The sequence below is a fragment of the Leptosomus discolor genome, chromosome 7 (assembly GCF_034619465.1).
Source record: "Leptosomus discolor isolate bLepDis1 chromosome 7, bLepDis1.hap2, whole genome shotgun sequence".
NCBI lineage: Eukaryota > Metazoa > Chordata > Aves > Leptosomiformes > Leptosomidae > Leptosomus > Leptosomus discolor.
The window spans coordinates 11,832,440-11,976,618 of record NC_141397.1 but is presented as its reverse complement, the minus strand read 5'-3'; the positions used below and the strand labels follow the sequence as shown (position 1 = coordinate 11,976,618).

General features: G+C 41.8%; 2 protein-coding genes across 9 annotated transcripts; both read right to left on the bottom strand.

Moving 5' to 3' along the window:
- Positions 1-44,738: 44,738 nt before the first annotated feature.
- On the bottom strand, positions 44,739-45,101 carry PRR15 (proline rich 15). The gene has a single exon (XM_086468418.1). The coding sequence runs from the start codon at positions 45,099-45,101 to the stop codon at positions 44,739-44,741; it is 363 nt and encodes a 120-aa protein (XP_086324544.1).
- A 9,456-nt stretch (positions 45,102-54,557) lies between these two features.
- Positions 54,558-122,818, bottom strand: CHN2 (chimerin 2). Of its 8 annotated transcripts, XM_009954170.2 has the most exons (8): positions 122,635-122,818; positions 79,538-79,615; positions 72,882-72,966; positions 70,321-70,494; positions 68,448-68,525; positions 61,094-61,231; positions 59,125-59,230; positions 54,558-55,683 (listed from the first exon to the last, which is right to left on the bottom strand). In XM_009954170.2, exons 1-8 carry the CDS (start codon positions 122,770-122,772, stop codon positions 55,512-55,514), a joined length of 969 nt encoding a protein of 322 aa, XP_009952472.1. In that variant the 5' UTR covers positions 122,773-122,818; the 3' UTR covers positions 54,558-55,511. The 8 variants fall into 8 exon arrangements, with proteins under 8 accessions (XP_009952472.1, XP_009952470.2, XP_009952475.1 ...); XM_009954168.2 differs by lacking the exon at positions 122,635-122,818 and having other exon boundaries at positions 79,538-79,783; XM_009954173.2 differs by lacking the exons at positions 79,538-79,615; positions 122,635-122,818 and adding an exon at positions 79,673-79,783.
- Positions 122,819-144,179: the final 21,361 nt, after the last annotated feature.

Genomic DNA, 144,179 nt, shown 5'->3' with positions numbered 1-144,179 from the left:
AATGCAAGGTAGAATCAGGCTCCCTGTGCATGGTCTCATCTGAGAGAGAGATATTTCTGGCAGTCTAAAGGAGATCCATTTCAGCTGCTGTCTGAATTACCAAGGCATAAAAACACTTTTCACTTCTTATGAAAATCCTCCAATTGTTTCACATACTTTCAAAGCAATCCAAAGGCAGCTTTGCAGCCATCATGTATGTAATACTGAATGAGTCCACTCAACGATATTCAGAAGTCGAATTAGGTGGGTGTATTCAAAAGAATACAGTTTTGTCTAAAAATACACTTTTTCTCTCCAATTTGGAAGCCCCAAGGACATTTTTTTTTCCTTTTGCAAATATAACAGTTTACATCTCTGTTCATCCTGGCTACGAAGCCACTGGACAACCCTGATGCAGAATGATCACAGACAAAAAAACAACTGTGAAGTTCCACTGAGGTTTTGCTACTATAAGCCCATTTTCAGAAAGCTTCAGTCTTTCAAGGAGAGTAACTACTCTGTGCAAGAGCACAGACTAATGGAGGAAGATCTGCAAGAATAGTGGTAAAGGCATTCCAGAAAGCTGTATCTCAAAACTGCATAGCGCTCCGTAGTAACTCAGTGTGAGTACTTATATGAAAGAATTTACTGGATATTATAGTTGATTATTATGTTTATTTAGGCACTAATTTTACATATACTCTGAAGAAACTAGGGATCTTTATTCTAGCACAACAGAGCCTAGTATCATTTTCCCAAAGCAATCATCTGCTTCAACTTGAATCTGTGATCTCATTTATTAGACCTTAAAATGAATGGCATAAAATACCCACATAATAACACAGCAGATGCTAACACACCCCCGGGATCAGTAACTTACAGAAGTCAAGGGTAAGAAAGCTGAACTGACCTGGTCCAGTCTCACCTACTTTTGATAACTGAGCAGAACTTGTCCCAGCCACTGAGCACAGAGAAGAAAAGCTTCCACAGAAGCAGATGCTTCTGAAAAATCATGTAATACTTACAGGTGAGTTATGACTAACAAACATACAAAGAAATTTGATGCCAATCCTTTCACTGCTCTGCTTCTCTTTGGAGCTAGAATATTTTAAAATATTAAACATCAGTCAATGTTTATTTTAGATAGAATTTAAAACAGTAAATTACATTATTCAACTTTGAAGCTTTTAACATCTATCTCTTGAAATGTGCAAATATTACTCTGTTTGTTATGACTAAGATATTGTTTAACTCCGTTCAAGGTCTTCTTTTCAGACGACAATGAATTTCCCAAAATACTGACCTCATCAACCAACAAAATTATTCTCTTTTAAGTATAAAGAGCATCTATTAAGATCTATGCTATGTTCTGTTCATTCAACAAACACTGCTGACTTTTATGGTGTGACTACTGAGATGTGACACTGCTATGTTTTGATTGACTGTTTAAAAAAAAATATTATCTAAATATTTTCTGCAGATTCAGATTCAGTAGTCACTATGTACAGAGTTCTAACATGGCCCTTCCTGATGTACTGCAGTAACAGAAATTCACATGTTACAGGATCTTTATTTATATTTCCTTTTGGAGGTGCTGATGGAAAGAGGAAAAAAAAAAGGAGGGCCTTGCTTCGTATTATACTATATGATTTGATAAATATGGTCATACGTTGCTCTTACCAGTACAGTAAAATCACAGAATCAGAATCTCAAGTGCATCTCAATCATTTTCAGGAACAGATCCAAACCATCAATGACTTAAGCACCACAGCTAACAAATTAAGCTTTGTATCTGCCCCTAAGCAACCAAGCCTGTATGGAAAGCTGATTGAAGTATTTATACACCCATGTCTTCACAGAACGTATATCCTTGATTTGTTTGTTTGTAAAAAACAAGTTCCGTACTTACATTGCAAGCTGGTACCGGCACCTGCACTTTTGTGCAATTCTGTACACCACTTAGCCTACTGGAGCCTCAATCTTAATAAGGTGTTGCAGGTAACACTCAAAAATGTTTAATAATAACGTCACCATAACATCAAGAGGGGTTGCATGTTGGTTGCTAAGCCCCATTCCTTGACCAGGATCTTCTACAGGAAAAGAACTGTCTCTCACACAATTTTTTTCCGGCTATGAGTTTAACCCACATTTTGTCATCCTCTACAGCAAAACATCCAAAACATTCTATCAGTGAAACAAAACGCACTTACACAATCCCACAGGATCCCACACTGAGCTGCTTCTATGTCACCTTGTACATGGAAGCTGGTAACTGACAGCAAAGCAGACTCAGTCTTTCCACCTCACGTTGGGCAATGTCCCTTAGGAGCCGAGGGTGGCAGCAGTGTCTGCACCGCCTACGCATTCCAGCCGGGACACAGTTTTGGGTCACAGGTCCCCGCGGTGAGCAGGAACCACCCTCACACACACCTACCTAGCAAGCGTCCCAGCTTGGACTGCTGTCCCAGAATAAAGTTGTATTCATTTCCTTGACCATCTTCCCTGTAGCTTGTCTTTCAGTACAATGGATGCAAACTGAAGACTTTAACAACGATTATACGACACAAGTTGTTAAATAAACAGGAGTTTGTGCTGGATATACAGATGGAGAAACTGAAAATACTGATTGTATCAGGAAGCAGTTCAATTGGATTCATGCAGCATGCACAACAACAGGTATCGCTGCTATCACAATTTCAGCAATATTTCACTGTCCGAATCAGTAGAAGCACTTGCAACTTTTAGGTCAGAAATCCAGACTGTCCCAAGACCATCCTGTGTTGAAATCATCAAGCTTTATCTTATATCTCAGGGTCTTCTTTCCTAAATCAGATTTACTTTATTACCTTTCAGAAATCTCGCTTAGTAATATTCCATTTTCACAAAGAAAAAAAAGACACGCTGTCCTAATGTGTCCTTCCTATTCCAAGAACTCCTGAACTTCTTGAGCAACACAAACACACCCTTCCTCCACAACTCCCTGCACCAGCAGAGATGCGGGCTGTGACATAACCCACTGCTGCTATGCCTTTGCAAACTCCAAGCATACCCTAAGAATAATAACAAAAACCCCTCTTGCTACCCTTTTCCGACACATTCCCGCCAACAGTCTGATGCAAAAGTGACAAGACTTTGGTCTCATTTTTACCCATGTTAATTATTATTAAACCTTTAAAAGCTTCTTTCCAACACTTCTCCAGCATCTCCCCTGCAATAAGTACATAAGCATTTAGTACACGGTAGCGTTGACTGTTACTCAACCCCCCTTTTCTCAGCTGACCTATTCCAGCACATCTATTTCAAGGGCAAAAACTAGGAAAAAAAGTTCTTGCTATCCACCGCCGCCTGAAAACAGCCCGTTCTCCTTTCCTTGGAAGAACAGCACTAAGCAAAACCTGTACCTAACACGCAGCCACGCTTCCTCCACCTCTGTGGGCAACTACACCCCAAAGCCTTGCGTACCCCGGTCACCCCCGTGCCCTCCCGGGCCCGCCGGCCGGACGCTGCCCGGAGGGGCGCGGGGGAGCGAGGCGGGGGCGCGGCGCTGCCCGAACGCTGCCGCGGAGCCGGTAACGAGCCGCGGCACCAAGTTTGTCCGCCGAGTTGCCTCGGCCCCCGCGGCGCGGCGGTGCGGGGAGCGTCAGCCTTCGGGCCGCTTCGCCCACCGCGGCCCCCGGCCGCAGCGGCGAGGGAAGGTGGCCGCCTAGCACCCCCCACCCCCCACCCGCGACCGCGGCGCCTCCGTCTGAGCGGGGCAGCGAGGCGGGATGGAGGCACCGGGCACCCCCCGACCCCAGCAGCCGCAGCGCTGTGCCCCCTTCGCGCCCACCTGCTCGGCAGCCGGTGCCGGTGTCGGTGCCGCTGGGGCCAGGGCGGAGCGGCGCGCTCCTCCCCAGGCAGAGGGCGCCAGGTAGGGCGGCCGCCCGCCTCGCCTCAGGGGACGTGGGAGTTGGCTGGGGGGCGGGGGGAAGGAGCGGGAACGGGGGGCGCTGTGAGATGTCGAGGGGAAGAAAGCCAGTTCCGCTCCGAAGGGGGGGAATAAAAATAAATACAAAAAAAAAAAAAAAAAAGAGTAGTTTAACACACAGGCAGACCGCCCCGAGGAAGAGGGCAGCGCGGCGGCAGGTGACCGCCGGCCGCATCCGGCCGGTTCTGGCGCCAAGCGCCCCACAGCGTTGGGCGCTACCGCCACAGGCCGGCCCCGGGCGGCAGCGCGGCCCTCGGCCCCGGGCCTGGCACCCCTGCGGGGGCTGTTCCTCAGGGAGGGGGCACCCGCGGGCCCCGCTCTCCATCCCCACCTCGAAGCGAAGTAGCTTTCCCGTGAGGGTGAAGTCCCGTGAGCTGCAGCCTGGCGCACCCTCCCACGAGCAGCAGATGCCTTGGTGGAGCGGGTTATATTGCTAAACCCCATGTGGAAGCCAAAATGCTGCCCCATGGCATGGAGGAAAGATGCCACTACCCTGTCCCCCTGCCAGAAGCCGTCCATTCATTGAACCACTTCTGCCCAGCAGCCTCATGAGGGCCTGTGCTTGGAGCTGGCTGGATGCCCTTGGTTTTTGTGCCCCAGATTGTGCACTACAAGAATCTGAAAAAAAAAAATTAAAAAAAAAATTCTTGTTTTCTTCTGGATTTTTTTCAAGGCAGTTTGCAGATGGAGATGTTACAGCCTTGCCCTATCAAGCCTGCCTTCTTTCTGTCAGGGCAAAGGAGCTGCTGCTGAGCAGTCTCCCAGCCAGCTGGGGGGACAAGGCACCCCGGTTTTGTCATGTAGCGAACGCCTCAGCAGTGAGGGTGCTGCTGAAGAACTTAAAAATTGTAGCTTGGGCTCTTATCTGCCTGCTGCCCTTCGGACGGTGCTTTCAGGTGGCTGAGAGGCAGGCCCATCTTCTCCGTATTTCTCTGGAAAACCTGGTTCATTGTAGAAGTGTAAAATTGGGTTTTTTGTTGCCCTGCTTGATTATAAAGCAGTCTGGAGAAATCAATGTCACTTGGGACATATCAGCCTTTGAGACTGGTGGGGAGTCACCGATGGGCTGTGGCACCCCTGCTCATCAGGGCAGGGCACAAAAATCCGTGCTTTAGATCTCTCTGTCCTCTCTGTCCAGAGGCGTGAGTTTGATTTATTATTCTGAAAATGCCCTCCTGATTGCTTGTCAGACTAAATAATTCTCAGTCCTAAGCATCTGCCCCAGTTGCTTCCACAGCGGTCAGGGAGCTCTAAACCCATTTCCAGCTAGTCACTAGTTTGAACTTCAAAACACAAAACAAAGCCAAGCGTGCCATAGGTAGTGCCCCAGAGAAATAAAAATGTAAGCATTTACTTTAAAAAATATATAGAATGTCACACTTCAAATAGCTTTCATTATCCATGCAAATTAATCTCAGCTGAATTTTGATTTTGGATTGCTAATGCCAAAATGGACTTTTTTGATCAAAAAGGAACTTCAGAGGAACAAGCTGCAAGACTGCAGGAAAAAAATGGTTTCGTCCTGTTCCTATGACTTTTCTTTCGCTTTCTTTCACTTCTCAATGACGTCCACACAATAACAGCAGAATTTGTACAGTGCAACAGTGGCAGTTTCCACCTATGCAGCTGGACTGACCTGGTACAAAGTTTATGCACTGGTCTAGTCTGAAACAATCAACTCTACCCGCTGTGCATAGTTCGCATACATTTAAGACGCTGAAGGATGCAATACTTGCCTCTTGGCTAGTGACAGCTGGTTACAGAAACCTGTTGCGGATTAGATTTTATTGAGTCCTACGGGGCTGCATGCCTCGGAATTACAAAAGTCTCCTCTTTCTCTTTTGTCTTTGAGAGGCACAGGTGAAAAGGAAAGAAGTGCTCCCGTTCTGACGCTGAATCGGAACGAAGGCACTTCTGGAGCACATGGTGGTAGTAGAAGAGGCCAAAGACTTCTGTACAAATTGCAAGGAGCTTTGTGAAGGCTACTGCCCTGAAACTTCCATTTCTTCTGGTCCCCCCCATGAAATCTTCCTCCTCACAGCTGCATCCAAGATCACAGAAAGGGCAAAAGGACAATGCAGCAGGGACAAAACTGACCCCAAATTATTATATGGGATGTGCCTTTCCTGGGTTTTATTATCTACCAATTTAAGGTTATTTGAAGGGTTTCAAATACAGAAAACTTGCCTCAGATATATTTGTAGCTAACGCTGATACGTTTTACAAAACATAGCCATAAATAAAGTTTATTTTCCATACAGTATATCTGCATAATCATTAAAAATTATATATAATTAATATATAATTATATATCATTATATATATTAGATAAACTACATAATTTTAATATAATTATATAACACATCACAATAGTATTTTTACTCTTGACAAATACATTTTATCATGGATCAAACAATATTCTCCAGAATTTCTCCAGAAAAGGAGAACCTCTGCATCTGTCCTAGACTCAAGCCACTGTTGTGACATTCTCTGTTGTTCCTTGGTACCATGTCGCAAGCAACTGCAAATTCTTGTTTGGGGTTTCGCCACAGGTTGGGAACGTGTCTCACAGGTCGAGCTGGGCACTACTTTCGCAGCGGCTGTGCTGAGCAACATAACAGCCCCAGTCTGTCGTCCTTTTATTCCAGCCCAGACAGCTGCTATACCCAGTATTTTTCTCCTACATTTCCTTCCCTTGCACAGCTGAACCCCAGCCCATACCTTCAGCCTTGACAGCCTAAATGAGAAATTTTGCACCCTTCCATTTCTGGCCCTAGCCCTCCTGTGGAAAGCCAAATTCATCATGAGCCTACAGTTTCTAAGGGATTACAAATGTGTGGTCTAACAAGAGTACGAATGAGTGGCAGGATAAACGTAACCTAAACCAGGCAGAAGCAGAACCTCTGTCCTCTATCCTGACAAGCCATGACCATTAAAGACAGGAGAGATGTGAATGGCCTGTGGTGACCTGACATAGTATTTGATGGGTGAGTTGATGCTTTGTAGTGGGAGAAATTTCATTTTGATTCACTTGCTTTTACTACAAACAAATGAAAAGAAAATTAAAACAAATTTTAAAAAAGCATATTACTGAATAGGAGATTCCTCCCATTCACAACTTGTTCAATACTATATGATAATTATTCTCAGCAAATATGTCACTGACTATTTCTTCTTTGAAAATACCTTTCTAAACTAAGAGCATGTCATCTTCAAGACTCCTCAAAATCCTGCACAAGAAAATGAAAAATATATGAAATTAATGAAACAATTTAAGAGGAGATAAAGAGTGTCCCAAACAGAGGAAGAAGAAACAGATCTATTTGGTGTATTTTTACCAATTTTGAGTAGAATAATCTGGTATGCTTCACTAGCATGTGACAACATAAATACTTGCCAAAGAAAGTACTTATACTTATCGTAAGTATTTGTACATTTTTCCCCTTCAGACAATATAAGAAAAAGTTGAAAATCTTCAGTCCCTTACAGTATTTGTACCTTTGCATGTTGAATAAGGAGCACATGTAAGGCTTTCTATTCACCACTGAACATAAGCAAAAAATATTTAACTTTAAAGTAAAAAAAAAACAAACCACTTTAAACTTCCGTCAAGGCTAAATGCATCTGTCAGAAAATATGAATTGGTTTGTATTTGTTATTATTGATGCATTTTTAAGACATAACAGAAATACCTACAAGTCAAGGCATTTCTGCATAATGTAAAAAATAGTTTTTACATAAAAATGCATGAAACTTAAGAGCAGAAAGGAAAAAAGTTTCTTGCTTTCAGCATGCCATTTGATTACACTTCTGAAAAGCTTTCCACACTTGATAATTCTGTTGCAATAATAGTCTCAGCCATTGTGTTTGATGACTTTGTTAGCTCTAATTCCACAATGAGCAGAGACATTCCCATGTATGAACAGAGATATTCCCATAGGTCTCCAAATATTGATCTTTTCCATGTTATCTGTACAAATTCTGTCCTTTCTGTAGAGAGTTAATAATAACACAAAGCTTTAATTTTGCTCTAATACATTTTAATAAGAAATTACTAAAAGTAACTGAGTTGCTTGTTACAGAACAATGGAGTGATGTTTACAAACGCAGTTTAGACTGCAATACTGAGGAAAGCTGTAGACAAATAATTAGTAGAGAAGATTTCCCTAGAGGGGAATATTAGCATTTACTTTTTTTTTTCTGTGTTTTTAATCCAAATCTTAAACCTTTACTCCTGATCTTGTTGAGCAAGCTGTTGCTGAGTTCATTGGAAAAGATCTCTAAGTATGTTCAGGCTCATAGTAAATAATTAGTACCTAATGTCAATTCCTTCCACTAATTGTATTTCTTCTGCTTATTTCTATTTGTGCTCTGAGATGTCTTAAAAAGTATCTCTTAGTAAAAAAGCTGTGGTTTTTCTTCAGTGCCATTCATGGTTCTGCCATTCATTTTCTGCATGACCTCTGTGAAAGTACTTAATCGCTCTTAATAGCGTGAGTGGAACAAGAATGCATTCATTAATATTTGTGAGGGTGCCAGATAGTATGCTGTTGCAAGCATTTACAGTACCTTAAAAAATTATAATTGCACTATCCAGCTGGTTAATGTTTATCCAGTTACTGAACAGCTAAACAAAAAGCAGAGAGGCAGACCTACGGTTTGCTCTCCATTGGTATTGAATTTGAAAGGAATTTTTCCATGTTAAAGCTGTAGAATTAGGCAGTAGATGAAATACCATTAGCAGGCCTCTGTAGAGAATAATGAGCTGAAAGCATGCCCGGTGCTAGTCTGCAATTAGGGTGAAAAGTGAAATATGGCAAGAATCAGAATACCATTTTCGGATCCCACTTTTCAGAGTATAACCTTTTCATCCCCACCAGGGGGAGTGTACTTGAAGATAATAATTAGTAGGCACAAACAGTGTGTTTGAAAAGGATGGTTTCCTTTGCCACTTTCTTGAAATAGAAAGTGACTTTGTGATCTTTGCGAGCAGTTTTTTTCCGACCTGAAATTCCTTTTGCTTCCACTATCGCATTATGGCAAAGAAGCAGCGTGAGTATTTTTCTGCATCCTGGGCTTTGAACATATTTTGAACACTTCTTTTTTTAAGCATTGATGTCAGGTACAAGATTTAGCTCAGAGTTCACTAAAAAGCAAACGAACGTCTCCTACACCATGGCATGCACAGCTATTAACATTGCCTGTGCAGCTTAGGTATTAGCGTAGCCAAAGAGAGGTGCGAGTCTCTATTTGTTCATCGTGGGTACAAGTGCCCAGGTAGTCCCTGCTGCTCCCGAAGGTAACTCATGCATAACTGACTATTCTCAGCAAATTATTGTACTTCCCTTATACTCTGCCTCCGGACTGCATCTCTTCTCTGTCTAGTTCACCACCAAACCTGAAACAGTGTTCAACTCAGCAGTCCTTAAAGTCAAGCTCGCATAGAGGGATTGGTCTACATTGTTCGATGGAAGGAGATGGGCAGGCAGCAGGTCTCATGATTTGTTTGCATAAGCAAATTTCCAACTTTAGTATGTTGATACATTATTGTAAATCCTTCAGATATTCTTTGAAATAATAAATAATAATTTTGTATATAAAGAAGGATATAGTCTCATTTGAAACCAAGGTTTAAACGTGCTCTTGGTAAGTGCCTGTTCAGCTTTTCAGCACTTAACAACAAAATCTGAAATATTTTACGGCGTGCTGCATAAGAAAAATATTCACATAAGTCCTGTTGGAACAAATGGACTCACACATATTCTTTACAAGTGGTGGCATTTTTCTCTTTTAAATGCAGTTGATATTTCTCCCAGTCTGTGAGAGCCCATGAGAGCACTGAAAGTACTTTAGACTCGCTGTAGGAATCTGAAGAAGGGACTGCCCTCTGCTGCGCTGTATGCAGATAGGAGTTTCAATCAAATTGTTAAAGGGGAAAGATTACATTATCCTCAAATTCACTGTCAATATTCTCAGCAGCAGTTACTGATACTATCACTGTCTGGTTTTGTCCAAAGTGACACTGTTATTTTCAGTCATTCAACAAGATAAAATTCAATAATAATTTACTATCATGGACTACTTCTAAGTAGAAAATTTCTTCTCAGTACATATGAAGCAAATGATACAGGTTATGGTGTGACATTCAGGTACTATTACCAGCCACAATAGGGCAGGGCTGAAAAAAATTATAATGGATAATTTCAGGAGGAATGGCTGGCAGTGGGGAAAATAAATGAGAATCATTTAGAGTAGAACACACACCTTGTTAGTGGAAAAATAGTAGTTACAAACCACAATCAAGAGGGAATTTTACAGCTGGGAATACAGTGCTGGGAAGCTATTGCCACTGGCCTGGGCAGCTCATAGGAAAGGCATGGCCTCCGCAAAAGGGACTGTGTCGCAGTGGTGAGGAGAGCCGGAGAAACAAGCCTGCCGAGTGCAAGAGTGCAGAAATGCGGCTGGACTGGAGTCTCAAAGGGATAGGGCATCTCTAGATATTCCTGGGAGGAACACAAGTGGTTTCCTTTGGGTTTGTGTGGTTGCTGAAGGCACCAGGCTAGAGGCAGCTGTTGGGAAGAAGGTTGTTGGGAAAGGGAGGCAATATGATAAAGAGATGGAGGGAATTTTTTTTGGTGATATTCATTTGTTTGTGCTATTCTTTGCTTACTTTTCTTGCTTTGTAGTTATATGACTTTCAGGCTGGACTTTCAAAAGTACAGAGCTAACAGAAAAAATGGAAGTGAGGAAATAGCAAATATCTATGACTGAAAGTGTTTCTCTCCCACACCAATCATGAGCTCACTTGTGCTGTAGAAATCAGGGACATCAGTATAGAATAGTGCACTGCATGTTGGTTTTTTTTTTCCGTAAAACCCTTTAGAAAGACTTCAGGAAAGGTGTTCAAGGCCTCAAATGTGTGGCAGGAGCAGTGTAAATTTTACTGAAATTTTTACCTTGCTACATTTTTTTTCAAAATAAAACTTGTCAACATATTGGCAATAAGCATCAGAAGGAGAGGACTGGATTATCCTCTTCATTCTCTTTCTCTTTTTTCTGTCTTTTTTTTCTCTTTCCTTTCTATTTTTTCTTTTAAATTTTTTTTTTTTTTCTATTTATGGCAAACTGACACGATAATTTCTGGGAGTTGGTGGTGTTCCCATAGAAACAGCCTTGATTTGATGATATCACTGCAGGTTGCTGCTGTTATTCTGCTATGTTCTAATTAAAATAAAATCTTCCTAGATACATTGCATTTAAATCTTCAGACATTTTTCTAGGTAATTGGGCTGGTATAATCTCTGTTTTTCTTTTGACCATGTCTATGTGGGGGCCAAAAGACTTATGATGACCAAGACACCATTCTTTTCGAAGCAGTCTTTTTGTCTCGGTTCGCAGCGCTCATAAAACCCAAGTGGGCTTTTATAGCTAATAATAGTAGTTATAAGTGGCTTTAAGTGATTTGTGGAATATGAGCTGTAACTATTACATGCCACTGAGGGGCTGCTTCTTTTACTCAATGTTTAATACTTTGCAATAACAACTGTTTTTGTTTCAGGATCTCAATGTAGTTTCCATTATTATGTCTTAAAATGCTAATGAATTCTGCATTAAAAGCCAGATGTTTTAGGTATCTGGGATAAAACTCTCCAGAGAAGGAGTTCAATTGCCTTGCAGTAACTGTCCTGAAAGTGTTGTAAAAGGCATGGTATGTCAAACCCACTCTTTTTCATCTGCTTGTTTTGCATCCACTTCCCGTGTAGGGCATAGAAAAGGCTTAATTGCCAACTCATCTTTTCTACATACTGAGATGAAAACAAAATTGTGGGTTTTGTCTAGTCGTGAAGTGAATGATGTTGGAGGATGGAAGGGCAAGCAGAATGTGGTTACTGAAGCAGCAGGATTGCTTTGAGTTTGTGTGAGTTCGAGAGAGACCCACTACAGTTCATATTGATGCAGACAAAGATGCCTCGCCTTCTTTGGCAAGCAAAAACTGCTGTGGTGAGATTTGCTACCATCCTGTTCGAGGAGACAAAACACAAAGAATATAACCCAGCTCTCATTCTCTGATTTCTCCACCTGTGGCAACCTAACCCACACAGCCACAAGCATTAGTACTTCTCAGTGGAAGGCAATGCGATTCACACTGCAACTTTCATCTCTTCCTAGGAAAAATAACATTAATAATCTTTTGCAGAGGAGATGGTAACCTAAAAAATGTAGAAGTCCCACACATGGAAAATCTGTGAACAGAATTTGGGGCAAGATCTTTTTTTCTACTTTCTCTATTATAAACTTGCCATCAAATTCCCTTTAATTTAATGCTATTATTGTGCTTCATCGTTTGTTTTTGATCATGTATTTATCAAATCACTATGTTCGTCCTCAGATAAACTCTCATAAATAAATGAAATTTACCTGAACATGAGATAAAATGGGCCAAAACCGAACACATTCTTAGAAAATACTGGGAGATGAAATGTCTTGAGGCAGAGATCACTTTTTTTATTCTGAGGATGGACTGTGCTGTTTATGGTAGGATTAGAGAAGGCTGTCTGAGGATCCTAGATATTTTAACAGTAAAAAAATATCAGAATATTTGATCCCTTAGCAAGTCTTGGGCTATCCAGAACTGCCCAATCAGCCCATCTCATAAGCATGGCGTGCATTTCAGCTCAAAAGCTAAACAAATACATAAACAGAACAAGCCCAAATGAAATAATTTCTAATTGAGTTTCCAAGGTTAGCAAAGACACACTGTGCCAGAGGAGCAGCTCAGCACTAATCAGGCTGATTTTTCCAGTGTTCAGCACAAGAGGGCTTTGGAACAGCCCTGGAGCCGCCCAGGTAGCCCACAGTTCCCTCTAGAAAACACTGCAGCAGGGTGGGTGCCAAACTCCGCGGGTGCTCTGCAGCCGCAAACCTTGTGCAGCACATTTCACCAGCTCAAATGAGTCTCAATACAAAGGGCAGAATGACCCTGCAGAAAATGAGCCACTGGTGTGTTGCTAGCAATCAGCCAACACCTCTGGGTTGTACTGGGCTGCCAAGCCTACCCCAGCCAACTGGAAAGTCACTAACAAAACACACTTTAAATGTTTCCAGGCAACAAGGTCACCATGCCTTCACCGGTTATGCCGTTTGCTTCTTACCCAGCAGGCAGCTACTTTGTCTTAACAGCTAATTTCTGCCTTTTCTTTGCCTTCTAGTACTCTCCAGTGTATTGAATACCACCCTCTTCTCCAGTTGGGGGCCAGTTTTGAAGTCCCCACTAAAAAAGGAGGGATTTTGATGTAGAATTTGCTGAAATCAGAGGTTTCGCACCAAGTGGCTTCTGCTACAGCTACTGCTTTTAATGTAGTTAGTGATCTGTCTTCCACAGATTTTTCCTTACTCATCTTTGAGGTCATCTGTGTCTCACTCATCCTGATTTATAACAGATTGCCCCTTATTTTACTTCTTGCTAATATTTCCAAGTTTTTAGTTTGTTATTTCAAGCAAAGACAGAAAAAAAATCCTTTCAGTTTGACTAGAAAACTTACTTTTTGAATTTACAGTTCATAAATATCCTATGAATTAAACAAAACTCTTTTCCTTTTTGGAAGATGGTACATTTCGTGGTGAGTTTTGATAAAAGTATATACAGTTTGGAATAAAATGAGATTTATTAGGCAAAAGTGTTGTGCTTGCACCAGATTCAGCTTAAGGCATCTTAGCAGCATCAGCAAAAATGAATTTTACTGCCTGGAGAAGAGGTTGGGGTTCTTCCTACCACCAGAGGGGAGGAAGGGAGGGAGGGGAAGGACAGAGCTATGATGAAGAGCAGAGAGGACAGTTCAGGAGAGCCAGACTTGCTGCTGCTAGAGGAATGGGTGAGGGTGGCAACTGCTTGTTCTGAAATGGCTCATTCCCTGTCCTAAGCAACAGCCGTATCTGGGTTTTCAGGCTCCGGCTTTGGCAAAGCAGGAAGCAGGGCCATGGATGTCTGCTGCCCATCGTAGCTCTCCTCTCTGCTGCTCATAGTTGACCTATGTACCTACGCATCTTTCACTTAAGGTACAGGAAGATGATGTCAGATACCATCCTTGCCTGGTTTGGAGCAAGGAATTATATTTAGGTCTGACATTATAGGAAAGAAGCTTTAGCATTGATTCAGGGAGTGTTTGAACATCTTGTCTTGAAAACATCCACTTTGTTTAACTCCAGTCATTGGACCTGGTCCTGGAAGTCACACGTGAGTACCTTGAACGGCACCATTGTTTGCCCTCTGAGCCAAAGAACAGTTGAAGTGTATGAACAACTTCTGTGGGAAAGACTGTGAGAAAAGTCTTGTTTCCATGCCTCTGGCACTAAACCGGGATGTTGTTCCTGGTTCCCAAACCATGGAATTATTCTTGATTCTTACCAAAAAACCTATTTCCCCATTCTGCTTTTCACTCAGTTTAGCACACAATTGAAATTTATGTTTAGTTTTACATTATTTTAACTACAATGTGCTTTCACATCATTGGCTCCCACCCTTCTTGCAGTGGTTCCTTTCTTGTATGTCACACTACTGCAAAGTTAAGGTGTTGCGGATATTCAAACCGAATCTACAAAAGACAGAAGAAAGTGGTCTTCTGTCTGCTTCTGAATCAAATTCTGTTTTCCTAGTTTTTAAAGTTCTGCATGTTTTTATGGAACTCTGCCAATCTGATCTAGTGTGTATTTCTGCGATCTTAGGGCTCACACATGTGATTGAGGGACGAGAGTTTAAGAAGTTACTGCACATCAGCTAAGCCATGGCCACTGTCCTGTGCTCAGGCTTAGCCCACAGCAAATGTGAGGTAATGTGAGTTATCTTAAGCCTCTTTCACAATGGACTTACCTCTCCTCTGTACTTTCCTGGGAAGCTCTGGGTGTCATTATTCCACTTGCACTGATTTGTCTGTTTGGGCTCTCTATCCCCCTGTCTTGTAAGTAATTAAATCACCTCCTGCTATACATTTAACCTTTAAAATCTTTCCTTTTTTCCTTCTCTTTAATTGGCTGTTGCTGCAGATACCTTATCATACTTTGCTCTTACATGCAAGCCTATACTAAACATTACGGTCTGGTCAGAGGAAGGTTTTCAGTACAGAGGAAAGGAAGAACAAGAGCGGACACAAACAAGCCTGTACACAAAGGCAGCAAATCCCTTTCTAAATGAACGCCAGCTGTATAACAGACCTCTCATCTTACCTGATTGCTGATGCACAAGACTCCAGAGGTCTGATCAAAAAAATGATGGATGAAGAGGGAAGTATAATGGGTGCACCCAAGAGCACGAGGCCGCCTGACAGATGCGAGGCTGGGGTGTGCAGCTACTGCTTGGGGCCAGCTTTGGTGCAGTCCTTCGTTGGTTATGGGCAGCTCTCAGAGCCACTGCCGGGGCTGCAGGCCACGCGTCACGTTGCATTTGTATTGCAAATGCTAGAGATGTGGGCTTTGCAGTGAGGCGTAGGTTAATGCAATGCAAAAAGGGCCTGGAAAACAGCAAGTCTAATTATTACAGTTGTGCAACTGAAGTAAAGAGGAGAGTGTGACAGCTAAGGGCTCAGGTACCAGACAAATGGGCAGAATGTCTGTAGTCCATCCAGGGACTGAGAATGGTCTACAAAAGATGCCTGTGGTATTGCATCTGCAGACCGGGACAAGTCCAGCTATGGCGTTAAAAGAAACATAGCCTGACCTGAGTACCCTTCATTGCTGAGGCCTGGGGCTTGTGTGCCTCAGGGTTTGCAGTAAATGTGCAATCATTTAGAAAGGGCATGATAAAAGATAACACCCAACAATATACGACAAAATATAAGGAACTAAGTAAATGTATAAAAAGAGACTTGCAGCTTGAGGGTTACGGGATTCAGGTAGCTGGACAACTGACCACTGCTTGATCGACAGTAAACCGTTGCTGTTTGTTACCCTGTCTTAATAAAGTAAAGCAAGTGATAAATCTGGTGTCAAGTTGAGCTCTGTGGCTGAGCAAGGCTGTGAGTGAATTTGGTTCCTGGAAAAAACAGGATTTGAAATCAATTTAGGAGCAGACAATTGTGGCTTAGCAGCTGTACCCTGGAGAGCCAGGAGCAGGAGTGCAGTGTACCTTGGGGGAGCAGGCAGTGCAGGGGTGGCGGGGGGGGGGGGCTGTGGAAAGAGTTCAGTTGAGAGCACTGTGTTCTCATGGCATGAAACACAACAGGTCTGAAACAAATGAACTGAACTGTTTTTGAACAAGTATCTTCTTATCCATGTTTTTCAGCTTTTGGGGTCTTGGCTTACCCTGCTAACACACAGACGTGGAACTAAAGCAACCCCGACATCCAAGCCTTACTGAAGTCCAAACTCAACCTTCTTTCCAAAACTGAGCTAAATATGGACCAAATGTGGATTGGATTTTTGCATCTCAGGGTCTTCCCTGCAGTGAATAACTGTAGGAATATTCTTCCCTCATCATTTGTGTAATGAAATGCAGCAGTTATTTAGTAGCCCACTGTGAAATGAAGAACGAGACCACCTGTCGACAGCTGGTGGAGCTGGGTGCGGCAAAATCATCCTGCCAAATCACCAGGAGGCTGCCACATGTTCGGAAGAGATTAGTGCAATCATGGGACACCTACAAAATCTGCCCTGACTATCTGCAGTCAGGTGATTACTTTCTGTAAGAGTTTTTATCTCTTTGACAGATTGTTCATTGCAGCGTTGGGTCTGTGAAGAGAAGACAGTTGGCCTGCTTCACTATTTCATTACTTTAACTTTAATGAAATTGTATAAACACATTATAATCAAGGGAGTTGCACAGATTAAGTGGAAACAACAAAACGTTGCCTTAGACCCATGAGCAGATCTTTAGATTCTGAGACAGTTGCCAAAATTGTGACTATTTTCATCGTACTTTCCTACACAGAGAAATAAAATCTGTGCTAAACATATTAGATTTCCATTAATTTATATGAATATGTAAAAAGAAAAAGGGTTTGGTTTGACATAAATGTGATTGTCATTACTGTAGCAAAGCATACACACATATAAACACAGCAGGGTGCTGGTAAAGAAAGCTGATCCTCATTTTTTCTTCAATCTCTCAACATGGCTTAAGCTGACAAAAGGATTAATAACCTTGTCACATCACAGAGGTTAGAAGTCGCAAACTGACACTGCTCCTGGGGCAATACCTGTAGAAATGAGAATAAAGGCAAAGAGACTAAGAGATCGTTTTGATAGTGTTGTTCATAGCTATTTATTCATCAAACCAGTAGAATTTTAAACACACCAGTTCATTGTTCATACCCCTGGCCAAATTTCGTCTGCTTGAGGTAGCCAGACTCAGCTGAACTGAAGTGCAAACCCCTTGTGGTACATGATACAGATCCCATCTGTGCTGATTCACAGAGGCGTTTTACAGCTCACAGCCACGATGCCTTTAACTCTTCAGCTCAAACTGCAGCAGCACATAGATCCTTGAGGTTTGTTGCTCCCCAGGTCTGTGGTTCATTCCTCAATGTATCAGTCAAGGCAGCAGCCTGCACACAAGCTTCCATTGCAAAAAAGAAATTGCATGCAAGACCTTGATATGATTGAGAATGTAGTCTAGTAACTATGATTAGACAACATCACGTCCTAGGCAACCAGCATCAGTGGGTTTTGATGCATAAATTGTCCATGTAGTGGACTGGGGCATTAACTCTGAATAGTACCTTCAACAAGTAAAGCTTTGCACTAATCAAGAAATTGCAGTTGTATGATCAATTTGGAGGCATAATCATTACAAGGTGCATAAATCAGGCAGTTTAGTCCAGCAACAGCTACATGAGTAGAGGACTGATAATACACTGATATTGAGGTGCTTTGCATCTTTATTCCCTACTGCTGCCCAGTTTACCTCTAGTTTTTGTACTGTTTAAGCTATATCAGCTTAAAAACAAATACAATTAACATGCCGACCATCATCCTGCTAAAACAAGGCTGACCTAGTCCCTTGAATTTAGAATTTATTCCCAACCAGCACTCATTTGCACCAAGGCCACTGTCATAATCCAATATAATCCTCAGGGGTTTGTATGCACCAGTGAGCAGTGGAGCCTGACATCTCCCACACTCTTTAAGACTGCATCCTGCCCACTACACAACAAATTTCAACTGCACGCTATTCCTTAAAGCAACAGGAAGCAGGAAAATATAGGTCTGGCATTCCTCCTAGGTCTTAAACAAACACATACCTAGCTACATGGTTTTATGAACATATTCCAACTATGAGTAATGTTTGTATAACTACATGGATGATAAAGCATTGGGTATTTCAGTTTTATCACAGCATCTTCAGGACATGAACTGTATATGCTGTAACAGTGTGACTGTGACACTGGTAGGGGCCACATCCTGAGTGCAGACTGCTTGGATACCCATGGAGTGACTGGAGCTGGAGCTTGCTTTCAGGTTTGGCTTCCAATGCAATTTCAGAAGTTGGACTTAAGCATGCAAACTCTCTTGAAAGATAATCTTACGAAGCAGCAACCTTTATGTAAAATTTCCTTTGAGTCTGATCCTGAGAGGCTCTTGTTCCTTGCTGCTCAACAGGAAGCCTGTTGGTGTCAGCACTTTGGAGAACAGTCTTAGATGAAACACAAGCCAAGGTTCCCAAGCTACTGTTGTCTGTGTTGGATCACTGGCTCAAAACAGGGTACAAAATAGTTGCAGAAGGCTTTTTATTCTGGAGAATGAGGGGAAAGTCATCATGTGTATGTGTGTGTTTTCCATCTTTGGAGATGATTGCATCAGGTGATGTATGTGGTTGGTCACATCACAATGAATTACCAACACGAACATTTCATGATGATAAGGTTCATGGATCACTGGAGACATAAAAGACGTTCTTTGTTTAAGTGCCCAGAAAGAAGTTGCTCTTTGGCATTTTTATTTTTCATTGAATAAATCATGTGAAACTAGAGACTTGTCCTCCACCTTGTGACATTTTAAAAACTGGGATAAACAGGAGAGGATTAATGATTATGCAAGCACTGCATTTCACAAAGGGCAGGATCCCAAATGCCCTTGCGTTTGTTAGGTGGCAGATCACAGCCTGCAGAAGTTTTGGATTAAATTATTTCTCACAAAGTCCAGGAACATGGGAGGGACACACCACAGACCAGGAGCTGGCCACCTCTGATGGTGGATTCTGTAGCTGAACCTAAACATAAATTTCCTGAAGACTGTATTTTCCTTCTGCATAGTTGGCTTTTATGAGCAGTAAATAACATGGGACCAGAGAAGGACTTATGATTGCAGAGCCCTCCAATGGTACTGTGGAACACAGAATCAAGTTGGTCTGAAAATACTATTTAAAGATAACTTTGCTTTAAAGGAATTGCTAGTTGTGATCCCAGGCATTAAGATAATCTAAAAGTGACATAAATGTATGTTAGTTTTGTAGAAGAATCAATGATGCTAAATTTGTGTGGGTTTCTGACTTGTGTCATAGAATACAGAAAAAGTTTTTGAAATGGCAAGCAAATAAGAATGTATAAAGTAATTGCAAAGTCATATTCAGTGGAATAAACACATCGACCATTATGTAGATGTAGCATATGAATCATAGACTCATAGAATGTATGAAGTTCCTATTCACCCTTCTTTTAGCACTTTCAAGTTGACAGTTTCTTTTTGTGAATCAAGAACTTCACTTTTAAGCAATAGCTGTTGGTAAGCTTGGTGTGGTAAATGGAAACAAACAAGATGACTGCCCTACCACAGAATCACAGACTCTCAGAATGGCTGAGGTTGGAAGGCATCTCTGGATGTCATCTGGTCCAACACCTCTGCTCAAGCAGGGTCACCTAGAGCCGGTTACCCAGGACCATGCCTAGACAGCTTTTGAATGTCTCCAAGGAGGGAGACTCCACAACCTCCCTGGGCAACCTGAGCCATCACAGTGATGGCTGGACTAGATGATCTTTAAAGCTCCCTTCCAACCTAAACCATTCTATGATACTATGAAAAGTGTTTCCTGATGTTCAGACAGAGCATCCTATGTTTCAGTTTATGCCCCTTGTCCTGTCGCTGGACACCACTGAAAAGAGCTCCACCTTCTGTATACCCTCCATTCAGATATTTGTACACATTGATGAGGAACCCTGCTGAGCCTTCTCTTCTCCAGGCTGAACAGTCCCAGCTCGCTCAGCCTTTCCTCAGATGTGAGATGCTCCAGCCCAGGATACTGTTGGACTTCTTTGCTGCAAGGGCACACTGCGGGCTCAGCTTGTTGTCCAGGACCCCCTATGAGTAATCCTGTTTCCACTGCAATCATACAGCTTACAAGTAACATTTATTAGTCCAGAAAAATTGTGACTAAATAATAGCATGCTAATTTTTAGGAGACTTAGCTGCTTGAAACCTCAGCCAGCTAAAGAAGTAATGTGTTAATGCAATCATTTCTATTGAGGTTTCTGAATGGTGATAAGTCAGGGTTGTGCAGTCCAGGTGGTTCTTGTCTTCATAATAACCAATGTCGGTAGTTCAAATAATAAGTTACCTATTTAGGGTTGTTTCTTTTACAGCAGAACATGGTAGTGAAAGCTATGTCATCTACATTTCAAATGGTTTACCTCCTTGATTAATCGGCCCTAAAATAAAAAATCCGTTTGATTGCATGATCCTTAATACTTGCTTTGCATGTGTTATTATGGCGATATTTTGATCTGCACCGTCATTTCTAAGCATTGCTATGCACACTGCTGCTGCCTACAGGAGCTGAAAAATAGCATTAATTCTCTCTTACCACTGGGTGGCGATCTCTTAAAAATTATGAAAGCCAAAAGTACCTTTCCCGATCTTTCAATGCCGGTATAACTAAAGGAAAACTCAGAGATAAGACTTTAATACTTATGAATAGCAGTGGTAAAGTCAGTCTAAAGGAAAACAATATCCAAAAGTCTGTTTTCTAAGCATAAGACAACCCAGCAGAACTGGCTACATTGAAAACAATACTGTCATTTTATAATGTCACCTGTGCCAAAGTAATCAAATGCTGCAAAGTTTATTATGGCTTCTCAGAAGAAGCAAAGGACTTTCCACACAGACAAATGTAACTCACAACTTTTGAGAAATGTTTTAGGTGTAAATCCTCTCTGACTGACATGCATTTTGAAGTGAAGTGTAGCTGACTTTCAATCACTGGCTGGGATTCTGTTGATCTGGACATATTTACACATAAACAAAACTTTTCTGCTTGCACCCTGAAAGGACTTTGTCATGTCAGCAAGTCCTAAATGTATACCTATTTAGTATAAGAATTAATAAAGATTTAGACACACCTAAATGAAATCAAGCTCTCTAGGAGTGCAATGTCACATTAGCTAATCTATCTTTGAATTTGTCTTTCCTTTTATAGAGTTTTGCAAATTTGGTAATATCGAGAGTGAACTGTGACTATTCTCTCACAAAACAGTGATGCGTCCTAAAGTCAAAACCCTTCTGATTTTTACCATGCTTTCAGTACATGTAATGCTGCTGTGCTTGTTATTTACCACCCTTCTCTACATTCAACAGTCAGAGTAGAGTAGCTGCTTAATAAATATTTTGTTTCATTCTTTGATTATTGTCCAGACTAGGAAGCCACCAGGAAGGCTTTACCTTCAACGATGGTGTACTAAGTCCAGTTCGACAGATACACTCATTCCTTTATCGTGCCCTCAGATATGAAAGTGGAGGAGTCAGTGTGAGCAACAAGGCAGACAAAAATAGAGACACTCTTTCAAGAAACCTAGCAATTAGGGTTTTCAATATACTGAGGGCATGTGTTGTCCACAGACAGAATTTCTAAATGGGTTTATCACATAGCCTTAAAATGCCACTGTCTGTATAGAAGCATTGCTGAATGCTCCAAGTTCTCTTAACTAGTTGAATTAGCAAGTTTTTCAAATGAGAGTTAGTGTATGTTAGACACAAAACTAGCAGCCAGTCTTGCAGCCCTAGATAAGAAATCCCCCAGGTATGAGGTTTACTAAAGTGATACCTCATAGATGCGTGTGTTATTGTGCTGCATCTATTTGGAAAGGCAGTTGTAATTTAAGGACAATTCTGATCAATGTTGAAATATGACTGAAGAAGTCTTTTTTATATAGATATACTTCTGTTAAAGTTTTTACTGACTGCTTAAAAACTCCAGCGATAATGAGCTCCACATTTGGCCTGGACAGCACTGCAGTCCTGCAGCAAAAAAAATAGATTTAGTATAAGGTGACCACTAGCTTTTCCCAAGCCAATCAGGAGCCAAAAGACATGCCCATTTCCTTTTGACAACAATTAAATATAGAGACACGGTTTTCAGTGAATAAGATAAGTAAGTTGATCTTGGACTCTGCCAACTGCAAACAAAAGCACATGAGCAAAGGTTGGCACCACACCCAGCTACCCTTAGCTCTTTTATTTTCATTTAGTCAGCTTAGTTACAGCTGAACAGCTTGTGATATGCCTTCTTGCAGTCACAGAACAGGCCGGAGAGTTCAACAGGACAAAATGGACAAGGGTCTTTGGATCTCCACAGTCTTTCATCTGTTGCTTATCCTAATGGGATAAGAAAATAAGTGCCATAATTTTGGGAGTTCATAAGACAGTGTTCAAAGTATGAAACAATAAAAAAGCAATATCACAGAAGGGAAGAAAAAGCCCTTAGCTTAGCTACTGGAGTGGAGGAGTGCGGTCCTTTACCGGAGGACAGTTTCCAAAACATGTGTCCATATGTAACATATTATTATGATAGCAATCACTCCTGCCATGCATCTCACAGACTTACTTCTTCCTTGGCAGCTTTTGGATTTCATCAGGAAACTTAACCCTCTGGATGCCATGGAAATGCATAATCACCCTTCTGAGCAATCACTTGGCTTGCAGCCAAGCCATTCTTGCCTTCGCTGAGCAAAATGGAAAGGAATTATGACCACAATAAAGCATTCAGCTTACTAATTGCTACTTAATTGTTGTTCAGCATTTCCAATGCATTAACTAGCTATGATGGTATTACATAAACACTTAAAAGCACCAGCCGACTCTTTAGGATGCAAGGAAAAATGTAGTGTGTCTGAGTGTGCATGTGTGCGTGTGTTCACGTGCATGTTTGGAGGCACTAGGACAACACATAGGCATGAAGCACGTGGACATCTCCACCAAAGAAATAGCCATGGAGTCTGGGTGAGTCTTTCTTACAGACTTAATGACCCAGAGGATGTATATGCATTCCAATACCAGCTGTACAAGAGCCCTCTGACAACAGGCCTCCCACTTTCCCAGTGAAACTCCTGGTTTTTTGCTTTCTCTCCCACCCAGAAACACCCCTCTCAAAACGTTGTGCTTCATTGTAGATGAAAGTCTGAAAGTCCAGGATGAAAAAAGACAATTAAAACAAAGGCAGGAAAGAATAATTTCCTCTTCTTCTGTAAATGGGGAGAAGAAGGAAGACAGGAAATAAATTCAAATATAAAGAGAATCAATGTTTTAGTCAACAAAAACCAGTTCCCTTCAGCTCTTGAAGAATGCTCAATTTTCTGTGAAAAATCTTTCCTGTCAGTTTTATCGCTGCCTGCCTTGTTCAGGGCTGCTACGTGCCAGGCCGTCCACATGCCCAGGATGGACCTGGAGCAGTTACAACCTCAGGATGGGTTAAAGACACTTGCAAAGGCCGTGCTCTGGGAATGCATTGGATGTGCTGGGCTGGGGGCAAGCTGGCGCGAGCGCTTGCTCTGTACCAAGCCCTTCTGCCCCCAATCCCTTGCATCGCTGACAGTGCACAGGGAACAGCACACATGGAGGGAGCTGGGGGAGGCAATGGGACTGAGGACCATCGGGCGCCCTGCAGTATACATCCAAAGCCTAGGTACGGTCTGATGCAACGGCTTCCCATGAGCAAAGTGCGGTTGCGGTTATAGTGAGCTGAGACCTACCTGCTGGGCTGCATTTCAAAATGCTTTTTCCTGAAAGTGTTCTCAGCTTTGTGCACATCAGGAGCATGGGCCTGCGTTTCCCAAGCACCCCACTTTATGTCTCTATATCTGGCACTGGCAGGTTAATAGCAAATCACATTATGTGAATCTTACTTTATTGCCCTCTGCAGGCTCTAATGAAAAGAAGGAACGCTGATCCAGAAATCCCATCAGTATTGTCCCATCAGCAATGGTTGAGTTGCCTTCCCTATGCACTGTGGGCACATGCCAGTATTCCTCATCGCTTTCCTTCTGCACTCCTCCATCACCATTTTGCAGCACAAGGGGTGAGGCAACAGCATGTGGGCACTGAAAAGATCTTAAGGGCACTCACTCTGTAGGCACGTAACGTTGGCAGAAGTCTCAGTGAGGTGTGGATGACATTTTGGTTAAAAGAGTGCTAAGGACTATGTAGATTCAAATCCTTTTTCTGCCACAAGCTTCCTGTCTGATCTTGGTCAAATTACTTAATCTGCAAAATAGGGCATAAAATAATTTCTTTTAGAACCACCTTGGGGCGGAGACTTTCTCTCTGAGACAACTGTGTAGTATTGACTACAAAGAAATGGGGATTTTATTGAGAGTCTCTTGTCATGCTTGTAACATGTAATGAAATAAAAATGTAGTAGTCGTGGGAAATTTTCTTAGTAACCCATAGATTATCTGTCTTGAGGGATTATTTTGGTTATTGAATCTGACTTCAAATATACCGTGAATTAGCAGGTTTTCATGAACAATTTCTTGCTTGAACTAGAGCCTCTTTTCTATAAATATTTCTATTACTATCTTAAAATTGCAATGATTTTATGAAAAATTACATCTAATTTATAATCTGGGTTTGCTGCCACCCTGTCCCAGATCTTGTTATATCTTCATCTGCTAGATCAAGGAGCCTGAGATCAAAGTTTTGTCATGCTGTGGCTCCTTTGTTAAGCTAAATAGATTGAACTCCTCTTGTCTTACACTATGAGGTATATTTTCCAGTGCTTTAATCATTCTTGTATGATCTTGTATGATTAGTCTTCTCTCTAATCATTCCCAGATAAATCAACTATATGTTCTTTTAGAAGTGGCTACACCAGTGAAATGATGGAGGCAATATGCCTTCCCCACTCATTCTCATCATTCTCCTGTGGACACATCAGGGTTTATAGTAGATATTTTGGCCACTGGAAGCTTGCAAAGAAGGCTTGCCCTTCATGGCCTGGTTGCCCTGTGACCTCTGCAAGAATTAAATTTTGTTTGTACATATTGTTTGACGTGACCAGAAGACCCATATTACTCTCTATCCATGACACATCTTTGGTTTTTACCCACTACCTCCAGTCTTTGCCGCAGCTCAAGCTTTCAGTAATCGTTAAGACTGGAAATTATTTTCTCTTCCATGTCACCGATGAAAAATTTTAAATTATGTGAAAATAAGAGCCAATTCATGTGAGTTTTACTGGCAACACAACCAAAGCTGATTTCCCATTGACAGTGAGATTTTGGGCCCATCAAGTTATAACTATTAAAAATAGGTATAATATTAACTTGTATTCTTGACTCAATTAAAAAATACTGTCTTTCCATTAATATTTCTGTGCATAAGGGTTTGTTTACCTTATAGGCCATACTTTATAGTCAAGGTATTTAAGTATAATTTTTTTTCCTGCAGTTTCTCCATCCAGTGTTTAAAACCTAAATGCCTTTGGAAGGGAGAGGCTACTCCCAGTCTCCCATCTCCATTGTCCTGTATAGAGACAGAGGGGAGTGAGGCAGGGGTATAGCTCAGCAAGCACCAGGACAGTGCCCAAATACTTCTGTCTAGAAGGAAAGCTAGGCCAACTCCACATCAGCAACAGCAAGGGTGGCTGGGAGCAGGCTCTTCTTGAAGAGGTTGTGCTCCCAAAGGAGTACCCATCTGCATGGAGATCTCCCTGCTTCATGGACGTGCTCTTCTGCAGACTCCCTCCCACTTGGCAGTTTTGTCTTGCTCTTGGACTGTCACTAGTACTGCAACCAACTCCTCTCCCTCATTTTTTGAAGTCTTACTTGAAGACTGTGGTATTTTGGTATCCAGACAGGACATAGGTTTACCCAGACAATTTTTAACCTGCTCTCCTTTTCCCACAAAAAAGTGACAAGTCTGTGAAACCTGTTTTCAAGTAAGTAGTGAGATCCCTTCCTCATCTTGCTGTCAGGAGATCCAGCCACATTAGGTGAACAGATGAATCTCCTGCTCAACTGAACGGGTTGCCAGCTAATGCCAGTTCTTGGTCCATGCTCTGAAGCTTCTCAGCCAAAGCCTTTTGCTGCTATTTAATCATTGAATTTTCATTGCTATTTGCTAATCTTAGTTGGCAGACCTACTGCTCCGAGGCTGTGCTTGCTGCTGACACATGATAATGTGAATATTTGCTGTCTCCTCAGATTTGTGCAGCTCCAGGGTGGGCACTGTGTTGCCTGCTGTGTAAAGGAAACGTCCAGGCACTGCTGCAAGAAGCTGAGTTGAGGCATTCCCTCATGTTGATTCATGCCTGTTTTAGGGTTCTCTAGCTGCAGACCAAACTATCTGAACAGCATTTTTGCTTACTTAGTTAGGGAACGATTGGCTTCAACTCAGGCTGGAAAAGGTAAATGTTTGTGGGCATACTGTGAGAAGTGATGGGAGAGTAAAGCATATGTGCTGGCATGAAATTTGGAATCCTCCCACGCTGGTTTGCTCTGGACCCTGGGAACACCTGCACTTGCCGGTTCTTGTGGAGCTTTTATCTGCTGCTTCTTTATCAGTGCTAGTTGTTCCTTTTAACATGCACTTTGCAGAAGTCATTTATGGCTTCAGCTTCACGAAGGCCAGATGGCAGCACTCCTCAGAGTGATTCTGGAAAGGGCTGAGTTTTGGCATCAACAGCCCCAGACAAATCCTACTGCTGAGAAAGATATTACATCCCCAGTAAGAGGCTTTTCCTTATATTACTCTACCTTCCCGTAGTACATGTCAGATATTGTGAAGGTGGTTACGGTCTTTGCTGATGTCAAAGTTATCCTTGGTCCATACAGGCATTGCAATAATTCAGAATGTTTCCCAGGAGCAAACAAAAATTTTCAGCAAGATCAGCTTAGTATAAATTTCTTTCCTTGGTGAGACTGCTCCTCCTCTGTCCATAAAACAGCCAACACAGCCAGACAGCCATTATTTCTCCCTTTACAACCAACTGCTTGAAGGCTGGAAGGAATCCGAAGAGATCTCTGGCTCCAGCCTCCTGCCCCAAGGCAGCGTCAGCTATATTTCAGAGAGGCCCTTATCTTAAAGCCGTGTATGGCGAAGACTAAGCCTTCCAAGCTTTGCTTTTTCAACTGTCAAATATAAGCTCCCTTTTTGTAGTTGAGACCTATTACCCCTTGCATTAGCTACCAAGGACAAAAGAAGCAGATTATTCTTTCTTGCAGGAATTTATAGGTGTTTCAAGACCATTATGTTTCCTGCTCTTTCTTTTCCTTTCTAGATTAAAAAACTCTAATTTCTTTTATCTGACCTCATATATCATGCTTTCTAGGCTTCTGCTCATGCATATTAAGTACCTCCCATAGACTCTCTTCACTTACCCGCCCTCTTTCTTAATGCCTGAAGGATTCAAACCTGGATGCATGCTCCAATTTCAATCTCATCAATGCAGAACAGACTTGAAGTATCGCTTCCCAGGCCATGCTACTCTTGATTCAATGCCTTTTCTGCAACAGTTTAATAGCATTGTTGGTGGATAAAAAATGAGACACAGCGGTTAAGAGACTCCAAGAATCAACATGGCGTTCCTGGTCACGGGGTCAGAAAGCAACTTCGGGAAGAAAAGGACTTGGAGGCCTGGGCACACGAGACACAATCATTAATTTTCTACAAGTTTGTTGTTGTTGTTTTGCTTTCAAAGAGACTTCCTGCTGTTTCTGCAATAAACCAAAGAATAGTACATCAGATGCATTGTCAGTGAAATTATAGGGATCTTACACTCATTAAGGGTATAGACTCTTTGGTAAATTACTGTCATTCTTCACTTTCATTGAGTTACTTCTGTGATGCAGTTCATCCAGACTGCAGCAATTCTTGCTGCCCTAGTTGTTCTGCTACCGCAGCCTGTCATTTGTATGCAGTCCTTGCACTACTTTCCTGGTAAGTTCCATACTAAAGCCAAGTTCTTCCTAACAGCCATGTTCCCGTGGTTCTGAATGGTGATTTACCTCTAAAACAACAACTATCCTCCACCCTGTCTTCCTTCAGTTCCTTAAAATCAGCAGGCTGCTTCGTCTGAAGCCAGTCAGAGCGGTTAGGAGCCTAGAAAGGAAATTTCCAGAATGGCTTGGGGAATTTCACGGGTTTTTTTTCCTACTGGAAGGCAGCAGAAGTTGCATGTCTAAAAACTACTAAAAATTTAAAAAAATTATATAAGAATTCTGTAAAGCTCAGTTGTGAAGCACACCTTGGCCTCTGGATTATGTGAGAGGTTTTAAGCTAAGTGGTCAATTGTTTTTTATAAAAGATTTTTAATCCTAAGACATGCTGTTTGTATCTCCCTGGAAATACTGTGATTCATTTCTGAATGTTTGCCTACTCACGTAAGTAACTCCATGTTTCATTTTAAGGAGGGTGTAAAGCAGTCACACCATGAAAGGAAAAGGATTTTAAAGAGGGATAGGTTCACACTTTGTTCCATCTTGCTCTGAGAGTGCCTATTTTCTGTTGCTTTTCTTCATTGACATGTTCTTCATCTAAAATAGAAGACATTGAAACATATCTTGGTACTTCGTGGAAAATATTAAACAGATGTACAAACATGAGTTTATCACTAGCTCATGCAAGCAGCAGTGATTCATGATTTGGGTACTCAACTTGAAAAGTAATTTAAAGGGACTGAATTTTCAAGGAGGAGCTCAGCATTTCCTGACAACCAGAACTGCCAAAAGAGAGGCAGGATTTAGCATTTTAGCCAGCTCTGCCAGCTCTGAGCCCGGCAATGTCAAGTTCCAGTATTTTTTCACCTGCCTTTCAATTTCCCTTGGAAATACCCCATCTATTTATTAGGAAGCCATGTTTTCCACCCCGTTCGCAAAACTTGGCAGATTGCAAGTGAAGTTATATGGCTGACCAGGACTAGCCTCACCTCTGTGCTCTCCTCCAGCTTTCCCTCCTTGCCCTTCCTTTGCATTCACTGTTTACATTCACAAGCCATTTCACGGGGGCACAGACCGTTTCCACTGAAAGTTTGGCCATGGGGTTACTTTGTTTGGTTTTGTGGGGTTTTTGTTTAAAGTGGAGTGATTCATTGTCTCCAACCCCAAAGCCTGTTTGCTAAAACATCTCCAGTTACTGATCCTCTAGGTGAAACGAAGCATCCATTTTCAGTAGCTCATAGCAAAGGGCAGCAGCAGACGCCAGCTTTGCTCCACCCGAATTGCCAGCTTCCAGCTTCCCCAAAACGCCGTACCCTCTTTCCCCTTTCAAAAGGGAATGTAAATTGATCAGTGAATAATGGCTTTGCTATTGCAAGTATGTGAACTTAACCTACAGGGAATACTAGAGAGAAAGGAGTGATTCCTAAACTAGCGCTTACAATTTCAGAAGGCAGCACTGCCGTGAGTCACAAGCTCATTGGCAATTCAATTACAGAAGTGGAGGCTGCCAAAAGGAACAGGATTGTAAAGAGTGAAGTTTGGTTGAACTCAACCACAGCTACAAAAAGGTGTCTTTTCCAACAAAATACAGTATTCTACTTGACTGTCAGATATCCCCTTAGTGCATATCTGGTCTTTTCTTAATTCAAAGTGCATCATATTAAAATAATGTGAAAATATAACACAGCGGAGACATGGATACAAGAGAAAGCTTTTGTGAAAGTCTTCACAAAATTAACTTTTTTGGTGCCTTTTGCCAGGACAAATTTCTTAAACCATGTGAGTTTTCTGCAGCGAAGTCTTCTCATTCTAAAAAAGAGGTTACTCAGTGTCTGCCTACTTCATAGCCTTTAGCTAATTCATGTTTGTAAAGCACTTTGAGTTCCTCAGATAATGAATGGTACTACATGAATAGGAAAATGTGGTTGATCCGTATTAAAGATAAACCACTGTTTAGTCTAGATCTCTATAATCATGGGAAAACAACCCCTTTTCTCAGCCCTCTCTAACACATGGGTTCAGAATATTAATTAATTCAGGTTTGCAATATTCTGTAAACTCTCAGTTCTTTGAAGTAATGCTTTCTTTCCAGAGATTCATCTAAAACTGTGAACTCTAACGCATCTCAGACCGACAGTTTAAGCATATCCTAATTTTTAAGATGGTGTGTATTTATTGTTAAACCAGACTGATTGGTAGCAAGACCTTGATCTCAAAGCAACCATTTGACTTTAACAGAGAAATAACCTTTTAAACTGTCATAAGTTCTGGCGCCAAGATTCTGACATGACCTGTGTTATGAAAATAATATAATCTGTGGCAATATAACAGTACTGAGTTAGTATCAACAGTCTGATAGAGCGTAGATAACGAGCACATCATGCCGTTTTATAATAGCTCCCTGCAACGTATTTGCAAGAGAATGATAGATTGCTTGCGTAGTTTTTATGGGACTCTCATAAGATAGCGCATATCTCCCAGCACTATCTGATGCATAGACTTAATTTCAGTGTATTTGCCTGTCAAATAATCAGATTTACGGCGCCGAAGAGCAGTCACACTGGATCGAGCAAAGGTCCGTCCAGGCCAGTGGCTGGCCTCTGCAGTACTCAGTAGCAGAAGTTTAGGAAGACACTGTAAGAATAAAGGGAGTGGACAATTATACTTCCTCCAGTATATCCTTACAGACCCTAACAGTCTAGCTGGGGACTATTAGAGACAGAGATTTAATCCATATCTTTGTATTTAATAGGTTTTGATGGATTTTTTTTCATCTGCAAATTTATTCATAACACTTTTTTCAACCTACTTATACTTTTTGTCTCCACAACGCCCCATGGCGAGGAGTTGCACAGCTTAATTCATTGGCTGTGAAGAATACTTCTTGATTGCTTTAAACAAACTTTCTCAAGCTTTTGCATAGAGGGAGGAAATAATGGTGTCCTGCTTGGCTTTCTTTGCTGTTTGCGATTTTGTATAGCTGTGTTATGTCTTTTCTCTACTGCATTTTTTTCCCAAGCAAATCTGTCTAACCTCATGTTGAACAAAGACCTTTCTAAGCCTATGATCATCTTTTCACCTTTCTCTATACCTTTTCTAGCCTTACCATATTTTCCTTGAAATAAGGACCAGAACTGCCTTCAACAGTCAAACTGTGGTCATATCATGAGCTTGCAGTTTTCAGTTCTGCGATCTGTTCCTTTACTGATAAACCTTAACACGATATTTACCTTTCTGGACTAGCACGGAGTAGTGAGCTGGCATTCTTGCTGAAATAGCCAACAGTTTCAAGCTCTCTTTACTGAATAGTAATAACTTCTGGAGAGTTTACCATTGTAAGGAATGTTTTCCATGGATCCATTACTATACTGACTTTGACTTTCACCTGCCATTTCATTTGCCAAGTCTTGAGCTCGTAGTTTAAAATCTGGTTCTTCTGAATAATCTATAGTCTTGTCACCTCACACTCCGCTGCCTTTTCACCAAGAGCCACTTCCTGCACTCAGAAAATTGACTGTTTATTACCCTTTGGATGCCTTTTTGTTTTCTTTTAAGCTAATACTCATTCACGAGAGGAAAATTTCTCCTATCCAATGTAATAATTTATTTCCTGAGAAACAAGGGAATCGTTCCGTTCAGATCTGGTTGCTGTGGAAGACACAACTTTTTAATCCCATTTACAGCCTCAGTCTTCACAGTCAGATTTAAAAGGAAACGTCTTTCTTTAAACATAACAGCTCTGGATCCTGCAGTCAAATATGTATCATTTAAAAATACATACGGTGGTTGCTGCACACTCAAAGCATTGGTTTGGCCATATAGTCCTATGGTCTAGTGATGCCATAGTCTGAAAAACACAATAAAGCTCTCAGCATATATACCAGTAATTATTTGTTGTCCAGAAGTAGCAGGAAATCTAGATTTTTCTGCATATACAACTTGGAGAACAAAAGCAGAAAAACCTCAGAGTTGTTCTATTGTGGCTCAGACCAGCAGGAACTGTTGGTATACTCCACTGAATATCAGATATCAACAGTACAATAAGAAAGCTTTTCTGTCCTTAGCAGCTTTTCTCAGTTGGGAAATTAAATGTTCTTTCATCTACCAGCCACGGATTAGGATAAACTTTAGTACATTACTACTTCAAATGCCAATATAGGATTTGTTAATAGGCATTGAGTCATGCTCATAATGCAAATAACAATAAAACACACAATGAGTGTCAACCCTGCCCCCGGTTCATTACTGGGCTGTTTTCTCTGACTGTACCAGATCAGACTGCTTGCCCATCAAAGTGCATACAACATGTATAAATATTTACATCCAAACCTGCTTTATAATAGATGTCACTTCTAAAGACATACTGTCATGCCTTGTTCCTTTCTGGCAGGTTGCCCTGCTGCATCTGTAACCAACGCAGAGCACATTATGTCCCACTCTTCAGCTGCTGGTCTTCCTACTCCTTCAGCCTTTCAGTCCTGGCACAATTTACAGTTCAAACCCAAGAGTATCTGCAGCACTCACAGCAAACGCACGAAGAATGAACTATATTCCTCATGCTCTGGGTGTGGGAGACAAGGACTTTTCCCTGCAGATTTCTATCTCCCCCTTCCAGGTACCTTCTCGGACATTTTCAGAAGCAGACCGCCGGTCGGGTATTGGTTTTGTGCAGCACGCCATCACTTTCACCGTCGCTTGTGTAGCTCCACCGCGGAGCTGGCAGTGTGTGTGAATACAGTGTGGGAAACATCCATTGATCAGCTTTTCTAAGCCAGCAAAAAGCAGAGCTACTTAGCACATGCAAGAGTCAACTCCTCTCACATATGAAAATGGGAAATTAAAAAGCCTTAGCAGAAAATTCAGAATTTGGACAGCGAGAAAGTGAAGGACCTTTCACCTACACCTTAACAGCTACATACAGCTGAGCAGGGGACAGCAGCAACCACACAATGTGAATGAAATTACCAGGGAAGGCGACAGACCAGAGATTAAAAACTGAGATTGCTCCGGGCCCAAGACAAAACAAGGCTGATACATTGAACTGGAGGCCTACATGCTGCTTCTGAAGGCTCTCCCATCGCCACTTTTGGCAGAGCAAACCATCCATCCCTTGTAACGCCTTCAGCACCCAGACATACTTTTGCATGAGTGTTAAGAACATCAGACTAACTCTCCCTCCCCAAGGAATCTAATAAAATTATAGGCCCAGCTTACTCCCAATTTAGTCATACACAGTACTCTTAAATTTAAGCTAAATGAAGCTATTCCTATTATTAGTTGTGGATAGGAAACAGCTTTAGAAAACCTGTGAAAGCTGTGTCCTTAGCCAGGTCATCAAGAGGAAGGCCTGCAAACACAAAAATTAACAGTTATACCTGTTCCTAATGAATAAAGCTTTAGGATATTTATGTTTAACATAATTAAAATCCTGATTAAAACCTCTTGTATTTTCCCTTGAAGTACCAATCTACAATTTCAGCATGCCTCTCAGGACCTCAGAGGGCAAAGTGAGTGTTAAGACTGATGCATCAAAGAGCAAAAGCTTTAAGGGTTACAGAAAGCTTAAATCCTCCAAACAGCATCACTCCTGACAGAGAATCAGGATCAATAACAGCAGCTATTGTCAGCGTGCAATAAATAAACCTTGTAAATGGCATGTTTTAAAACTGATAAGAGGGTGAGAAAAAACTTGTGTGAGCAGTAGATTGAGCCTGAGATTCACAATTCATACAGGTTAATATCTCGCTAGTTACTAAAAAGAGAAGACTTGTATAAAGCAGTCGGTTGCCTGACCTCCTTGCCTGAGGTTGGTCATGCAAACTGCAGTAGCCCCTGCTCTGGAGGAATTTGTAGTTCCCTTAAAAACACCACAAAACCTTGGAAATCTTTTCTCTTTTTAAACAGATCCTGAAGTACCTATGACAAAAGAAGCATTTTAAATTATTTTTTCCTGGGGCTTATTACAGTGGTGTAAAAAGAGAGCCTGTCTCTATGAGACCGATGCTGTTGCTGAAGAACATCAATTATAAGAAGCTACTATGTGCCAGCTCAGGAAATGATCAATGTTGAGCAATTTTATGTATACAAAAAGGACTACTCAATGGTCAGCCTTACACAGCTGGAGTCGTACAGGTAAAATTCTCACTCTTCTTGCAGATTAAACTTCTACCAGGGCACTCTAGATAATCTTAAAGTTACATCATAACTGATATAAAAAATACTTCCCTTGGTAGGTAAGTTTAAAACCTGGAGAGGCACTAGAAAGGCTATAGGAGTGTAAAAACTTTCTTCTACTACTACTACTACAGGACAGCCCCTGGAACTGACAGACTTGGGTGTCTCCATTGGGAAGGAGGCTGAGGATGCGAGTTCCTCCTGAAGGATGTGGGTGAAAAGCTTTTCACATCCACCCCTCCCTACAGCATGAAGGACATTGTCTGTTGCTATGTAATTGTGACTATTTTACTGTTTGAACATTGGACTGTTTAACTGCTATAAAAACGAGCATACCATGTCACACTGCATGCACCTGGAGCTGTCTTTCTTTTGTGTTTGTTTGGGGGTTGTTTGTTTTGTTTTGTTTTTTTAAATGTTGAATACAACAAGGCATTTTAAAGATACTTCATGTTCTAGTGCAGGCACGGGAACTCCTGCCAAGTACTTGTTCACCCCTAGGAGCAAAAAGCCATCCGTTCTGCTCATGCAGCTCCCATGCAAAGGAATTCAAAGGCATTTAGCAAATATTATCTGCCTATAAATTAGTACACGATATGCAAATGTATAGCCACATTTAGATAAAATATAGCAAAGATAAAGCTTGTCATAGCAGTTGCAAAAGTTGCCCAATAGGCCTGAACTACAGAGAAATGAGCACTGACAAATGCAGACCTTACTGTACTTTTGTGTAAAGGGTCTTTGGTCTGGCACAAATAAAATGCGTGACACTTGGCCTGCTAGCAAAGCCTGGGTTCACTAAGGACCTTTGTGTTTTTCACTCCATTCCAGGCTGGGAGTCCTCAAAGCTCAGGTGAAAGTCCTGGGGACAGGCATGAGTTTTTTGTGTCCTCTCTTTCTGCACGCCCCAGAGCCCAGGATCCCCTCTTGAGCTCAAGAGCCAGCACCATTTCTTCCACAGAACTGCATAGGGCTTGCTTTTATTTTTTTGTAACGAGACAGACAGATTTTTACCAGGTCAGACCAAATATCCAACTAGTCCAGTACCCTCTGACAGTAACTGACAGTAAATATTCCCTTTCCTTATGTCCTGAACAGGATGAACACAGGATAACTCCTCTGCTGTGCTCTCCTACTTCTGACAAGGGATCAAGGCTTTCTGTTCGAGAAATTCCCATCGGGAGGTTATAACCCCATCGGGAGGTTACAACCCCATCTTACAATGTTAATAACTCTGCATGGACTTTTCTCACTGGAATCTACCTAGTAGTCTTTGAGCCCCATCAAGAGCACTGAGGTACCTAGCCTGACGTTTAAAGCACTTACCAAGGAAGGTGGCTACCTCAGCTGTGTTTCCCTCATGCCTGCAGGGACTCAAAACTACTTCTGTTAGGAGAGTCACCTGAGGCTGCAAATCTCCCCAGTCTGTTGGATGGGCAGGTTTCTTTAACTACCTGATAGAGCAAGGCATCTTCATCCTCAGGCATACTTTTAATAGCCTCTGGGCAGATTCAGAGTGAAGATTAACAGCACAGAGTTAACAAAGCAGCTGTCCAAAGCAGAGAGCAATTAGGTGGCCTAATGAGCAAACACCACAAGCAAGACTGATCAAAAGGGCACAGCAATGATACATTGCCATCAGCACAAAACAGGACTGTCAATGTGCCATTCTTAAACCAATTCTGTGAGAGAAAAGTCTGCACATTTCCTACAGATTGGGATCTGATCCATTAGCAAGAATAACGGGTCGCAGGTTTAAGGTCTCCCAGAGCATGCACTGCTTCCTACTGTCATGAAAGCGCACCTACATAATCCCCTGTAGTCAGCTGCACCTTCAGATAAGATCCTGCAACTCATTCACAGGAATTTCATGGGTGTGTTCATGAACAGGTATGGACCTTAGACAGGGGGATCCCTCCCCATAAATTCAGCTTTATTTCATCATGTAAAAATGGCTTCTCTCCAAGGTCTTTCTTTAGTCAAGCCTTTGGTGAGCCACACCCCTTCTCAAATCTGTCTAACATGTCCAAATGATATTACCACACTGCTTAAAGGCAGATGAATGCAGGTGGGGGAAGCTGTCACAGCAATAGGCAGGGGCAACATGGCTCCCACAAGGCAAAGTGCAAGTAGGTTTGATTTGGCAAAGATGACGAACTAAGACATGCTCCTCCAGGATCCCTGTGGCATTAACTCCTCCAGTAGTAACTTCTACTTTCCATTATGCTGGTTGAGCAAGTCCTCTTGCCTCTCGAGGGACTACCAAGATGCTCTAGGAGAGGTGTGGTAGACTCAGAGCCTTCGCAGGTACACTGCCACTGAGGAGTTGCACGGGGTGTGCGGGGACGCTCCAGCTGATGCTACAATCCCCAAGCAAGACGGGAAGGACAACATTTTCAAAATGCTTCCTGCATGTAACAGCCTATGTTGATTTGCACAGGTCCACGCCTAAATGCAAATCCTTTACACATACTGGTAGGTGGCATCTTACCCAGCTAAAGGCTGGGTGTCACATGCATCCTGAAAATACCCCATTTTTTAGCGCACACTGGGCATTTGCATGCCTAAGTTACCAGTCTCAAGAAGCCAAATTTTTACTGCCATTTTTGCCTCTCCCCAAATAGCAGACACTTCTTGGTATCACTTCTAGAAACCATTACAGAGCATGCAAATGCCATAAAGGACCAGCAAAGCCTTGGTAGTGACCTTTCCCCAGCTTTGGGAACAAGCTGCAGATCTTTGCAGTCATAGTTCAGGCCCAAAAACGAGTTAAAATTGTATTGCTCGTTACTGCTCCAGATTGCAGGGTTTGGAAAGGTGTCGTATGACTGCTGCTTGACAGGGCATCTGCTGAAGCAAACATTAAAAAAAAAAAAAAAAGAGCTTGAACAGTGCTTAATTAAATGGGTTTGTATTGTGTTGGGTGAGGGTGTGCCCCATCCTGGCTGGCAAAGCGAAACGGGTGAAGGCCAAAGCAGTAACTAACACCAAAATGCAGGGAGGGAGAAGGGGCTCCACACACCTCAGGATTTAAAACCATCTTCAACCTTTGGTCTTTTTCTCAACACGGACAAAAAGCGTGAGAGAAGATTTCATTGAGGTTTATAAAGAAGCTGTTTAGCAGTAAAAGCTGATTTAGATGTGGAGGACAAAAGAACAATGGCTCTGCCGAAACACTACACGAGGCTAAGCTGAAACCATCTGACTGAGAGATTCTGTAAGGAATAATTTTGAGTAAGACTGGGAAAGATCAAATAGCAGCTGGAAAGCAAGAATATACCAGGGAGGAGGGGAGAAAGGAGCTACACTGCTTCAGCACAAACAGCTGAATATACAGAATAAAATACATGTTATTAGGCAGCTCTTTTGCATTGTTAACTCTATTTGCCTTGGTAAATAAACCAGAAACTTACCTTTTTAACTTCCTCATCTTAGTAGAATTTTGATAGTTTCTAAGAGGTTTTACCGAAGCCTAGATCCACAAAGGTATTGAGGCAGCATTGAAGCAAGTGGAATCAGACACCTCAATGCTTTTGTCACTGTGACCCTTTGACCACGCTGGAAATCTGCAGCTGCACGAGGGGAGATACGTACTCACACCACCATGCTAGTTTAAATACACACCTTGGGTTATGACTAAATCGTTTTTCCTGTCTGTGTAAGTGGGATGCCAATGCCACAAATAGAACCACAATTCCACTTCTGCCTGTCTGTGGTTCTCGTTGAAGTCCCAGCTGCAGTTTACAATGCAGAGCATCCTGGAGGTAGCTGTACAATGACATCAAAGCGTAAGTGATGTTAAAACTCCCAGATATCCAAAGGTTCCTCTCACTGATCTAAAACTTTAGAAAGCCCGTTTGAACCTCTTGCTACCACTTATTACAGCTTGGTTTTCTTAGGCAGTTTCGACATAGCCTGATTTCTGGTCTCAGACTAGATGCGCCATTCCGCTCAGGTACTTACGAGCTTTACTTTAGCTCTGTATCTTGAATTCTTTTCTTTAAAGTAAAGATGATACGTGCTTTTTTTCAGGAAGATGAAAGGATCAGTTTTCAGTGGTGATCCCACTTCTCCAGAGCTCTCCACAACTGCAAGGTATTGTTATTGAGTTTAGGTTTAGGCATAGGTCATAGGAATATCTTGAAATTTTGTGGAAAAGTTTTGCAGGTGATAAGCCCAGTCAAATTTCTGTTGCAGCACAAAAGAAGAGAAAACCAACAAATAAAACTAGAAAGGCAATATATAGTGAATAAGATCACTCATTAAAAAGGTAACAAGAATTAAGGAAGAATAGCTGTCTAGAACAAAATCAGATTATATTTTAAGTGCTTCAGCTGATCATTTAAAATGATCCAAAGCTTCATGATTTCAATCATGGTCAGCAATGTTTGCTGTTCTAAGGTGATTCCTCACTTTCTCACTGTTTTCCATTTCAGATGCAACTGAGCAGATGTTAATTAACACCTGTGATCACTAATATATTACCTCGAGGCATTTTCGTATCTACAGTTAGCCAGTTGAGAACTGAGCTAGGAACAAACCATAGCTTTCCAGCCTTGCAGGAAGAATAAAACTACCTTTAAATGTCCGGTGTAATGTCTAGTTGTTCGTTTGCCTCTTCCTCAAGAGAATGCCAGTGCAAAATACTGTCCTTGTATGTTCTCTATGTCTGCTTATTTCATAAATTCTACTTCTCTAGCTGCTTTAGGGTCCAGCAAGGAGACTGCTACAGCACTGGTATGCCAAGAAAAGAACCCAAAAAATAGAGAAGCCAGAAAATACATTTTTCTCTCCTCCTCCTCACAGAGGTCTGAGCTACAGCATTTCAAGGAAGCGCTGTTCGCAGGATTTCTCTGAAGATTACACCATGTTCCTAGCCCTGAACCCAATGATGTTAAACAGGACAGGTAAAACAGCTCTGATTTTTGGAAACTTCTGTCACAAAGTACATGCCAAGATAAACACAACCAAGGATGTGCAGACTATGAGGCTCCTTCTCCTTCCCAGGTAGCTGTATTTCCAGAATCAAGACTAAGGCTCAGTTCTGCTCCTGTTTGTAAAACTGAGCAGGAATGTGCCCAGAAGCACATACAGAGATGGATCTATTGGAACTTCTCATTTTTGCTTGGCCACTGAAGTGCTGCCCACTCCCTGTGAGATCAGTGGACAGTTGATCTGCTCAAACATTTACAGGATGAGGATAAAACAAAGACCTGGAAAGTAAAATGAACTTAAGTCAGCAGTGGGGAAAAAAAAAAAAAAAAGAAAAAAAAAGTGAGCCACCAAAGTTCAAGTGCACAGTACCTCTAGCCTCCGTTTCCACAGACGTACATAGGTAAGGTTCTTATTTTCAGCAACGCAGAGGATCATGCTTTTTACTGCCTTAGTGTAAGAGAAATTTCCATGATAAACAGTAACTTTGGATCAGGGGAAACACCCAAGGTGCTGCAAACAGGCGGTGGCAGATTCACAGCACACACAGGCTTGCCTCTGAGAATCAAGCCTACTACTTCACACATCCCAAACCGTCCGATAGCCTGGTAACTAATACCCTGAAAAAACATTCTAACTCATTTTTACTCACATGAAACATGATGCATAGATCTGATGAGGATTACTCACCAGAGTAAATTTTTCATTTAAAATCATGCCTTACAGCTATCATGGAAGGCTGTTTGCTATCCCCAAAACACATATTATCTGAAGTTATATTGCTTTATCTAGATAAAATGAGCAACAAATCAAATTTGTAAGCTGCAGCTGCTAATCAATATGCTTTAGTTGAAGACTACATCCAAATACTGTTTCTTACAGCTATTTGTGAATTTCAGATGTGTCATTAAGGATAAAACAGATAAACTACTTCACTACTTCTGGTGTCTATAAAATTGACCAACTTTATCTCTTTTGTTTTATTGTGAAATGAAAAATCACAGCCAGCAGGTCTCCCATCCTATTTACAATAAGTTAGTGATGAAGGGGAAAGGTTTGTTTTTCAAAATGGTCTAATTATATGGTCTCAAATACCACTCCATAACCAACCCTCTCGCTCCCCAACTTTTAAAACACTAATTAGAAAACACCAGGTTTGGGTTTCTTTCTTTTGCCCTACAAGGCAGGATCCCAAAACGCAGCAAAATGAGCTTCCAGTTTGTATCTGCACTTGAAACAGCTTTTCTTCCAATTAGATGTCTGAATAAGCTGAATTAAAGATGGGCTTTAAGTGAAGCATTCAGCTGCACTGGCCAGGCCAAGGCTGGGAGTTCTGTCCTTCAGACTTTAGCCCTTGTATGAAGTCATCTTGTAATGCACAGGAGCCTTGGTATTTCAAAACTACCATTGGTTGCACTACAGTGAAAACAGAACTTAAAAACCCCCCAAAACAGTGAAGACCCTTCTCCTCCCCAAAACTGTGAAGGCCCCGCTCCATTCTTTCAGTTCAGTTTAAGTCATAGCCTGACATAACATCTGAAGTTAAAAGCCTTGAGGCTTTCAAGGCATTTATTCCAGTGTTTCCAATTTAGGATCATTTTCTGCAGGTGTTCCCTATAATCTTTGCTGAGGTCCAGACTGACCAGCCTACAATAGCAGGGAATGATTCACAGGCAGCTACTCAAGAGATTTATTTTTAGTTTTGGCAAGAGCAGGAACAAGCAGGCATATACTTTGCAAGTTTATTTGAAAAGTTCACTCTATTTACTAAATATTTATTTTTTGCCCCAAACCGGCAATCCTTAGTCATATCTGGAATAATATTAAAAACATTGCACTACAACTGACACAGCTAAGGTTGAACCTGATCTGCTTACTTCCATTTATTTTGTCAATAAGTCACTGCTTGCTTTTAAAAACAAATAGCAGCTACTTTCTCAGCCACCCTATTTCCTATACTCACTTTCTGATGCATGATATTTAGCCCATACCTGGGGCTGAACTGTAACAGCCGCTCTATCACCTGACAACCCCTCACCAGCCAGGGAGGGGAACTGGGAAAAAGGAGAGCAGATCCGCAGGTGGAAGGGAGAACAGATTTTAATGGGATAACACCAACAGAGATATACAGAGTTATACCCAGCCCAATGAGCATGCAGCAGTCACAATCGACAGGAGAGCAGTCCTCAGGAGCAGGGAGGAGCAGAGAGCAGGAGCAGGAAGAACCCCCAGGAGCTCCCCTTCCCCAGCAAACCTTCCCCCTCTATAATGACCATGACATGACGGTGAGGGCTGCCCCTGTAGCTCACTCAGGTCAGCTGCCCTGGCTGACTTGAGCCTGCCTAGCATGGCTGGGCTGTGGTTCTGTCCCAGTCAAACCAGGACAGATATTTATAAATGAGATGAGGAAAATAGCTCTGTTAAGAATGCAGACAGCCTTTTAATAATTCAATGCACAGAAATGCACTATTGTTATAACTGAGCAAGTATTCTCCAATGCAAAAGAAAGGTAGAACTTTCTCCACTTCAAGGGTTAAAAAAAAAAAATTCAGATGCTCCATAAAATGCTGTCTTTTTCTGCACCAGCTTGTTTCTTTTACATGTGCATATATTACTGAAAGCTTTATCTGATGTTCAGACTGAGAAACAAGGGGACAGTTTCTGCGCTACAAGTTGGTTATGGCCAATGGGGCTTCTCACTCCCTGCCGTGGTCCGCAGGTCAGCACTAACCTAACGATATCGCTGTGCGGCCCTTGCACAGAGGGCGTGGAAAGTGAGACGAGGCAGTCAGCCCGTTTTCTCATGGATCTAGTTTTTCAGTGGCTGCTATCAAATTCATTGAAGCAAGGATTTGACTGAACAGGAAGATAGAATTACGTCTCCTTCCCACAGCTCAAGGTCAGGATAAAGATGGAGGATGGCTGCGAGCGAGTCTTTTTGTGTGCATTTATTGACATTGTATTCTCACCAAATTTCCCAGCTGAAAGTACCATACACAAGGATTCAGATATGGCTAATATTTAGTCACATATTAACCAATCTTAACAGCAGCCATCTGAACAGCACACCAGACCTCTTCTCAAATAAAACCCGAATTGGCAGGTATCTTGTGCCTAGGTAGAGACGTGCAACTAACAAACCTGAGACATTGCCAAAGAGCGAAGAGAGGGTCGCTGTAGAAAGAGGTAGCTCGGAGGTACAGAAGAAACTGTATTTTCACAGCAGTGTAAGGAATAAAAATGCAGAAAAACCATCTGTGTGAGGCGTACAAAACACTAGTCCGCAGACTCGAGCCTCTGGATAGTTCTGAGAGTCTGACCCTTGTAGAGCTCACACTCAACCAGACGTAGGAGTAAGAAACGCACCAGTGCAGCACCTGCTTACTCATCCTTCCATTTTGGACACAGACATACAAAAACAGTTCTTTGGGCCCTAGAATACATAAATACAGGCAGAATTTTTTATCCATAGTAAGTACAAACACGTTCCCTTCCAAAGGTAGTATGACAACCCTGGCAGCAAAGCCACCCCATTCTGCCTCCTTTCCTCCACCCCTGTATGGTTCTTCTTCATCTGTTCCTCCCTTCCCAGCTTTTAAACTTATCCTGCTTCTCTCTTGCACTCCTTTGTCTGAGGCTGGGTTTGCTTCTTCTTAGCGGAGGGATTTCAGACGCCCTGGACTGAAGAGGCTCCATATAAGAAAAGCATCTCTGAGGAGAAACTTTTCAGAGGTCCCCCCACACCCCCCCAGCTCTTTGCTTGGTCAGCACATAGTCAGGAACATAAAAAGGCAGTGCAAAAACAGGACCTTGTAGTTTTACTAAATGAGATAAAAACCGCATGCCTACATATTAGGTGGGAAAAAAGCTTTTATGGGAATAAGATTTGGTGCTACAGCCCCTTTGTCCAGAGTCTGAAGGAGCAGCTGAGTGAAGGACCGGTAAGTACCTAAGCCAGCTAGGTTGTTCCAGTTTATCGTGCAGGAACTTTCAAAGTTCATTATATATGATTACACACATCGAACCACAGGGCGCTTGCCCAGCACCTACTGCAGCATTTCAGTGATTGTCAGTGACTGGTTTAATCCACGTTTTCACCTGGAATTCAGCTCTCAGCTCTTGTTTTCTTTCAGGTCACTTTTTATTTTTAATTGACCTTAAATCATTAGTTACAACCAAACAAAATCATAACTGCGTAATACTTGACTGCTAGGAAATAATTTTCAGTCCCTGCCACTATGTCATATCTTATCTCACGTTCAGAAAAAGTCTAAAACCATTTTAACAATATAAAGTATATTGCAAATGCATTCAAAATAAATTAATCAGTTGTTGCTACATCACCTACTATCAAGAAATGTGTAATTGCCAAGTGTTTTAAGCTGAGTTTGCTCTGTAAGGCACACCACCAGCACAAATCTGGCTTACAGTTTACTTTGTCCAACAACCCAGGAGCTGTTAGAGAGAGCAGATAGCTGCCCGAGTTAAAGCACATTATATCACTATCAAAAGAAATCCTGGGAATCTTTAACCTTGCTTCACAAGCCTCGGACACAGTAAAGAACATTTCCAGTGGTGCCCGAGCCTATTTCCACATCAGGAGTACAACCCTGCCTGTGCTCTCCAGGGCTGGTTCGTCTCCCAAAAGAGTATTTACATTTTACCACAGAATTTCTTCATCGGAGCTTCATTATGCCAGTTATCACAAATCATGCAAAAATCACGTGTTCCCTGGGCGAACAGTGCAAAGTGCTAGACAACTGGCCTCCCTCTGTAACAGAACTATGGGAGACCAGCCTCTGGAACACCTGCTGATCATTACAGAGCAAGAAGAGGGAGAAAACCACCGCGGCCCTGCCTTTTGCATATTTAAATACGATGTGATGTTGGGCATGGGTGAATGCAAGCGCCTGCTCCTCACGATACCTCTCTTTTGACCCCCTCAGGGGAAGGAGGATGGGTTCACGGCGTGCCTAACGGCAGGGCAGGAGCACATACGGCACCGCCGGAGGTCCTCGGCCCTGAAATTAGATAAGAACACTTTGTTCTCTCTTCCTTCGATAAGGCAGTGCGTGAGATGTGAGCAGCAAAGCGCCTCCTTGGCCGCAGAGCCGAGAGGAGCTGGGTCACAGGCCTGAGAAGTCAGCGCCTTGGCTCCTGGCCAGGGCTGGGGGAAGGCACAGAGACCCCAGCGCTGGCCCTGCCGTAGCACCTTTGAGTCCGCTCACCACAGGACAGGGAGTGGGGTGTTTATTGGTGTTATTTTGTTAGGACAATCACATCGTCCCGTCACCTGGGGTTTGGTACTGGCGGTGTTCATGTAACGCAGCACGTGATGCTCGCCTCTGGCGGAGGTGCCGGCCTCCCCGCAGTGTCCGGTCAGGGCTGGGGAGGCCGCAGCCACGTACCTCCAGGTTGCCCAGGGGGTCAAGCGAGGCCAACCCCTGCTGTTCGGCAGCCGCAGGCTCCGGCCACCCCTCCTGCCGGCGCTCCGGCCACCTGTCCAGTGGCGGCTCCTCACAGGGCCGCGGCTCCGGGGGCAAAGCCCTCCCGGGCTACTCGCCCCCTTGGGCGGCACGGCCCGGGGCACCGCCGCCGTCGAAGACCTCGGGGCTGTCGGCCAGCAGCGAGGTGCGCACCTTCCGCCTCTCCTTGAAGCGGCCCGAGTGGGAGACGCGGAGGCTCCGGCGGTTGCCGCTGCCCGCCCCCGCGGCCTCGCCGCTGCCGAACGGGGTCGGTTGCTCCTCCCGGTCGCCGGGGCTGGGCGGGCCGGCGGGGGCCTCACTGGCGGGGGGCGGCGGGGCGGGCGCAGCTTCCTTGTGCTTCTTCTTGCTGGTCAGCGACTTCCACCAAGGCCCTGCCGAGCTGCCCTTCACGCCGGCGCGGGGGGCGGCGGTGGCCGCGGCGCTGTCCGCCATCTCGGGCTCCTGCGGGAAGGGGGGGGGGGAGGGGGGGGCGGTGTGAGACGGAGGGCGGGCTGGCAGCCGGGCACGCCGCCACCCCGCCCGCCGGAGCCGCTTCGCCCCTCGGGCCGGCGCCGGGTGCGGCTGAAGGCGGCGGGGACCCCAATTCCCCAGCAGAGGGGAGGCGGGCAGCCCCCTGCCAACGCGGGCAGCGCTTCTGGGGGAGGTCTGCCCGTCACCCCGGGAGCTGCCCAGCAGGGAAGGGCAGGTCTTGCACAAGCAGCCGGGTGGGCGCAAGGGGAGTATGTGCGCTTCGCCCCTGGCCGAGCCCCGGTGACGGGCTCTGAAGCGCCACCCCGCCTTCCCCTGCGCGGCTGACAGCGGGCAATAAAGCCCCGGGGCTGAGCCGCGGGACCCGCTCCCTGCCACTCACCGCCCCCCCCCGCCCTCAGCCCCAGAAGCGGACCCCGAGGCCCGGTACCTTGGGGCTGCTGCTTCCCCGCGGGACGGGGCCGGCAGCCCGCGCACCTCCCGCGGCGGGGCGCCGCTCCCTTCCTCCCTCCCTCCCTCCGCCGGCTCCCGGCGCAACAGGTACGGGAGGCGACACTGACCTGCGGGCGCCCGCCCGCCCGCTGCGGGAGCGCTCTCCTTCTCCCCCGGGGAAGCGCGGCCGCCCCTCCCTCCGCACGCCCCTACGGCTCCATCGCCGCGGCAGGGAAGGAGGGAAGAGGCCGGGGAGCGGCGGCGGAGCCGCAGGTGGCGGACAGTGGCGGACAGCCCCGCGGCCAGGCCCCGTGGGCGGGGCGGCGGCCTGGCCGGCCCCGGGGCCGGGGCGGCTCCCGCTCACCTGCCCGGCTCCCGCGGCCTGGGGTGGGGGGCGGCTGAGGGGCTGCAGGGAGCGGGGTTGTGGGGCCGGGGAGGGTCGGTGTCCCCCTGAAGGGACACGGGGCGGTGAAGAGGGAGGAGGAGGAGCAGGGGGAGGGGGAGGAGGCAGCCCTAGCGCAGGTGAGGCAGCGCCGTGAGCGCGTAAGGAACCCCAGGGCTGGCAGCGTGCGTGGCTGAAGCAGTAACGCGTTTTGTTTGTGCACGGGGGGGGGGGGTGGGGGTGGGTGTGTGTGTGTGTTGCGCGTAGGCGGGTATTTGTTAGCCTTGAAGAAAACTGCGTTGTCTTTAATGGCCCATCTTTAAAAAATGAAGGTAGCTGACTCACTAAGACAGACGGTGCCGTTTAATGAACCGGCTTAGAACTGGGACTTTGAATTTCTGTGTGGTGATGGATATATGGCCATACAAACGTCTTTGCCTTTTTTCATTCATCCACAAAGGAGAAAAAAGATCTGCTTGTACCACGCTATGCGTTAAAAATGGTGATTTGTTCTTTGGAGAACTATGCCGTGTAATACGCATCTGATCCCTAACACCCCTCCTGTCAGCAGCACAGTCACTCACTCAAGGATGCCTACGATCCTGTGGAGGAGTTCGTGAAAGCAGTGGTATTTCAGCCTCATCTCCTTTTGCAGATCAACTTCTGCTACTTGCAGCTTCCCTGAATAGCCCATAAAGATAAGATGTATGGAAATTGGTGAATGCGGGTTACTGAGGGAGAGGAGCCCGGCGTGCACACTTACATTACTCTGTAGATTGCCCTCTTCGACCCCAAAGGCTTTTGGATAGGGAAGCACGCATGCACACACACTTAAAACTACTCTAAACTGTCTATCATACTAATAGCACCAGCAGCAAAAAATCTCTCCTATGGAATAAAATAGCAACTTCCAGTGAGAAAAGATGGCCTTTACATTCCCTCCAACAAGTAAGCAACTAACATTTTCTAAGATGCATAGCACCAGGGCATCAGGCTCGGTTGGGCCAAGGACAGCAACAGACCATAGGGTCAAGTTTCCCCTAGTGAATGTGACCTACTGCTTTGCTACTCATTTGTATCTATCAAGAAAGAGAATACCAGCATCTCTCCTCATCTTGTGACCCAGGGAAGTGCCTGGGAAAAAGTGAATTTATGGAGAAACAAAGGTAATTATTATTTTTAAAAGCCCCTTTCACAAAAATATTACTGATTGACATTTATAGCTTCCATTCTGGTTATGGGCTTATATAAAACACTTGCCACCATATTACTTGTTTATATTATTTTGATTACCATAGACCTGACTGCTTAGCTCACATAATGCCAAAGTTACATCAAATCAGTGCAATTTTTTTTCAGTTAAGCCTGTTTCAAAGAATCTTACAATGAAAGAGATTTGTCCTTTTTGACACTGTACTGAAAGCAGGGTCCACTGAAAAGAAACAGGCCAGTTGGAAAGCTTTGTAAGAGATGTGCGAGTGGGAGGGTGCTGCCTGCATGTGTATGTGGTAGTGCAGGACAGCAAAACCAGCTCTGCATTTGAAAATCACTGCCACGATCAGTCACAACACAGTGTTCCACTGGATTGTCACTAAGGTTAGTGTTTATATAAAACCAACTTTGACAGTGAAATGTATGTTCCGCCCCTTTCTGACTGCAATGATACTTGCTGCGTTCCTTCAGTATGCATATATTTACAGCGTTGATGTAAAAAGGAAAGTTACCCGTTGACTCTTTCAGTGCATGGAAGTTAGATACTATATTCATTTAATAAGACTGTTGGAGTTAAATTCTGTCCCGTCTTTGCAGAAGGAGAGAATAAAAATGAGTGGAGTTTTGTAGTCCCAACTAGGGTGGATGTGCAGGATTCTAGCAGACACCCCAGTACACTGCAAAGTAAAACTGTAGGGCCTTTTCTCCTACATTTTAACACGCTCCTTTTGTGTAGCATTGGACCGTATAAACATCAGGTCTCTTCATAATTCTGCAGGCTGTCCAAAATTCAGAAATACTCTGGTGTTCTCAAGATTTAGATTCCCGAAGACTAGTATCAGCTCTCAAACTAATCTTACTTACAACACCTAAACTGTTACTGCAGTGAAAAGAAAGAAAAGAAAAAAAAAAAAAAAGAGGTGCTTGTTGCACTTCCCACTGTCCTGTTTCCAAACTTCGCAGACCCTACTGTGTTCCAAGTTGAAACTGGGCTCTGGAAACATTGGATTACCAAACCACATCATTACCTAATTGTGTTGAGGGGACCCATCTCTCCTCGCAGGAGGAGAGAGGCACCGTCCACTGCAGACATCAGCCTTCCCGACACTGCGGACTGTGCAGTGTCCAGCTGTGCTCTGGAACCTTTTGATTTCCAAAACATATGAGCAACTTTAACCCCCGATATCAAATGCAGTTATAATTATACCAAGGGGATCCAACAATGCCCTCAGAAGCATAAAGGGCACTAGTGAATATTGCTATCAGATCTCTTATGTACCCTGAAGCCCCAGACCATCCAGCAAATATACTGGACTTTGGAAACTTGGGATTCTTAAATGCTAACCTTAAGGCCAAGGACATGTTTGAGCCTGCTGTAGAAAAGAACACATGGCACTGGCACTTATAAAGAGCAGAGCTCTTCTTAGATCCACAATCCCAGCAATATTCAACAGCATGTTTGAGTCTCCAAGTTTTGATTCTTAAACTCTAACCCTGACCTGACACACAACTGAGCAATTGTCCCTTAGAAGGAAAATTGCAACACTAATACCTCGTGGCACAAGTGGGCCTTTTAGCATTCAGCATTACAATCAGTTCTTGAAACTCCTAGATCTCAAAGCCTACATGTCACTTTAATTTAAACCAAGGGACCTCAGTGTACAGGAAAAGACCATACAAAGAATTGGCTCCCCTTCGCATCAGGCTGTCTACTCAGAAGAAGCCAGCAGTGACTTCAGTTCTTCTAGCTTTAGATTTCCACGTGCTAGCAGCATCTCAAACCTTAGCCTTTACCATAACCACAGGAAGGACTCCAACCACTTTATAAAGGGGAAGAACATTTTCCCCTGTTGACACCAGGCTGCTGCTTAAGGCTGTGGGACTGCAGCATCCACACCCAGGCTATGTTTGTCCTGCCAAAATAAATAAAGCTGGGGAGCGAGTTTGAACCCTGCACCTGGTGAATTGGCTCTATTGTTAGTGGCGATTCCCTGGCATGCTTTTGGCCTATGTCAGTGAATACCCACTGGTCAGGCATGGTTTCAAGGCAACAAGAGCAAAGGATTATTCCCCTTAGGCAGAATGGATGAAACTACAGCAGTTTGCCCCCCTCCATAGTCCTCCAGCTTTACTGCAACAGGGTTTGCACCCTCAAACACTTCAGTACACAGCCACTCGTCATGTAACAACCCAGGACATGCATTGCACCATCTCAGCCTGGCAGTACGAAAACACCAGTTTGATGGGCTGCAACGCAGCCCCTGCATTATTACAGGTACTAAATCACAATTTCTGATCGATGCCTCTAGAAAAAAAATACTCTCAAAGGCCACAGGTGACACCATGGGCCCCTGAGAGGACCTCAGTTAAGTACAGTGTAATGTGGACAGGGCAAGACGATGCCGCATGGCATGGAAGAGGTCCTTGACCCCATTTTATTGACTGACACAGAGGTAGTGTTAAATTTTCTAATCTTACCTCCGATGCTAGCACAGACAATATCCTTACTTACATGGGCCCTAACAGTAGCTCTATGAAGGGAACTAGTCCCATAGTGGAATGCAAGATGTTAGCTTAGTGCTAGTGCTCATCCTCATTCAATGGGAAGTTCAGCTTCATTAGTAAATCTGTCTTAGAACACAACAGATTGTGAAACTTTACCTTAATACCCATAAGGAAGGCACAAAAACTTCATCAAAACAGACCATAAACACAGCTCCTCAAACTTTCAGTTCCCAGCCAGCCACCAGCCCTTTCTTGTATCCCATGAATTAATCCCCTCAGCAGAAGCAAACAGAAGACTGTAGGCCCCTAACACCAGCCCTTTTCTTATGTTTGTATATCCAGCAGCAAACTCAGTCTGATTCTTTGAATTCCAGATTCTAAACCTCATCTTCTCTCTCACCCTTACAGTATCTGGAGATGAAACTAAGGCCCTGTTCCTGTAGCAGAACAGAAAAATACAGATGCTTGTCACTGTTGACACCAGTACCCTTCCTAGCTCTGCAGGCCTTGCAAAAAAATCAGTTCATCCAACATCCATACTCCTAACCAGAGAACCCACCCACTGAATAGGAAGACAGAGTTGATCATTATTGATATCAGCACGCTGCAGTTTTTGCAACTTCAGTAATGACTCAGTTCTTTAGGCTTTAGATCTCCGAAGTCTGTCCCTAATTGCTACCTTAATTATAACTGTAAAACTCACGTCTATAACAACAAAAAACCCGCCATAAATAACTGTCCCTCATTGACATCCGCCCTCTTCCTAATACTGAGGGCTGTGCAGCATGCAGTAACAGTACCAGTTCCTCAATATTTGGGTTCCTAACCCTAACTGTTACCTTGTTATGCATGCCTGTGGACCCCAGTCTCCTAATGTTCTTGGGCAGCAGCATGTGGTAAATAATATGGATCTTCATGCACATTGGTCATACCCATATCCTCCCTACAGAAGAACAGAAAATAAAGGGTCTTCAAATATTGCCAGCAGCAATTTATGTTCTTCAAGATCTACAAGTCCAAACCCTACAGCTAACCCTACTCCTCATTCTAACCTTCATCGTAGTAGTAACAAATGGCTCATACTTTCAAGAAAATAGAGAATACTTTGACCCGCACCTCGTCAGGCCCTGCGGAGCCCTGCAATGAAGGCAGCTTTCAGCGGTAAGGCTGGTTCCTGCCATCCCCAACGCTACTGTAAACTGAACCCTGACAGTTTCTCTACTTACAACCTCATTTCTGTTGTAGCTTATAAAGCACTGGCTGCAACTGACATAAGCTTTCTTCCTAAGTGCAGTCCTTACAAGCTCCTGCAATAACCCAGGTCCTTCAGGCTTTGAACTCCCCGTCCTGGCTCGAGCTGTAGCATCAGCATAATTATATCCGCAATACCATGCCTTCAGAGAATGATAATGTAAAGCATGGCTCCTATGTAAGACCCACTGATGTCCTAAATCTGCAGCCCTAGAGCATTCAGCAATAATCATAGTTCCCTAAGGTTCAGCTTTCTGAATCTTAACCATGATCTTTACTTTAATCAAGGAATTAATCTCTACAGCTAAAGAACATAAAAGGTATTGACGCTCTCACTCTTATCTCCATGAGCCCTGTAGTCTCTTCATTCCCTTCAGATTGCTGTAGGGGATATAGCAATATAATTCTGCTTTGAAGATCCAGTTAGATGGCATTCTTTTCCTTGCCTAAATGTTTGTGAATTACCTTCCCACTCAGAGTTTTCATCGGTTCTTGGTTATTGGCAGGGGGGTCTGTTGGCACTGGAATCTTCTTCCTTTTCCGCAGACCTTGTGACTTTAAGCCTTCCTTCAGCCCAGCTATTTATTACCCCAGGCACCTCTCTGAGGTCTCACTAAGACCAAAGTTCTGCCTGATACTACACCCACAATCCCTCCTCCCTCCTGTATCCTAAATTTGACAGTAACGCACAGCTCAGGTCTTTCATGCACCTTCTTTCAGAAGAGATCCCAAACCTGACACATTCCTTCCCAGAGTCTCAGGCCAAGTGTCCCTAGCAGCCCTGTCTCCTTTGTTGAGCTTTGAGACTGTTAAGCGTGTAGGAAAGTGTAGTCTTGCGTCTTGCTTCGAAATAAAATTAATGTGGTACCAATTCACCCAGTTTTGTGCTGTTGGGTAGCTTAAACTGGCAACAGCTCGCAAAGCGGCAAGTTGCAAGCAAAGCTACATTTAAAAAGTTTTTCTGAGAGAACAGTATCTGCTCTTTATCTTTTTTTTTTTTTTTTTTTTCAAATTCTTCTCCTTCCTTGGTAACAGTATCTGCACTCATGCTCTTTGTTTATCTTTTTTTTCAAATTCTTCTCCTTCATCGGTAACTTCTATATCCTTGTCCAATTCCAATGATATTTGACAGCGGGACACAGATAATTAAGTTTCACAACAACTGGTCTCTGGGTAGAGGAGCCCCAAATTGGTGTCTCAGTTGAGGAAATCCTTCAGCAGTTCCCTGTTCGGTGTTGCCTGCCAGCTGCCTTTTCAGTACACGTGTGCTTTGGAGCCAGACACAGCACATGCTGCCTTGTCTCCAGCGCAGAAACAATTCCTTTGCTCAGTTGCCCCAGCAGGCTCGAAATATTTAAACCTGACAGCAATGAGTCTTGCAAAGACAGAGGCATTAAGAGATTTCAGCTGTTCCACAGCACTTAGGAAAGTCACTGACTTACAAACCATTAACTTCATGTGATGTTTTACTAATCGTGGCTAAGACACTTCTGCTTTATGGGAGGCAAGTCGTCTCACCCCAGTAGCTCCAGGGACCAGCCGTAAGGGGGTGCAGAGTCGCCCCCATCACACCAGATGGGGCTAGCTGAATGGCAGATGGGACTCACGGGTGGATGCCTGCAGTAGGGGACAGCTGCTGCACCCGCAGCACTCCACCGGCAGCTGTCAGGGAACGAGGTGCCTGCCGAACATCTGGCTGCAGCCAGGCTCCAGTGCAGTCAGACACAAGTATCTCACCTGCTTGCAGAGGAGCAGAGCTGCGTCCCACTCAAGATGAAATGACCTAGCAGGGAAGTTACATCAGCTCAAACACAGCCTCCTGGGGCACCTCTCAAAGGACTCTTACTACCCTCTAGTAGTGCCTCATGGGAGATAAGTCATCACACTCTTGCTGAGTGCTTTGAAGCAAAGGGAGGATTTGGTGTGATCCAGTCAGACCCATTTTTTTTCCTGTGTACTGGAGTACAGGCTTCCATTAAGATAAATACACTTTTTCTTCTGTTTTAGCAGTCAGTTTTGCAGAGAAATTCTGCTGCCTCTTTACTTCCTTGAATGGTGAATCTGAAACAGAGATGATTGAATCTCAGAGGTGCTCAGCCCTAGCTGCAGCGGTGATGGCCACAGTGTCTGACATAAGAGATGAAGTGTGTGCGGCACAAGGTGGCACTAACGAGGTATGGAGGGGACAGGGCCCTTTTATCTCCATGCTCAGTGTGCCCGAGGATGCTGGACATCGGTTCATCAGTTAGCCCAGACAAACATGCACAGTTTATTAGATATTTGTGTTTTAAGATGCAGAATCATACTCTTCCCTCAGTACAACAGATTAGAAACTTCTGCTCTCCAAGGACACTAAGCATGGGCATTTCTGAACTCACTGCTTTGTACTGTCATAGAAACCTTAGGATGGTACATGTGTTGAAGATCCTAGACTGTAAGACATGTTAAAGCTACCAGTAGAGGGAAAGGGAGAAGCAGAAGCAGAATGGCATGCTTGCCTTCCTACAAAAAATTAAAAAAACCCCAGTACTAAAATACTGTTCCTGCCTTGAAAAAATAACTCATTACTGAACTGACAAGAAAAAAATAAAGAAAATCATTGTTAGTCAAATATCTGCGTTCAAGGCAGTGGAAAAGTGCTCTGATGGCATTGATTCTGGGATATTGATTGGACTGATATTGTGATTCATTGCTTGCTTGAAGTTCTACACAGATGTGGCTGAGGGTGGTCGCAGAAAGTAAATGTGTGCCTAGGCTTGGCTGTGGTAGTATGGGCATCCAAGTGCCGAGCTGAAACTGCTGACATTCAGTAAAACTGCTCTAAGTTTTCCAAGTACGAAAGTTTCCAGCAATGTCAGGATGGTAATTAGCAATTGATTTTCATTTGGCAGCTTGCCATGTGGTCAGAGTGACAGACACCAGAACTTTTTAACACATTTAATGGGATTTTTCCTTCCATTTACACTATCATAAATTACAAAGCATATTTCACTTCACAAAATAAAACCATTTCCAGATCATTTTTATGACAGTATTAAGTAGTACATAACCTACAACAAATAGTCCTGTACAAGGCAGGAGGATCTATGGAAGTATTGGGAACTCAGACTATTTAGCATTTGCTCTTCAATCTGGGTTAATCTATCTAGCCCTTAGTTATTTCTCTAGAAGACGACAAATTTACAGTCATACCCTCCATCTCCCTTCATTATCTAGTTACACATATTTTTCAATTTGAATAGAAACATGTGCTCCCTGAAATAATTCAGGAAACTGCATCACTGAGTTACCAAGCATATGATACCAACGATCAAGATGAGGGATTACTTTTTTTTTTTGTTCTGAAAATTGAGTGTGGTAGTAAAGTATGTTGATTTTCTATGCTTGCAGAAACATCTCATGCTGAGAAACAGTTTTAACATTAGGAATAAGTTGCAGTTAGACTATGAACTCTGTAGGTCAATATTTGTGAGGGGAGAAAAATATTAAAATTTGGTAATAATTAAATTTACCAACTCCCACATTTCCTACACATTCTTTTTTTTTTTTTTTTTTTTTTTAACAAACCATCAGGAAACACATTCAAGATAAATACCTACATTTTTAGCAGATTTACTGTACGTTTATAAATACAGAAACATGACAAAACATAATTCAATTTTTACAGAAAACCCAAATCCTTCATAATGAACCCAAAAAAGTGCTAACTTTTCAACAAGGCCAGAAAATATCCAGTGTCCCAGCATCCAAGAAAAATCTGGCATGTGAAACTGATACTACTACCAGGACTTTTGAAAAAATTCTCCATACCATATTTCACATGGGAGTAAAAAAAAAAAAAGAGACAATAGTAAAAATAGTATATGTTTTGGGAAATAGCAAATGGCTAAAAGTATACAATCTTAGGATACTAGTGCCTAAATGCAAAGAAACCTAAGGAAAGCTGGAATACACACAAGAAAAGAATTCTCCTTTAAAACACTTGCAATGAAAGAGGTATGTCAGGATAATACTGCATTAGTGGTAATTGTTTTCAATATATCATAGCAAAAATGCAGGAAAGAATTAAGTGGAAAATAATCAATGCACCGCATTGATTTATAGTTTGCTAAAATAAAATGCCATTCTTTCAGCTAGGTAAAGTAAAAATATCTTTATAATATAGGTTCTGTTTCACAATTGACATATATAATTATGTCTCGTGGAGAGGGAAATGTGTAGGCGTATACAAGTAACACTGATTAAGTACCTTTTTGCTTCGCTAGCCGTATTAAAATATGTTTTGTGTTTCTTAATAAGTTAACAATAAAATTGTTTGCAACTTCTCAAAACAAATATACATCTGAGGCAAGGCAAAAGATACAAGGTAAGAGGATTTTTTCTGACCTTCTTTTTTCCCTTCTACAAAGAGGCATATGTCTATGAGACATAGGCTTTCCCTAAACATTTTGGCATCCATCTGCAACTTTGCAGAAATTGAAGTGCAGTCAAGGAACTTTTCCTTTATGTTTAAAAAAATTTAAAGACATGTTGTTTTTCCTTCAAACTAATTATTTTAAAACAAATGGCTTTGAAGATATGCCTTTCTCTGTCTAAAAGAGAACATCTTCATTTTCTATTAAAATCTGCACAATTAACTTCTGGTACCGCATGTCATTCAGCGTAGCAAGGGTACTGTCCTCTGGAGGTCTCATTAAAGTAGGCCCAAACACTATTCCCAGGTTTTCAGCATTCATAAAATTCTCCTTTTCATGCAAGGTAACCCTAAAATAGAAAAAAAAAAAAAAAAAAAGAAAGAAAAGTAAGTAGTACAATGCAGCTACAGTGGGGCTGTGATTTCTGGTGCCTTTAAACACCCCTCATGGGACTCTTAAGTGGTTTTTCCACGTGGCTATCTGTTAGGGTAAAACAATTAGTGGCAACTGCTTTTTTTGAAAAGCATAATGATTTCCATGATGATGTGTGGAGCAGTGCCCTACGCTACAGAAACTACAGTTCTCTGGCATGTTGTGCTTAGTGTGCATCACACCGGAGGTGCGGGTGTGCTTCCCGAATACGAACCCAGATTTTCTTTTGATGACCAATGACCCCCATGCTCCCAGACATGCTGCCAGCCTGCAGGAACCCACCCCTTCACGTATTTCTGCCTTGCTGACTGCCTCGGGCCAACCAGCAGCTGAATGATTCTGATTACTTGTTATACTTTACTGGAGAGGCGGCTTGCTGAAGTCAGGCTGCTACCAATGCTATATGTATCCTTGGCAGAGAACAGAGGCGCTTCTAGGAAGGAGCCCAGGCTGTTTTGTTCCTGACATGGGTCATATAATGTAAATACAAGAACAGTACACTACGTGTGGCTGGAGCAAACAAAGACGACCAAGGACTGGCCAAGCTGCAGAGAAGTCAGGCCTGCTGTAAAATGCAAGGTGCGCTCAATGTTTTCCTCCAGGTAATAGAGCTGGATCACATCGGTGTTGTCCCAGCAAGCCTTTGGCATCTGAGTTTAGTCCTGAGAGTGCTCCTGCACTGCAGTATAGAGACAGCCATGGTCCCTTGATTGGTCACGGTCCCTCACGGACCGGACACTTGCTAAGTATAGCATGGGTGAAGTTTCACATCTCCACACACAACTCCTCTGCCGGGATGGAGCACATCTGGTTTTGGAGCCAGATCTCCTGGCAACAGCTGAGACCGCCCCTGGCCACGGCAACTCCCAGCAGGGAGCAGTGAATTCACTCATGCCACCAGGGAAGCACGAAGAGGCTGAAACCAGATGTAATCTGGTCTTCCCTTGTTTGCAAGGTCCTTATATGACTAAGTTTTGCTTCTACTGTTGGCACTCTGCAAACAGTGGCTCTGTCACAGAAAAACACCGTTCCTCTTTGCTTTCAGGACAGAAGTCCGTCAGTACCCCTACTCACAGATAGATCCTCATCTTCTAGCACAGACATGTTAGCTGGGCTTTGCAAGGAGAAAAGACAAACAGAGACTGCCTAGCCCAGGCCACCTCTGTGCAAGTGTATGTGTAACACTCTGCTTTCCATCTGTGGATGTATGCAGCACAGACGGTGAACAGCTCTACAATGCCATGTACATCTTACTAGCACCTCTGTGCAGGAGTATGGAGCTTGCTGCATGGCCTGGGGTGAACAAGGAGAACATTCACAGCTTCACTGCAACGTCAGCATGGATGGAGTTGTATGAACTTCACCACAGGGGGGACTGCTCATGCTATTGTATTTCCTCCAATTTTGAGCAAAAAGTTGTCAGAAAGGTAACTGAAGAAAAGGATTGATTAATTAATTGACTGACAAACTAATTTTTCGTCACTGACATTGTCCTCTGCTGGATTTTCCCGTGCTTTTAACAACTCAGTGCAGTTTCTTTTCTGTTGAGAAACAGCACTGGGGCAGAGGCTGTGATCCTGCAGTCTATACATAGACTCCTTGACACAGGCACATGTTTTCTCTGTGCAGGAAGAGCCCTATGGGGCTGGAGTTGGGACTTTACATTTAATCTGCAGAACAGCATAGCCTGAACCTAAAGGATCCTTCCCCCTTTTGCATTCAGATCTCTCCGACAGATTCTTCACATGCACTTGATTTCTGTGCAGATGCTGAAAGCTAAGATTTGGGAAATAAGAGGAAATTCATTGTGTGACTTGTTGGTATTTGAGAAGGAAGATTAATGAGCTGTTTGGACTATTTTTGTCTCATCAATAGTTCAGCTCAACAGCTGAACCAAAGCCTGTGCTGCAGTTCATGAAAAAGAAGGAAGGCAAGTCAATACTTGTCTATTAAAAACTTACTTCCAGGACATGAAAGTACTGATTCTGTATGCAGGTCACTTGTCTACAACCTTCACGGCCTTCTTGAAAGCCAACAAGGTTCATCCTACATTGTCCGTGCATATGTGCTGACAAGGATGGGTATTTGCACGTCTCATTTCTACAGAGTCCGAAGAAGCTCCTGCATGCCCAGGTAATGTCTCATCAAAAGGAAAAATTACTCAGTTGTAATGACCTGAGCCAATTCAAAATGAGGAAATGTCTCTGCATAATGAGAACCTGATTGAGCATGAAATGCACTTCACACAAGCTCTCTGATGCAATTTTATGTGAGTAGAGGTCTTCTTTTTAGGCTGGCATTAATAGCGCAGAATAGTGCAGATCAAACCCAGAAAATGCTCCAAACTTTCAACTGTGCTGCGAGCAGTGGGACAACTAAGAAGAGATCAAGGATTTGCTGTATAAAAGGTGAGTAGTTTTATTCCTCCCTTATCCCCTTTTCTCTTGTTTCCAAGTAGCACCATAAACTAACCAGAGACAAGGGACATCTTGGGCAATATGTCCTTAAAGGAAGGACTGCTTTGAGATGACAGTGCCAGTCTTTACTCAGCTTCAGTTTTTAAAAACTCATAAAGAAGACTTCCTGAGGCATGTAAATACCTGAAGTAGTAGAGTTATCATCGTTTTGAAAAACAGTTTTGCTTGAAATTAGTGAAAATGAGGAACCCTCTTTGGAGCACTTCATAATTTTTCTAGGCATCTAGCTGAAAACTTGGAAAACTCAGCAGTATGCTCCCAAGTCACTTTCAAAAATGAAATTTAGGCACTTTTGAAATTTTTATATGGCTTATGAAGCCTTATGTATGCCTAAAGGAGCTTTAGAAAGCAAATGAGGCAGAGTGTGTTTAAAACCACAAGAGATATAACCAGTAAGGGCCTGTAATGCTTTTACTAGTCATATAAAAATAGGCCCTGCTTGATTCTTGGCTTGACTGTGATGTGAGCAAACAATTCATAAGAGACAGCTCTTTCCTTTTAGGGCTATTGTTCAAGAAGACAAATCAGGAGGTAAGGGGAGGCAGAAGCAAAGCACGATCAAGTGACTTAATGCAACCCATCTACATCTCTGAAGTACCTACCATTCTGGTATTTTTCAGACATTTGCCTCAGAGAAGTGTGACAAATCTCAATTAAATCTTCAAAGGTTTGCAATGATCTGCCAGCAAAGGATCTATACTATATATGTGCAGAGCTCACATGCATTTATAGAAACATAGCTTGTCTGCTTATTTGTAACATAATTGTTTTAGTGGCAGTGCCCTAATGGAAGCTTTATTGGTACTTTCTGTAATATCTCTCTTTCAAAGACGAAAATTGTTAAGCTCTTCAAGAATTATCCAGCATGCCAATTAACTCACTTTTTGAGATGAATCATTAGGTATCTAAGTGTCTCGTAGTGAGCAGCAGGGAGTAACATCAACACTTCGTGTATTGCTTCTAGTCGTTCATCAGGATTGGAGATTTCTGCAAAAACACCAAACAGGATTAATGTTAATAGGGCTTTCCATTTGTAAACAGCAATAATTCAGGAAGCTAACTTATTATTATGGAATCATTTACAAGTCATTGACTGTGCTTGGAGGGATAAATATTAAACTCATAAACATGGAGCTTATCAGCAACTTCTGCATCCTCAAAAATGACTTTACAAAGAAATCAGCAACAAAGACCACCCAATAGTTGTCTCTATGGTCTGTAGCTCTATCTACAGGCTTGTACAGGTACAATACCCAAGCTTCGTTAAGTGCTTCACAATACTCTGCCCAGAACTGACTTTAAAATCTTACATAAGATTACTTCCATTAGCCTTCAAAACCAGATGGGAGTGTGGATACATGCTTTTAGAGACTATGCTTGAATATGTAAGTTTAGCTAGAGATTGAAATGGCATGGCATTACATAAAGATTTCTGAACACATTTTAATATGTAGGTAGTGCTCACTTAAGACTGTTTGGCAATCTCTCTAAAAATCTGAGCAGGATTTACATGTATTTTACATGAAAAGTATAGATTCCTAAGCCGTAAACTGAGTCAGAGTTACATTTGCTGCATGACTTTTCAAACAAATGGCACCAGGAGCCCAAAATTTTAGAAGATTAAGAATCTCTGTGTCCTGCTCTTAAGAGATTGGTGTACCAACATGATAGGAGCTGCTTCCTCTGGGCATGTTCTTTATAGGACAAGTGATGAGTAAGAATAATTTCTCTACCAAGGAGGAAGAGGAGTGTACAGGAGAGAGGTATCTGTGGTTGCATGGGGAGTGCAAGGTAGGGTAAGCCACAGGGGAAGGGAAGGCAGCACATTCACACAGACAGACCAGTCTTCCTGCTGCTTATCATTATACTGAGTGCCATTTCAAAATTAGTAAGGATACTTTTTAAAGAAGACAGCATGCTACTTCTTAGATACCTCAGGTCTTCGAGATTTTTGGTAATCTGATTTTGATGCAATCCATCTGGAGAGCTTTCATTAGGGTCTATCATTACGTGGAAGGATATGCCCCGGAGAGCAGAATTTGAGGCAAATCTCAGCGCTCTCTGCCACCTTTATGGCAATGAATGCTGTTGTCCTCCTCCCTCCCTGACAGTGAGCACCCACGACCTGCCAGCTGCGGGTGGGGGGTAACTGCACGTGCCTCCCATCTGGACATGGGTTAGATCCTGCAGGACTTAATGAACAGTGGGTGCACCTCAACTGTGGGGCAGATGTGCTTTGTGGGGCGTCTCATTGCTCTCATCCCTTACTGACTGAAGGAGGGGATGTGCTTGTCTGCAGTGCAGATTTGTTGCCAAAACAGGCCAGGATATGGGAGATGAGGAAAATGGTGGGGAAATGGGATGAACTCTCACGGCTCACACTGTTCACTCAACCCTCACTGATCACTCAGTCTTGCATGTGTCTGGCAGCCAGTGCTGCGGCCGTGACACCAGCCCTGGGATCCTCCCAGTGCCAGATGTACTCCTTGCAATGGCACTGGACATTCTGCCTCTTTGCACAGAATTTGGGTCTTTTACAAGAAAAAGGCAAGCGATTCCATTCAAAACCCCATCCCAGAGCACGCTGTAGCTTCACTGACTGACACTAAAACGACACTTTCTGAAACTGGTCAGTTATTTTTATATCCTACATTTACTTTTAATTTTTAACCTGCATGATGCCCCATCTGATTAACAATGATGCAAAAGTTTAATGTGAAAGAAGGACATGGCAGAGAAGTAATGACCAGAACAATGCCCTTTCTTCCAATCTGTTGTCTATCTTTTCTTTTTCTTTAATGGATGGGAAATGTAATTTAAGATCGGTACAAATTACTATGTAATACTTACTTGCTGCCTCTATGAACTTGGAATAGGTGTCATAGGTGATCACGGGAATTGGTAAGTCTCTGAAGTATAGTTTCAGTGCTCCAGCAATGATGTTAATGTCTGGATAAATACTGGCGGAAATATCAGCCTTGTCACCATCTAGAAGAGGAGGAAGAAATCTTTTTGAAACTAGGCTAATTTTGACTGAGGCAAGGCTAAGCTTCTAATTCAGATTTATTGTGTCCAACCTGACAAGAAAAAACAACCTGAAAGCATTTGGAAGGTTTAAATGAGAATATATTGCTACCAACTTTACAGGATATGAATAAGGAATGGTTTCTTTATCTTTTAGTAAACAATTTATTTGCTTAGATCTTTTGGAGAGGCTGGTGATTACATCAACAATATCTGCAGCATACCATCTCACACATAATGTTTTAATGTTGGATGAAAAATCATGTTAATAATATATTTATTGATTTCGACCCATTTATTCACTGAAAATAAGCTATTAATAACTCGTTCTGATATTGTATTTTGTATCCACAGATCAATGCACAGGAGTATGAACCATTCTTTTAATTTTCACTTGGGGAAACAGAGGCACAGAGAAATAACATAAATTTCTAGTGACCCTCAGGAGACCAGTAGGAAAAATCAGAGTAAACATCCAAATCTTCTAAGTCTTGCACCAATTTATCTATACTGATTAGCTAGTAAGAAAGCCGCCTTATTTTCTGCTTGTCCTCTAATGTCTTAATATTTGACTTACTTATAGCAAAGATTTGGATTTAAATAGACATGCTACAGCATTTAGCTATACAACTTATTCCGAAATGTGGCTCGCAATTTGTTAAACGAATACGGGTACTTGCAATGATGATGAACAGCTAAACAGACGAATTATGCAACTGAAATGACATACATTTTGTTTGCCACATATTCTCACGCAGTTAGTCAGAACTCTGTTACTGAGCACGTTTAATCACATGAGCTTAATATTTACAAGTGTTGCTGGTAAGCCCTTGACCAACACATGGCTTGCAACAAGTGAAATCACAAGAACAGGCAGTGAGGCTGGATCACTATTATTTTTCAAGCTCATGTGACTACATCTATTCTGTACTACCTAATACCCTCATACCCACATTCTTCTCCAGACTAAGAAATTCTGCTGTCCTCCCATCCTGGGAGGGGAGGTTGGTTGTCCGTGGTTGTCTTCCAGTCAAAAGATGGGGTAGGACACTGGTCTAGCAGGGGCTGAGGCTGTCTGGATTTAATCCCCAGCTTTACCTCCGGCTGCTTTGAGATCAGTTATACCCCGTAGTCCTTATTCCCCCACCTTTCATGTGAGGATAATAGCACTTCCCTCGCAGGAGGTGGTGAAGATTAGGAACATATGGTGAGTGAGGCAATGTGAGGTTATGCTTGTTTGAACAACGGAGAGGAGTTTGCTTGTATCTGCCAGGAGGTGCAAGAACAAGCTTGGGCTGTTACCACCGAGGTGCTGACATGCTGTAAAGCCATCGCCTTGCTTGTCTCACAATAACTAGTGCTTGCAGAAGTGCCCTGATACAGATGAGTGGGTGTGCTTGATACACGGCATCTAAGATGGTGATAAAGGCTTTCACATCAGAGTAAAAGAGTTTATATTGATTGTAGACATTTTAGACAAACCTATGGCATTAATCTTGAAGGGATACGTCCTGTCCAATGTATGCACATAATTCTCATTAAGACTAATAGCACTACATGTTCTCATCAAGAGGAGATTATATGCTTAAGTGTTTAAAACAAGCAGCCTTTCTTGATGCAGCTGAGCAGTCTGAATACATCCATCAGCATTTAATTTAATACAGCATCAATAAGCCCTAGGAGGATGTTTACACTGCCCCAATCTTTTGTTTAATCCACACGTTCCAGGCACAGTAGCATTAGTCTTGTAAAGCTTTGTGTGGAGAGCTCTATTTAATTGATGGACACCGAGCACTCAAAATGCTCCACGGAAAACAGATACCTCCAAGGAGCCAGCAGCTGCATCAGACCAGATACAGCAAAGCAGAAGGTTGCATCTATTATCCCAGTCACCAGTACACTAAATGGAAGTGTTATTTATTTAGTACTTTTACAAAGCAGCCCAGCAAGCTTCCTTAAAGGGGCACTTCAGCTAGAGGTACTTCAAACATACCTCTTATTTACATACTTGCTTACTGTTTTTCTCTTCACTTCAGAGACAAATGTACATGCATTGGAAATGCACTGAAGATGATTTTAAAGTGAGCATAACAATAAATCTCTTATAATATACCTACATATTTCTGCAGTGCGTATGTAGGGGAATGTGGATTTTTATTTTCCTTTGGTAGATTTTGGATTGCCTTTTTTTTTTCTCCCTTTCAGTTTCAGCAATTGAAGGCCCTTGGCAGGCTGCACCTACCGCTTATCCTCACCAAATTCCTGGATTTGTATTTTGATTTAAACACACTTAAAATTCAAAGCACTAAGAAAGAAAAGTTAACTCATTGGTGGTAAAGTCATGACATATATTTCACAGAGGATCCTCTGCAGTAGCACACTGTATGAACTGCATCTGTTTTACAGAGTACCTTCTGCATTACCACAATAATTTTTTTCATACTTTGGTAACTTTCCTCAGATTGTAATAAGTATTTTCAGTATCATGGCAGTGGCCATATGTTAATACAATCTTTTTTAAAATTTTGCATTACAAGCATAGAGTTCATTTCAGCTTTACCAATCTAATCCTACCCAAACCCTGTCATTTTTCTTTCTGTGTTACTTTGACTCTCAACATATTTTGTTGAATTATGTTGGAGTATCTAAAGACAAAGCAAGTCTTTATTCTATTCCTTAAAGGTTTCAACTGACTTTGGATGTCATAGAAATATATCAATAGTTTATTAGAGAATGAAATGGAGTAAGTATTACATTCTTAAAGCTTCAGCTATGCCCTCTGAATACTGAATTACATTTCTACTTAAGTTCCTTTTTCCTTAACACTTCGTTTTTATTGCACAACGCTCAGCATGCTAACATGCTGCTCTGTGCGGTTTTTTTGGATTTGGCATTTGACAGGTTTTCAGCTACACTGGCAAAAGAGTGAGTATGAGTTAGGATGCTGCTAAGTACTCATGTAATATTTAACAGCATAATATTTTTAGCAAGTGTATTGTACCAGCTAGTCATACAAACAAGTCGGGGGACAGAATGCACTGGTGACAATGGCAGCTCTGTGGATAAAGCGCACAATGAGGGTTTTCTGGATGCCACCAACGCCACAGCTCAACAATGCTGACAGAGAGCAACTGTCGTTCTACAGCACCAACATTCACCAGATTAAATAAATCCACATTATTCCTCTCCTTCTCATTACAAAAATCACTAAAATAGAACATTGTCAGCGCCTCAGAGAGCCTAATGCTAATTTACAGTAGGGGTATTTACACTGCTTTGGCTTTGGAAGGGAGTCTCAGTTCAAATCAGATGAGGACAAACTTCTCCCTGCTTTAAAACCAATTATTACAGCTTCATTGGCCCCAAATAATACGTGGGATGCCATTCTCTTCCTGAGATGTTAACTTTCAAACTCGCCTTTGCTTTTCTTGTTCTCTCTATAATTCTTTGGAAGCAACAAGTGAGTGTCCCTTTGGCAAGGCAGAATTAGTCAGAGGGAGGGCTGGCTTCTCTTCATCGCACCCCTTCAGCTGCACACGAAATCAGCGGGAGAGGTACCCTATGGCCGAGTCAGCCCCTGCACCTCGTCCCTGTACCATACCATCTTCTGGCTTCTGTGACTTGACGAAGAGCTTGGGAAACCAGAAAGCTTGATGGCATTACTTGAAGGATGAGTCCTGCACAGTAAAATGGGAGGACTCCTTGCTTGTTTATTTTCAAACCCATTTATTAAAAGCTGTATTTCCAGAGATGCAAAAACATACTGGCATTCTAGCCAGGTGCCTGGGGACTGACTCAGAAACGACAGGAAGGGAGGGACCTCTGTAATGCCAGAGTGCAGTACTCTGCTACTGCAGGCACTATGCCGTATAACCCTTCTTGTAAACCCCTCAATTTCCATTTTAAAACTAGTTAAGGTTTTTATCCCTGTTCTTACTAGAAGGTTGTTTCAGAGCCTTGCTTTCAGATGGTTAAAAAATGGTCTTTAAATTGTCAAACGGAAGTTATTCCTGGCCAGTGTACATTCTCTAGTATTGTGCCAAGATAATCCATTACATTAAGGAGTTCTCTTCTCTGGTTCATACCCCTGCTCTCAGCTTCTCATTTGACAGCTAACTATCCCAAGCTCTTTTAAAACACATTTACCTTCTGCTATGCAGCATGCTCCAGAGATGCCTGAGATAGTTATGTGGCCACAGATAATGGCTGTTTCTCCTGCAACACCTATCTATTAACCAGAACTGATCAGGAATTTTCCATTTTATATTTCAGACACAAATTTTCCTATGTATGTATTTTTTTACTTTTCCAAAAAATATGTTAATTTCCTGTAGTGAATGTGGAAACAACAGTTCTGTAAATTTCCCACAAACTTCACTTTCTGGGCAGAAAATGGAATTTGAACAAAACCTCCCAAGTGTTGCTGGAGGTGAGACCTGCCACCTGGCTCTCACTCAGCTCCCTTCTCTCCCAGCTCTGTCACCTGGGACAGAGCCCTGGGATATTCCACATCCTTGGGATAGTCCACTCCCTGCTGCTTTGGCTTCTAGGGCTAAGCAGCGGTCACTGGACAGCAGAAAAGTGATGTTCCTACCTGTGGGGTGGGATGCACAAGAGAGGGTGGGGTCCCTGTCTCTGCAAACTTGGATCTGAGAGGGAAACAAGCCCTGAGCTGTCATGTTGGAAGCATCTTGCCAACTAAACCTTCTGCCAGCTGACAACCACCTTCTAGCTCACAGCCCACAAGTTGGAACAAAAAGTCTATTTTGGTTTTCTTTAAATCCTTTCTTGCAAAAAAAACCCCAACTCCTTCTGCTTTTCCATCTCAGTTCAGGGAGAAAACATTTTCAAAACTGGAAAGTTTTGAAAGTTCTCAGTTTCTGGTCTCAGAAAGACTCTAGTCATGCAATTATCATAACAAGGTTTTGTTCACTGTTCTGCTGTCTTAGTGTTATTCATGGCAACACTCTCTCCTTTCTTAGCACTTTTCCCTCATGATATTGTTAAAAGAAAATGAAGACACAGCTTTTTATCAATGGTTCTCCCCACAGCCTCTATATGCAAACTTGGTTCTTGCTTTCTCTACTTCCATGTTTATCCATGTATTTTCTTCTTCGGAATTCTGATACTGCTCATGACCTTCCTCTTCCTGTTTCTAGTAAATCAGACTTTCCTCCTTGCTGTGGGTCTAATTCAAGTGTGTATTGCCACCAGACACACTGTCTGTAAAACTGAACTGTTTCCAATGGTTTGAAGCATTTGCAAAGGAACTACAGCTGCAGCACTATTCAAGTCATGCTCAGACAAAAATTTCCACCTGTTTTCTTCAAACTCTTTCCTCTTCAACCAATGCTTCTCCTTCTGGGTTTCATTCAGGTTGGTACACTTAGAAGAGGATTAACACACAGAACAAAAGGGTTTGCCAGGCCAGATCTACCTGCAGGGAGCAGAGTGGGACCTACGGGGACTGTGACCCTCTCAGTAGCACTGCTTCATGTGGCACATACGCAACATGCATGTTCCTGTCCTGGTTTGGCTGGGACAGAATCACAGCCCAGCCATGCCAGGCAGGCCGTGAGCAGTTTGAGTCAGCCAGGGCAGCTGACCTGAGTGAGCTACAGGGGCAGCCCACACCATCATGTCATGGTCATTAGAGAGGGGGAAGGTTTGCTGAGGAAGGGGAACTCCTGTGAGGTTCCTGCTGGGGTTCTGGCTGGAGTCTGTCCTGCTTCTGAGGACTGCTCCCCTGCTGTGACTGCTGCGTGTTCATTTAGCTGAGTATAACTTTGTACACCTTTGTAGGTATTGGTGCTGTTTCATTAAATCTGTTTTCCCTTCAGTCCATGGGTCTCCTCTTCTCTTCCTGATTCCCCTTTCTGGCTGGTGAGGGGTTGTTGGGTGATAGAGCAGCTGTTATAGTTTAGCCCTAGATATGGGCTGAATATTGACATTTCCTATGATAGCAGTCATATCAGTGTGCATCTCTTTCACCCAAATCATAGCTGACCTATGTGTGTGTATATGTGCAGTTCACAACTGCAGCATCCAGCACATTTTAAAATATGTATTATTTTTTAAAGGATATTTTGGTATAGCATGAAAACAATCACTTTGGAAATTCCTAGTTGGACTTTCTTTGCCACTGACATCTGCGTGACAAGCTGTCTACAAACAAAAATATTTGGGCACAGTAAGTGTACAGTGTGCCATCTGTAGACACTGCTGGCTCTGCCCAGCCTCCCCTGGAGCCCCCACACCTCCTGCCCATGGGTCCCCAGTCCCTTCCTGAGAGACATGGTAGCACTCTCCAGCTGTGTTGTAGCTCTGCCTGGCCAGACACCCTTCCGGTCGGTACCCTGACCCTCAGGCTGACTTTCTGGCTTAACCTGGACCTGCCTCACCTCGTGGGCTTGCGATCACTGGACTGTGTCTCACCCTATTCTCTAACATGGCAGAGGTAATACCTGAAAAAATTAAGTAGGAAGGGAAACACTATGGGAAAGGAGAATAATATTTAGGTAACTTCTTAAATGTACTTGAAAATGCTGATGAAGGCCCTACTCTGCACCCACTTACATATATACTTAAATTTGTCCTCTGTGCAAAGACTATGTGCACAAACAAGCACCAACATAATCAGTTAAATCAATTCAGAAGGGCTACTAGGATGGTAATCAGGCAGTGTTTTCAATATGTTATACAACCCATCTCCACACTGCTCCTCTCATCTGTTGTGCAGATGCAATCGTGTGCACAGTGGTGAGGTGCTTTCTACATGCAGAATGACTTCCCGTTGGAAGGTTCTTAAATAGGTTATCATACTCTAAAGTACTGAGTCTAAAGATAAGACTAAGAACTCCCCCCTGGTACTATCTAGGCTTGTATTTGACCTAGGAGCCTAGGCTGTGCTGCTAGGTTGAGCAATCATCCAGTCCCTTGAGCACTTAGCCTTCTGCCTACCATTACTTACTGTTTAATTATTCCTTCCAACTATGAAAACCAATTTCTTATGAAAAGCACTACAGATTAATTGAAGAACTCAGAAAAGACAGCTGCTTTCTGTACTTCTGCTTATATGCCAGTCTCATGACCATGGCACCTATATAAACCTCAAAAGAACTGAAAAGTCCTAGAACTGAAAGCTTAGATTAAAACTGTACACAATTAAATAATGGTGTACCTCGATCAAAGGCCATTTTCACATCTTCAATGTGCTCAGTGAAGCCTGAGACTCTATAGAGGCCCTCGGACTTCAAACCTGAAACAAAAAGTTCTTGGTTAACTTTACTTCAGTAACCAACAAATATTCAGGCTTAAAAACAATAAAGGAAGAACAACAGATCTAGTAAGTGTAGCAAAATATTAATTGTAATGTGAAACTCTGGAGCATTTAAGGAAAGATCAAGATAGTTTTAAATTGTTTTGGAAAGGATTAAAGAATTTTAGAATTTATACTTTCTGATTTTGTTAGGTACACGGTTCATTATGTTAGAGGAAACTATTGCAATTTGCTAATGGTGGGGCATGTGATGGTATCATGATTTATTCATCTTATGTGGGAGATTTTCCTGGATTTGGCTGTAATTAATAAAGCTTTAGAGGTCTCCTTTCCTTTTACCAGTTGCTTAATGATAAATAGCAATGCAAGTGAGACACGGCGCTATAAGCACATTTGTTCCCAGTTTTTCTGTCAGCTTTTACGTATACACAGCCGATAGATGATATGGATACTGTTCTCCACATCAGTACATCCCTTCTCAGTTCTTTCACCACAAGAGACCTGCTCACTTGCACAACACTCCCCCCATTGCTCCACACCAACATGAAATGCAGGGCAGCCCGGCAGAGCAGATAGAGCTAGCCAAGCAGAGTTACACACATGGTATTTATTTTAATCCCAGAACCCTTTATTGTGACTACGCACAGTGCTAACCTACTTAGAAAATCCAATACACTTTGTTTTCTTAAGAATGAAATCAGTATCTTACATATTTCTATGGCAATTAAAGAAAGAAATGTAAAGATGTTGGAAAAACAGAGAGCAGGCAGCAGATTTTATCTTAATCAACAAATGTACAAGTGAGTGATTAGATCTCAAATGCAACATAGCTTCCTGCTATATCATTGGAGAAAGCTCTTCTGTCTTAGTCCGAACTATTCATTCTATTTGTCCCTGCAATGATGATATAATCCTGGTAGAGCTTCATGAAGCAGTGCAGGGGATTTACTTGTAAATCTTTGACTCATTTCAGTAGATGATGTGTGGCTTTGAAATCCCTATGGCTAGTATCAGTGAGTTGCCATGCAGATTACTGGGATGCCATGAATTCAACATTATGAGATTCCTGTGCTGAGCTATGACTAACAGGGAAATTTGGCTTATTGGGCAGCGCGACATATGCATTTTCTATCCAAAGCAAAAACACGGGATCATTACTGTGTTGTGTTGGAGGCGATATGGTAGTTCTTCAATTTGGCACGTGTCTGCATACCAAAAACCTGTCACAAGCTGGAGTTTTGGCTGTGACATGCTGCCTGAGCCACAGTATCCATCAGTCAGTAGCTGAGCATCACGCAAAACCCTGTGCAGTTTGTGAGCTACCACAAAACGCCACAGCCTGTGATCTCACTTGTTTGAGTCACTTCCAGTCATTTGTGTTCTCTTGCGCATAATGTCCGGAAAGGTTATTAAAAAGGATTTGATTTAAACTGATTACTCTGAAATCGGAAGTATTCCTAGGTATGTTAAAAGAAAATAATGAAAAAAGACACATAAACATGAACTTAAAGTTCACTTTAAAGTTCACCTCTTTCAGAAGTGTAACGTAATACATGTTTTGACATGTTTTCAGAAAGCATTTCAGGAAATTGCATTATGAAATGCCATAACTTAATTTTACTAGTTAATGCAAAGCAATGTATCACCTACACTAAAAACACCCTTCTCTCATCCTGTCTTTGGTGTGCATGAGCATACTACCCTGTCCTAGCTTAGCATGGAATTCAAGTCATTGTCATTCAATTGTGTCTGCTGCTTTCCTAAGTACACAAACCTCTTGCTTCGATCTCTCGAATGCATGAATCCACAACCATCGGCCTCTGGGTATTGTGGGCTTTCACTAGAGTGGTGAGATCGCAGCAGTAGACTCGCTTTATCCTCTTGAGGTCTGGTTGGCAGTCGTTGGGCACGTATTTGGAACACTGCTTATGTACGTTCAACCCGCAGTCTGTAAACAAATTTAGACAGGTTAATTAATTAATACTAACACCGATAGGTCTTGTCTAACCATTTATTTCCTTTGGCCACATCAAGCAATAGGCATAACTTCCCCACCAGTCAGCAAAACTAGAATAAACAAGACAGAGATGAGAAAGATGAGCATGGAAATACATAAAAAACTTATGGTGGGCAAAGTGAACCCCAAAAAAGTTGTTAAAGAGCTATGAAAGCTCTGGATGTCCCTCAAATCCCTCTGAGCTGGAGGTGACTGTTGGTGTGGTCTGGATCAGTTCACTGCTGGACGCGTGGCTCTAGGTGTTGCACATGAATGTGTGAGACTTATCTTCTGTGTAATTTAGTTTAGCCTTTTATAAAATTAGTACAGTAATGAGTGTCTTCTGCTGGCCAGCTTGTGGCTTGGTGCTGCTAATGGGCAAAGGACCTAAGATTCAGCTGAGCATGCAAATTGGGACAGTGCTTTGAGCTAGCGTGCCTCCTTTCCACATTCTTGCAGTGCCGCATTTTGGCTCGCTCTGCCACACCAGCAGCCTCCCCATCCCTGTCTTGTAACTTCACTGGTGACTAAAGTGTCCCCTTTGTTTAGTCTGTAGGTCAGTTTAGGCATATAAAATGCTGTCAGAAGCATGATGTATAAAAGTAATTCATTTTGTAAATGGTTCTTGGTGTCTTAACTCCAGCGTAAAATCCTACTCTTGGTTGCACGGGTGGGTTTCTATTAACTTAAACATCACTGCTTGATCTCCACAAATTCAATTTTTTTAATAGATTCAAATATTCAGCCAAATGAATTTATAAGCCTCAGTAAAGCAAACACCACCATCGTGAATTACATTATCTCACATAACTCTGATTCCTGTTGTAATGCCTTCCCAGTCATGCCCATCACTGATGGTACTCTTTGGGATAATTTAACGTGTCCAATATCTTCACTAGCAAGTTACTTACTGTTTTTTCATGTTGATTTACTGCTATTAAAAATGTAAACATGACTCTATTACTTGCAGCACATTTCAGTATTATTCTCTATAAAATATTAATCAAGCAAAACCATATAATCACTACAAACATACCTACACATTTAATGGAATCGGGTGGGGTTTTGTGTGTTTCTCCATACAGTTATTACTGCATAATACATTATTGTTTTGCAAAATCTAAACAAATGTGAGCAGCTGCAGTTAGGATCCTCCCTGTATTGTTTTCAGTGCTGTTCTCCAAGGATGTGAAGTTAAATCCAAATTGATCTGTCTATTTAGAGTTAAATGTTGGTAATTTAGTGAGGGAGAGTATTATGTTTCATACTAAATAAATAAGTCTTTTCATAAGTTTAATATTTTATGTGAACAAATACAGCGCTATGCATTAGTGAGGTTAGTTTTTGCACACTTGTGTTTAAGATCAAACAGCTTGAAAAACAAACTACTATTCATTTTCCTCTTTTTTAATGTCCTTCTCGGATTCTTTGTGTTACCATTATTCACCTTCAGGCAGACAAGATGTAGCAGCACCTGACACTGCACTTATTAAAACTGTGCATCTGTGAAAGGTATTTTGATCCTTCAAACTGCGGCCTAAATTTTAGGTAACAACTACCTCCTCTACCCATGAAAGGCACATGTCAGGGTCCGATGTGTTCGATGCCAGTCTGAGATGGTGAATGCCCGGAGGTCAGTGCAGGGAGAGTTAAGACAGAATATTCAGGTGAGACATGGAAGGGATTGAAAGTGCGTAGAAAGAAGTTATGAAACTCCATTTGCAACATATCAAATACTATTTCACTTGCTGAATCCAAAAGCTCATGATGTGACGATCACTGCATTTTTCCAAGATGATTATTTTTCACAAAAGAACAAACAAATTTAAAATAATTATAGCACCATTAAAATCCTAATACAGTCATAGAGGCACCAGAAAATGAATGCTACTTCAGGCTTGCAGCCACACATGGTATTTTTATAGGAAACAGGTGACAGACTTTTTGCAGACAAGGGCACTTCGCATCAATTGCTGGTAAAAAGATGAGTTATGAAGCCTAGTTGCTGGCTGGCTCTGCCATTTCCAGGGCATGTTTCTTAAGACACAAAAACATTCAGGGATAACTTAACGATAAAGATCAATTCTTAATGTATGCACCAAGGCACACACATGACCAAGGCACAACCAAAAGGATGTCACGCTCAGTGACCAAGGGCTGGTGGCTTCATTTCTAAACCAGCTAATGGGGAAAATGACAACACTCTAACTTGCGCAGGAGGGTTTCTTGCCTTGTTCTTTAAAGTAATCCCTACCCTCACTCCTGCAGGGAGTGCAGGCTGAGGGTGGGAGAGTTGTCTGAGCATTTCAAGAGAATGACAGAAAATGTTGAAGGGCTACCTGAACACCTCACTCCCTGAGCGATGAGACCCCACATGAAGTTGGCGCAGTATTCACACCAGTGCGGACCTCGAAACGTATGGACCTGTAATACAAATGGGGGAAAAAAAAAAGAAATGGGGTCATTGGGAGGCAGATGGTCTGACAGATGGAACAACTGAAATGGATAAACAACAGAAGACTCAGTAGGAGTAAATCTTTAGCACACAGTGCCCACATCTTTCCAAAGTCTAGATGAAACAAACCATGGGGACAGAAATGTGCTTTGATCTTAAAGTTCATCTTTCAATAGGCTTAACGTAACAGAGAATCGGGCTGTGTACGATGCTGAAACACAGTAATTTCTGCTAGCTGACATTTTAGCTATAGCAGAGGGGACAAAACCAGGTTCACTAGTCAGAAGAGAAAAAAGTAAAACTAATAATCCAAGAAACTGTAGTCAGTGCTTTTATTTGACTAGTTCAAACAAAACAGGAATGTTTCTGAGATTCAAATGCTTTTCAGTGACAGAAAGTCCCTTCGAATGCACCACATTTTGGTTCCCCATAACTGTGTGTGACCATAGATCTGGTGCAAGACCCATGTTCTAAAAGCACCACTCAGGTTTGAACGCACTATGACTATAGCGTTATATGTTCCATGCAACAACACTGAACAAAACTTGAGGTGACTGCTGTAAATTTGTATCAGGGATGAATGATTTGCGTAGCCACTCCAGGCAGCAGCTGGGTAATGATCTGATTTTGCACACTGGAATCCATTAATGATAAAAGCAAACGACACCCTTCCCCACTCTAGTAAGTAAACTGAACTCATATAGGGAGGCTCTTTTTTCCATAGACCAAACCTCATTTTGCTATAATGCACACATGAGTAAATAAGGAGGAATAAAATGACCTGGGTGCTGACAGAGCCCACGGCTCCCCAGCCAGCTTTTGCACACCACCGCTGCAGCTTCCTCCACTGCTTTTCCAAAGGCTACGGTGGAAGACCTTTTTATTTAAGATGTATGTTCTGGTAAAGTAAGCATTTCATTTTCATTGAAAAGAAGAGTAAATAGTGAGGTCTACACCCGTGTGAATGGACATGGTATGAGCTAGTTCTGGTCAGAGACTTAATTGAGCTTAACAAAACATAAATCATGCACACTCTGGCTGCTAATGCTTCCTTCTCCTCTCTCTGCTCTTGTTTACCCATCGGGTGGATGGCTGAAAAGGCCACTTCCACCCCCTGGGATGGAGAAAGCTGCTCTTTTCATAGAGTAAAAAAATGGTCATTGCCCTTTTCAGATAAACTTTGTGAAGTTTTTAAGCCAAGCATCCGGCTTGCTAATGTTTTCGCCCCATTTGTCTGCAGGCTCACACCTAAACAAGCCTGTACTCTTGAGTCCATTCCCCAGAAAGATGAAGTATTGTGATTTTAATACAGACCTCTCTTTCTGATTTAGTGACAAAAATGTGAGCCTGAGCACAAATGACTCCTGACCAACTACTCACAGTCAATAATTGCATGAATAAGCTTAAAGCAACAGTAATTCTTCCTCCCTTTTGATAGTAAAAGGTCAAAACTGGAATGTCTGACTAGTCATATTTATTTTTTGAAATGATATTTTACCTCTCAGAAAAACGCATATCTCTGGGAAACAACACTTTGCAATAAAGTTTGAGATGGATAGATTGAAAGATACATCCCATACTTCTGTCTCATTTAATCTTATTTTAATTTGCAGGGTGGGTAGCATGAATTTCAGACATGGCTGAGTTTCAGGCATATGATCTATATGACCTTCAGTGAATATAAAACTACGGATACAACTAATTCTGCCTGTATCTTTACCATTTTTAGACTTATCACCACGTAATCAGTAGGTCTGCACCTGCGTTTAACTGTGGGTGAAAATCATCCACTGTAGGAAGATAGCTAACTACATCTTCTGCTTCTCAGTGGTTTACAAAAGCTAACCTCGTGAGAAGTGGCTGTAAAAGCTCATTCAGGATTTTTAAAACTGCAGCATTTCACATTTGAAGTCCATCACTGTTGCTAGGGTATTTGGAGCCTACTTGCTCACTTTACATGAAGCTTATTTCAGCTGATCTCTCTGTGGCATATTTAGAAAATGGTAGCTGATTATTCCTTGATCTCTCCTGTCATTAATAGGAAACAGTCATCAATGCTGACGGAGGGCTCCATCTGGGAAGTGCTGACTGTGCAACCTTCTTTTGTTCCCTTCAGCCTGGTGGCCCTCAAAGGTTTAGCTCTCTTTATTCATTCACTTCAGTTTTTCACGGATCTGCATTTTAGCTCAAATGGGAAGTTCCCAGCTGAAATGCCCTGAGAAAAGCAAGTCTTGGTGGTTTTCTAACCAAGCTGAAACAGGGAAATACGATCTCGAACTGAAAAAGGAAGATCATCAAAAGTTCCTACATGAAGGTGGAAAGAATCTCTTAAGATGCAGTTCTGAACTAAGTCTCTTATGGCTTGCCACTAATTTTAAAGAAATGATGATGGAAGTCTGTTCTAATGAACACAATGCTCGAACACAGCCTGAAGCTTGCACACAACACTTTTGAATGGTAAATGGGAATTCTGTCTGAAAGATTGGCCTCATCTCTGTTTTAAACAAAGGAGAGGTAACAGCCGGTCTTAGGTTTTTGAGATGAACTTTTAGGTTTGCCCCATCCTTTCTAACCGCATCATTACAAATGGCCTGGGTTTAGATTTTTGGAAACATGATCAAGATCTATTTAGCATCGGCCCCTACCCCGTCCTGCAGTCTTAGGAGACCTCTCTTTGTATACACAGCATAGGCTCGGACTGCTTGGGCTACAGTTGACACATAATTACAACTTTCAAGAAGAACTTACAGGGAAGCATTTCTTCATATAAGCCAAACCCATGATGTTTCAGACTATACACTGTGCTCTTCTTGTGCAGTCTTTCACCTTCCTTCCATAATGTCTAACTCCTAACTTCTTCACTCTATTTCCTTTCCAGCTCTTTCAATGAAAAGTTATTTCTTACATTCATCCTCTCTTCTCTGGTAGACGATCTCACTAACTACTAGACTGTGTGTCTCTTCTTACTGCCTTCCTGTGCACTCACCTTCGCCCTTCAGCCCTCTGGTGCCCTTGCTTCCAAATGGCAGAATTTCCCCTGTGGGTGCTCTCTCCTGCAGTTTTAGTCTGTGTCTGAGCCGTGTTCACAGAGGAAGCAGCTAAGACCAAAGTTAAGGATTGCCAATACAGTGGCAAAACAAAATAATCCCTTAGGCAATATTGCAGTAACATACTAAAAATTGGCTTGAATTGAAACGCATGTTTTTTATTGGCATTATATTGTGCTGTTTCTGAGACATTTTTTTTGTTTATCTGACTGGGTTTGAAGACTTTTCTGTTTGCATCCAAAGAAAATACGAGATTTTTCAGACTTTCGCCTGAATACATGTGCATTTGTACTCTCCTGTGGACTCCTGCTGAACCTGAGCTCCTTGCAGGGAAGAAAAGCTGACTCTGCTGTTATTTTTGTTTAAATACATACACATAATCTTCATGATGTCTGTAAAAAATGCCTCCCCCAAACCCTTTATCTCACAGAAGCGGTGTTTGTCTGCAGTGATTAACACAAGGGGAAATTTATCCCAGAGCCTTCTTTTTCCCAGCAGATCTTCTGACTTGTCAGTAATCAGCTGCCTCTACTCCACTAGCCCACTGACAATTGGGATTTGCCCGTGCTATAGTGGCAAACAGGCACCATATTGTGGTAAATGCACATTATTCAGCTGTATCCGCTCACTTAAAGCAGCACAGAGGCCCTCTCATGAATTCCCAGCCTAGAACAGAATGCGCGGAGCAACCCCTAACTCGACACTGCTGCCCTTGGGGTGACCTCACCACCAGCTGGGACCCCACTGAAGTTGGCAGGTAAAGCACATCCCAAAACAGCCTGCTGGATCCTAACTGTAACAAGATGCAAGAGGACTTTGTGATCCAGTTAGGCTGACGCCCACATAGTTACAGAAATACCTCTGTGTTTTTCTAAACAGGGTTTCAGAGATTTATTCTCGTTCCTGAATTACGGTATGTCTACACTGGCTTATGCAAAGTTGTCCCGCCAGAGAGACGCCAGCTTCAAACCTAAATCCATGTGACTGTGTTGTGTGCTCAGGATGAAGCCAGCTTAACAAATCAGCCTGGATCCTAAATCTTTTTTTGTTCATTTGCCTTCAGTGTCTTGAAATTTGGAAGAGAGGCTGAAGGAGAAAGCACGGATGCTCAGAATGGCATAACCTGGCACCCTCACTCTCCGAACTCCAGCACTTCTTTTTAATTTCTGTGTCTCCGAAACGATGGAGAAGATCCATGCTTGCTCTGAATTTGTGCCTTGAGTCTGTTTCTTCCTTTTGTTCCTTCTCTCTTCTAGTAGATAAGAGCTTTGGTGTAAGATCTATAAAAATCTCATCAGCTTTGCTAAAAGTGTGTCCTTCATTTTTAAGATTCTTCATGGCTAAAGGACAAGAGCTGAATGGTGTCTGTTTGTTCATTAAGAATTGCCTGTTACAAGATTATGATCGACACTGTGACACATAACCTTTGTCCCTATGAACTGAGATGAATGATACATGTCAGTATTCACTTAAAAACGGGGAAGACAACTCTTTGAATGTCTGAGAAATAGCCTTCACCTTCAGATAAATCCTGTATCATCATAGCCTGAGTGCTGTCAAAGCCATTGAGAATTTTGCCCCAAGACCCATAAAGGCATTCTTTCTCTTTTAAATAATTTCTTAACCCTTTTATGTAATGAATATGGAATATATTAAAGATACTAGTCTTTAGCTGTCTTTTAAATCTAAATATTCTACTCTAAGCATTCTATCCACATTTTTTGTTCAACCAGACACGCTTTAACATACTCCTTTGGAAAACTAACTGTATTTGCATAGTGAACATATTTGTTCATTAAGTAAATGTAACACATTTGACTGGCCTTTCTGGACAATTTTTTTTTAAAATCTTTCTTCAGTAAGTTTTTTATTGTCTTTACTAGGATAAAACAATAATTTTCTGCTGTCAAGCTTTTGAATACATATATATTTTAATCATGTGATTTTCCAGTTAAACTATGACTCTTTTGAAACAGAAAGGAACAGAGACTGTACAACAGCTAGATTGTGCAAACGCAAAGTTAACTGGGCACATGTCCAATTATAAATCAAAGCCAAAACAAGGGCAATTTTGAAGAGGAAAGAATGCATGGGTCAAAGTGGAAAAAAGTCTCAGTCATGAGAAAATATTTTCTAGTTAAACTAAAATAGTTTTGATATTAAAATGATAATGAGGGCAAAACACAGAAAGAATGAAAGCTGGTTTAATCAAGCAAGAAAATAAAGTATTTCCCCCATTTCCTTCAGTGCTGATCAGTGAGATAAATATTGACTTTTCTGTAGACTGGGTCAAGGAGGGGGAATGAGAAGAGGGATGCTATTATTTGCTTTGTTCACTAATATTAAATTATCGATTTACCAACTACAGCAGAAGCACTGCAGAGGAAAGCAATGTCTGCATGGCAGAATACGTAGAAAAATAAGAAGTGAAGCTTTTTTGTTAAACCAGGAAATCAGTGAAATCATTTTAATTAGTACTTCTCCTTTTTTGACAGGCCTGAGATGAATATCAGAAAATTCCCTTTCTGCTTATGAGTTGAACTATTCTGACAGTGACCCAGACCAGCATCCTCAAGGAGCATTAAGTAAACTGAGGTTTCAAAGCTGAGATGCATTCCTTTCTTGTCTTGTTACTGACTCTTATTCTCTCTGTATCCATCCCGATAAGCATCAAACCGCAATTTGACAGCATTAGATACGGTAACTGGCTGGCATACTGCAAAACCAGCACAGTCCTTTTGGCAAAACGTTTTAGTACAAGCTGCCTGGAAGGTCCGTTTCCCAAGCTGAGTCACTTCCCTGCTGCAGCATGCCAGACACAGCACTTGGGGGAAAAAAACCCCTTAGAATCTGATACTGGATGCATAAGACAGCAAAACGATGATCCATTTAAACATCCCTGTGTTTGTCCAGCTATTTGGTTTAGTTTGATGAGCAAACACTAGCTCAGAACCGATAGCTCAATGGGATTCTCAGAGCATTTCCTTAGCATATGGTGGTGGAACAAAAGCTAGGAGACAATACCACCTCTGTGCTCTGCTTTATTGTTAGGGAGTACCCGAGCTCCCTCAACTTCTGAAAACAGAAATGGTCCAAAATATTTGCTGGTAAAATGCTACTGGCTTCTCATAATAGCTAGATTTTGAAAAGAGGCCTTTTTCTCATTTAAAAATGGGTATGCTTTAAGATAAAGATAATCAATATGAAGTACTTTGTTTCTGAACAAAAAAGAAAGCTGAATCTGGGCAAAAAGAGCTAAAATGTCAGTGAAGTAGTGTAGTGAGCAGCAAAACCATTATTTGGATAGGTGCCTATGTAAAAGCATATTAAGAATGCAGTCAAGGGAACTTAAAGTAGAAAAAAAATCCTTTTTTCAACACTTTTCTCACAGCTAGTATAGATGGGTGCAGGAAAACCCCATCACAGCAAAAAATAAAATATGATGCAACTAAACAGAACTTTTTAGCCAAAAATAATAGGAAGTTGTACTTACCTTAAAATTGTGTGCTTTTTCATAGTTGAAGTGGTTGTCGTTTTGAGTTAAGGCTGCTCTTCTGACCAAGGAGGTGATCTGTGAATAGGCAAAGAGTTTCAGAGGTTGCCACAAAAGTGCCCCCTTGACTCCCACCTTCACCCCCAGGGCCACAGCCAGGAGCTCTTGGCGTTTCCTTCCTCGCTTTGACTTGTGAACAACGGCACAGTTTTTCTCATTTTCCAGCCACAGATCCTCCGAGAACATAGCGCTGGGGTCCCAAATCTTTTCCCTGTCTTCCTTGGCGCCCGGGAGCCTGACTGTAGTCAGTACAGTACAGTTTGTCCAACTGCTTCTGATGTTAGACAGCAGATTTGAAGCAGCTGCAGCCCATTCTGCTGAGACCTCTGGCATGTGACTTGAATGGGCCGTCTTGTGGGACGGAAGGAGCTTCTGCATCTGAATAAGTAACGGCCTGTGCCGTGCGATTTCTTAAGGCAGATGTGTGCCTCGAACAATAGCCCGAATTCATACACTGAGCAACCTCCCCCCCTCACCCTCCCCAAGCGGTGGTCCCCAGCTAGGTGCTGCCAAAATACCGGCTAGGGGGGAACAGCGTTACAGCTTCACACCCAAAGGCATTTCCAGGGACAGATTGCTTCAACTCCACAGCATGTTAAAAATGAACAAACAAACAAAAAGCCCCAGGGAAGCCCACACAACTGAATCCGGTGCTGCATCCAATTACACTCAGACTCAGAGACTTATCAGCCAGCAGCCTGCATGCCAGCAGATTAAGCTCTTAAAACCATGATGATTGTTTAATCTTACAGGGCTAAAAATCTCATATCCTGTACAAGGGAAAAAAAAATCCAGCAATACTCCAAGCATTAATAGCACTTTTAGGCCATGTTTTAAACTAGAGCATTTTGTTAGTGTGCCCTTGGTAGCGTGGAGCTAGCTCACTGTCAGGGAACGCTGAAAGCCCAGCTGGGATGATGCAGGCTAGGAAGCCCCCGAGCCCTGTGCAGCGTGTGAGTGAAGGTGGCAAGGGAGCTTCACACGGCTGTAGGAAGCCCGTGCACACAGCCCTGTTTGCAGACAGGGTCTGCAAGGCAGCAAAAGCAGTTGTTTTTTGCTCTGGTTACGCTCTTCTATAGATTTGGGGGGAAGAACTGCTTTCTAGCTAAAGCCGAGGGACAGGAGGGATCTGGACTCTGACCAGTCTGCGCTACAGCTTGGAATGTTGCTTTGGGCACCTGAATCACTTATTTACGGGCAGGTAGCTCCCTGTCCCAGGACACAGATGTGTGACACTGAGAATCCCCTGGGAAGCATGTTCAGTGCCACCTCCCCACCTGCTTCCCTCCCTCCAGCTCCCCTCTCCTGCTCCCTTAGTGAGTATGCCCATTCTCCACCCATAAGAGGAGGACAGGAGTTACCTGCTCAGCAGAGTACTGTGAGATTTAATTCTCTAAGGTGTGTCTAACGCTCAAGATGCTGAGACAGAGCAAACTGGGGGGGTTACCAGCACTACTGGGAAAACTGACTCTTTGAACTAGAGACACTAAAGACCACATCAGCCTTTTATAGCCTGCCCCACTTCAACTTACCCAGCAAATACGTGAAATGAAAGTATTTAATTTACTTATGTTAACTTGTGAAGTTGAACTTGCCTCTATTTTTTCAGTCTGCTTTTACCTCAGGCTGAAAATCAGAAGGTTCATCTAATTTACTTACTAAAACCTCCGTCCACCATACAGACTGCCTGCTCTCAGTAAAAGTGATGCTCTCCTGATTTGAAAGCCCACGGGGACAGATGGTCGGCCATCAGTAACATCAGGCCATGCAATTTCAGATAGTGCCCTACTTAGGGTTTTCAAGAAGTTGTGCAACCTGCAAAATCAGCTTCTCAGTTATAAAATGATGCACTTCTGTGTATAGCATACTTAATTCCTTTCTTTTCCAGGTAACCCACAGCACCTCTTTTTACACGGCTGCATACTCCAAAGCTTCTGCTCCCAGGTAGGGAGTATTTCCACACGACCACATTGCTCCCCAAGCAGTTGCTGCCCGCCCAGCCTTTCCCCAGGGCTCGGCACTGTTACCTGACCACCAGTGACAACCGTCTGTGATGCATGCATGAACACTGCTCTGCCTGGAGGAAATCCCTGCTGCTCTTCCGTATGTCCTCCTGCTAGTGAATCCCGATTTCTGCCAGCTCAGGACCTTTATCTGCTTTCCAGCAGATGAAGTCAGACTATAGGGCCCCAGCTCTCTCTCAATGTATTTCACGAGACGAGGAGCAATGGTTTTACAGACATCTCTGACCCCATCAGCAGCAATGGCTTCAGTTTGGCCATCATGAAGGAAACTTTGGAGCAGCCCAAAGTTCTTATCACACTCCAGTTTCCTTCCTCAGTACCATTTTGAATGTATTTACATTTATCTGGAACAACCCCTCCCCAACTAGCTCTGAGTTGTTAGACACCTCTGAAGCTACAGCATCTAAATCCCCATATATACATAAACTACTTTCTCTCTGACTTTCAGCATAACAGATCCAAAGTCAGAGAGAGGTCGGTTTCCTAGTAATGCTCTAATATTTGTATTTATGTCACTAGACTGATAAAAATCCCATTATATAACCAATATTTTTTACATAACATGGCAGATTTGATACTCAAAGCTACAGGCTTATGATGATACATCTTGGAATTTCTATCTATTAAACTATTTTTGGAATTGTCATCCTGGGATCAGACATACACTACTGTATTTAATGGAAACTCTGAGTGTTCACACAGAAGCATTAAACTTAATAGACTTGGAGGAGAAGAACTCAGCCAAACCAGTTCATATGACTAAGGCAGATCAGTATTTACTGTTTATCATATATGAAATTTTATTTATCCCCTAGGTTGCTTTTTCTGCCTTGCTTGGGCCCTGTTTAGACAGTTGTTTAATGGGCTCCCTTGCAAACACATGATGTGTACAGAAGGCCACCAGTGAGTGCATCTTCTTACGAAGCTTAATCATACAAAGCCCTACCAGGTTCGGTGTCTAAAATGGTGCTGTAAAACTAAGATGAGCTAGACCACGTATATAACCCCTTCCCTCTCTAAATACAATGCAAAGAGCAACCACGACAAATTCTCAGCAGAAACCAGTTCCAACGTACTGATACCACAGGCCAACCCCCGTGCTCTCTTTTATCCATTTTCTTTTTTCTTAATACAAAATTTATTGCACATGGTGTCAGCTCCTTTAAAGAGCATCTCTTGATCAAGTTAGCAAGTTAGCCTGCAGCTAAGGAAGAGAACACCAGTGGCTAAAAATATTATTGCTGGTTGTCACCAAACGTCTAAGCTACTGAAGGCTGAAAGGCAAATATGGGTTGTCTGCGATTTCAGACCAAAGGATTTCTGCATAACATATGATTTTAGTTGACTAGGCTCTCTGTAAAACACATGTACTGTAGAGTAAATTGGGCATTTACAGCAAAACAAATGTCACCGAACCAGAATAATAAAATTAAAAGGGGAGGGGGAGGGAGAAGAGGGCGACTCAGCTGTTGCGCCATTTCCAGCATGCCTTTGCAGAGCGAGCTGAGCCACACCATTGTCTCTCTCCTCAAACACTGGTGTCTTGTTTGCTAACAGAGGCCTTAGGGGTAGGAGAGAACAAATTGTAGAATGAAAAGCTTTTGGTTTTGTACACGTGGCATGATTTCTGTTGTAGTCGTGTGGGCAGCGCTGAGGACTCACTGGAAGCAAGCGGCAGGGGAACTTCGCGTGCTGCCCAGCTCCTCCATGCAGCTCCAGCGTGGTGGGAAGAGACGCTGCGGGAGCAACGGCTCCTCTCCCCCAGCTGCCACCGTGCCTGCCTGTGGCTGGCAGGGAGGGGGTATCGAGTGGCAGGTCCTTGGCTTGCCCCTCTACCTGCCGGAGGGCACAACTACAGCTGGCAGAGGAGCGGCATGGGCACGCCTCCTCGGATGACACCACAAGCAAAAGGGAGATTGCTCCGTGATGAGGAATTGTGACAAATCCATGACTGATCTCTAACTCAATACAGTTAACACTGCACATAGACACAGTCATAGGTCAAAGAGAGGCCTGTTTCCTTGCAGGCACGGCATATTCAGTATCTGCCAGACAGATTATGTTTGCTCAATTACAAACACACTGTGGAGATGACACACGGTACAGGAATCTCACAGCTATTGGGTTTTTCCTCGTTTTCTCCCACGGAGCACTTCCCACGATGCGCTCAGGAGACAACGCTGAAGAGGCCGGTGAGGTATGCAGTGGTCTAAGTGCGCTCTTAGCAGAACATGGGGCACAGAGGGCAAATGATGGTGAAGGACAGTCAGCCAAAGGCCTTCGCCATACCGCAATGGAGCCAGGCTGTGCCTCCCACAGCCAGGGCACTGGGTGCTGCCATTAAAAGGCTTCTGTGATGCTGAAACAGTGGGAGGAAACAAGCTCCAAGCAGAAAACGTACGGAACACGAAACAGAGCACAATGCCTGCAGAGTGGTGCTTGCCAACCTGATCTTGCAAAACCCACTTTCCTAAGAAACCCTCCCTCTGTCAGGAAAGTTCTTGATGTCAGTTAGGTGAACAGAGACTGCAGAGGTGAGCAGGGCCAGGAAGCTCCACAACACAAAGCTTGGGGTTAGCAAACGAGTCAGACTGCACAGAAACGATGCTGCTGCTGCTGCTGCTCTCTGGTTTGCTTTTGGAGGAGAACACAATCTACTTGCTCCCAGACATTCAAAACCAGAGAAAAATAACTAGCATTAATTGGCTGCCACCCTCCTCTGTTTAACAGAGCTCCAACGGAAATCACTGAGACCTGCTGCTGAACGCAGATCCGTGCCATCTTGCCCACCAAAAACCCAGTAGTCTCTCATTTCTTTAGGGGAGCTGGAGCTCAGTGAACTGAACATCATCATCAAAAACAAGCACCACAGATTTTTTTTAAGGATTAAGATATATCTATAGTCTTGCTTTTTACTCCTCAGAGTTTCAAGTTTCCTTTTTTTTTTTAATAACATCCAGTCCTCCTGCAAATCCTGAGTCTGAGGAGCTGTCAACAATATGCAGATTATCTACACTGGGCTCTTATTCTGGAGAGCCTGGGTATTTCCATCACCATCAATCCCACCTATTGAGGGACTGAGGATTACCCACTTCAGAGCAGAAGAAACGGCTCATTTAGGAGGACTCCTACAGTAAATGCTCTTAAGTTAAAATACTAAAGTTTTGACCTTTGCACCTCTCCTAAATTAATGTGATTGAGTGTTTATCAGCATCGCAGTGACCAGTTGTCATTTATATGCACTTCTTTCTGACCCAGTATTCGATCCTACAGCAAATCGAAATATAATCTTCCTTAAACTTCAGATCCTCTTTCTAAATCCTTCTCAAACAGATTTTTCTGTACACATCATGATTATTTTTCTCAAAACAATGTAGTGAACCAAACAATACAACAGCCAAAGGTAAAATGCTGTAGAATCAGGAAGGCACTAGCAAGACTTTTATTAAAAATAATAGTTGTTGTAAGCCTCTTATAGATTATTAATATAATAAACTATTGTCTATTTTGGAACAACAACTGGAGGTTACATCAAGTGGTATGCAATTACAAAGTCATCTCCAATTAGAAGAATAATGGGCAGACTAAACCTTTTATGTTATCAGGAAATTCATCACTTAATGTGTAAAGCCATGTCTTTCACATCCGCTGTTGTATTTAATATGTCTGAAATAGTATTTTGACTTCTCATTTTTGGAAACTGTAGTAAATATGCTTTTTATTACAAATACATTGTTGGTATCAAGGAAGAAATAGTTCAGAAATATGGACAGGATCTAGGTATAGGATAAACTAATTCAGCAATTCCCCTGAATAACCCTGTAGGGATTAACATGGTAACAGCAGGTCTAGCCTATTTATTGCCTCAACTTCCTTTCCTCCCACTCTCTCCTTTATCCTTCCCAATCTATCTCCATACTTGTCAAGGTTATTAATGACATTTTCCTGGCAAAGTTCATGAGTCTTTCCTCTGTGCTTAATATTCATGACCCAAACAGTAGCAAAGGGATGGTAGGGCACGGGTGTCAGGGCTAAGCAGGGCAGATGAGAGCAGAGCCGGACAGCACTGCCATTGCTGCCACCACAGAGGGAGCACCAGGTCCCCTATGGTGGGGCTGGCAGGAGCCACTTTATCTGCAAACAGGGCTTTCTCAGGGAAATTGCACTGAATTTATTTCTGAATTACTTCTTATTCTCGGTTTGGGTACAAGACGTGACGATTGACTGAATTTGACTGACTGCAATGTACATCAATGAATACTGTTATCACACCTACAAAGTAAAGCGTATCTATGATAACATCTGGTCTGTAGTCAAACTAAAATTCAAACATAATATTTATCCTGATATTTGTAAAAAATCTGCAGGGATTCCATTACTCTGTTAATGATTTTGGTTTTGTTGACAAAACTAACAGTATTCTCCTAACAATTAGACATTTAAGGATAGAATGGATGGATGGATGGATGGATGGATGGATGGATGGGAGGTGTCTTATCTAAAAGAGTATTCTGGTCACTCTTTATAAGCAAAGGAGGGAAACAGAAAACTCCAGATAGTGATTCATCCTCCTTTATGACAGGAAAAGTTTTAAATGAGTCTTTGCAGCCTTTTTATGGATCATATAAGGAAATTAGATGACTCAGGTAGAAACAGACAGCTTTCTTTAAGATACTCAAAATTAGGTAAAGTTAATCTCTTGCTGAACTCTTTTCTATTATCTATTCGACTTTGGAATAAGTTAAATAAGGAATCAATTATTTTATCAGCCTCAACCATATCTGTAAGTAATTATAGAATAACAACTGTACTTTGTTTTGGTTATCAATACTTTAGACTTGGCTAAGACTCATGCTCTGGAAACATGGAATACCCAGTTTACCATATCATTTGTTACACAGCTATATGTAGTTGGTTTATCAGGCCTCACTAAATGAACTTTTTCAAGAACTATAGAGGAATCAGTCTTTAATCAATACAAATTTCTGATGCTGACTATATAGGTAGTCAGTATTTTGACATTTCACCCACAGAGGAAATAGCCTAGCAACATAATGAACTTAATATGATATACAATGAATTACACTTCCCTCTCCGAATTAAGAGGGAAGTGACTCATGCTTTCTGCAAGATACAGGACTATTAGTTAAGAGACAGAGATTTAAAAAAATATCCTGAACATTATAGTTTTTACCCAGACCCCCAGTAGATGCTTGCTCAGCACCACGTAAGCTCTACATGTATATGATCTGTTCATCTTTTTATGTTTTCACTATGAAGCTCTTGCTTTCTTAATAAACAGGACTTTGTTTAGGAAAGCCAGCTTGCCATTGATTAAAACTGTCACTGCCCTGCAAGGAGGCTGCAGAGCTTGAACTAGAGCCAAACCTGCTGAGCTACCACAATGAAGTGGAGAAGTTAATGTGCTTAATTCCCAGTCTGGGGAGAGAGAGGAAGGTAAGAACGTCCCCTCTGAGAACGCTGACACCTGTGAGCGCGGCACAGTGCCCATGAAAGGACAGGAAAGGGGCTAGAGTCACCATAAGAGCAGCAGTTCTACCCTTGGGGCCCTTTCGGCTTGCTTGTGTGGGGTTGTCATTAACCATAACTGCTTGTGTATTGAAGGAGCTGCTTGGGTGCCATGCTCAATCACAGGGTTAAACTGAGGACCATGTTTTGTGAGATTGCATTAAGTTTGTTTAATGTCAGGCCATCGAACGAGCTTGATAATAAATGCCAGTGCTGTACAGCTACTGTGTTGTATAGCTGGTGGGTGTAAGGGCTGGATGTTTGATTGTGTGCCTCACTGCACCGCTAAACACATACATAGGACAGTAAACAAACACCTGCCTCCACACTTTTGGAATAATTTTCATTTCTGTGTCTCAAACACTACTATGCCCTACAGGCAGGTATTATCTCTAAGCAATACAGTAACCAGCTGTCTACTCCATACACAGTAAAACTTAACACAAAAAAAAAAAACAATACAAAAAATAAAATACAGAAAGTTCTTCTATTTCTCACTTCGAGTTCTTATATTATACGCTGGTGGGAGTAAACTTCTCTTGGAGTGAGACCAACTCAGCCTTGCAGCATATGCTCTAGGCTGAATCTTAGGGACCACAGTCAGAACTTCTGTTCATATAGAGAAGCAAACATCCCTCCCTCCTGGGATTATGACAAAACGTCAGGAACACAGTTTTCAGGAAAGTTTCCCAGAAACCACAGAGTCAGACAGCAATGGCATTTATGTTCGGAGCCACTAACCGCTCGGCAGAGCCAGCTGATCTCTGGAGGGGCTGAAAACGACGTCGAGAGAGCTGCCAGAATGTAAAGTATGCTGTGGCAGTCTCGGGAACCAACAGCAGCGCCTTAAGTTTTGCCCCAGCTCAAGACAGCTTAAAACAAGAGACTTTAATGTGGGTTAAAGAAGATATTTATGTAAGCAAAAGAGAACAAATAATTTGTGAACCAGTGATGCATGAACCAGTGATCATCTTCTCTAGAACACCTGGCAATCTATAAAACTGTTCCTCGATAATGGAACAATTCAGGAGTGGATTCTCAATGTTGTGATGCTTTGTTCATTTAGCATGCACAGGGAGACGTGGATGATAAGCAATTTGCAGTGAGGGACAGTGCCAATATCAGCATCAAGCAGCAAACAGGATTTTTCTCTAGTTTTGGTAGTTTCTGGGTGGCGTGAAAAGCTTCAGTCTCAAACTTATAAACAGCACGACTAAGTTACACTGCTGCTCGACAGTCACAACACCTTCAGGTAAACGACACAGTGCAAGGACCTAGAAATGTAATTATGTGTTTTCCATCATTAGTAATATTTCTGACCCCTTTTACTGCAGCATCTTGTGACTTCTTCTTGTAAAAATGCATAAACCAGGTAGACAATCTAAGGTGAAAGGAATTATTCATGCCATTTAGGACACAGAGTAGGCAATTAGCAAATAAGAACACAACATGTTTTCAGGTTGAATGAATACCTTTTAACAAGTCTGAGCCATTGCACTTTACCGAAAAAAAAAAGGAAGAAATGCTAGTGTTATAAAAGTGCTGTGCTTTATGACTGTGAACTTCTATGTCAGCATCCTTTATGAATTGCATGACAAAAAAAAAAAAGAGATGACAATAGGGAACCATCTTCCACATGCATAAGTGGAATGGTGGCATAGAAGGGATCGCTGGTTTTGGTGCCATGGCTGTCTTATGGCTTGTCCGAGCTCATCTGTATATCCATAAATGCCTCCATGTCCCAGGACGTGTTCCCCTGAGGTGGGAGCATACAGTGTTTACAGTCACCTGTTTGTGAAATATGTACTTCTCTCTCATCAAGCTTCAAGGCATGTCATCCTGTTCATGACAGGCAGGGTCAAATCCTGGACTGCCATCTCAAAAGAAGTGGTAAGGCTGCATGACCCCTGGTATATCTCTGACTAATGGCTCCAAAATGCGTGTTTGCTTAGAAACAGAGCAGGAATCCACGCAGACGAAAGTGATGTGGGGTTAAAGAAAAGAGAGGAGGCTCTGCACCCAGCTGTGATCACTTATCTATTTCATTATATGAATAAACTTTACCTCATATATTACATTCCCCCTTGATAGACAAGAAAGGTTCCTATAGCTTAAACCTGTATCAGCTTCTGTTCTCCTTATGGACTCAGCACAGAAAGAGAATCGTTGGGACAGGACTAGCACCACTTGTTGAAAAGTAGAAGGCCACCTGAGGGAATGGGCAATTTCATCCTGTAGAGTATGTACCCTCCTCCAGCTCCTTCCAGCTCACCCTGCAGAAAAAGCAGCTCAATGCATAACCAACTTCTGAATGTGGCTTCTAAGCAGCACTCAGCCCTCACTCAGCTTCCCTTTTCCCACCAAGAAGCAAGGGAACTACAGTGTGCTGCACACTGCACATGAAAAGCATGGTTCACTGCGCTTTTATAAGGGCGTGTTATAGGATACGCAAACCACTTGAGATCACTCACGTTGAACTTGTATAACGTACCAGAATGTATCCAAGTTGTTTTATTTTCCTTTCAAAAGAATTGTTTTGTGTTGTGTTTGCTTTGCCCACTGCTTGATGTTGCTTTTGTTTCTCCATTACTCCATGGGTAAGTAGCAGCATGGCTATCCTTGAAAACACATATGCGTTCCCATGGCCATTAGAGAAAAACTCAGACAAAGACTGACCCCACTTCTCTGCTAGTGAATGAACACATAAAGGCCATATAATCCTAGTTTTATTGTTCTGTACAGGTGTCATTTGACCCTGATATCCTTATAACTCCCTGTGACCTGCAGTCCGCTGCCCTCTGGTATGAGGCAGCGGCTTTTGTTCCTGATGGCACACCATGCACAGCTGCTTCCGTCATTGTTTGGAGGGGGACAGATGGCTGCTCTCAGCACAAAAAGGAGATTAAAAAAGAACTGAGGGAATGACATCACTACTCGCCTGGGATTTAATTCACGGGACCCATGGGGCTACCACCAGCATGAACTCAAATTGCAGTTGACTCTGCCCACGGAAAGGAAGAAGTTCGTATTTTGCAGAATGAAAGACGTTTCTTTTGAAATATGTAGTTGCCACCACTATAATACTTATATTCTTTTACAGCTGTTTAGCTGATCTGAATAGATACCATCCTATCAGCAGGAGCACTTTCAAAGTACTCAAAAAGCAAGACTTGTACTGTACTCTACTTTTATCCATGCCCATAGTTCAACTGCAGTAACTTGGTTTACAGTTATTTTGTTTTTCTTGTGATGAGGAGTTCGTAAGACATGGCTGGGGAAACATGAAACAGAATAAATGAGTTTCACCACTGGAACCAATCCTGCTAAGACATTTGGTAGGTAAATGTTTTCATCCGTATCTCATAGCCCCACTTAAGTCAATGGAACGAAATAGCACAAGACTTCTGGAAGTAGTTAGCTTTGTAGTCACTTTTCTGCCTTGAATTCAGCTCCAGATCTATGAAACCACTCTGAATTCTCCCCTTTCTGACCACTGGACACCAAAAAACGGTAGCCATTGTGGTACTCCAGGATGGACCCTCTGGGGAACTATGAATACCTTCAATGGACTGTGTAAACAGTGACCTTGTCCACTAAAGCATTTCCTGCAGTTTACCTAGCTAGTATTTATCTGAATTTATATATTAAGTACGTTACCTGATTATTATTTGGGACAGGGGAATTTGGCCTCTCTATGTGTGTGATACTTGGTGCCATCTCGTTTTTCTGCACAGCACAGATTTTTGCTTTGCAACAGATGAGCTTCCCAGCAAAACCATACAAAAATCATGAAATAAAAATACCAAAACGGAAATAAGTGAGATCTTTCCAAAGCGTCAACCTCCAAGAAAAAAGTTTGTGATATACATAAGGCACAATATACACAGTGTCATGGATATATATTATGTCATCAGCAATCAGAGCAGGATTTCCAAATTCTGCTTGATGTAACACTGTTGAACACACAGTCTAGGATAAAATAATTGACCTTTCTGTGCTTTCATTTTTCCAGCTGCAAAACTGACATAATACAAGGCTGCCTGTGATCCTGGGGCTTCTGTAAGATATAATTAGTACTCATGAGCCTCTGGTAGGTTGCAAGGGGAATAGCACAACAGAAGTACAAATTTAAAAGGAATAGTAACAGTTTGGTAAAATCTGTAAAATTCAGCAAACTTTTTTTTAAAATATAAAACTCTAACAGGCACATGCTTCATGCACTGTGTTACACTTAAGTGATGATACTGCTTTTACAAATGTCTCATTGAAGACACTCGTCAACGTGGCCATGTAGCTACTACCACACTCTTTATGTTACCATCGATAGACATTGCCAAAAGGACCAGAAATTATTTTTCTAAACTGTTTTATTTCACGCTTTCTGTGAAACAACTGACAGGTGCTAGACGTACAGGAATGCTGCCATATGAAGATGAAACCATTCCACAAAGAATAAAAGCTCCTTCAAGGTGGGTTCTTTTCTCTGAAAGGAAAAAAAGGAAGGTATTGAGCACCTTCCATCTCGGAGACAACTGAGAGTACGTGGGCATCACCGAGAGCAAAAAGCCCCCAGCATCTTCTGTCAGTTCCTTGAGTGACTGGGAACAGCAGAGACGAACTCCTCCATGCAGCCTGAGCTGGGTCTGGGACCTGTCACCCCACCGCAGCTCCTGCCCCAGCCCTGAGAATGGTTTTACTCCTAAATGCAGATCAGCGTCTGTGGCAGACGTCAGTGTCTGTTTGTGGTTTTGCCCAAAGAAGCTGGGCCTTTTTCTTCCTGCATCTAACCACACAGAGTGAGGTTCAGATCATCCCCTTGGGCACAGCTGTACAAACCAGCTCTATCTGGGAGACTTCTGGAGCAAATGCATGGCTTTCAGCAGATCTGCACAGCTGCAGCCAGTGGATGGGAGTGCAGAAAACCATGATGCTGACAAGACAAGAGACGTAACAGCTCCCATCAAACGTGCTCTGAGTTTTACTCTCTCAGCAATGCTGACGGCAGCACCAGCATATACTGGAAGGGCCTGTATTGATGATGTGCTGCACATCTTCCACTGACACTAATACAGACCTGAAGGCATTCAGCACACCATAGAGTTGGACCAGAGTTTATAATAAAAAAGAGGGAGGACTCATTTGCTTCATAAAGTACCATCACTTCTCACTTTGCTAATGTGGAGAGTAGAATGGCATATTAGTCAGTATATGTGAACTTCGTGGCGGGGGGATTTTTCAGGGAAACATTTTTTTGTTGCAGAATATGTGACTCATCAGACTGGGAACTTTGCACAGGGATGTTCTGACCAAGAGTCAGATTCCATTTTTTTTTAAACTGTGGAAACATTTAAGTTTGAAATATTTTAAAAAGCAATTTTCTGTTTCCAGTTTGAAACACTTTGTTAAAAAGTTAATAAAACATTTAAAATAGTTGGAACAGATTCTGTCATTCTAACTCAAATCTTCTTTTGCCTTTTATCCTGCTTCCTCTGTGCTCATCATGAAAAGTTGAGTTTTTTACTTTTATCACAATTCAGAACAAAGTAAAAACAAAAGTGTGGAAATTTCCCACTACTATTATAACCCTCCATTACCATGATTTGATACAATGCTAGTTTCAAAGGCAACCCTCTACCGACGACTGCCGAGTAAAGTTGTATTCCCCTGTACGAGCTCAATTCAGAGACACAGGGGCTTTGCATTCGTTTTCTTTCTGTTAATCAGTTGTTCCCCAGGGCTCTTTTAATGTGCAGTGACAGCCTCAGTCCTGCTGAGAATAGCTTTTCTCCTACTAAAAAAAAAGGCACATCTCTAAATACTTTATAATTTCAAGCAGAAAAGAATCTTATTCTCCTAGTTGAAGAAAAGAATAACAAAAGACTCATGCCTTAGGCTGATGTGAATCACAGCCACCTTCTGCTTTCATTTTTGCTCTCTCAGGACTTCAACTGAAAGACAGACTCAATCTAGCCAGCACGGGAAGAAGGAGCCATGCCACAGCCACGTCCTTGCAAAGGCCGATCGACAAGAAGTGACCCTGAAGGAATGCCGTAGAAAGACTCTCAGCTGTTTGTAAAGTATCGCACTTCAGCCCTGGTGGAGGGGACAGCCGTACTCAATCTAGATGGCATTAACGAAGGATTTACTCAGGCAGGAGTAGACAATGCAGCGTTTTAAACCTCATGTTTACACAAACTAGTCAAAGATTTGCCAGTGCACAAGACAAAAGCTAAAATCAAGAGTTCTCCACATTGAAAGAAAACCATGTCTTTTTGGATGGTACATTTTCACACCACAGTAATTGCTTCCATTTATATTAAGATAATTGCCAAATTAGACAAAAATTTTTTTTTTTCATTGCAACATTAAAAATAACAGCTCATCAGCTCTACATTTTGAAAAATAGGCTAGGTGCTGTACTGCCCTTCTGCCAAAGTAAGTTGATTTATCACTTAAATGCATCTTCTCTTAATTTTAAAAGCATCTAATTTGTTTTTAGAAGTTTAACAAGTTGGTTTACTATTGCTGTAATACAGAGTGATTTCATTAAATGACCTGCCATCTTCTATCAGCATCATCATGATTACATGCTGCCCTTGTTTTATTTTAATTTATAGCAACTTTTTGCAACTTGCCAACATGGGTTCTTAGTAATTTAACAGAATTACAAGGTTGGCATGGAAAGCAAGCCAGTCGCTTCCATTTCCTGTGTACTCCACATTTCATTCACACCCCAGTTGCACAGCCTTCAGTGCTGCATGGTACTTGCAGGGCAGCAGAACCGTAAACTTTCCTGATGTGTAAGACGAGGTCTTCCCAGTTGGGGGCTTTTTGCTTTCTTACTAATCTTATTCATTAACTTCAGCAGTGGCAAAATGTGGAGAAAGGTTATGTCCACAGGCAACAATTCCCAAACTGCCTCAAGCTTTACAGGTCAAACCTCAACAGCCTAAATTTGTTTGCAAACTAACAGGAAAAATGTGCCTTACAACATGTGTACTACTTGCTCTGCAACACAAGCCATTGAAGAGCCTGTTGCTCTAACATCGGTTTCTTGCTTGGTTTTTCGGAACAACCAGCTGGTAGCAGCAACAGGACAGATTGTGGTGGCAACGAATGCTTCTAAAGAAAACCACTGCAATCCCCAGGTGGATGCAGGTTAAAAAAAAAGCACCCTTACTAGATACTACTGCCTACAATCGCTAAAGAGCAGCGGAGGGTGTAGCAATATCCCCAGCTGCAGGCTCTAGTAACATGTGCCAGACAAACACTAGGACTTGAAGGAGCAGCTGTAATCCCCAACAGACTTTCAGGCTGCTTCATCACATCACCCAGATTCAGCTCTACACTATCTAGAGCTTGACTGTGCCACTGACTTCCACATTGCTGCTTCTATCCACACGATGCAAACCAGCCGGCCGTTGGCAAGATAAAGCCCTACACCTCTGTGCCACCACAGCTGCATGGATTCTGCAGGGCAGAGGCAAGGGGGAACATCTGCCCAGGGAGCCCCTGAGACAAAGAACCAACACCTGGAAATGAAGAAGTTGTGGCTCTCAGCCGACAACAAAGCCACTAAAAGGCAATTACAGCTGTTTCCCCAGCTGTTTACACTGACAGTCTGATCAAAGATCATCTCTGCAGTGTGAAAAACATATATGCCTACTGATAAGTGGAAGAGTTAGGAACTGCCCAGGTACTAGCTCTCTACGCTCAGCCAGTAAGGGTCAGGTAGCAGGTTCTGGCACATCGTGTGCAAAGGAAAAGGAGGCATCACTTCTTAAAAAACCATAGCAAGTACTTAGCACAAATGAGATCAGAAGGGCCTTTGAGATCAATCAAGGATAATGAGATTAGCTCCTTGGTTTCACACGGACCAATGTCACGGTAAGTTTATGTTACAGGTGAAAAAGAACAGTGGAAATTGTGGCAGATTTTTCCGTATCAGAAAAACATTAGCCAGGCAATCAGAAAACTCTCCTGAGCAGCCAGCGCAATCTGTCTAAAGCCCTCCTCCTCCAAAAGCAGAAAATCAGAGACAACTTACAACTGCAGCACTTTTATTTCTTGGTTTTGAATGATAAAAAAGTTCCACTTGAAAAGAAGAAGAATTCAGTGAATCTTCAGCCGAGACGCTTCTCTAGTTCAGCACCAGCTCTAAACAGGGATCTCTGCCATCTCATAATGACAGGCTTTTACCGTGTATATTTTTCACCTTCTGCTTCCTGTCCTTCCGTAATTGCCTGTCTCACGTTAGAAGTGGCCCATCCATCCTACTGAACACATTTGGGCCACTATCTTCAATGCAGTTTTACGTATGCTATCCATATTATCAATATTCCCATCATTCCCTGCACAATTCAGCTCAGAATTCTTCTCCCATAACCACGTGAAGCATCAAATGAGAAAAATACTTACTAAGCTAATCCCATTGGTAAAGTTTCATTTTTATTCTCTAAGATGTCTGAAATCACTAATACACATTAACTCATTGCCTAGAGAAACTTTTTTTTTAAAGAAAAAAAATGAAATTTCCTCTACGGTTAACTACATGGTAATTCATATAGTGAACTGAATGATCAGACACTCTAGAATTGCAGAAGTTCTTCGCTGTATGCTTTAGCAGTTCTGCAGTTTACAGTGATTTATCTTTACAGAAACCCTTCAGGATTGAAGGGCTTTTAATGGCAGGGTCATAGACTAAGAAGAATTTTCCTTTGTTTGGTCAATCTACAGTCTCACTATCTATTGTTAACAAGAAATGTCATCATATTTATCATCAGCAAATCTTCTAAACTCTGCAAAGCATCAACTAGCTGCACGGATAATTTATAGAACTCATTACTATTTTAAATTGTTACTATGTGCCAAACAACCCATAATGGAGATCATTGATTTTGACACCTAATTTCCCTCTGTTCATACTTGGGTAAGGCTCCAATTGACGGAACAGACTGTTTAATTTCAGTAGTGTTTATTATTTGCATTGCAATAGTGCACAGGAGCTTCAGCCTTCAACCAGGTCAAGGCAACAGCGATGCTGTACAAACATGGAGTAAGAGACCATTCCCTGCCCTGAAGAGCTTACAGTCTAGAAAGCTGCCCCACCTTCGTAACAACGACTTTTTTTTTCCACACAAGAAAAAATACGAAATGAAACATAACCACAACAGACAAAGACATTAATTTTTAAGCCTGAGAAGAATAATTTGCTAGTATTGGAGCAAGGACCCAACAGTAAATTACCAGAGTGTTCTAAAAGTCCACTAAATAATAGTGTAAAGCTCCTGTAGTACTCCAACTAGTAAAGCTCCTGTCTCTCCTTCGCTTAAGTGCTGAATTACTGATTAACATGCAAACGAAGAGGAGGAGGGAAGTAGAAACCTCATTTTAATTCACAGGTTTTCCTCCTTGCTGTCCGTGCTTTGCCCAGAATCACTAGATCCCTTATTTCTTCAGAGAACAAACTGGCAGAAGTTCAAGAGAGAAATGTGTACAACAAAGGCCAGTCAATTTATTCAGTGCTTATAAAAATCTAGAGCTCTCCTTGAGTATTATCATGGGATGTAGATTATTTTACAACCCAACACTCCATTTAGTAATTCCTAACAAACCCAAATCTGCCTGAGAACCAACCCTTGCTATTGAAAAAGTCTGCAGTCCACAACACATACACAACTAAAATATTTTTAGAACATCTACTGAAAAATCACAAGTATTTCAGTTCAAAATGAGCCTCTCTTAGACTTTCCATTAAAATACATCTTTAAAATAACTTCCAAAGTTTAAAAATAGACTGCAAACTAAAACATTTAGGAGTCAAGAAATACCAAAGCTAAGAACTATCTCAAGAATTCCAGCACTGCCCTTCTGGGCACAACACGAAATCTACCTACTTACAGACAACATATTTTGTCTAATTTTGTGTATATATTTTTATATATATGTATGTGTGTGTATATATATATGTATGTATTCATAGATTCTGTCATTCCATGGACATAATAGGAAAGAGGCAAATACCAAGATAAAGGTGTTGTGGATTACCATGATGATTTTTCAAAGAGTGTGAGTGGACTAGACTTGGCTGAAAAGCAAGGGATTTGTTCTGTGTAAAACGTTTTGTCTGTTTTCCAGAATTTTAACCCCAGGGAAAATGGTGGGCATTTGGTGGAAGGAGTTTCCTGGTGAAAATGACACTATTTCATGTCTGCTGTGTCTCGGGAAGATCTGCCAGCCAGCCAGGGACCTGTGTTTCGGGTTCTCAGCTGAATGGCAGACTGCCTAAGGTCCTGGGATCATTAACTTCCAACATAATTAGCCAATCTATCAGAAAGATTACACTAAGGCTGAGGACACCCAAAGAAATCCAAGGAAGTGGTGATGTGTGAGTGCTGAGGCTAGAGGTGTGATGCATGAATACATATGGTCACTTGGACTTTCTTTTTAATGAAACATTTCAGGCTCAAACAGTTTTTTTCCTGAAAAAGAAAAAAGAAAAAAACTTGGTGTTGCTGGAAAACTTCCAGATATCTCTAACCTGGGCTCCTGCTAAAGGAGATAGACTGTGCTTACTGGAAGACCAGGACTAATTTAATGAGCAGTGGGTCTACTTTTTCAGCAATGAAGATAAAAATAAATATTGAGCAGCTGCCTACTTCACTATGCAGCAGCCACAGGCTTTAATCCATTTGATAGACCATAAATCTGCATGGAAACCAAAGAACAGTGCGAGTATTTTATATTTATGAATCTATTATACTCACGTAATGTAACATTACACTATTTGTCTTTAGTACATCTGCATGTGTATATATCTTTTGATATGTTATACACATACAACACATGCACATATTATGCATATCAATATAGAAGCATCACTGTATTGAAAATATTGGAAAAGGTTTTATAGGCAAAACTAAGACTTGGCATGTCGACTGGAGCCATGCACAGTAAACACCACGCTCACATACCCAAAGTCTGTCTCTAAACCAGGCATTACTGTGCTAAATTGTGTACAGGTAAAATATAATTATCAGGATGTTTCATCAGAAATATGCAAATATTCAGACTTTTGGAATCACAATTTTGGATATTACAGTCCCACACAATTGTATTTTGTAGTAGCAGACATGTAGGGAAAAAGTACAGCAGTTAGAAAGACTGAACATTTTTTTCATATAGATCTAAGTTCATAGCCAAATCAAAAGAAAGCTTTTATTCTAAGTAAAATGTGTAACCTGTTCTTCTTCCTGCATACCTTTCAAATGTTATTGTTGAAAAAAAAAGGTTGTGCTAGGAAGTATAATATTAAAATAGCTTTCTATCTTGAGCAGCTATGTACATTTACTGTCAGCAAGTATGTTCGGTAAATAAGAAGCTGAGCTGTCTACCAAAGGAAGATAAATCGTCTTCCCCTAAAACGATATCAGCAATTAGCAGAATTTATTAAAGCTACTATCCCTTCTCAGCCACCAGGGAAGAGTAATGCCTTACATCATTTAAAAAGCCAACGAGGATGTGATTTTTTTTTCTCTGATGTAGAATTTGCAAGAGACTTCCTTGCTTTACCACCTTCAGGGTGAAGGAACTTCCATGCCATTTGTTAAGGATCAAACCTGGACCACCCACCATCTGTGATTCATTTCTCCCCAGTGGTTCTCCATCAGCACTAGGAACTTGTCTTCTCCCATTTCCTTCTAACATATAAATTTGGCAGGCTACAGAAACATCTACTTTGCCAAGTGTCCGAGATGGCTAGATTTTGGATGGTGAACGCGAAGAAAAAGAACCATGCAAGATTGATCTGTGAACCTCTTTCTTCTTCCTTTTTTTTTTTTTTTTTTTTCTTTTTTCTTAAAATATCATTCCAGCTGCAGGTGGTGCTTAGATTCTGCTGTGGATCACCTACCACGTTCCTAGTTTTTGCAAAACAAGAGCTGTCACGGCCAGGCATGCAAGATAAATCGTTACAAGTAATAGATAAATAAATACAGCTCAGAGAGATTAATTTTATGCTACTTCAGACAAACCCCTATTGATTGCAAGTTTCTAGGAAAAGTAACTCGCTTATTTGTCTATAAAGTGCCTAGTACACACCGGTACTTTTATAGGAAACAGATATCAATAAGAACATAAAATAGTAATCCTCAGGATATCTGTGAGATGAGCAGATACTTGCTTCTGGGTGACAGAAAGCAAGAGACAACTGAGGGAGTAAGCATGGTCTAGGGAGAAAGCCTCCAAAGCTTTTTCTGAAAAAGCTGTCTGATTTATTTTCCTTTCTTTTTATTACAATATTGTGACTAAAAGTTTTGCTTATAACAACCAGAAAGCTGGCAGGCCCCTGCCTTACCCACAGTGGTAAGAAATGCTCTGTTCAGCCACATTATGCTCTTAAAAAAAAAAAATCAAACACTCTGTGTCACTTGTTTTATTTGTTTCTTCCCATGACTTTATGGAACAAACCAGTGGCTATTTTTCCATCATACTGACTCGCACTCAGCAAACAGCTGATTACTCACTGTCATGCATGTAAATCTTTGAAGTGCAAAGCAAAGAATGTCCCTATTTACTTCTAAAGTGAAATCCCAGCATCCAGTAGAATTTATAACTGATTTTTCTAGGGCAATACTTCTTTCATCCTTCCAACACTAAATATTAAAGAAGAGAGATCTGTCTTAATTCAAGCTGAGCTCTGACCCCTTAAGTCTTATGATGCTGTCTGTGTTTACATGAGCACAGACTTCTTCTCCAAGCCAGTTTACATCCTACACATTCCTCTCAAACTCTCTTCTGAATCCTGAATGTTAATGTCCCTCCCTTGCCCCCAGCTCTCCAGGGAATCAGGAAGCTGTGCAGTCTGGATGCTGCACAACAATTTTCATCAAAAGACTGATACTATTCCCATTTCCTTGACAAGAGGCTGACTCGTTATATTAATCTTTTCTCTTTTTCGGCACCTAATTGGAGTCACAGCTTGCATTTTTTTAATAACATTTAATAGGGTACATTATTTTCTATATTCAGATAACAGATCCCATTAGTTTCACCTGCATTTACTCACTGCTTCTGCAGAATCTAATTTGTGCACTCAGTAGCAGAAGTAGCCTCATTAGCCTCTGAACATGTTTGAGCTACTTGCCAACACAGAACGAGGGCTCTGGGCAGGGATGTAATCCAGCCCATTGTGCAACTTTCAACCAGTTTCATCACTGCAGTTGACTTTTTTTTTTTTTTTTCCTTTTCGTCATATGCCTTTCACTTCCATAAATAGCAAGGCAAAGCTGCTTGCCCCCAGCCACCCACTCACCCACAGCCATGACTGAACAGTCATCAAGTGGAAACAGTACAACCTGCAGTCAGCTATTGCTGTAGCACTCAGGGGAAGGCAGAATTTGGAAATTCTTGGGTTTAAACCACTTGAATCCAACCTGGGGACAACAGCATGTTTAACTACATAACCATGCCACTTTAGCTGAGCAAACCTTCTCCACTGCACAGAGCGAAGCAGGAGCCCCACAAGAAAGAAATGAGACCCTGTACCTAAAAACAGTACTGTCATATAAATGTACAGCTGGGGTTGTACTGGTGACCCTCCATTTGGTGTTCCCTAATTTCCAAATGTTTAACTTTGCACCTTCAAAGCTCTTTTAATGTTGACTCTTTCCCTAATTTCTTTGGCCTCCCGCAGCAATGTGAAACCCTTTCCCAAGCTAAAAATACGAACCCCAATATGGTTAATTGCCCACACTCGACCAAAAAAAGCTTAAAAACCTCAAGGACAGACATCTGTAGTATGAGCCAGCACAGCAATTGCCGGCAAGGAGCAGGTGATGGATTTGTGGATGGGTCAGTCATAGGAAGAGCATAAGACACCAACGAATGTTCACAATTTTTTGCTGACAGCACGGCAATGATCAGACTTTGGACTCAGAATTTTTAAGCCCCGTAAGGGAGGGGGTTGTAGGGTACAAACACCACCCTGTCAGGCACCAGCTTGAGCCTGGCCTCTTCTACCTCAGGCTCCTCCAGCATATCTCCATTGATGTGAGTCATTTGTTGCAACTGACCCTCCTCCACAAGGATTTGGCATTTTTCAATAGAAAAACTGCTGTGTAGAAAAATTCCCAATGAACTCAATTAGCTGGAATCTTCTATGTGCTGTCAAAACCCTGTACTTCCCCTCAATCTCATCAGAGCATTTTTCTGCAGTTAAAGAAGAAAAGCCAGCTTGACACGTGATGTAGAAACCTCTCAGCCAAATGGCTGAGGCTGAGCAGAAGCATTTTTTTTTCTTGGCCTTTTTCAAATGGAGAAAATCAGGCATTTATCCCTCTGCACAACCAAGACAGTAACCCACTGGGAACAGTCTCATTAAAGAAGTGAAGCAAACTCAATCTCTCTTGGAATCGGAGCAGTCAGAAAAATGGAGAACATGTTTTAGAAGTGGCCTAATGGGATATTTAAACCAAACCAGCTAGAGGAGACTGCTTGATGCATATTTTTGTGAGATTTTTTTTTTTTTACATTGCTGAGCACACATAACTCTGAGCATAACTGGGGGAACTGGATGTTGCAAACCGGTTCAAAACAGATTGTCCTGAAAGGTACAGGGTATACTCAGGTACAAAGACAAGACCTGCTCTGGAGGCCCTTCTTGCCATTACAGCGAGGACACAGTGTGTGCTCCTCAGCCAGGGGCCTAACTGCATCACAGAAGAGTGATGTCCCTTGTCCAACACCTAGAGCCCCCATTTTGAGGGACGGAGATAAAACCTGACAGTTTCGCAGGGATCTTTGCTAGAGGAGGAGAAGGTAAGAGATTCCCTCCATTTTATCCTCCGTAGGTAAACATAAGGGCACTTTGCCACTTTCAAAGCTGCTATTCCCAGGAGCTAAAGACAATAGCAATTGCTTTTCTCCCTTCAGTATCCCTGAAAAGGGAGGAGAAGGCTGGGAGCCACATATTACTCAAGAGCATGCAGAACAGCTACAGTAAAACCTCTTTTTTCTCTGTCCCATACAAAACCACCAGCCACTTTCTAGAGAAGTAGGAGTCACCCACCTCACAGTTTCAAGTAAGCAGGTCTCAGACACTGTTGGTGAGGTGCTAACTCACCCATAACCACATCTTCTCCCAGCAGCCATCAAGTAGTGGAAACTGGAGTCAGCTACAGCTGTGGCATTCAGGGAAAGGCAACATTTGTTTTTGGTTTTTTTAAAGCCACCTTAAGTCAGTTTGTGGGATATAGTAAGCTGACAAGTTGCAAGGTACCTGGCTAGCTTTCTGTAAAACACCTAGAAGCAGTCTGTGTGGCACTGGTGGAAACCAGTGGAGCCCCTGTGGCTAGCTGTTTTGCAGAAGAGGTATGCTTACAAACATGGAGGAGGGGGAAAAAGAAGAGGTGGATCTTATCACTACATTTACACTTACAGGGAAGTAAAAAACACGTCTGGAACCACACCTATGGAGCTTAAAAAAATTATTATTAAAAATAAAAGGTAGGCTAAGCCTCAAATTAGCCTGGTTGCCTACAGAAACATGACTGCACTGTATGTCAATCTGTCTCACCACTTGTGCTGACTATCTTTTGAACCAGCTGACTAATTGTAGCTGAAGTTGATGGAGCAACAAATTTTTCACGAAATTTGAGTTTCACAAAATTTAATAGCTGGACGGAGGTGAGACACACAGCCTGTGGTCTGAGCTATCATGCTCTTTCTTCTGGTGCAGCAGCAATGCCTTCTGCCTCCTTTGCATACAGTAAAAAGGAAATGTTATGGGGACAAACGGGTAGGAGGAGGAATGGGGGTGAGGGAGAGATGTGTCAAAGGTCTGGAGGGATGGCTGGGTTTACTGAAGTGGGAGGAAGGTGTGCAGAAAAGTAAAGCACAAATGAACCAGGCATCACCGCTTCCAGTGCTCACAGAAAAAATCCCCAAGTAACTGGCTCTGAGTGTTTTGTGTCAACCAGAAATAGCTGGAATTGCAAAGATTTATTCTTTTATGTATTCATAGATTTTAGCGCTTAAAATTTCAAGGCATTGCATATCTTTGCTATGGGACTCCCTTTAACCCCTTTGCTGCTGGTTCTTCTTGCATCTTCTGTGCTGCGGCAGAACGTGACTGTTTTCCTTTGCTGTGCTGGTGCTCCATAGGCAGAAACCACGGTATCTGTGTTGGGGTTTCTGAAGCATAGAGTGGGAAAAAGCCAAAAGAAAGACTTTTTCTTGTCCTGGGAAGGCAAGAGGGGAAATAATGAGGAAAAATAAAGGTGCTGTACGGTGGTTTTTAGAATGGTAGCTTAAATAAAAGAAAAAAAAAATGATCGAAGGAAAACCACAGGGGAGATTCCACTGCATCAGACTGGAGATGAGTCTGTTGGCTTCTCAAGTGACATACTGACTGACAAGGGATCCCTCTCTTTAAATTCTTAAATCCCTACCGGGGGATGCTTTTGAGAAACAATAATTTTATTTAGCAATTTAATATGCAACCTCTGCTGCACTTTCTCATAGCTGACTGGGGCAAAAGTTGTCTTCAATGTAATGTTCTCCAAGATTTCTCAGAGCAACACCTGAGAACTTTACAGGCAGAATCCCAATGTAGGACCCTGCCTGTGAGACCTGAAATGTTGGGACTCAGCACGTTTGGTTGCTGCCAGTGAATGAGGAAGGCTGAGGAGAAACACAAAGCAGCCTGTGTTCCCAGTCACGCCAATCTTTTCGGCTCCCAGAGAACAGGTGCATTTATTTTTTTCATGGAGCAGCTCTGAACTGGCTTTTTCCCATCCAGACCTCTACTGTCACCAGTCCTTCTCCTCTCCATTCCACAGACCTCTTCTGAAAAAGCTATGTGTAGAAGAGCACAGAGACAGCCAGGCATGCCTCCTCAGGAGCCTCAGCTTCAGAGAAGGAGACCCAATAATGTACTGAGGTAAACAGCCTTTCATGCACCTTCCCTGGGCATCCTTCTCTCCAGAGTCTCAGGAGAACTCCCATTTCCAGTTTAACACCTGAAAGAAGGTAGCAAGGGCTGAGCAACCTTGTAGAGACTGTCTGTTCTGATGTTGCTCTGATTAATCCTGCTATGGACACTGTGATGTCCATAGATCCCTTTGCTAATAAGGGAAAAGCTGAGGTCGCAGCAAACCTAATGTAAAATATTAAAATATTCCCCAACGAGGGCTTTGCACAACCAGCCTGAATGACCTTGCTGGGAAAGTTAAAAAAGGGTAATGAGGACAGTGCCAACACTTTTTTCCCTGATTATTTGTGTACAGGAACACACATTAAAAAAAAAGCGTGGTTGTTCTAGAAAAAAGAGAAATGTTATGGACATAGAATTCCTTAAAAAATATTGTAAGAATAAAATTTTTTATATTTATTTATTTATTTATTTATTTATTACCACAATCATAAAAATAATGCTTCCGATTCTGCAATGTCTGCTTTTGGCAGGCAGATCTCACACCAGCCTCAAGCTGATGCAAGCTGTTGGAGAACCAGATCCAACAGTTTCTTAATCCAGAACTTCTTTCGCTTCACCTGATTTTCACATTCAAATATTAGTGATATTCAATATTCACATAATAGTTATGTTATATGTTTTGGGCCAAAAATAATTAGTTTTACTTCTTCATAACCTTGTTCCTTTAAATGATGGGAAGCACAGCATTTATTACCATTCCCAGACATTTTAAAAGGGCTGTTCCTCAAAATGAATACTGTAGCTTAGTATTACATACTAGCTGGATCCAACCCTTTATTATATATTATGTATGTATCTGTAAGATATGACTGTTTTGTTCTAACTTTGGAAGACTTCTTTCCACTCGTTGCTGTGCCTTCAACATTGCTTAAGACTAAAAACAGAGAAGGCGGCAATTTCTGTAAATCCCTCAATAATTCACAACTTCGACTGTTGACAGTTTGTTTAGAAATGTGACTACATTGTTTAAATGACAGAGCTCGGTGTTGCCTCTTCCCAAGGCCAGGCTTGAATTTCTTCTTCTAACTGTCAGCAATGGCCTGTTGCTGGAGCTTCACCTCTGTGGAAGGGTGGCAATGGCAACTCAGTGTTTCTTACGCTGGAGCAAACTGGTGGTGACTCTTGCAGTGGTTAATTTATGGGCTTTCTAAACACCTGTTGGTTGCATATTCCTGTTGCTCACCAGCTCAGGCATGCAGACAGGCTAGTTACACATCACTGCCTCTCCTACCCCTCTTGCCCGGTGGAAGAGGCTGAAGAGTAGCTGGAGGTGACTGCAGTACTGGAAGACAACATTAAATTTTATTGCTGCTCTGTTTGAACAGAGCAGCAGAACCTCTCCTGGAGTGACAGCACAGCACTTGTATTTTTAGAAAGTCAGCAACACAGATTTAAAATATAGAAAAAATTGATTACTGAGGTGGGACATACACTTTTTTCTACAGACCACATAGTCAGATTCAACAATACTTCCTTGTTTTCAAGTGTCTGCTTCAGAAGATCTAACCACATTAACGTTTTTAATTTTTTTAGAGGCTTCTGGCTTGGACAGTCTCCTTTGTCAGAACAAGTTCCCTGGACTCCTTTATTACACCACCAAAAGTTCTCAAGCTTGATTTTGAGAGAAAAAGTAAAGCCCTGCAAAAGCAAAAAAAAATTAGACTGAATGGAAGGGCCCAAAGCTAAGGAAGGTAAAGCTTGAAGCACCGTTACCGGAGATACACCCATAAGGGGTTAGCAAAGCCACAGATGAGAAAGCTGCTAAGTGTTTAACTAGGAAAAGGATACCCTACTTACTAAGTCTCTCCTAAGCACACACTGTGAAGTATTACTCAGAGTTGTAAAGCTGAGGTAGTGGGACCTATTGAACTAAAACCCAAAAGTTGCTACGTTCGAACCTGGGCTTTGCCCCTATTTCACCGTCCACAGTGAATTCACTTAATGGCTCACTGCATGCCTGCGTGGCTAGGTTTAGATGCAAATCATATGCTTAGCTACTCATCTGAGTGAAGATTCATTAAAGTTAGGGGAATTTAAAAATTCAGGCTTTGGAGACTATATCTGATGAAAGTTCTAGAACTATCCTTTATGTATTTGTTTTAGTATGAGTTATATAGGTGCATTAAAAAATCTGCAATTTTTAGATCCTATAGTCTCAACTATCAAGACATCTATAAAAGTGTGATTAAGGCAAAATGTTTTGTCTTTGATATTGTGCCACAGAAAATTGTTCAAGGAAAAGGCTGATGATTGAGCAATTTTTTTTAATGCTTTTTATGCCATTCTGCTATTGTTTCTGTCTCTTATGGCTCTGCAGTTTCTTCACAGTAGCTCTCTTTTCTGCATTCGCCACTGAGATCAATACAGAGACGTTAATTAAAGGAAAATCTGCTGGGGGTTGTACTTTCTGTTTGGGATTTATCCTGGGCCCTGGCTGCAACACCTCACTGGCCTTGACTACAATGCCAAACTACGCCTAGTCTTGTCTTGTCTTGTCATGGACACAAGCTCAGGTACTCTGACCTTCAGCGATAGTTCCACTAGTGCAAATGTGCCTCCTTAACATCCCCCCACCAGACCCCCTCCTTTACAAAGCGACTTCTGAGGGCAGCTAGGTATACGAATTCATTGTACATCAATGTTACTAATCCAAATAAACCCTCATGAGAACCTGTTTACAAAACAACTCTAATTACCACAGCCACCCCACTGACACATCATTCTCAAACGGCCCAGATCTGTGTTTCTGTCCTGAATTCATTGTTTGTACATCTTCACCTTCCTATCTGTGAATCAAAGGGAGAAAGTATCTGCATGTAAAGCCATTTGTGCAATAGTAGTGGAGATACGGACTCAGTGGAAGCCAGAAAAGGGCCTTCACCAGCTGCTGAGATACAAACATTAGTTTAGCTGGGTACAGCATCTAACCCTACAGTGGTGAAGGGCAGATAGTGAATAACTTCCAGTTATTTTGGCTAGCAAATGCCAAACACAACAACACAACAGGTTTTCAGTACACCAGGCAATACAACTACTGAGGCAGACAACCAGCTCAACAACACAACTGAAGTTCAACAGAATATGCGCTGCTAATGGAAAGAAAACTGAGAAGGACAAAGAGCAATGACATGCTTTCCGAGGGCAAAAAAAGGCATCCTCTGGTGCTCTGTGTGACAACTATTTTCATTAGGTACAGTGAAAGTAAGCAAAAAAAAAAAAAAAGGCATCCCGCTGAAAATAAATACACAGTTTGAGGCTCATTATTGTGCATTTTGCCTGCACCTATGTGTGGGCTGAGCTGTGAATCCTTTCTGCTAGGTTTCTTGCTTTTTAAATACATCACAAACACACGCACAGATGAATCATGAGGCATAGAACTGTCAGGCAGCAGACTAATGTCAGCACTTCAGCCTCCTGGCTGTCAGGTCTGATTCCAAATAACCTTTTGTCTTCTTGTTCCGGGTACTAAATTACAGATCAAGTGAAAAATGTAATTATACCCCAAAAGGCCATGGATAGCTTCTTAAAATACACTGAACTGTGAGTGGAACAACAACAATAAAAAGATAAACTAGGATTACCCATGGTGCATAGCTAATCCAAAACGCCCCATGGTCCCACATGGGTTACTATAGAACTGTTTCCTATTTGCTGATTTCTGTTTTGCAGGGACAAGTATCGCCGTGTCATGTGTATGTGTCCCCCCCATTTTTAGTATAATTTTGATATTTGAAATCTTGTGAAAAGTACATCTCCCCTGTTGCAATAAACGCTCTGTTAATATTGTTACTGAACTGTATTTGTTTTTTTTGCTGAAGATGATGCAGAACTTGAGCACTTGCGTTGTTTAAAGTAGTATGAAGATGGGAATATCGAGACTTATTTTCTATGCATAAATTTAGCTGCTAAATTTTTACAGAAAAAAATATCAAAAGCTTATTGGAACATACTCTTTTCTCAGTTAGCTCTGAGTATGTTATGTTGGATTGGAAGTGCTAGCAAATACTGAATTAACTTGTTTTTTCATCTCATTATTGGAATATTAAATATGCAAGGACTTTTCCTGGATTCTTGCACATGTCTATAAAAATATAACTATTCAAAATACTAAATTATTCTTAGCAACACCTGGCAAGATAAAAATAGGTGGTAGTGTTACAAGTGCAAACCTCCACAACTGTTAACTCAATCTACATACAATCAGAAAGGCTGCTGATGGCTGAAATTTTTAATCTCCTCTTTCTTATTAATGTCATGATTCTTACCTTTATTCAAGAATTTGAACTCATGTTTTAAAAGGAAAATAGACAGGCAATAAAATGGGAAAGCATTAACATTTCAGTCACTGTCCCTTTATTTGCAGTCTTCTACCTCAAATATAATTTTCAGAAGAATCAAATTCACGATCTCCATCTGTTTGCACCAAAGAGGGTTCTTCTGAGTTAGAGAAGAAACGAATATTTATTGCTCCATAGATAGCTCAGGCACTAGCCGATACAGTACTGCTCCCAAGCCTGATCTTGAATTTTGCTGCAAGCGACACGTTCTGCTTGTGTAGTAGTACCTCTAGATACTAAATTGAACTAAATGGACTGATTTATTCCCATTACAAAATTCTGCTTAAAAGACACTGAGCAGGTAGATGTCTGAACTCCACCCATGTTCTAATGTGTGGTGCTTTAATCTCCCCATTACTGTCATCCAGTAAGACGTACGTACCAAGATTGCCAGGTAGCCTAATCAGAGCAATAGCCCATGTGCTCTATGAACTGCACTTGAGCTGATGTCTTGAACAAGCTGCCTGAAATGGCTGTATGAGCTGCCTATGCTGTATTTGTTCAGTAGGCTGGCTCATCTCAGCATCAAGGCACTGGACTCTGTGGTGTGTATCACAACATACTTGTCCACATTTCTAGTTCTGGGCAGCTTAGCACCTACATGCTTTGACCCATGGCTATGTAGGCTTGCTTTCATTTCAACTGGGGCACTATCACGCCTTTGTTGTAGAGCACACACTGATCTGCAAAGGACGAAAACGCTACGTGTACCCTAACCAGTTGTTTGGTGTTTGTTTTTTTTTAATCTGCAGCATAAAATTTGATGAGGAATAGGACAAGGGAAATTACAGAAGGTTTTGTATTTTCTTGTGAAATTCAGCATCTACAGCTGGATGATACACAGCTTGTACACTGCTCACACGTGGAGGATAAAACTTCAGCCACTGAATTAAGCACTTATTAAAAAAAAACACACATGGAAAAATTCCTTACAAAACATCATGTGAAAGTTACATGAATCCTGCATTGCAGCCAATGTCTCATAAGAAGCAAGTTATATCAAATGATGACTGGACTTTATTCAATTGGGATTCTGCCAGCCCACAAAGAAACCACAATCCAGCCTTTCCCCTTAATTCCTAGTACTTTGAGGTCTACAAGAAACAAAATTATGTGAACAATGTCCTTGAAAATACCCTCTCTTTAGTCCAATCTCTGCTAGTATACTTCATTTTCAGCCATTCTGGAAGTGCCTTAAGCTTTGTCTGCAAATTCACTTGGCCTGACATTCAGCAATGCATTATAGACAGATGGATTTAGGAAACTGCACTATTTGGACCAACCAAATTAAAAGGAGGGGAAGAGGGAAATAAAAGGAAATTATTTTTTTCCTTTACTTCCTAAAATATATAAATAAATAGAATTAATGTATTTGAAAGAGTTCTCCAGGTATCTGTGTACCTATACTGTAAAACACGGCTTCATGAATGCAGCCCAGAAGTGCCTAGGGATCCAGCCACTGTGTGCAGGACAGCAGACCTCAGTTCACTGTCCAAAATACATGCCCATCTACTAGTATTTTCCAGAGAGCTGGAAAATAAGAGACATAACGAACCTTACAGAATATCAAAAGATACTACTGAAAATGAAATTAGGCACAAATGCATCTCTGTAGTACAAACCTGACCAGACTCTCCTGATGCCAGAGCACAGATGCTTTGGACACATTTTTGATGTCCTAAGGCAAGCTGTAAGATGTTCAGCTTTTGCCCCACCACATCCCTTGGCATCAGATAACGCAATAGCTACAGCCTGCTTCTTGTGTGTGAGGACAGGACGGAAAAGGGAAGGGGAATGGGACTTTCTTCTCCCCTTGAAGAAGACAGGCATGCCTGGGGCATCGCCAGTGTCAGGCAAGGAAAGGATTTGTCTCCATAATCCTGTTCTCATAGCAAGGTCTTTTCCACACTCCTCAGCACTGGCATAATGAGCACACCCCAGTTCAGGCCTACATATTTAGTTCCCTTTTTATACAGCCCACTTTGTTTGTAAGAGCTCGCACTGAACAGCTATAATCAATTCTGTTGACTGAGAGGTCCCTACATGAGTTACAGCAGAGCAGACTGACAGATAACGGTACTAATCTCAGAAATCTGGCTGGTGGTGGACACAGGTCAGCAACCTACAGCTCCCTTCCAGGGAGAGCTGCAACAACCTGCACAACCAGCACTATGGATATCTCCTGCGCTAGGGAAGTTTATCTTCATGGTATCTGCTCTTAGTCCGAAGTATCTGTCTTCTTAAAATATCCATAGGAAGAATTAAGACTTTTTAGAACAGACATACTAAACAAGGTATTTTTTCGGTAGAGGCTAAGTGCTCTGCCCTGATGATGGTTGTGGTGCTGCATTTTCTCAAGGATGCAGCATGTGAAAGGGCATTTCTGCAAGCCAGGTGTATTTATTCTTTCACTGATGGAGAAGAATATGGAAAAATGCAGCCTAGCTGCCTTAACGGGTGTCACGCAGACACAGAATAAAAGCATATTTTCTGCCTTTTGAGTATTTTGCCCAAACCACTGAATACTATTACCTTAAAATACTATCTCTGAAATCAAAAGCTGTGCTTTGCATTCATGTAAGGAGAAACATTGTTTCCTTCATTTGACTTTTAAAATGCATTATATATTTCCACATTTCAGCCTTTCAGACAAGTAAAATAAGTAAATCGTACTATGTCTTTGCATATTAATCCCTCTCACTATTTACACAATTCCTCTGAGACCAGACCTTCTGTAGGACCATTGCTGTGTACACCTATTCTTTACTGCACTGCACTTAATAATCTGTGTATTAATACAGAAGTGACTTTGAAGCTAAAGAATAACTTTAACGTTGAAGTAAGCAACAGTGTCTTTGTGTGAAGTTTTTTAAGAACAAGATGAATGCTTGTTGTTAAAAGAAGGCATCAGGTGGTCATGTTCCCATGAAACTACACTCATCACAAGCACAAATGGGTGCCAGCAGCGTAAGATGCCCTAATACAGTTCCTGGAAACTCTTAAGTAAATATGCCACCTAGTGTTTAATTGGGACAATTTCATTCATAAATCATCCTGATCTATTCTTCCCAAGCTGTTCTCTGCAAGTCTAGGTGGTACAGAGTCTGGCAGAAGTAACTGGAGAAGCCTTCTCCACCTTTGCCCCCTTCCTTCGCCCCCAAAAAACACCCTACAGCTTTCTCATTAAAGAATTATCTTCCTCTTCAGGGACTGTTTAGCTCCTGATGGACTATGCCAAATGGCCAGCTACGGTCCCAGCCCATCTTTCTCATTGGAGAAGCCCACACCTCAGACTGCTGCAAGCAATCCAGAAGGCACTGACAACTGGCCTTGCGGTGTTACCCCTGCTGTAAAGATCCCAAACAAACCTGACTGACTCCAGAAAAGCTGCCTTGTACCACCAGTCAAATGGCATCTGGTCTAGCACACGGACACGGAGTGAAGGAAGCAAGGCTTTCCACATCTCCCTGCCTACGGGTGCTGGGCACAATTGTTTTGAGAAGCAGAAGCACTATTGCCGGCTCACAGCTTGCCAAAAGGGGACAATGAATTACCACTGCAATAGGTGGTGTTTAAATGGATGGATGAACCAACAGAAAATCAGGGAAAGGGGCTTTAGAAGTTTAACAACTGTTTCTCTTGACAAGCAGTGGAGACATAATTCCTCCCTAGGCTATGGCAATGTTCTCCTTCCTTGCCTCTAGCCCCTGCTCAATAGTGGCACACCTGGCTTAAATGCAAGCAACCCTCTCGCTCTCAACAGAAGTGATACTCCAGCCATGTACGTGGCTTGGCCCCTTTTCATGTGTTTAAAACATGCCAAATTGTCTTCTTAAATTTTCTAATTGAGATTCTCTTGATGTTTCTGTCATGAACACATTATGTTTCCAGAGATTAAATTCCTATACTGAGTCATATCACAGCAGAAATCATCCTGAGTTTTTGGTAATGTCTCGTTTGCACTTCTTCCAATCAATAAAAATCTTAAATGAAACTCCTGCCCCTGCATCAGCTACCTTTCCCCAGCTTATCAAGCTGCTGCCTATCTTTATTCTTTGCTCGAAATTCCTCTACCTATTTTTGGTCCATGTGACCATGTTCATGTGCCAACCAATTTGAATTAATGTCAAGAGTATGATTTCATGAGACATTGTACTACTTTGCTAAAAATCCAATTATTCTGCATCTGCTGCATTCTTTTCATTCAGTACATTTGTAAATCTATCAAAAAGGCAATCAAGTCTAACTGGCAGTATTCATTCTATATAACCCACGCTGACTACCGTGCACAGTCCCACTGTTCTCCAGGGCTGAGAATACATTACAAGAAAGAGCCCATTGTTACGATCTGTACTTTTCACACCACAGCATCCTCTTTTCCAAACAGTACCAGTTATAAAAAGCACTAGTTCCTGACCTTTGTAGTCAAGCTTCAGCTGAGAATGCTGTCAACAGCATGTGCTTCATTGTGGCCATTACTAGTTGTCATCCTGCCCAGGCTGCTGCCTTCTCCTGCCTGGCAGCTCCAGCGAGCTCTGCTAGCCCTGTGGCCAAGACTGAGGCCAACTGATAGTGCTGACCCAGCCCAGAGGTCACCGGGGAGATCCCTGCACCTGGATTCTCAGTATCCCAGCTGCAGGGTGAGGGTGCAGGCTGCTGAGCTGGCTCTATGTGGGGAGAGCCCAGATCAAACAGAGGACATTTGCTCGGGCTCTCCACCTGACTTCAGCTGAGTGCTCACATGCCTCAGGGGTGGGACCTTCTACACCCTGAGTATGGAAGAAGACGCTCAGTGCATATGACAGACATATTTTATGCTCAGAAAAGATAATATCTAGAGCATGATGGGACAAGTGCCAGTCAGCATGTAGGGACATTGAAAGCCAGCCAAGACGTTCCTTGGCAGAAGGTCTGGAGAGCATGCAGGATATAAGAGAGGAAGAACTTAGCATATCTTGGCTAGCATTAAGCATTTCATGGAAGCCTTGGACATTAGGATCATAGCTGCAGTTAATTTCTCACTAGTGAAGTGACAATTCAGAATTGAATCATGGAATCATAGAATGGTTTAGCTTGGAAGGGACCTTAAAGACCATCTAGTTCCAACACTCCTGCCATGGGCAGGGACACCTTCTGCTAGACCAGGTTGCTCCAAGCCCCATCCAGCCTGGCCTTGAACACTGCCAGGGAGGGGGCAGCCACAGCTTCTCTGGGCAACTTGTGCCAGTGCCTCACCAACCTCATAGTAAAGAATTTCTTAATAACACGTAATCTAAATCTACCCCCTTTCAGTTTAAAACTGTTACCCCTCATCCTATCACTACACTCCCTAATGAAGAGTCCCTCCCCACCTTTCCTGTAGGCCCCCTTTAAGTACTGGAAGGCTGCTATAAGGTCTCACTATAGCCTTCTCTCCTCTAGGCTAGAATGTACTCTCCTCCCATGGGAAGGAATCAAATAACTGCTCCTTATCTATGTTGCTAAGATTTCTTCATCTAGGCAAGATGAATCAGAGCCTAAATAATATTTTTGGGGCCCAGAAAACCATGTAGAAATAGGACTAGAAGTTACTTTAGGAGGTTTTTCTCCTGCCTGCCTCAGGTATCAGTGCTATCTGTGCCATTCTCCCAGATGTTTTCTAACATGTTTCTATACATTATGGTAAGGGACATTTTGTCATCCCCTCAGGCACTCCATCACTGTTCTTTTTTTTCTCCCTTATAGCTAACCTGCAATGTTCATCACTGTATCTCAGACCTATCATCTCTTGTCACGTCCAGCATGAGCACAGAGGACAGGTTATTTTTTTCCTTATAATTAGCTAAGCAAATGTATGGCCTAAGTAAGCACATCACTAAAACCACTCACTTTCTAAACAAAATATAAAGGGTAAATATTAGTCACTACTTAAACACTTTCCTTTTGACACTTATTCCAAGTCCACCACTAACTGAAATTAGTATCTCTCTTACTCTTAAGAAGCTGAACACTTCTCTTCCAAGATCAAAACATGGCAGTTTAGAGGTGTCTGTAAAAGTTTAGTGCCTATTCCTACACAGTGTCTCAAAATTCATGTAGGACAATCAAGTACAGATTTTTACTTAAAAAATGGCTTTTCATTTTCCAGTGACTAGACAAATGAAATCTTTACGCTGAAGGCTCCATCCCAATTCCTATGGAAGTTTGTTTATACTAATTTAATACAATCAAACTATGCAAAAGAGTTTAAAAGCCAAGACAAAACCACCTCATATAAGCCTTTTATTTTCAATACATCAAACTAAGCATGGTTTTTGTGCAACAAACATTTAGCTTTATTACAATTATTAATATGCTCATAATGGAAAAATACCGAAGAGGAAAAGATTTATGTATTCAGTAGAGCCTAGCTCCAGATACAATACCGTACTTGAAGAGCCAGGTGGCGTTTGCCTTAGGACTACTGTAAGCACTTCTGGTGTATCTAATCACTTTTAGTACTAATCTGACATTCTAATTTGGGAAAATTTCAATCTACAGTTGTGGTATTCAGGTATGAAGTTTTCACATGGAATCCTTTTGGCTGCCCTTCTAAAACACTGGACTGGGAAACACTTTGGTGGTAACAAACTTCATATTCACCTTTGCTCCATATGCTTAGTGGTGCCCCAAACTGCTTCAAGACCCAGTGAAATCTCTCGGAGCGTTCCCATTAATTTCAGTAGCACTTGGATCAGATCATATCCATCGCATCATGTCATCTGTGTAAATCACTGTTGTCTCCAACTCACAAGCTCTCTTCAGGCATAATCATATCACTTATTCTGCTTAAGGCAAAAGTCATGAATCCTAAACTGATGGTAATAACATAAACCAGGCACCTGGAGAGATGTTAACAGCTCAGGGAAGCAATGTAAGCAAATGCTTTGCAATGGAACCTGTCTTTTTCTTGATTCCCTCAATTTCCATTACCGTTAAAACGAACCCAAATTATTCCTCTCAAAAATTCTTGCCTAATCAGGCAAAACATTAGGTATTATTTAGGAATGCCACAGTCAATTACAAAACAGTGTCCCTTTTCCTGTGCATAAACATAGACAGCCAGAGGGAAGGAACTGAAAAAGATACTTTCCATGATTTTACTTTGGTAGCTTTCTTATTTTCATTTCTTGTATATTGCCTATTTCATATTTATGATGCTTTAAACAAAAAAGAAGCTGTAAAGAGACTGAGGTGGAAAATACAAAAGAATGCCAACACGGAAAGAAAAATGAAAATGATCAGCCAGCTATATTTTCAGTAAGATGGTGTTTGTCACTTAAAATATAAAACTGAGTACTAAAATACACACATTGATAGATCTACTGTATGGATATAAACTCCTCCTTGCTGTGGTATAATACCAAAGAGTATTCTGGATTAAATCACTACTGAATTGCTAACAGTTACTTAAAGAAGACAGTCAGACATGTAGTTAAGTACTCATGTCAGGGCATGCTACAATTAAGTATGTACATGTCCTAATCTGTGCGTAGGAAATACTCTTGCAGGACAAGCCTGAGTGAGTGATGAAAGGAATTAATTGCTCTCAAAGTCATTTTGATGTATAAGTTTGTTGTTTCTAGCTGCAAGAATGCCTCACACCTTTTATCACTGCATGCATTACTGAAATCTGCAGATAAAGGCCACCATCACGTACAGGCTTTATGTTGCTGCTTATCAGTGTGGTGTCTGAGCATCTTCCAGGCAAAATCAGTACTGCCAGGGAGAAGTCCCTGATGAATTCTGTGGCTATGCAAACAGTCGTGAGACTGTAACCCCTAACAAAAGAAGGTGGTGGGTCGTTAATGTCCCTGCAGAACTGAGCACTTTCATTTATTCTGACCAAGCGTGTTGCAAAAACCAGGGAGTTGAAGGCAATGTAAAGCATATCATGTCAAATTATCAGTGCGGTTGCAGCCCAGAGTCTACAGGAACAGATGTTTCTGCTCCCTATCTTCTTAACCCCATGATCTGTTGCTGGGGCAGCGCAGTACCCTGCAGCCCTCATGTGGAAGGAAATGCTCAACATCGGGATAGACATCCCAGCAGAGAGTTAAACACTAGCTAGCAACATGTAATAGGATCATTAGAGGTTTAGAGGAGGTGCAGAATGGGAAGAATAATGAATAAATAAAAGACTTAAAAGACTTCTTTATCATTGGCTAACAGCAGTACCTGTAGAAAATTCAGTGAAGAGACAAAAATGGAGTGGTAAGATGAGGCTAAAAGGCCTTCAGAAAGGGACGTGGTGTGAATAACAATGTGTACTTACAAAAATTGAACCAAACCAGAGGTTCTCTTAAAATTGGCTGCCTCCTGTGTAGTTTTGATGTAAGGAAAACTACAGCGCCCCTAAAAAATTTAATTCCGTAACCAGATTACATCTCCAATTACAGGGTCTTAGAAAACAGCCTTTCCTGGAAGTCCTGCATTTTCTTCTGTGGGAAACTGTGTGAGCAGCATGACTAATGAGGACAGTAATACCAACCACTACTTCTAGCAAAGTTATTCTTCCTTTTCTGTCACCTTTGCCTTAATAGGAATAGCTTTCTTATCTATTATTTGTGTGGGATTTTCTGTTGAGGAAATCTACAACCTTTCAGACTTCGTAATGTGCTTAGCATTTCAGCTCTTTAGCTCTATCTGCAGTATTAACTATGGGCTCTGTCATCTGCACTTAAATGCCCAATAATGAGTTCCAGCAAAACAGATAGAGAGGTTACCATGTCAAGCAGCAATACACAATTTTCTGCACTGTCCTGCTGTTAAGTGAAGACTCCACATACAGCTTGCTCTTGGTTTAGCTCAAACTGCTACACTGTTCTTTACAGACCATCGTCGTTAAATGCCTCTTGCTGCTCCTGGCATGCACTTGCAACCAGAAAGCCGAACAAGCACTCCAGCCCAGGCTCCAAGGAAACTCATATTTCATGTACAACCGGTATGTTTGAATTGACTGAGCCAGATCTCACTTGGAGAGAAGTTGATGGGAGCTTTGCCAGGATCCAAGCAAGCGGAGACCTGGCCCTGACAAAACCTTCCTTAATCTTTATTGCGTTTACCAACAGTTTGTCCTCTGTCTGATAGGTTAAGATCATTCTTTTTCAAATACTTTAAACTCGACCGCTGCCAAAGCTTTTCTTTAACTCCAGCCTGCCGTTCTCATCGCATCCCTCATGCTAACATGAATACTTGAGAAGCTATAAGGCAACTCCAAACAAGGAACTGCTCCTGTGTAAGACCAGCATAGCAAAGAAACAAGGTGTGGTCAGCCTTTGCCTGACACAGACCTGTCCAGGTCCCACCCAAGTCATGGTGTGACTACAGCAGTGCACAGTGCAGGTCACAGAAGTGGGAATGAAAAGTGCAAGAGCAGGGAATTGGGACGGTTTCTCATCAGTAACTGCAACAGCTTTTACCTGATCAGAGCATTCATGAAACTCCAGCTTGCATTTACTTCCAAAATTTCAATTCTTTGAATATTTTTTCCCAAATTATACTTGCTGATGTAGGGTTAGAAATTAAGAATTTTTTCTCCATGCCTGGGACACAAAGACCACTACTGCAGTAAGAGCAGCAGCTGCAGGATAACATGGTGTGTGACAGCGATAAATGCTTCAGAACTACATATTTTACTGACAGACTACTGCAAATTTTTCACTCCTACATATGAAGATTAATTGTGTACAGCAAGTTATACTTCTCTACATTCACCAGTAACGTGAATTACTGGTAATTAATTACAGGACATACCAGTGCTGGGTACTTATCTGCCCTACATCTTCTAGTGTACATTCATTTGCCCCAAGTACAGCATTCCATAATCAGAGCAAACACAAACCACGATCACAACTCGCCCAAGCTTAAATTACAACCCTAAATAGACAACATACAATCTTCAAATTTTCTTTGCACAAAAAACTATTTCTTTATCCAAAATCCTTTTTGAAGGTTTTGGATCCTGTTACAATGACAATTGCCTACACTGCTAAGAAAGTACCTGCAGCATGCTGTTCTCCCTCAACACTTCATTCCTAAAAATCATTGCAGCTCCTTTTAGATTAAAGATCTGTTAAACTATCCGGACTAAAATTTGGAATCTGTGCCTACAAATCTAGCACCTCTTTAAAGTCAGATAAAAATAACTTTTGGATGAAACGTTGGCATTAAAACGTTTGGATAAAATGTCTTAAAGCATAAACATTTTCTTAGGCCTGTTACAAAAAATGTTGGATAAAAAGGCATGAACAACAACAGCTTAATCCAGCCCATGTATCACACCCCCTTCTGGAATAGGCATGACTCCACTAATTACAACCTCAAAGAAATTATCATTATGGGAACAGACAGGTACCCCAGGCAGTACCAAGACATTTCATCTGAATGCGTGCTCCTCCTGCCAGCCCGTGCCTTGGTGGCCCCCTTCCATCGACCTACCCACGGGGAGCATCGGCGCTGGAGTGACTGAGACATTGAATAATCGCCGCTGTCAATGTGGGAGGCGACAGAATGAGCAGACTCCCCGGACGGTGTTAACAAACCTGCTAAGGAGACGAATGCCTTTAGCTGCACTTTCACACTCCGGAATTGGTTTCAGTATAAAACAAAATCTCACTTGTAAAAAGCCTAATCTGTAAGAAGAGTACTGATGCTCAACCTTAAAGTGCTGAATTCTCACCTTCCTCTTGAGTAATAATGGAGGTTTCTGTCCTGCATGTATGACTTTCCCCATACCATTTCTAAGACATTCAAAATACCCCAGGCAGCACTTTCACATAAACCAGCTCAGTTACCAAAAAATGACATTTTACCTGTTCAACTGGCCAGAGAAAACACACCTTACAAAAAACTCAGTGATTTTTCACACATGCAGCAAAGAACTTACTTTGCAGAAAAATGTCACGCTGAATATTCACTCACTTATTTCTAGGGGTCTGACATTTATTGGAGTAACTGAAGTGGGTGAAGGTTTTGATTTGTGGGCAAACCATGGCCTTGGGGGTTTTACAACACATGATGGCCTCAAGCAAAACATCTGATACAACTCTCACTGAACTACCACTTCCTCCTATTATTTTTATATTTTTAGAAGACGTCTAAAGTTTATATAAAAACAAAAATTAAATTCCTTTTATCCTCCTTTGTCCCTACGTGCTGTTACTAACAAATGCTCAATATTTCACTGGTTCATTCCAAAAGCCCAGTCCATACTTTATGTGAGGTTACTGGGAGGAACAAATGTGAATGATGACCCCTGAGCCTTTCTATGCTCCCCAAACCTCTCATGAGCTTCCCCAGGAACATACGAATCACAAGCAATCATGGTACGCTTCACCATATAGACTTCCGTGAATCTCTTTCAGTTGCTAATAACATAGTTGATGTAATCTTTTTTCACATGGATTTGCATGAGATGATGGAAAACTACTGGTACCAGCAGAGAAGCCCACTGGGAGTCCTAATCATCAATAGTGAAGTTTCAGCTGCTATGGCAGGTCTTCAGCCTCTGAGCAGCTCACCTTGCCTATTCGGCTCTGCTCCTCTCGTAGCTGTGATTGCTCCTACTCCTCCTGGCAAGGAAAATATGTTAGAAACAGCTGCTATTCCTCCTTCTGCTGCTTCCCCTCAGTGGGAGGAAGGCAGTGAGGGCTGCCAACAATGTAATGGCTTTGCTGAAGCCACATATTTTTACATGACAGCGCAGCCACGCAGGCCAGTCTTGCAGGCTGCTACCGCCTGCACGTACGGAAATCTACATGAGCAACAGTCCTTGTAGGGTAAGGACCCGCAGTACTGCCTTTTGCAGCCACCTCAGAGGTAAATAATACTCTAAACACTCCAATTTCATTCAGCTGCAATACAAAGGAAGACCTAATCCAACCACTAGTGAGGTCCAGAGGTGCATTTTCACTATTGACAGCAAGTTACATCAAGTCCCAACATTTTCAAGCACAGGCATCTGGAAATAAGGATGCAGCTCTCCACTCACTTTGAGACAACATCATAATTTTTTAAGCTGTCATCAGATAAAAGCCTTGCCCTCTCCTTTGTGCTGTGTTTCCACTCATACACAGTGGATCAGGTAGCAGATCTGGCTTAAAATGTCTTCTGGCTGAGTTAGTTTTAATCTGGAGCTGTTTTCTAGTGTCATCTACATGGTTTGTCTTCTGGCTGAGTTAGTTTTAATCTGGAGCTGTTTTCTAGCGTCATCTACTGTGCAGCTGCATAAAACTCTACGTCAGCAAATAGGCAGTTGTGTAGGAGAGAGGGCAGGGGTCCCTTCAGCAACAGTTTGCCTTCAGTTGCGTTTAAAAGAGTTTTTACAGTACTTACTCAAAAATGCCCAGCCTGAAAAATGACATCCAACCCCAAGCACAAGAGAAAACACAATCTGTTCGGAAATACATGGTACTAGAACAAACCCCTCTGAAGTCTTTGAGAGCACTTTGAGAAATACAGAAGACCACTGCTCCTCTATTGCAAGAACTGTAAGTAAAACTGAACACAATTTTGAAATTGTGTTTTTCCTTGTACAAAAAGGATTCCTGATTTCCTAGAGAATACAGCATGAATTTCAACTATCATGATTGCTTTATTATACTACAGTTATGTAATAATATTTACAGTCATCGCAGTGACGGTCCAGTATTTTCTTGATAGAAACTTCCAGAACATCCTCTGGACAGTTTTCCTACCTACACAAAAAAGTCTGTCACAATGAACTATGTTTATTTCTTAGTGTGCTTCAAATAAAGCTGATATTTACTTTCTAGTGCCTGTTACAGCACTCACAACCAACCAGTGTCCCATCACAGGAATCGACTGAATGAGCACGGAACCCATCCCTACGGCATCCACTCCTCTTGCATAACACAGTACAATCCAACTGAATGAAAACCTATTGTCATCAATGGATTTATTCTGAAATAAAACTTGAATGGAGGACTTGGTGCTGTGACATTCTCCAAAGGACCTCCCTGCAGCAGTATGCCTTCCTCAAAAAATGTCATTGTAAATGGAATTAATTTGTTATAGAGCATGAACAGGTTTACATGTCAGGTCAGTTACTCAAGCCATTATTACTAATGAGAAATCCAAAGCAGTATATAATCAGCTGATATGTGAACCCAACAGATAACAACCATGCTAGAAAATGTCCTAGAGTGATGAGGATACACACAAAAAAGCTTATCTTTTTTCATGCTCAGTATTACTATATGATGGCAAATTCACTCCCTGCTTCCCAAATACAAACCAGCTCTAGTTCCCAACTAGCTAGCCAGCACACTGAATGCTAAAATCATCAGTCACACTGCAGAAGTATGCTAACAAATGTCAGTAAGTCAATTCAGCACAAACATCAGGCAAAAAAAAAAAGTTCTGTTTGACAGTTCTTACTGCCTTACCGCCTGGGAAACGAAAAGATCCACGTCACTGCTTACAAGGCTGTTTCTCATACATAAACCAATTTCTAATTTTACATCTTCATATGGCTGCTAACTGCACAAAATTATCAATTCATCATCATGTAAATAAGTCCTTGTCCATACAATGCTAAGGGATACGGGTGCATGAGAAAAGGAGATCAAGGAAAGCCCACTTCAAATGAGAAGAGCGAGAAGAAAGGGAGGCACAGTATCCCAATTTCAGACCCATAAGAAGAAAGAGAAGAAAACACAATATCCCAATTTGAGACCCATCCACCAAAGACTTGGCAGAAAAGAAGAGCTTTGCACTGTGAATGGAAAGATAACAAACTTGAGCTGTGGTGAAGGGTTAATGGGAACCAGTTTCATAATCCTACTGCGGAATATGCTTGAATATACATGGATAAAGAAATGTAACCTGTGAACAATTTTAGATGCAGTTCATAAGTAGCTGTTATATATATATTTATTTACACAGCGAAAACATTTGCATTTGGTACTTACTAGAAAGCTTTCACCATAAGCTCCAGTCAAATATTACTTTGGAGCCAAGCCCATATTAAGAGGATATAAAATTTTCAGTGGGATAGTAATATTTAATGAAGTCTAGAAAAATAGAAACAGGTCTTCAGAAAAACCACTTTTTTCTCTCAGATATTATAGAAAGACTAGTATTAATTGCCAAATTTTTAAACTGAATACTTACCTTTTCAACTTGGGTATTTTCTTCACTTGTTACACTTGCTTTTCTTGATTCGTTTTTTGTTCTGCTCAGCCTCCGGGACACTTTTTCTCTAAGCAAAGTGGCATATCCAATGTGTTCATAGATGGGGTTTGTTGTCATTTTGGAAATATACTCAGAAGCCTTTGTTTCTATATACAATGTTATCAAGCCATCTGTAACTAGATCATGGATTGATTCGAATCTTTTCTCCCCAACGAAGTGCTTCCCATCATAGAACAACCTGTAGTTTAAGGTCTGGTTACCAAATCTACCAGAAAAAAAGGAGGGAGAAAAGAAAGAGAGAGAAAGAAGAGTGAGAGAGAGAATTCATACTGGCAAAACACTCAGGAGGTAATTTCGCTGATGAGTCTGTATGTCTGGATTACAAATGGAATACGCACATGGCTGCAACTGGATCTCTGTGGATACACCAACTCAAGTTCAAACCTAAACGTCACTGCATCACTGCATCACGTGGACCACGCTACAGAACCCAGGCCAAGTCTCCATAACAAGCCGTGCGACCCAGATGTAGGCGATTTAAATCTAAATCATAAGTGGACTACTGCAGCGATCAGAAAGGCACGTGTGCATTGGCAAGGCCTTATACTGGGATGTGTAATTGTGTTAAGTGCTTTCACATCCCGAAATGTTTCTGAGGTGCAGAAACTGGATGCTTAATCACCATGAGCATGTTTACAGTCAGTGAAGAGAGCTGGGCATCTCTAGCAAGTAACTCGAATTCTAAGGGTCTCAATCACCCTCTGGTAGAAAGCCAGCGAGACAGAGCTCCTAATTCAGGGCCCAATTAAAGACCCAAAGTTCTGTGGGATAACTCTGGCCCTATGCAGCTATTTATGGCAGGTGTAATCTATGGGTTTTTTTAAAGAGTTTTAAAAATCAAAGTGCTATAATAGCACATTCGGCTTATAACACCGATATTGGAATCCCATTCTTGATTAAAGGATTCAAAGATATGACATTGGGTTAAATGGTCCTTATATTGCATCAAATGCGCACGTCTCTGCATACTTTGTTGAGTGTTCAAACTAAACTGTTTAAGCCTCTTATTTTTCAGCCCACATTTTTGTATGAATTCCCTATTTACTATCAAATTCAGTTTACGATCTTGCAAATAATTATTCAGACGGAGTTAGAAATCATGCTGTTGTGTTAAAACAACAGGCACTTTGCCATAATCCCCATCCTTTGGTAGGTTTTTTTATTCTTTATTTTGAAGTATCTTTCCAAAACCCTAAAAAATTACATTTGTTCTTTTTCAGCTGACAAAAGTTGCTTTTAATTTACACCACTTTTTAGTTGGCATGACTCACCAGCTTTTCCAGCTCTACCATCTGCACATCTACAGAAATTGTGAGGATGATTTCAGCACTGTATCACAGCTACTTGGGATAACTCCTTAAAGGATTTTTCCTACTGGCTTACCAGCAGAAGGGTAAAAATGCAGACTTTTATTTTGTGTATATCCCACAGAAGTAATAATGCTATAAACATTGTAAAATATTGCCAAAGAGTTGTTTTGTAGAAACTCAATGGAATATGTAACCCATAGCAGCTTTAAGACTGTGGCGTGGGCAGGTTTTGAATGGCACAACTAAGGCAGCAAAGGCACCGGTGAGGGGCAGCGAGGTAGCAGATTTGGCTCTCACTGAATTTTTCATTCAGCTGAACAGCAGACTTACTTCTTTGAGCAGCAGCATCCCATGCTTCACATCGTGTTTATACAACAAGCTTGAATTCCGTTAGGGAAGAATACTGGTCTGGTATGCTGCCTTTGACAGCTGGTCAGCCACCGGACTTCGTGATTTTCCAGGTTTATCCAGGGTTATTATCACTGGTAGTTGCCACTGTTTGTGTACAACGTATCACTAAGCACAGAGACAACCTGTCTGTGTCCTCTGCCGAGACACTCCCTCGTGGTGTACTCCCTCACCTCTCTTACACAGTTTTCAAGGAGAAGCTCCATCTTTACAACACTCTAAGCAGCAAAAATTTTGAAAACAGACACAATCTGCATCTGAAAAGGGACTTCCTAGGCAAGTGCTAAAGGAGTGACAGAATATTGCAGTACTGCGATTGTCAAACTGCTGACAAGAGGGTGTAAAATCACTCTGACACCATGAAGTGTATTAAGTAACAGTGGACATAGACTTCACTCAAAACGGACTGATATAACCACCTCCATTAAACACATTTACATTTGAATTATAAGCCTCTATTAAAACAGCATTTACCTGAGAGCAAGAGTATAGCAGCCAGGTTGCCGCTGGCTTTCTCTAAGAATATACGCTCCTTCTACGCCAGCAAGTATTTCATCTGCTTGTTCCCGAGAAATGATCCCGTGAAACCTAAGGGAAGACATTTCAGTGACTTGCAGAACAATCCAACCAGAAACACCTCCTCCTCCACCCCAGAAACCGCTCAAAAACTTCCGCACTGCAGAGCATCATGCTCTAAGCCATCAGGACAGTGTGCAAGCATCTAAAAGTGGCAGGACAGTCTTCTAGCCTGGGCAAGTCCTGCACAGAGGCAAAATAAAAATGACACTGTATATGCAGTTTCAGTCAGTATAAGCCAGTATGATACTTCAACTGCACCCAAAGACTTTTTTTCTGTAAATGCCCCATCTTTTCACCTCTAGCAGTCTATGCTCCTTTTCCTTGTTTCCTTTCTAGAGACCTTACAACAGAATTGAAAACTAGGCACAAAGGCATTATGTCTTTTTAAATGGAGATGACTTAAAATTTAGAGGTCATTCTTATTAGCAGTTTGCTTTATTTTCATATTAATATTGCTTCATCAAATTTGTAAGAGAAACTGAGACAAAAGAAGGCAACAATTATTCAAAATTCTAATGTGCATCTATTAAAGTAGGAGAAGATGCAAAGTAGCCTTGAGAAAAATATTGTTTTCTTCATTTCAATGAGCTCCTCATTCAGTGTTGGAAAATGCAGTACTTCTCTGATTCTTTTGTAATTGCTATTTTAAGAAAGAAAGAGGCCCTAGGATGCACAATTAACCTTACTATAATCAATATTTAGCAGTGATCTTTCCGTAAGCACAAACGCAGTCCTTACAGCAGTTTGCGTCTTAACTCCTACACACATTTTGCTAGCTGATACATCTCCATGGGTCTCCTCAGAGGTTTTGAAAGTTTCTATTTTTGCTGCTGTCTGAAAAAAAGGCACTAAAACGTACTGGCCTTCAGCATTTTCTCTTTTCTGACAATACATATGAAGTGGCACATTCCTAACACTGCCTCTGGCTCAGCAGCAAAAGAGAAGAAAAACACATCGGATGTAAATGCAATTGTTGTTTGGTTCTCATTATGTTGTCTTTTCACAGTTAATACAGGTTGGAAATACTAGGTTTAGGTGATCTTTCCAGAGTAACTTTCTATTCAAAATTACGTAAATTGGTTCATACTTTCTGTCTGTAGTAGCGGGGGGCACACTCATTTACAGCCACATCCAAATTGAAATGAGCATCCCCTAGATGACATAATTTAAGCATGTCTTTACCACTAAACTCATAGCAATTCATAACTCTAGTTAAAAATAATGAGCATAAGCGATTTGCCACCAGAAGTTCATTATAAACTATAGCAGGTGTTAGGTTAGATATCAGGAAAAAAGCTCTCCTGGTGATCAATTTAAGAAATCACTGGGACAGGATACTTGGGGCACCTGTGAAATTTCTTTAACCATGGGTGGCAAGCACTGGGTAATTCAAGCTTTCTTACTGATATTTTTGGTACATTTTTATAAGGGCATCAAACCAGCTTGCACATGGTACAAGATCCCCTGAACTCGGACATCTGCTTCTGACAGCAGCAGACAAAAAATGCTTATGGAAAGTGTACAGGAAGCAGTGACGTATTTCTTTCACTTCACATCCCTGTCCATCCATGACTAGTTTAGCCAGAAATTGTGACCTTACCCTTCATGAATCCAAGAATCTCACTTGTAAACCATTTGATATCTTTATGCTTTTGGCCTCCACAGCACCCTGTGGCAATGAACTTGAGAGGAGCACTGTGCATGTCCCCCTCTTGGACAGCCACTGAGGAAGACCTGTTCATTCTCCTCCTATGGGAGGAGCTGCATCCCTCTGCTCCACTGTTATTGCACTTTGCTGTACCTTCCATTTCTTCCATAACCTTTCTAAAAAGAAGGGAGGAGGGAGGGGTAGAGAGGGACCAGAACTATGTGCACTGTTTAAAATTCAGCCACATCACAGATTTATACAGTAATATAATAATGTTTTTTTTCGTTTTCTTTCCCTAGAAATTCCTGATTCTCTTTCCAAGCACTGAGTCAATTGCTTTTATAGGACTGCCCTAGTGGCTCTGAAATCTTTCTGAATGATAGTAACTAACGTGATCTTGCCTGTGCAGGTTCACTGAGGTGACTTCCTACAGTTCCTGCCAGCCCTGCTGCTCCACAAACCCAGAGTATGTCAACAGCCAGGCTTCCTGGATAACAGATTGCGGTAATGGTTTTAGAAGTCTTGCTGTAGGAAGTGTGATGGGTTACTCAGGTAGGTACTGTCTTCAGCTCTGTTGTACTCTATTGGCTAGATCTGAATTCCCTGTTGTCGAGGATAATATTTAAAAAATGAAACTTCAGTAATTAGGGGCAAAGCTACTGGCTCTTGAGGTTTTTGATGGTAGAAAAGGATCATTAAAGACAGATGACGCGTCTGGGATGGAAGAAAAAAATAGAACACGGGATCTAAGTAATTTAGCTAGTGATAAGGGCTAGGGCCTCAGCAGGATCCAGCCCCTTTCAAGCTATTTATTGGCAAGAAGACTGCTGAGCACCAAGGAATTATACTCTAGTGGTCCTCACAACAAAAATACACCTCTTCCTTGGGCATGTTTGGCCTCGTAAGTCTAGCAAGGAAAACAGCAGTTACCAGTGCAGCAGTATACACACCTACTTCCACAATCAGGCAGGCTGGTGAAAGTATAGCAACACACACAAAAAGGCAGTGAGAGAGGCAAGCTGCTTCTCTCCTCCCGGGGCCACTGCAGGATCACTGGGAAGTGAAAGCAACAACCCACATAAAAGGAAGAAATACTCCAGACAATATTTTGTTCCCAAACTATCCTGAGAAAAGCAAAATAAACATGCAGGCTCACACAGCAGCACAGCCCATGGATTGTGAGCATGGTACAGGAATGTAACATAATAAAATCATTAGGCTTTCAATATATTTAGCTCTCAGTTGAAGTGAAAGGTAAAACATTTTATCAGACCTTGATTGTATCTATATTTTTTTTTTAGTTCTAGAACAACAACTTTTGGATACACCCAACATATACTTAAAAGAGGAAAATACTTACTCTCTTCCATAATACTTTGGTCTGTTCTCCACCTAAATTTTGAAAGAAAGGAAAAAAATATTAAGAACATACTAAATTTTAAATAAACTACGTGAACTACATAAATTATGCCTCATTATTAATCAAGGACTACTGCACCCATTTAAGTGACAAAATTCTGCAGATTCCAAACAGTGACTTGAACATGACTACGCAGAATAGAAAAATGTAGACAGAAGAGGTGATTTTGATGGATCTCTGGGAAGAAGTAACACGTATTGGTGGTGAAAAAATCGAACTACATAGAATTGTGTAAAATCTGATCAAACAGATAAAGAATGGTTTACTGCAGTTTTGCAAATCTAGTATTTATAATATAAAGACTATTTTTGTTATACAGCCTTTCGCTTCTTAAACACATTTTTTGCCTATATACGGCAACTGACTGAAGATAAAAAGTTTAACGCTCTTGGGAAAAGCAAGGATTCTGGATTTAGACCTAGCCTTAAATTCCTTGAAGTCTCAAGAACTGGCGGGCCTTATCCAAAGCCCACCGAGAGCTGCCGCAAGGCCTCCCCGTCGCTTTAAAGAGCTTTCGACCAAGCTTCGGGAACGCCACGTTCTTATCCAGAAACTCCGGGCACGTCTGACACTCGGAGGCGTTTCTCAGCCCCCCCTGTCTTTGCTCCGGCTCTCGGGTGCCCCTCGGGGCTGCCGGGCGGGCGGCCGCCGCAGGCAGGGGCCGGCGGGGCCGGCAGGGGGCACGGCCGCCCCGGCTTTGCCCGCGGCCTGGCGCCGCGCTGCCTCACCCCGCGCTCGGGTCTCCCCGGGCCGCGGCGGGCCAGGCCGCGACGCCTTCCCGCTCGGGTTTTTCAGGCGTATTCAGAGACCGGTACGCGTCCGTGTCGGCGGCTTTACACGGAGATGCTGCTCTCCCAGCTGTGGCACCGATCAGCAGTGTCAGCTCACCGGGCGGCAACTTCAGCCCGCGCTCTCACCCCTAAGCGCGACGGAACTTAATACAAGATGCACACAAAGTCTCCCGATTATGTAAAAGAAAGTATCTGGGTGGGCGCATGCCTGAGTAAAGCTGTCCATATCGATGGAATTACCGCTTCATACGTGCTGACACACATGTAGAAAAACTGCGGTTTCACGACTGTTTCATCCTTTAAAACCAATGAATTTTCACCATTTTCTCTGACTGGAAACAAGCACCTGTGTTCTTGTTTTGATTATATCTCATTATTTCGCTCATAAAAACTTTAAATCGATGCAGGTTTTTTATTTTGGAACAGCAAATGAATAAATGTCACATTTTTGATTCAATAATCTACACGCCACGCACTAAACCGAAGCAGGTGACTTTCTACCCTGCAGCCACTAAGGCTACGATACAGCGCGGGATGAACTAAAGTCTGTACAAGATAATGAGAATCTTCAATGGAAGACCTAAGGGAGTTCAGTCAAGTCCTTACTGTGCTTCTTTCCCAGCTCGGCATTTCTTTTGTAGCACGGCACTAACAATAGCAGAATCACACCCTTGAAACTCGTGCCTAGGAATAATACCTTGATACAAACATTTTTGAGGTCTGAGGGGCAGGAATAAGAGGAAAAAGCAAATGCAGAAGTGAAGATAAAGAAAAATCAGAGAAATTGCCAAGTGCAGGTGCTGTGTTTCTATCTGCATATATGGCAACTCAAAGACGACAGTGTATGAATTCAATTTTTTTTAACTTTACATTTTTTGTAAGTAAAAAAAAAACCCCAAGAAAAAGCTGTATTACCTCAGAAAGGAGGTTGTTGATATGTTCATCTTTAGTAGCACTACATGACTTCATTATCTTGGAAGTGTGCTGCCTTCCTGTTATCCTTACAGACCTTAATGACCCCTCAAAGCATATATTTAGTTGGGAACTTGATTAAAAAAGGGGTATCAGGAGCTGGGTTAGGTAACACCACCACATACAATCTTCTCTTTCATGGAAACAAAGGCCACTCCATACATTGAAATGGTGACAAGGAACAAACAGTTAACTTCCATCCGCATAGAAAGCCAAATAAAACCTTTACACTATAGAAGATAAAGCATTATTTTCATCTAGGTTTCAGAATCTGCTTCTATTTAAAAACATAGATTTGCCCTGACGGTATAAATACATAGAATAAACCCCAACACTTTCACTCTACCTCAGAAAGATAAAAGAATTAACAGTACTAGCACTCACCCTCAAAATTACCTGTAAGCACAAGTTCCTCCACAAATATAAACATAAACACAAACCCCCCTATATATATATAAAGTATAAAAGCAATCTGGAAATAACTCCTTGAGCAAATGGAAGCACATTTTCTATCTCACAACACCATTTATACAAAAAATACAAATTTATCTGTGAAATGTTTATCATTTAACTAGCAACTGACTGAACTGCCTTGGACACTGCAATTTCCATTTTTCCTGTTGTTCCAGAGCTAAAAGATTTGCTCTTCTGAGAGTCCACACAAAGTCCATCAAATCCTATATTCTTCCTCCTCTTCCACAAACTTTCACTCTAACATCTTTTAGCATCCATGTGTCTAAAATAGCCACAACTTCAGCGCGTGACTTTAGGCAAGAAAGATATTGTAATACTTCCTGAAATGAAGCTCCAGATCTGCCAGACCATCCAGGTGCCCCAGAATCTGAAAGTCCTCTCTTGTGCTTACAGCAACCTTTAGCCTGAAATAATCATTTTGCTCCTAACTAACTTCACCACTATGAACAAAGACAAGGAAACAAAGTTACAGCAAGATAAAAGATCAAAATAACATCAGGGTCTCTAGATCAAAACCAGAATGTTGGACTGAACTTGGAAATAAACCAAAAGCCTGCACAATTGATGGAGCAGGGGCTTAAAGGTATCAAAGGAGCCAGTAGTCTGTTCTGAGCCGACCATAGACTCTGTAGAAACTTCAAGGGAAATTCTATATATCCCAGAAGGCAAAGGTGACTGAAATTCAGTTATTAGCTTTCCCTCTCCTGCTATAAATGGGCTTGCACACACACACAGTCAGGCAGATCTGCCTAAGAGAATTCTTAGTGGTGAAAAGAACAGAAAATCCACAGGTAGAAAAGTGAATGTTTCACGGTGGCAGGAGCTCAGAACAATTAGCCTTATTCTGAGGACACATACGCTTAGGGTTTTTTTCATAGATAATGGCTATGAAGAACACTTTCTGTATAGCTCTCACAATTTCCTTGTTGAAACAAGGGCTGCCTTTCCCAGTTGACCAGCTGGTTTTATCCATCACCCTGGCCCATCTCCCTAGACACTGAGCAAGGGGAGAGATCAGAGGCTTTGAATCATTTAGGACTCTCATGCTAACAGACAAAAACAAGTACAAAACTGAGGAAAATTACATGAGGCAGATAATATGTCTTCACTACTGAATATGTATTTTGCCTTAAAGAGCTCCACAGCTTGCTTGTACTACTCCCATACAGAGGATAAATTAAAAAGGTTCTCTCTCCATTAAAAGTAAGTGGCAGCTTTCAATTCAAATGTGAGATGGCAATCTTCTGGCTTAGAAAAAGCTATTCTTGACAATTTCAAACTAAAAATGTTGCAGAGCAGGCATTTCTGGCTGTTGTTCCAGAAACCATGGGGAAAATGCTGAAAATTACTACTGAAATGCCTAGTTGTATAAATTATGAATTGGCAGTGAATACTAAATTGTTTAAAACTGAAGTCAAATTGATCAGGAAATAAGTTTTATGGTGAAACAGCCTGAATCACCACTAATCCAGTACTCTTAAAAAGCCAGCAACATTCAATGACATCTAATCCTGAAGCATGCTCAAAGAGAAATGAAACCCATCACAGATCTCCTGGCAGTCTCCAAAGGCATTTGGAAGCTCATGTTTGGGAGACTCTGCATACTCCAGCCTTGACTCCCAGCCTGCCAAACCTGATTGCCTCTCCCCATCACAAAGAAAACCCTTGACTTGCACACTTAGTCTAGTTTTACAAGTTTTTTTACAATGTTACGGCATATTCTTCAAGGTGTGGAGTTAGTTGTACTGGGGTTTGAAGTCAACACTGAGAAGGAAATTAAGTCTTTAAAAAATACACTAGCTAGCTAAGCTGATTCAATTTATCATGTTTACATAATATTGAAGTTTACTGAATTTTAATGCCCTGGGATTTGTGGCTTCTCTTTTGGCCAGAGCAGTTTAGCCCTGGTATGACATACTCCTGCTAATGTACAGATTATTGTATTAAAATCCTACACCACTCTGCTAGATAACTCATCACAAAACTACTGGGAATCATGCAGGCAGGAGGTGAGCATCCCCTAATGTGACAGATTTTCATTGCAAGCATTGACATCCAAACCACACCACACTGAAGATTTGAAGATACCCTAAAGAATTCTTTCTGCATAAGTGCTACCACAGAAGTAAGATAACTCTAATTTCAGAAAAATTTAATTTCTCCAGCTTCATTGCACAAGACATATTTCCGTATCCAGTGGCTAAAGCTGAAATCTAGAAATATCGGAATGAAGATTTAGAAATCCATCTAGGACAGCAATCTATCTGTAATTCAGAAAGGCCAGCACGGCATAACATTGTATGTCTACCTATCTCAACCACTGCCTTAATACATCCATGAAGAGAATATAAAAGGGGAAAGGAAACAATAAGGTGCATAGCTGCACCTGGCTCGCTCTTCTTCTTGCCAGTACATGGAAAGAGTAGAGAAACAAGATCCAAGAGTTAGTAACATCAGTGTGTTCACTCAGAGCAGGCAGTGAAGCATTTTCCCAAAGGAAGTTTTAATCTGATATATTCTCTGTTTGGAATAATCCTAATTATTTTTCAGTAATTCTAGTTGACTAGATATAAATACATTTTTCAGCTCAGTGTGACATAAAGAGAAATAGAAGAGTTGGAAGAGAAGCTTTCACGACAAGCCCAGTAAAAACAGACTGTACAGAAAAGGAGTTCATTGGCTGAATTGTTTAACTTTTGGCAGAATTCTCATAAGCCAACTGCAAACTTTAGCCTTACAATCAACAACTGAAAAGGATTAAGGAAAATTGTAACCCCCCATTAAATGTAACAAAGTAAAAAACGGTGTTGCATTTCATTACTTCCATAATATAATTCTTTAGCCTTCAAATTTTTCTAAAAGAAATTTTTACTTAGATCAATTAGCATGTCTAAGTTTCCTTCCAAATAGGACAAATTATTTCACATCAATGACTCTTAGGCAATTGAAATTGGGAGAACATTCTTTTTAAAGGGAAATATTTCTCTAACTTTTTTACTACCTTTTTACCACTGTCTTACTATTACCTTATCAGGCTCTCGGTGCCAGTGTTTTCAAAGAGAAGCAGCTCTTGGTTTTGCAGAAAATAGCACATCATAAAGCCTGTTGCTAATTTCGTTAGGGGTAGTGGCAATGTAACATCTGTACTCCCTGGCCAAGGACAGGGTCATTATAGACACTCACTATGTACATACATAATGAAAAGATGATGTTCTCCCCCAAGATTTTCAGCCAATGGCATTCAGCATGACTGATGGGACAAGCTTATGACTCATATGACAAGCCTATCCAGCACACATAACTTCATGAGTATGTGCGTTTGAGCACCAGATCTCAAAAAAGACCGGAACAAATAACTGGAGTGAGCAGGGATTTAGCAACTCTGAGAGACATGAAAAGAGAAAGAGACTGGCCTAAAGAAAAGAAGACAGAGAGGCTGTAGCAGACAGGTAGGAAAAAGGCCGTTTTCAAGAGCAAATAAAAGAATTTGTTCTCTGCGTGCTTATTAGACATGGTAAGAAGTAATAGGCTTAAACTGCAAAAAAACGAAGATAGAGCTTAGATCTTAGAGAAGCGTTAAAATAATTAAACACTAAATAAATAAGCAGAGGCAGTCATGAAATCTTCAACCTTGAAAGGCTTTAAGAAGTGGATATGTAAACATCTCTTCTTGATGCAGGGATGACAACCTCTTGAGTTTCTTCTGGCCCCAAAATACCACAATCCAGCCTATTCCTCATCTCTGCCTGGACTGCTCTCAGGAGATAAGGATTAGCAGGGAGCTGACTCAATAGGTTGTATAAATCACATGTAAAGCCAAAATACCAGGTCTCTACCCACCTCTGTGAGGCTCTCAGGGGAGAAGGCAGCAGGGAAAAGGCAGTGGACCGAGTGAACTGTTCTAGAGGAGAAAGCCAAACCTTCAAGTGATAAACTGGTCATGTGATGATTACCTAAATAACAAAACTCACTTTAAATCTACTACCATAGTAAAGTACCAAATTGTGTTTGATATCTTCTAAGAAAATATTCTGCAGTAAAATTTACAGCGTGGGGGAGAAGGCAGCACTGGAGTTCTTCACTGCTAGGAAGAATATAGAAGGGAAGACAAAAGTGAAGAACACAAAGAATGCTTTTATTAAGTGCTACTCAAAGACGCACAACTTCTCTGCTCTGATGGCGTGTTGTAACCTACAGAGAAGGTAAGATGCAAACCAACCCTTTCTCAGAAGCATAATGCATCACAAAGAAACAGAGGAAGCTCAGCAGCTCTGTTCTGTGGCACTTACTGCAGGCTGATTTCCACTCAATCAAGGCTGTATCAGGCATTTTTAAAGACAAAGAATTGAAGAAGAATTTGGTTTGCTTGTTTGCTTACTTGCTTGTACCAAACCTTCAGAAGAGCTGCTTTAAGGAATCCTTTATGAGGACATTTTTAACTCTGGTTTGTTGCCTGTCTCTGACCTTGAGCAAACTGTCCAGCAGCCAATAATCAATATACCAGACAAAACACTATAAACTACAGAAGGTAACAAAAATCTCCCCCAACATGGACATCTACTATTGTTAGTAAACCAGAATATATTTCTGTGTATATCCAGCTCTAACAGAAAAGAGCAAGATTGAACAAGAAAAGAAAACCCACTATTTTCTCACTTAGTAAAGAAAATAATGTGCTCCTGAACACGAGCTAAAATAAATTGAAATAAATCTTAATCAAGAAGGCTCTTACTGAATAGTCAGGGGAGAAAGGGTCAGGTTCAAACAACTTCAACAGCAAAAGCAGGAGTCATCTATTTTGTTGCAGCTTCCATTCACCCAGTAAAGGCATCATTAAATGTAAGAAGGAATATAAATGTTACCTTGAATGCAAGATGAAAAATTTGAATATAGCATTTAAACTGTGCTCCCTTTTTTCAACAATGACGTGTTACTTAAATGGGTCAAAAAATATCCCCAGCAGCAGCAATAAGCCATATCAATGCTCTAAATGCTGCTTGCAATTCTGTAACCAGTGAGAAGCACTAAAACATTCCTATGACACATGCCACAACAGTCCACAGTACATCTGCACAAACCTATTGGTGTTATGTCACCTACCCTAATGCATCCCCAAAAGCCATGCTTCCTGACCAGCTCACTGCTGCTATTTGATGAAATGTGTAGCTCTTCAGGAAGGTGCCTAGTGAACGCGCCTGCAAAGGGCCAAACTAATGTTTATAACCAATCTGCTGGAGACTGGTTATAGACTCGAGTACGGGCTGGAGGTGTGGAAGGAAAATCAGGAAACAACCCATCAGAACTGAGAGTGGATGGGGTAGGTGGAAAATGAAGGCCCTGCGTAGCATTGTGGGGTGTGAGGAGCACTGCCACATCGTTACACTGGGAGAGCATCTCTGCATGGGGACACGGGAAGGATAAAAAGAAAAATCCAAGGAGGAATAATAGTATTAATTCAGTTTATCTCCTGTTGTTGATTTTATGAATACTTCTGGTCTCCACTTGGGAACCACAGATGTTTCTCTTAATTCAGGCCTTCTACAAAGTTTGAACAAGAGTAAGGGAGCTTAGATAGTGCTAGCTATTTACCTGAGTCTGGAAAAGGTGGAGATCCTACTAGCTTCTTTGCAAAATACTAAGTAGGAGAATATTTATCTCCCAAATTATTAACAATATGGCAACTTATAGCTGCTTTCATTTCAACAAAGCTGAGCACTTTGGTAACTATTTATGAGACATACTATTCATAAAAGCATCTCTATCACAAACACACACACACGTGCGCGCTCTCTCTCTCACTAATTTGTACAGGGCAGTTAAAATGTGCCAGTATGTATTAGGTGGTCATGGTGGTATTTCAAATAGACATGCAAATATTATGGAAAAAAAAAAATATAAACAAACTTACATTGCAAACTTTCTGAATTTTCATTCTGAACCCTGAAATTCAGGAGTCCTTGTTTGAAAACCATACAAACTCCACTGTGTTCACGCCTGCTTCTCTTTGGTGTTCCAAAAAGATATGTGTAACTGGCTGATAGATACGTGTGTAGCTATATATATATACATGTACAGACGTATAGGAAGCAACATAAACAGATGTGTAAAGTTTCTGTATTTATTCCTATTAGGAAATACAAATTCATCAGCTGCTTAATACTCTGTGTTTCTCAACTTGAAACTTGAAAAAAGGCACCAGACACCTCACACAGTACCAGTCAGAGAGCAGAGACAGTAAGATCCTCTTCTACATATTGTTTAACCGGACACAAGGAATACTGGTGTAAATTGGAGCAGATATGTAAATCTATACAAGGACATAATATTTCACCTACACATAGGCTTATTGATAAACTTTATCTAGGTCAAGACATGAAACAGGCTTTCATTTATTTTGGCTTGAAAACTACTTCCAATCGACATCATGTCAAAATAAAACGAACTAGATGAAAAAACTGATATGTAACAAGGATAAAAGGAAATAAAAAATAAGGAGAATAGCAAAATCACAAACATAGACACACACACACACCACCCACTTCCAAGGAAAAATGGAGAGGAGGGTGAAACCTCCCAAAGAAGCTTTCGAGCAAAGCCAGGGGGATAATTAGCAAGTTCATTGGTCCATAAAGACAGCTACATACAGTTTGTGCTCATTAGTCAGAAGCTGCCATCTTGTCTTCCAAAAAGACAGTTTTAACTTTCCCATTTCACAGTGACCAATAAACGCACCAACTGGTTCATACCGTATTCCTCTGACAAAGACGAACATCAGTCTAATTTGCAAATCATAACCTAGAACATTAGTAAATCAACCTTGATGAAAGTGGAACAGACAAACCTCTTTTAGTTTTGTTTAGCTGCAATTACTTAAATGAAATATTTACTATCGTGTCTGCAGAACAATTGGAAACCTTTCTTCGCCGTTCAGTAGTCAATGGACTGTTAAAATGAGGATGATGTGGCTTCATCTGAGTGCTCCACGACCCTACTACTGCAGTGGGGTGAGACTTCACAGACTTTAGGAGAGGTGAGATTTCCTGTCAGTCCTTAAAGTGCCTTGGAAAAAAACACTGGCAGCTTTCTTTAACGTGATGAATACAAGGGAATTTTGGGCAAGCAATACTCCAGCCTCCTTCCTTTCTTTCATCCACTGCTGCAAATCACAGGCACTCTGTGGACAAAATTCACTATGAAGACACCACACAAAAATGCCATTGTGTATAAATCCACATTTTAAACCTAATACGAAAACCTGCATGTAGCCAGTTTAGAGGGGTGCTTGATACAACACATTTCAACATTCCACAGGTCCCCTGCACCAATTTAACCAAAGATCCTTCCTGGCCTTCAACTGTTTTCAGCCCCTTCCACTGCAGCCAGGCTTTCTACTTTCACTACGAATTTCAGCTGAAGAACTTTCCTCCTTCTGTCAAAGTCTACTGAAAATTGCTCTCCAGGTTCATTTGCAATCCACACTACTGCTGTGTCCTCCTTGCTTCTTTTTGTTTCTATTATAAAGACAGGATTATAAAAACACAATTAGAGCAGCAGCAATATTATAAGAATTTGAAGATATAGGCTCCATTAAGTCTTGTATGTACAAACATTTTCATTAATGAAAATAGGTTTCAGAACAATTCTGCTCATTTTCACTTAATTGCTGGGTAATGGGGTCTCTTGGTGTGTCACTATGTGTGTTCTGAGGCTTCTTTCTTAGGAAAAGATAATGTAATATTCTGAATTATCTTAGATAAGCTCTCAGGACTGACAACAAGAGACACCTTTGCATGGCAGTGTCTGACTTTTTGCAGTAGAGTCATCTGAACAAGTGCCATGAAAATTCCCATTTACTCCCATTATTTACCACCAATTTTATGGCCAATTTCAATGCCTATTACAGCTTTCGAGCACTTTACCACAGTATAGACAGCATAGTTCTTAGCAAGATGAGGGCAGAGGGAAAGAGGAAATATTCAGCTTGTAAAGGTCACTAAGTGAGCAGAAAAAGGGAATTAATGGAAGACTTACTGCAATGATTAAATACTTATTATCCAGTCAGATATACTCTGCAAACATCTTACAAAGGCTTAATTTTAACAACCTTGCTCAAGCTTACCTAATCACAAGCTTTTTCTTACATACACATATAAAACATTTTTGTACCTGAAAGAAGGACTGACAAAAGTAACCAGCATTTTTAAAGCACCTTTCAATATTGCTATTGTTTAAATGATACTCTGCTAATTGCATTGTTCTTAGCTTGAATCCCATGCCTTGGCAGAAACTCTGAGGTAACCGAGTAAAGAATAATTTGCCGTGGGTTCAGTTTTGGAGATGTGCAATGATCCTGTATATTCTCTGCTAGTAAAGTACAAATGGCAATATCATCATAAACCTGCTAGTGACCATTTCAACAGTTATGCGCTACGAAATGCCACTATCTATACACTTGTTTTGATAAATCTGGGTAATGGATACCCAGAGGGTCAAAACAGTTCCTGACCCTCTGGATGGTTAAAGTGAAAGACTCTCAGTGGTACAGTCTGAATATGCCATCATTATTTTAGTCTCTTACAATTACTTAAGCAAAAAGAAAAAGGTGGTTTGTTGTTTTTTTTTTTTTTTTCCCAGAGAAAATTCTCCCTTTTGTAAGCATATTTGCTTTTAATTAAGAAACCGTAATTCTGATGCTTTAAAGGCAGAGACAATCATTTCTACTACTTCTGACAGAACCTATTTGGAATTCAGAACGACAAGGAAGGCAATTAACTGACATTTTTCTACATAATAATATAAGTTAGGGCTCTAAGGCTTTGTCTACACTAGGGAAATTCAGACTAGTTTCTCACTGTGGCTGATGTTAGCTTGGCCAAGGCATTGTTAGGAGTATGCAAGGTCTAATGCAGACAAACCCACCAACCTCAAAAATTGCTGTCAGCAATTAAGGCTTTCTTGGAACAGAACAGGAATAGCATTCACAATATCTCTGCACAAGTACTTAAATAAAACTCATGGGTAAAACTCACTCCCTCTTTGAAAGAAATTTATTGCAAGCCTATTTTTTATTCAAAAATATTCCCAAATAATGTCACCATCCTTCCTTAATTCTTTTACTTTGTTAAAACCTCCATTTCTTTTCAGAACAGATATTTTCACTTTGAATAGTCTACTCCTGAAATATTTCTTAAAATTAAGAATTCTTTAAAATGTTAGTTTTGAATAAAACCAGTAAGTTGAATGCTTGAATTATTTTCTGAGAATGTCATTTTTTTATCAGCATTTCTGTAGAATAAAGCCTAAAAGATGCTTTATAATATGACTTCCTCACAACACAAATCTGATACTTTGGTGCCTGTCATCACACTTGCACAATATTTAAAAGCTATTCCTCCACCTGAATGGTGCTTTTAAACAGAACTTTTTCTATTTAAAAAATAAATCATTAAAACATTGCTGGAAGGAATATGGTTACAAATGAGGATATTGGCAGAAATCCAGTGTTATTGGGAAAGCAGGATATTCACACTAGTCCCTCTGCCAGTGGTGATTAATTAAAAAACGTTAAGATACCTGAAGCCCTAACTGTTCATTGAATGTGATCCCCATTGCAGGAATGACCTGCTTTTGCTGACAAGATAAGGCAAAAAAAAAAAAAAAGAAAAAGAAAAAAGAAAAGGAAAATCATGATAGCAAAGCTCAAAGACAGAAAGACATAAATGTTCATGTTTTATTTACAGTCCCACATTTTCGTCTGGTGGTTTGCATATCAGGAGAGGTGTTTTCTGTCTCCACAGTGTAGTTAATCAAGAAATCCACGCAAATCGGATGGTAGAACTGCAGAGACCTGAGGCTAAAACCCCTGTAACTGTGGAGTAACAGAGAGGTAATAGAAGAGCAGATGAATGCTGAGAATGCGGAGGATAGCAATAGACAAGATGGAGGAATGATGAAAATGCCAAGTGGTGAGAGCAAAAAAAACCCCTTCAACCCTTCACAAGTTTATCTGTTGGTGTTACAGATTTCGATTGCAGCAGATGCTTTAGTTTCCTTGAGAACAGTGCAATATTTGGCAATTGCCGATGAAAGACATTTTCCCATAAGCACAAAAGATTCAAAATTATTTGCTATTTCTTACATTTGTCTGAAGCAGTTTTAATTCTAAATTGTGTAAGAGAACACACTCAACAAAGTCCAGAGAGATAAATCCTTCCCCCATCAGTTACACATTCTGCTGACACCTGCTCTCCAGATGCTGGATGAGCATCATGTTGCATACTAAATAACTTTCGTAATGCCAATTAATATATTTTCACATACGTAACACAAAATTAAACTTTGAGATCACTGTATATAACTAACAGAAATTTACGATTAATAAACACTCTCTTTTAGCAAGCCTATACAATCATCAGATTACACTTAAGTCAAACTAGAATCAAGAAAAACAATCTCAAAACACCCACCTTACAGTCTGTGTGCTAAGGAAAAGCTAATAGGTGCCATAGGAACACAGTGCTGAATTTTCTCTCTAAAATAATCTGTGATGCTCTATACAACTAGTACATAGTTGTACTTCATATAAAACTAGTACTATGAACAACAAGGAGCAAAGACACCCCTGCCCCCACCTCCCCAACTGTATGTAAAAATAAAGGACATGAGTGTTGTAGTGTTTTTTGTTTCTTGGGTTAGAGAATCCGTGTTTCTAGCAATCAGGTTATGAACACATACAGCTGAACTACACAAAGATTTAAAATCCAAGTAACAAGAAGTCAACCACAGATCACATTTGTGGGAATTCATACTGCTTTATATACTTACCCCTGAATAAAGTCTCTTATTTTCAGCTGCTTAACTGAATTAAAAAAAAAAAAAAAATCGAACTAATTCAAAATAGGGCTCTCTGCAGTCTGTGAAGTAACCCACTAAAAATCATTCATTTAGCCATTAAAAATCATTCATTCATTGATAGGACAAGAGGAAACGGCCTCAAGTTGCACCAGAGAAGGTTTAGGTTGGACATTAGGAAAAATTTCTTTACTGAAAGAGCAGTCAAACATTGAAACAGGCTGCCCAGGGAAGTGGTAGAGTCACCATCCCTGGAGATGATCAAAAAACGTGTTGATGTGGCACTTGTAGACATGGTTTAGTGGGCATGGTGGTATTAGGTCAACGGTTGGACTTGATGATCTTAGAGGTCTATTCTAACCTAATGATTCTATGATTAGTCAGAACAAAACTCAGATTACATGAATCGGATGTTTTTTACTTATTTTGTTATGTACTGCTTTGCCAATTACATATTAATTTGGTTAATATAATATGATTTTAGCTTCTTTCTGCAAATCTTTGGAAGTGACCTGAATAGGCACTAAACATGTATTGTCTTTAAACATCAGGCAAAGGGAGAAAAGGTTAACTTCAGTTGTACATAACATGTTCTTCAGTCTAAGGAAATAATTTCAATACAGCACACTGGTAAAAAGTTCATAGCTGCACATTTACTCCACTTATTTGTACAGATAATCTTGTTTCTAGAACAAGAATACAATTGCTTCTCAACTTTAAAAGCACATTTTACCTTGATTCAAATTTTCACTCATGGAGGCAAGCTAAAAGGTGCTTTAATTTGAGTTAGCATAATAAATTTTGGACTAAACTTATTCAGATTAAGTCACTTGTATCCCCATAAAGATGAGTTCCAGTTGGATGCAAGGGTTCCCAAGCATTCAATGCTTATTAATCAGATTTTCTCAAGACAAGTTCTTCCTCAAAGTAGTTTCAGTATGAACTAGATCAATAAAATGTTAGATAAAGTATTATCTCATACAAAGTAAGAAACTCCTCTAAGGCCGCACTGGAAGTAAATAACTTGTTTACCTTAACTATTTTCAACTACACCACTAAACCACCAGTTTATTACCTGTTACATGATACTCATTTAGTAAAAAACTTAATGTCCTCTCTTTTAGAGAATACCAGCCACAGAGACCTACCTTTCATTCGTTTTGCATGAGAATTTTGGAGAGGAAGGTCTTGTTAAAAACCTTCAGCACACGTGCACTGAAGTCCCACAGGGTTATAGGGTGCTCCTTCTCCCTAAGTCTTGTCTTTGACAGGGAGAAAGGATGACACAAGAGTTCACCCACTCTGGTGTTTTGCTTGCCCTTCTTAGCATCCTGTGCATATTGGGACCATCCCGAACTGATAAGGCTTGAAGACTTCCAGTCTGAGGCCAGGCCCCTCCTCTCACTGCCCTGAAACAACTGGTAGATGGCACTTGAGAGAAAAATGCAATGGCCTTTTAGTTAAGGTGCTGGGTGGAGTGAGGAAAACTGGATTTAAGTCCTGGCTTTGCAGGTGAACTCCTTCATGACCCTGGGCAACTACCTGTGCCTTGTCTGGTACAAAACCTCCTGCCCCACACAAAACTGTTTGAGACTGTGTCTGTTAGTATTTGACAGATGCTGTGCTAGGGCTCTACTTCAATGGGTAGACAATGTGGGAAGCAGGTCAGAGCTCAGGATGATGTTTGAGAGTAGAGTAATATATCATGCCGATGAACTGCAGTTTCTGTCTTCTTTCACATCATCTTTTATACCTTGTGCAATCACTTCACGCGTCTAACATTTCTATTACTAGTATTACAAGTCTATTTGCACAAAATTTCTCCCTGACATAATAGAAGATAAAGCTATCACAGTTTCATTGATTGAGCAGAGACATCTACATATGTTTTCCATTACCACTATGCCATGCAGGTTGAGGAACTGACATATTTAACTAAGTAGAAATGGAGAAATACAGAAAAAGAAAACAGGGAGACAAGATGACTCAGCCAAACCTGCAGACCTACGGATTTCTACATATCCTATAATTAATGTTTTTGTGACAGAACCGAGCAGTCTAGCTATCATTTTAGTATTTTAACTTGAACATAATCCTTGGCAGAATGCATTCAACAAAACGGAGCTACATGTATCATGTTGAAACATATCATGCAGACACCAGAAAGCTGTGCTGCCATTCAGCAAGACCTGGACAGGCTGGAGATTTGGGCAGAGAGGAACACGATGAGGTTCAATAAAGCCAAGTGTAGGGTCCTGCACCTGGGGAGGAATAACCCCAGGCACCAGTACAGGCTGGGGGTTGACTGGCTGGACAGCAGCTCTGTGGAGGAGAACCTGGGAGTGCTGGTGGACAGCAAGTTGACCATGCGCCAGCAGTGTGCCCTTGTGGCCAAGAAGGCCAATGGTCTCCTAGGATGCATTGAGAAGAGTGTGGCCAGCAGATCAAAGGAGGTTCTCCTCCCCGCTCTACTCTGCCCTGGTAAGGCCACATCTGCAGTACTGTATCCAGTTCTAGGCCCCCCAGATCAAGAGAGACAGGGAACTACTGGAGAGAGTCCAGCGGAGAACCATGAAATGATGAGGGGACTGGAGCATCTCTCTTACAAGGAAAGGCTGAGACCTGGGGCTCTTTAGCCTGGAGAAGACTGAGAGGGGACCTTATCAATGCTTACAAATATCTAAAGGGCGAGTGTCAACTTTCAGTGGTGCCCAGTGGCAGCACAAGGGGCAATGGGCACAAACTGGAGCACAGGAAGTTCCACCTGAACATGAGGAAAAACTTTTTCACTGTGAGGGTGGCAGAGCACTGGAACAGGCTGCCCAGAGAGGTTGTGGAGTCTCCTTCTCTGGAGATATTCAAAACCCGCCTGGACATGATCCTGTGTGACCTGCTCTAGGTGAAGCTACTTCAGCAGGGGGGTTGGACTAGATAATCTCCAGAGGTCCCTTCCAATCCCCACCATTCTGTGATTCTGTAATGTGCAGATGCAGGAAGAAAATACTCCTTCA

Bases quoted from the DNA above. Each gene is read 5' to 3' on its own strand.
- PRR15 (XM_086468418.1), bottom strand. From the start codon at position 45,101: ATGGCGGACAGCGCCGCGGCCACCGCCGCCCCCCGCGCCGGCGTGAAG.
- CHN2 (XM_009954168.2), bottom strand. From the start codon at position 79,783: ATGTTCTCGGAGGATCTGTGGCTGGAAAATGAGAAAAACTGTGCCGTT. The intron at 68,526-70,320 runs GTTTGTGTACTT...TTTTTGTTTCAG, and splicing joins TCGAGAGATCGAAGCAAGAG to GTTTGAAGTCCGAGGGCCTC. The intron at 59,231-61,093 runs GTAAGTATTACA...GTGTTTTTGCAG, and splicing joins CAAGTTCATAGAGGCAGCAA to AAATCTCCAATCCTGATGAA.